We start from the raw sequence: 144,179 nt of genomic DNA, 5'->3' as shown, positions 1-144,179 counted from the left end.
TGAATACAGGCAAATTGTGCCAAAAATATGTATACACGACCTTAATGTACAGGCAATAAAGTACTGTATACATATTTTTGACACTTTGCCTGTATTCATAGCTCTGTTGTTGACTGTACTGTAACATAGAGTTCAAAATCAAATTTAAAAATGTGCGTGGTTCAACAACCACAATTATTTTTACGGTTAAAGGGGCCCACAAATTACCAGTTCGCCGGACGATATCAGCCTGTCAGACGCAAAATTTGACAGCTCCGAACAACTGACAGGCTGATATCGTCCGGCGAACTGGTAATCTGTGGGGGGCCCAGGCCTTTCAGTGCTATACTGGGTCAAGCAGATCTTGTCAGTAGAAAAAGTCGGCAAATTTGAAAAATGTAGGCGCGAAAGGATATCGTCCCATAGAAAATTTGAATTTCGCGCCTTTTTCTACTGACAAGATTTGCTTGACCATCTATAATTTATCACTGTCTTTCTATCGGTTTGGTATGGTAATTCACCAGTAACTGGCTGGTTTTAGTAACTGGCCGCCCTAAACTAAAAATGAATTCTATTCACCTATAAACAGAATTCATTTTAGTATAAGGCGGCTAGTTATTGAAACCTTATACTGAAATGATTTTTTTTTTTATATACAAGTGGGTTTGACTTAAGATAGGTGAATAGAATTAATTTGGTGGCCAATTACTAACAGTGGCCAGTTACTGGCGAATTACTCTAAATGGCACTTAAAAATAATTTACTTAAATTGTTGTTGCTTCATCTATATATATTATATATATATATATATATATATATATATATATATATATATATGTATATATATGGGGGTTTTCGGGGGCGATAAATCGATCTATCTAGATCTTACCTCTGGGAATACGCGCATTTTTTAGTTTTTATATGTTTTCTGAGCACAGCTCGGTCTCCCAGATATTCATATTAAATTAAAACGGTTAGGAACTATAATAGGAAAGCATAAATATCCGTTGGTTTCCTAAAGTAATTATTTAATTAACATATATAGCTGGTCAAGCAAATCTTGTCAGTAAAAAAAGGCTCGAAATTCAAATTTTCTATGGGATATCCCTTCGCGCCTACATTTTTCAAATTTGCCGCCTTTTTCTACTGACAAGATCTGCTTGACCAAGTATATTGTTTCCTGTTCCAGGTTCTGCGACCGCAACGCCATCTACACGTACTGCGGTATCGTGCTGGTCGCCATCAACCCTTACAATGAATTGCCTATTTACGGTAAGGTTTTAGGGTTCCGTACCCAAAGGGTAAAACGGGACTCTTACTAAGACCACTGTCCGTCTGTCTGTCTGTCACCAGGCTGTATCTCATGAACCGTGATAGCTAGACAGTTGAAATTTTCATAGATGATGTATTTCTGTTGCCGCTATAACAACAACTAAAAAGTATGGAACCCTCGGTGGGCGAGTCCGACTCGCACTTGTTCGTATTTGTCATGCTACTTCAGTCAACGTCAGTACTTTTTGTACCGAGACTGACTGAAATAGCAAGACAAGTTCATACGTTCCCGTCATACGATGGAAAATAATTATGCACTACGTCTGTACTAACTGATTATTATGTAAGGTGAACGTACTGGTGCTCGACGCGGTCCCAGTACTTGTCATCTTGAAACTTAAGTCATTGTCAATAGAGGTGATAGCAGGGTGTCATCTATTGGGCATAAGCATGTCGAGCACTAGTATTAGTAGATAGTAGATTTCGATGAAATTTGCTATATGGGGTTTTCGTGGGCGATAAATCGATCTATCTAGGTCTTATCTCTGGGAAAACGCGCATTTTTGAGTTTTTTTATCTCTGGGAAAACGCGCATTTTTGAGTTTTTATATATGTTTTCCCTCTCAGAAATTTTATTATTGAAATGCTTAACCGACCTTTAAATCTGTTGCAGGCGATGAAACCATCATGGCGTATCGCGGCCAGTCCATGGGCGACCTGGACCCGCACATTTTTGCCGTTTCGGAGGAGGCCTACACGAAACTTGAGAGGGAGCGGCGAGACCAGAGCATCATAGGTTTGTAATACATACTTTTGCTGCCTACCAAAAACGCTACCTGTAAATATAAACTGAGTCATAGCATAGACCAGCGGTCGGCAACCTTTTTTTTGCGTAGTTTTAGTAGCGTAGTTAACGATGACTAAGTTGACGCGGGCCGCACTTTGTTAATATTTATGACTTTATCAGACATTGTCGTTTCTCAATATTACATAGCCAGAGAGGCTCGCAGGCCGCAAGTGACAGTTTCATGAGCCGCATGCGGCCCGCGGGCCGCAGGTTGCCGACCGCCGGCATAGACAAATAAAGACTACCATAATAGGGATGATTCCTGTATTTATAATAAATAATTTCACACTGTGCACGAAATAAAGCACCAGATAATTATTAGAAAAATATAGATAGCAGTTATTTTTAAACACAAGTTCTATTTAATAAATCGTATTGAAATATAAAAAGTAGGTGAGTTGACCGTGGCGTCACTGTGTAATGTTTCATATAAATTCCATATTAGCAAATCGTTTTGACAGTTCTAAAAAAGAAATTGATTTGACTAGTAGGAGAAAGCCCTATAGGACAAATATTTTACGTCCATCAATATAATTATTTAATTTATTTGTTGATTCGAAGGATTAAAAGCACCTTTTAAATGAAAATAAGCTTTTGTCATATTACTGGTCGGGCTTTAAGCAGGTTTGATGGTTATTTTTTTTTGTATATTCGTTTTTCAAAATTACCTATGTATACAGCCACAGAGCCCCTAAAAATAAATTATTTTTGGACAGTGAGCGGCGAATCAGGCGCCGGCAAAACTGTGTCAGCTAAGTACGCAATGCGTTATTTTGCGGCCGTGGGCGGCAACGCGAGCGAGACGCAGGTGGAGCGGAAAGTGCTCGCTTCCAGTCCTATTATGGAGGTAAGCCAGTATCTCTAGTCAATAGCTACATTCGTTACCATTTGTAAATAGAAATAATTACCGCTCTGGAATACCGGTCCGTCGCTCTATTGATTGTGCTACCAATAATACAGGGTCATTTTTGGACCGTTAGCCATATTGTGCCAGATGATTAGGTAGGTCATACTGAACAACTTTTTCTATGGGACCAACCCCGAAATCACAAAAAAAAATTTGGCCTTCCCATAGAAAACGTCGACATCCACTCGACCAAAATGTATGAAACGGCCAAAAAACATTTTGTGATTTCGGGGTTGGTCCCATAGAAAAAGTTGTTCAGTATGGCCTACCTAATCACCTCGCACAATATGGCTAACGGTCCAAAAATGACCCTGTATAGTTGGTCAAACCAAATTTGTCAGTAAATAAGAACAAAAAAACTACACTCATCCTTTTCTTTTGGGTGCTATAGTACTAGTGTAAGGCAAAGATAGTATTATGATTCTCTCTGTCTATGTTTGAAATGGGACAGTCCTTTGACAAACTATATCTACCCGTCCATTTTTCATTAAATTGCTTATTTCGTAAAGTCGCCATCAGATATATCGGAGCTGCCGTGGTGCTCAAAAATATCTGAACACGCACTCCAACGCCTTGAAAATAGAGGCGTGTTCAGATAATTTGGAGGACCTTGGCCGCTCCGATATATCTGATGGCGACTGTGCTTTGAATTGAAAATAATTTATTACATCTGTAAAGAATAGTGTGTTTATAAAGGGGCCCACAGATTACCAGTTCGCCGGACGATATCAGCCTGTCAGTTGTTCGGAACTGTCACCTTTTGCGTTTAACTGACACTAACTGACTAACTGATAAACATCCGGCGAACTAGTAATGTGCGGACCCCTTAAGTGTTGACCTCCTGAGACCCGGAAGCAGTTTTTTTTGTTGATGAATTTGGAACCTTTAGTTAAACAATAAAAGATTAAAATTGACTGTGGAATTTGTACCAAAATTTGTACGAGGGGTCTCAGGAGGTTAATCTGCGTAACAACGCCTCGCGTTTTTAATCCTCAGGCCATCGGCAACGCGAAAACCACTCGCAACGACAACTCCTCCCGCTTCGGCAAATTCATAGAGATCCACTTCGACGAGCTGTACAGAATATCTGGTGCTAGTATGAGGACTTACTTGCTTGAGAAAAGCAGAGTGGTAAGTGTCTACTAGATGGCGCCACTTTAATTTGTAACTTCGACACGGCCATCCTGCTGAAGACACGCCCTCGTGTGTTTTTATGATAGATCATTTATTGAAACAAAGTCATTTTGCTTATGGTCCTTGTTATTGGCACTTGGCACTAAATACACATATTTATAATTCCGACACGGCCATCCTGTAATAATAACGTCCAGTCTTATAGGCCAAGACATGAAGCTCCTGTAACAGTACAATATTTATCTTAACCCGTGGAGCGCCCTTCACACGGGTGATACCAACTCAATTTGGGTGGTAGTGACTCAGTATCAGACGTGTGTTACTACAGATCAATATGGGTCAAATTGCTTTGCATCAATTTGTTTTATGGTGGTCGTTCGACGGGTTAAATTACGTAATTACTTTTGTGAATACACACTCAATAATTATAAGTAGATAAGGATAAAAAAGATAAATAGTTTATTCAAGTAGGCATATTACAATGCGCTTATGAACGTCAAATAAAGCTACACCGGCTCCAACTCTACACGTCTGCCTCGAGAAGATTTAAATCCCCCCTCAATTGGAGGAGGGTATCCCAATATATTACTTACATCTTATAATTAACATGCATTACGAGTAAATAAGAAAATAGTTATTTGTACAACAAGAGATCAAAGTTTGATATTTCTTCGAGTGCTTATTTTGAGTCCCGTGCAAGCGAAAGATTCTATAATAGATTCACGAGCGTAGCGAGTGAATCTAATTTAGAATCTTGAGCGTAGTAAGGGATTCAAAAGCGCACGAGATGTAAATAACTTTGATCTCGTGTAGTACACAAAATTTTTCACCCTAAGCAGTGAGAACATACCTAGAGGGACAGAGATAATAGAACCCAAGTATATCGAACTTGTATTAGACCCCGCATGTTGAAATGACTATAAAGGTCACTTGAATGTCATTTTGTCTCACTCAGTGAGCAAAATCGCATTTTGCTCACTAAGTGAGACACAATCAGTGAGCAAAATGCGATTTTGCTCACTGAGTGAGACAAAATGACTCAGTGAGCAAAATCGCATTTTGCTCACTGTTTTTAAGAAGCAAAGTACCCTTGTTCGAGCTGCTGAGGTGAAAATATAATTTAAATTACTATAGAATTCATGCAATTATAAGTAATTAGACAAGACATTTACATTGTGTTCCAGGTGTATCAAAGTGCTGGGGAGAGGAATTATCACGTTTTCTACCAGCTGTGCGCCGCAGCGCGCAGCATGCCCGAGCTGCAGCTAGGTGAGACTTGCCCTTTATCTCTTTTTATTAACCTACAGATTACTATTTACAGTTAGACAAGGATAGTACACACGCTCTCGCAAGAATCGATTGTCATCATTTAGTAAAAAATGACAAGTATAACACTTTGCAAAGAATTGTTATGATTATAGTTTGAAATAATATTTGTAGAGCGTTTCTTTTATTTTTTGCCATTTTTATACAGGGTGGAAAGGCACGACGATCCTTCCCGGAAGTATTAGGTCGTTTAAGTGATACAGAGACTATTGGTAATGGTAAGAATCGTTAATTGAGTAAAAAATAAAAATTGCAAAAATACTACTTTTTAACTGTGGTGATAACCCTATAGCATGTGCACATGACGGCTAGATTAAGGATCTCCGTCGGGAAAGCTCGGGACTTTACACTTTTTTCCGATCGTTGACAGTATCGCAATGATGTATGAATGACGCATAAATGTCAAATAAATCAAATGCATGCAAAAATATTACAAACAATTTTATTACTTTCTTAGATAATTACTTTTTTCCAATATTTAATACTATCTTCTTTTCACATACGGTGTTCAAATGTACCTCCGTGTATTACAACGCCGCCGCAGCCCGTACCCGAGTATGTCGATGCACATGCGATATAGTGTATGCTCTTCGTCATTTATCCTCCGCAGAAAGCACCAATTAGCCTTTGTCTCATTTCGTCCGCAGTTTCACATTCCGTTTGGTTTGGTACACCATATCTTTTACACAGCCCCACAAATTTAAATAGCCACGAGCATCTAACATTTTTATTTGAAGAATATGACATTCAATAAGTATAGTTCAATGAAAATTTAATTTCAAACATCAGACGTCTTGTCTATTTCCTACCACGCAAGAAGGTTTGTTAGTTTGGTATTGAAGAAGTATTTATTCTTGATTTATTCTTAGTATTTCATTTTTGCAAGTTCATTTGGTGCAACTAACACAACCTACTTGTTATTTTTAATTATTTTAGATAGTTTCCAATTATTCGAAAATAATTTTGTGAAACGTGTTAAGAAACTAAAACCTTTTTATCAGTCAAGGAAACCAGAGATATTTATAAGACGATTGCGTACTTTTGAGTGGTTGTCAATGTCACCATTTGAACTGTCGTTGTAAACAATGTTGTGGTTAGTATTATCAGGTATTATTAATATTAAGGAATAACATAACTATTTCATTCAAGTATTGAACAAGTGGAACCACTAAGAAAGCGAAAATCCTGCAATGATTATTACCGTGCTGTAAGCAGACCTAAAAATGGTTAGATGGCAACAAATTAGCATAATTTCCTGTCGAATACTGATTGTTTACAAGTAAGTTCATTGACCCTGTCACCTGTTAGGGTTAGAACAAAGTAGTTTTTTGCGTGGATGTTTAAAAGGTCATAATTTAGAAACGGTTGCCCATATTAACATAGTTTCTATGGAGAAAATATAGAGCTTAGGCTAAACTATCTCCCATTTCCGGAAAGGATCGTCGTGCCTTTCCACCCTGTATATTGTGACCTTTTTTGCCACTTTTGTGTTATTTCTACTCAGAATCCCGAGCTCTTTCGATCCTAATGGGATAAAAAAAATGTCCCAGAGTTTTTTTCCTATTGTGTTACCATTTCTCCATATACTTTGTATGGCGGTAACAAAAAAATATATGGAAATTTTAAGACACTTTTTTTCTCCTATAAGGATGAAAAGGGCTCGCGATCCTGACTAGAAATAACACAAAAGTGGCAAAAATGGTCACAATATATAAAAATGGCAAAAAATAAAAGAAACGCTCTGTAATATGTATGATAGTTTAGGCCTTTAGTCGGCTGATAATAAAGATTATCTCGTGTCATTTTCAATATCGTTGGACGCTCCAGATGCACAGCGTCCAGAAATACATTCGTTACAATAGGGAATATTACGCAAAACTGCGTAGAGTGCGTCACTAGGCCAATCACATGGCCTACCGTGAAACACGACGATCGAAAGTTCGGTTTCTGCCTCTCCATCACTATAATACTGCTTGCACTTGGCGGGTCATAATTCTGTAACTTAAATAATATAAAATAAAGTTTTATTCTATTCTATTATATTCACTCTTACCTATTCGACCTTTCGATTTTCACGTTTCGCGGTAGGCCACCTGTAAACAAACCGCCTTGATGCATCAATGTCATAGTGAAAACTTGTCAAAAAACTGTTTAAGGCCTAGTATGTATAAGTTGCTCTATGGTTTACTATACAAATTAGTGCTGCACTCTGGCGGCAGAACATTGCAGTAATACTCCCTATACATTTATTGTTTCAGACCACCAAGACTCGTTCCACTATTTGAACCAAGGCGGCAGTCCCGATATAGACGGCGTCGACGACCTGAGAGCATTTAACGAGACGAAAAACGCACTTACCACCTTAGGCAAGTACCTATATTATATACAATGCAGCGTAAATGAATACTCAAAAACAACTAGATGTGGCCTAAACTTTCGATCCGTTCGCAATAAATGCCAAACTGGCCAAAATCGTAGACATTGGTGTAATAAAAAAGATGGTAAAATATGCTAAATAGACACATTAATATTATAATTATTGAAAGATAATCTCGTTCCTATTCCTTACTCTCGCTCGCATAACTGAACTACGTTACCATAAAAATGAAAAAAAAAATTGGTACTGATCACTTAGTGTCTATAATAGTGACAGCTTTAGTTAGTATAAAAATTCATAGATGGATATAATGCCAACACTGCCAATAATCTCAATAGGCTGAACTTGACTTAAAATGCCAATTTGGTCAAAAAACGTCCGTCAAGCTTAATTTGGTAAATCAATTGCATACACAATATTTTGTATCCGTTTGTGCGTTAATAACATAATTTTTGAAGTGAAAACTTCTTTAGCTGCGCTGTGCACTTTTTGTGATGGAAAAAAATGTTAAACTCGCGACAGGTCACGTGACCGTAAGATTCGTAAGCCTGACCTGATCGAAAAACTGTTACAATGTCATTGAGTTTTCACTTCTGCCGGCATTCCCGGAGTGCAACCCGTTGTTTTTTGTTCTCAGGTGTGTCAGAAACGGAACAACAGAATATGTTCACCGTGTTGGCGTGTATCCTCCATCTTGGCAACATTGAGCTCACATGCGAGCCGGACTCGGGGGACGTGGAGGAAGACGGCGCTTATATAGATGTGAGCATCTTCTGTTACTTCACAAAGTTAACAGTCGCCATCAGATATATCGAAGCGGCCGAGGTGCTCAAAAATATCTGAACACGCACTCTAACGCCTTGACAATAGAGGCGTGTTCAGATATTTGTGAGCGCCTTGGCCGCTCCCATATATCTGATGACGACTGTACACACATTACATTATTAGACGTAGTGAAATCATATGTTCGACGGAATAAATAGGACCCTATCTAGATGAAATAAGAATACGCACGGGCATTATTAAATTATCTATGATTACAAAAATATCTTATATGGCAAAATTTATAAAAATGCCAAAATGGTTAAATATGATTGATAAAATGCCAAATGTCATAATAGTGCCAAGCGGCTTATAATGCGCTGTCACGCTTAAATTGGCCGGGTCGGTTGCAAATGTAGGTACCAATTTAATATTTTCGCCTTTTGAAGCTCAGGAATTAGACCTTTTTACAAGCTTTTATTTACTTTCACCTGACCGTTGTCTGTCTGTCTGTAATCAAATCTTGCAAGTTAAATTTGATCCACTTCCCGGTGTCCGATTGAGCTGAAATTTTGCATGCGTGGATAAATTGGATGACAATGCAATATTATGGTACCATCGAGCTGATCTGATGATGGAGACAGGAGGTGGCCATAGGAGCTCTGTGATGAAACAACGCAACCTAATTGTGTTAGGGGTTTTTAGAATTGTCTCGATGAGTATTAGTTGTCTGTCGTAAGAAAAGTACAGTCAGCGATAAAAGCTTGTACCAAAAATGAATGCCTAAAGCTTATTTATTATTGCAGCCGAACGACAAACACCTACAAATAGTCTGCTCGCTTCTCGGGGTGGCGAAGCCCGAGCTAAGTCGATGGCTGACGCATCGGCGCATTGCTTCTGCACACGAGGTCAGTACTTAACACTTTCGCAACCAGGCAAAATTTCAAACAATACCCCAGAAACCGACAGTACTCGCTAGTCGGGCAACGACGTGCAACTCAATGCCGCACGCCGCGAACCCGCTAGTCGGGCAAGCGGCGGACGCTCAGGGCTGTGCCAAGTAACTTTCGTATAAGTAAAAAAAAAAAAAAAAAAAACAAATCAGAAAAAAAAAATTTAATCTGCTGTCTCATCTGTTTAGGCTCCCCGTTTTGTTCTTCTCCTAATTCTAACTCCTATTGATACATACCCGTGTATGCAATTTCACGTAACCAACTAATAAGAATTTTTATTTTGTAATCGCATTAGGTAAAGTAAATAACCCATATAACCATTCCAGTCGCAGAATCACAAAGTGGTAACTAAATGTCAGATGTGTCGTAACAGAGTCCACACAATGTGTCTAGAATTGTTTCGAAACAAAGTGTCGTCGCCGTGTCTACACTTTTCCGTAACAAGGTGTCGACACATTTGTGTGCACTTTGCGTGCGGTTTGCGACTAAATCTGACAGCAAATTTGTGACAGCAAATGTCAATATAAAATACCTCTTGAAAACCAAGGTTTGTCAAACTACTATTAGTGTCTCGTGTGCTCGTAATTCTAGTAAGTCATCATGGGCAATGCAAATGATAATAATCGACCGAAACCATATAAACACCCAACACCCGTCAACCTTTTACAGAAAAGTTTTTAAAGAAATTCAATAAGCTACTTAGGTCAGGCAACGAATGCTCCAAAAGTTGTAGAGGGAAATGCTCGGAACACAATTTTTGACTCCGTAACTCGGTTTGACAAGTTAGGAGGTGAACATATCAAAAGTCCCCGGTCGTAGCCCTTGAGCGGGGGGGAGAGAGGGGGCTTTGAAGGTCCCATTTGCCCGTTTTTCGATTATATCTCGGAAACTATGCATCTCAGCGACATGGCCACTTATACAAAATGAAAGTTAATTTAATTTGTTACAAGTTTATTCAGTCAATTTTTTCGATATGTTGAATAGTTTTTGAGATATCCGCTCTTGAAAGTTTATTTAGGGCTCTCAATTTTATCTTGATATATCTATATCAGTGAAGGTGCTAGGCCGTGTTTGGTATCGTTTTCGTATAAATCTGGGGTGCTGAATCCATTTAAGATATCACATTGACACCATTCCACAAAATAAAAATAAATCTTTTTAGGGTTCCGTACCTCAAAAGGAAAAAACGGAACCCTTACAGGATCACTCGTGCGTCTGTATGTATGTCCGTCTGAATACACAAAATAGTTCTTTACCTATAGATGACAGGAAAACCTATTAGAAATGTGCAGTCAAGCGCGAGTCGGACTTAATGTACGGAACCCTTAATACGCGAGTCCGACTCGCACTTGGCCGGTTTTTTTGAAACTCCTCTTGACGCTTAACCGCTGAACCGATTTCGTTGAAATTTGGTATAGAAATAGTTTGCGTCCCGGAACAGGACATAGGATAGATGTTATAACCAAAATCATCTTTTGAAGGTGTGAAAAGTGGCGTGGAAATTTGTACGGGAAATCAATAACCGCTGAACCGATTTATATGAAATTTGGGATGGTCTACATCTTTGATTTAGTTAAAAATGATGAAAAAACATGACTTCAAACCTAAACTTAAACAGTATTAACTTCAAGAAGTCAATTCTGAATTCCCCCCTACACCTCATTTCACACCTTTAAAGGATGATTTTTGAGATAACTTATTATATCCTGTCTCGGGACTCAAAATATATGTGTACCAAATTTAAATTAAAACTGTTCAGCAGTTTAAGCGTGAAGAGGAGTTTAAAAGAAAGTATTTTAATAAGTTTATATGTTTTTACTTCGGAATGGTGTCAATGTGATACCTTAACTAAATTTGGTACTGCGAATTTATACGAAAACGATACCAAACATGGCCTCGTAGCTTTACTGTTGTAGAAGTCAAAATAAAATTGAGAGCCCTAAATTCTTATTACTTGGCCAAACTTGTGTAGAAGGAAAAGGTAAAATAAAAGTCTTCGGCAGGAATATAAGACACAAATATTTTTTTTTTTTGCGTTACTATTTCATTCATCAAATATAAACATACCTTGATTATACTATTCTAGTGAGATCCTCATAGATAAACAAAAACATTTACTTAAAAAATTACAAGGTCGAAATGTCACGGAACTTGTGAGACTAATATGTGAAAAATAAAACATCAAACATCAACATTTATTCAGCAAATAAGCCACAAGGGCACTTTTACACGTCATCATTGAATTTACATACAAGCAAAAATAATAACATCAACAATTTTATAAAATAAAACTAACAATTCAATCTAACTTATTACAATTACTAAGAGATGTATATGGTCTCTTAATGTCGAATTACATAAAAAATACAGATACAAAACACAAAAAAAAATTTAAAACTTTTATGACAAAAAAAATCTGGACACAATTTAAGAATCACCCAATTGCGTCGAGGAATCATCTGTATTTTTGCTTGTTTCATTACCTCCTCGCTTCTTTTTTGTCCTTTGTATTCTGTAGCAATTTATTAGATCTGAAAATAAAGATAACTTGCGTCGTCACGGATGTCGATTTATAGGTTTTAGGGAGTGCAGAATTCGAAAACGATGATCATTTTATAATCCAAGATGGCGGCTACGTATTTTATCATAACAGTAGAATCCAAAATAGTCATCATTTTCGAAATCTGCGCCCCCTAAAACCTATAAAACGATATCCATGACGACTTTTATGACATAGTGCATTGCCGCCATTTTGAAATTGAAAATGTTATCATTTTCGAAATCTGCGCCCCTAAAACCTATAAAACAACATCCATGACGACTTTTATGACATAGTGCATGGCCGCCATCTTGGAATCCAAAATAGTCATCATTTTCGAAATCTGCGCCCCCTAAAACCTATAAAACGATATCCATGACGACTTTTACGACATAGTGCATTGCCGCCATTTTTAAATTGAAAATATTATCATTTTCGAAATCTGCGCCCCCCAAAACCTATAAAACGACACCCATGACGACTTTTATGACATAGTGCATGGCCGCCATTTTGGATTTCAAAATGGTCATCATTTTCTAAATCGGGGCCCCCTAAAACCTATAAAACGACATCCATGACGACTTTTATGACACAGTGCATGGCCGCCATTTCGGATTCCAAAATGGTCATTATTTTCGAAATCGGCACTCCCTAAAACCTATATATCGACACCCATCTCGACTTTTATGACAAAGTGTTTTGCTACCATCTGCATGCAAGACATTTCTATTATTTATACGTACAAAAATGGCCCCCTGTCAACTTTCAATCGAGATTTAATCGATAATTTATTTGATTAATATTCAGATTCATTCAATTTCAATCTATGTTAGGTCGACTAAACTAATCGCGATTAAAATTTGAGAATTAACTTTTTTTATTCCATTAATTAGTCGAATAAACAGTTAATCGATTAATGCCCATCTCTGACCACGGCATTTTTACACTTTGAGAATATCTGAAAACAAATCAACACAAGGAGCCATTTTGCAAATCCAGTAACATACCAGTAACTTTATTACTTTTGACAGCGCGTGTCATGTGTCAACACAGAGTCGACACAAAGTCGAAACATTGCAACTACTTTGTGACTGCAATATTTCTCAGCCTTAAACCATATTTATACATCATAATTAACAAGTTTCGTAGTATGTAAAGCGTTATTTCTGTTATTTAAGTATAGTATACGCATCGAAGTACTAAAAATGCTTCAAATAATATAGTTATGAACACAGGCACTGAGAAGTAAACAATTTCATTTCCGGCTAAACTAAAACAATGTGGTGGCGCGTTGATTATATTACACTTAGTTTATCAAATCACTCGAGCAGTTTAATTCCCCATAATAATTTAAGTCCTATTGTAATATAAATGCAAACAATATATAATTACGTCTTGTAATCCGTTTTAGAGATGGCGTATTAATGTCACTTATTTTTATTTAAGTATTTTTCCATCTGACAGTTTCCATTTGACAGGAACAAAATGAACGAATGAACGAATGATTTTGGCATAAAGTAGTCGCAAACCCGAAACAATGTGTGCACACGGCGACCACACTTTATGTCACTTTGTGTCATGTGTCGACCCTTCCCCATTTCTGGTAACTGTGTCGACACGGCGACGACTCTGCGACTGGAATTGTGACCGAAACAGACGGTGTCGACACAAGATGTGTCAACACCGCGTCGTAACGGCGACTGGAAATGGTTGTATGGGAAAAATACAAAGTGAAGTAATAAAATATAATAATCAACTGTACCAACTTTTAGACCACATAATAATCAGAAGACTTACAATTTTTTCTGTTAGTGGCAGTGGCAGCCCTGAGGTAGTGAAGATGCAATGCTTGCCCGCCTGTCGGGCACTTCGGCGTCGCGTGTAGGTTTATAGCTCTTGCCCGACTAGCGGGTATGCCGGCATCTGAGTAAAGTTTACGAGTGCCCGAGAGTCGGGTACGCGGTGTCGAATGTGTTAAAATCCGTATCCTTTCATTATTTCACATGACATTTTAAGAATAATGTTAGGTAACGTAATAACGCATCAAAAGGGAATATTACGCAAAACTATGCGAAGAGGGCGTCACTAGGCCAATCACATGGCCTACCGTGAAACACGACAATGGAAAGTTCGGTTTCTGCCTCTCTATCACTCTTGCATATTCGATCGATAGAGAGGCAGATAAAGAAATTTCGATTTTCGCGTTTCGCGGTAGGCCTGTAAACAAACCACCTCAATGTCATAGTGAAAACTTGTCAAAAAACTGTTTAAGACCTAGTATGTATAAGTTACTCTATGGTTTTCTAAACAAATTAGTGCTGCACTCTGGCGGCAGATCATTGCAGTAATACTCCCCAATAGTAGTAGTGTAATTACTATCAAACTATGTGAGCCTATTATGACCAGAAATACTAATTTGATTGATTAATTGACTGATCGTGACGGCCAAAGTGACCAAATATATCAAAAGTATCGTATTCGTATTTCAACCTTTTCTTTTACAAAAAAACTAGGATGTATTCGATGTATCACTATCAGTATATTATAAAGAAAGCCTCAAGAAAGTTCAATTCGCGAATTCAATATTAACAGTTTTTTTAAACGTATCGCATTTGTTTTTTAAGGTAATAGTGTCTCGAATGGACACGCACCGAGCCTCATTCGCTCGTGATGCGCTCGCCAAGCGAATGTACGGCGAAATGTTCGCTTGGCTCGTCAAATGTGTGAATCGAGCGTTGGAGACAGAGCAAAATAAGAGTCATTTTATTGGTAAGTTGGTGAAAATTAACAAAATGCCAAAACGAGCAAAATTAATTGGTAATTGAGCAAATTCACTATCAAAATTTAACATAATGCCAAATTGGCCAAAAAATGCTGTTGGAGACTAAGAAGTATGTATTAACTGTCTTAAGTTTTGAAATTAAAAGAAATTGCTACGAATTATCTCGGGTAACGCCACCAATGGACGCTTGATAAACTCCAGCGGTGTTACAAGCACATTGCCGATCCTAAATAAGTAGGTACCTATACCAGGCGTGGCTCACTCCGAGATTTCGTCGCGTCGCAACAAGTAGCTACAAATACATCCGTCCCACACCAATTTTGGTGGCTAGCCATGAGCCGTGCGTGGCGATTGCGCCACCTAGCGGCCATATCTGTCCTGATCGTAACAGACGCGTTTTGTTAGAGAGCGAGTCTTCTGTACCTAGTACTATTATTTTATTCTGTGCCTGTACAAAGATCATCGTATTCATATTCTTTTTTTAGGTGTATTGGACATCTACGGGTTCGAAACGTTCGAAATCAACTCGTTCGAGCAGTTCTGCATCAACTACGCCAACGAGAAGCTTCAACAACAGTTCAACTCGCACGTGTTCAAGTTGGAGCAGGACGAATATATTAAAGTTAGTACCTATTTTAGAAATATCTCAAGCATTGATGATCTTCATAGAGTTAGTACAAGCTGAGTTGGCAACTATTTTGATAACCCAGACTGTGCAAGTGTTATTTTAAACTTCTATGAGATTATTTTTTTTTATTCGGGATGCTTACTGCCTAATATACATAGGTTAATAGACTTATCTACTATATACAAATTACAAGCTTCCACATATATAATGCTAAATAACATAAATAGAAAGGACGACATGACGTTAAAACGACGTTGACGTTATGACGTTTAAATAATAATATCTGGGAGACCGAGCTTTGCTCGGAAAACATGTAACAACTCAAAAATGCGCGTTTTCCCGGAGATAAGACCTAGCTAGATCGATTTATCACCCCGAAAACCCCCATATAGCGAATTTCATCGAAATCGTTAGAGCCGTTTCCGAGATCCATATATCCAAGAATTGCTCGTTCAGAGGTATAAGATTTGCAAAATCTGGGCTATCAAAATCGCTGCTTAGCTTGGTGTAACTCTATATTGAAATGCAAAAAGTGCGCGCCAAAATGTTTAGTTTCGTATTTTTGAATGCACACATTGTTTAACCACTTTCTTTTATTTATTTGTAGCTAACTTACGATATGCGAATCCTAGTTCTTCTTCTTCACCTAGCGTTTTCACGGCGTAGCGCCAGGGTCCGCTTTCCTGCTCAGTCTTCTCCACTTTGCCCGGTCTTCGGCATCCTCGGGTGTGAGATTGTTCTCTCCCATGTCCGCTGTCACGACGTCCAGCCAGCGCTTCTTAGGCCTACCGCGGCCGCGTGATCTAGGACCGCGTGATGATATGCGAATCCTAGTTATGATAAACAAATAAGAAAAATCGCAAGAACAAAAAAATCGCATCTAGGTACAAACAGCAACATTCCTAACTGTACATAGGTGGACCTTATTAGAAAAGGCGTAAGGTGCACCAATGTCCAGTTAACAGTGTGTGCGATGGTATCTACATTCTACATATTTTTTTACAGGAAGAAATATCATGGAAAATGATCGACTTCTACGACAACCAGCCTTGCATCGACCTGATCGAGGACCGGCTCGGAGTCCTGGCGCTCCTGGACGAGCAGTGCCGCGTGCCGCAGGGCTCCGACCAGGGCTTCGTGGCCAAGCTGCACGAGAGCTGCCACAAGTATCCGCACTTCATGAAACCGAGATTCGGGAATCAAGGTAAATATTTGACCGTGCGAAGCTAAGGTCTCCGTTTCATCTTGGGCAAAAATGCTGTCGTATGTCTGTCCGGATATCCGGATGGTCTCCGAATTTTATTTAGCAGGTTCTTCATATAGATGTTTTATGTAGATTCAGTATTGGTAAATTTTTCAAAATGGCGGAGGCATGATAGGCCATATTTTTTTTAGTCTTAAGCATACTATAATTATGTTAATAGCATCTTAATCGGGTACAGTTGCTACAAACAACACACAATCAAAGGATATTCTTGGCTAATATAGACCGAAACGGCCAAAATGCCAAATAGGCGAAAATATCGCGTTATAACTAAAAATTTTAAAGGGTAATACGCCCTTAAAAAATTTTTAGTATCTCTGATTTATGTTTCTTAATAAAACATTGTTGTTCCAGCTTTCATAATAAAGCACTTCGCCGATAACGTGGAATACCAATGCGGGGGCTTCCTAGAGAAGAACAGAGACACTGTATCAGAAGAGCAGTTAGAGTGCATCAAATCAGCGACCAGTTGCCGGCTGATCCATGCCATGTTCGATTCGGATCGAGTGTCGGAGGGAAATGCCACGGCGACGTTGCCTCCGCCTTCACGGCGACGGACCACGCCTGCCGTACCACTTACTAGTCTTACGGTAATTTGTAGTATATTTTGTTGTTGTTTTGAATATAATTTATTTTGTAGTATATTTTGTTCTTGTGTTATCTGAAAGGGTTTTTTCTCACTGAACTGACTTTTGATATATATGTTTGGTTTTATAGTTGACTGGAATTTGGCTGGAAGAGAATGCTTGTAAGGCATTAAATCCACCATTTATATTTATTTAATTCGATTGTGAAATAAAGTTTCACAATCGAATCTGTCTGTCACTCCCTAGCCATACGGTAAAATGCCAAATGAATCAAAAATGCCAAAACAGGCAAAAATTCGAAAAATTAAGAGACACCTAACCATAAACGCCGAGAAAATAACTAATTCCTGACCGCCTGTTGTTTAACCTCTTCCTTTCTTGTAATCTTTGTATTGTTTCCTGTAATGAGGTGTGCAAGAAAGAGTATATTTGTATTGTATTGTAATTCTACTTAATGAATGAACGTTATTTTTTCAGCAACCGCCTCGCCGAGCGTCCGGACAGAAGCAGACAGTGGGCGCGCAGTTTCGAGCCTCCCTGTCGGCTCTCATGGCGACCCTGTCCGCGACCACCCCGCACTACGTGCGCTGCATCAAGCCCAACGACACCAAGCAGCCCTTCCAGTTCCATCCAGCGAGGGCCGTCAACCAACTCAGGTGAGACTGATTTGAGAAATTCTCAAAAATATTGTACATTTCGATCACATCTTAGCTTTCTATAAAAAATGGTATGCTGGTAAAGTACATGAAGCTGAACAACTTCCACCACATTTCCCAAAATGTCCCAGAAAGTTTCTAAGAAACATTCCTTTTTTGTTACCAGATTTCCTTACATATTTGGTAACAAAAAAGGAATGTTCCGCCGCCGGTCGCGCAATATCGTGGCCGAGCCGTAAAGCAGACAGTAGACACGCAAACGCTTGTCACTTTTTACGGCGACCCTCCCCGCTATTATGCACCCTACTATATGTGCCTTAATATATGACGTTATCTATGAAAAGGGACCTTATTGTCGATGGCGATTACGCCATTATAAACGATGCTCCGATATAAATACAATGCCGCGCGACGCTGAACGGCGTAAGCGCCATCAACAGTAAGGTTCCTTTTCATAGATAATGCCCCATATCGTTACAACTGGATCGTAACACCGGCAACTATTCAAGCACATAAGTGACCATTTGTAGGCTTTATCTCATAGCAATAAAGTCCACGATTAGATAGTTGATTTCGTACACGATGGGTCAATTAAATTTAAACGTCTGCGTTGTTTTCAGAGCGTGCGGTGTGTTGGAGACCATAAGGATATCAGCAGCCGGCTTCCCGTCCAGATGGTTGTACCAAGACTTCTTCAATAGGTAAACTATTTTCATTCAAGGTTAGATGTCGCTAAGCGAATCAGTAAGACATGGACACCCAGCTGCAATGTTCCATGGTTTAATAGAGATGTTTCCTATACAATAAATTATTCCACACCGTGCACGAAATAAAGCACCAGATAATTAGAAAAACACAGATAGCAGGTATTTTTAAACACAATTTTTATTGAATAAATCAGATTGAAATATGAAGAGGACGTAAGTTGACCGTGACGTCACTATACTCTTTTTCATATAAATTCCATATTAGCAAATCATTTTGACAGTTCTAAAAAAGTTGCTGATTTGACGTAGTAGGAAAGTAGCCAATTAATTGTGTCCATACAATTTTGCAGCTTATACAATGGGACTCCAATATGTGGATATCTTGTTTTGAATAAACCAGTAAAATGTAGCCAACTTTTTGAGCAATATATCTGGGACGACTATTTAAAATCTGTAACTGGGAGATCTCGCGGATTACTAAATACGATGTGTATTATCGTTGAAAACTGAACGCCGAATAGATGGTTTTTTAGAGTTCCAAAGGGTAAAAACCTATTACTAAGACTCCACTGTGCGTCTGTCCGTCCGTCTGTCTGTCATCAGGCTGTATCTCATGAGTCGTGATAGAAAGTTGAAATTTTCACAGAAGATGTATTTCTGTTGCCGCTTTAACAACAAATACTAAAAAGTACGGAACCCTCGGTGGGCGAATCCGACTCGCACTTCACAAACAGTCTTATACAAAATATATTACTTAATAAATAGATCACTTAATATCAATACGTGCCACCAGCATGTGTATCCTAGGCACACGCCACCGGTTTAAGTCCACCGCCAGGTGGCTTGGGTTCGACGACGGTGCCGCCCTTCCACACATCGATTGAAACCACTTTTCTACCCTACCCACATATGTATTACCTAACCCTTTGCCTATGTATTACTTATGATTGTTGTAATAAATGCTTCGAGCAACACCGGCTTCCGACACATCGGAAGGGAGGGGCCCAAGCGATATCTCACCGTACAAATCTTTCTGCCATTTTTCGCGGGGGGAAAGGTGCACACAGTCGCACTTCTCACACACTTACATACAAAATCCCATCAAAATCCAATCTGTAATGACGACACAAATACATAGAAAATGACACACGTCAAAGACAAATCTTGCAAACCTCGATCTCTTTTTGTGTACGGACGAGTCAGGAAGAGTGACAAGTGTCACAAGACGCACACTAACACATTTTCGTTGAAGTATGTTATTGTATTCTGAGAGATGAGAAGTCGGATTTGTCGCTCGACCGATCCGCAATTTGTACTGAGCGAGCAAAATCGATAAATCCAACAATTACATGAGACTAAAATATAATAATTGTGTTTGAATATAATTAAACGTATGATATGTAAAAAAAAAATATTACATGTAAAATGTAACACTTTCTTTTTGTAAATTTGATGTCCCCGACCTCTTTTTATAACAAAAAACCGAGCAAACAGGCATTTTTGTGCAGCAGTGTTCACGTGCGCGTCTGGACTCGGTCTAGTGAAAAATCCAGGTGCAACTAGTTTTATTACCCGCGCTAGATTAGATTGACGCGCTAATCTTGTACCTCGGCAGAGGGGAAATAGTGCGAATGCCGCCTCCCTTCCGTGTTGCTCGAAGAATAAATGCTTTATTCCCTATTTGGTCAGGATAAAAAAATATATATATATCAATACAAATGAAGTAATTATACACATCAAATTGTTGATGTATATAATTACTTCATATTTAAAATGTTGCACAGATATCGCCTCCTCTGCGCCCACAAAGAGCTAGATCGCGGAGACATCAAAGGCACATGTCGGCGGATTTTAGCTACGCACCTGAAGGACCCGGACAAATACCAGTTCGGTGCCACCAAGATATTCTTCAGGGCGGGACAGGTAAGACAGATTCAAGCAGGTAATATTATACACGTACGAAATTCGACTAATAGGGAGTGTTTTAAATCGACACGAGTTGCGAATTACCTATTCGCACGTGTATCATACAACGTTTTACAGTACATATGGCCCTTTAAACTTTTGACATACGCACGAAAAGTGCTATTTTACGCGGGAAAATAGGACCATATGTTCTGTAAAAATATGTATGAAATTTTGGGGACACTTTTTTTCTTGTATCAGGATCGAAAGAGCTCGTGATTCTGAGTGGAAATAATATAAAAACTCCAAAATCAAAAATGCAAGGTGGGGGTACAACTTTAAATAGAAATGCCCAATACCGATGCATGAGCACTTTTGTCTTCCCAATTCCTTTGGACATATATATGACAAAATGTTCCGATATTATGACGATATTTTTGGTTGACTGTTAGAGGTCCCTGACTTCTATACCAAACCACCAGGGGCCCGTTTCTCAAAAGCTTGTAACTTGTAATACAAATGGAACTCCCTTTCTAACAAAAGCTGTCAAAAAGTGACATCCGCTTGTATTACAAGATACAGGCTTTTAAGAAACGGAGCCCAGAAATATCATTCAAATGTAGAGAATCACCGATACAAATATATCTAAAGAAATTAGGCGGTTAAAACGCCCGTCGTATTGACTAATGGTCGCCGAATCATGGAACCTGCTAAATAGTACCCAATTTTATATACTATTTAATAATGTACCTTCTTATTTCCAGGTGGCATATCTAGAGAAGATCCGTGCCGACATCCAGCGCCTATACTGCGTGCGTGTGCAAAGTTGCGTGCGTCGTTTCGTGGCCCGACGCAAGTACTTGCGCCGCATGCGCGCCTTGCGTGGCCTGCAAGCTCACTGCCGAGGCTTCCTCGCCAGACGGTCAGTATGATGTTACATTACTTTGGCCTATATTGCGTGCGTCGTTTCGTGGCAAGACGCAAGTACTTGCGCCGCATGCGCGCCTTGCGTGGCCTGCAAGCACACTGCCGAGGCTTCCTCGCCAGACGGTCAGTATGATGTTGCATTACTTTGGCCTATATTGCGTGCAAAGTTGCGTGCGTCGTTTCGTGGCAAGACGCAAGTACTTGCGCCGCATGCGCGCCTTGCGTGGCCTGCAAGCTCACTGCCGAGGCTTCCTCGCCAGACGGTCAGTATGATATGTTACATTACTTTGGCCTATATTGCGTGCAAAGTTGCGTGCGTCGTTTCGTGGCAAGACGCAAGTACTTGCGCCGCATGCGCGCCTTGCGTGGCCTGCAAGCTCACTGCCGAGGCTTCCTCGCCAGACGGTCAGTATGATATGTTACATTACTTTGGCCTATATTGCGTGCAAAGTTGCGTGCGTCGTTTCGTGGCAAGACGCAAGTACTTGCGCCGCATGCGCGCCTTGCGTGGCCTGCAAGCTCACTGCCGAGGCTTCCTCGCCAGACGGTCAGTATGATGTTACATTACTTTGGCCTAAGTATATTGCGTGCAAAGTTGCGTTCGTCGTTTCGTGGCAAGACGCAAGTACTTGTTCCGCATGCGCGCCTTGCGTGGCCTGCAAGCTCACTGCCGAGGCTTCCTCGCCAGACGGTCAGTATGATGTTACATTACTTTGGCCTATATTGCGTGCAAAGTTGCGTTCGTCGTTTCGTGGCAAGTCGCAAGTACTTGCGCCGCATGCGCGCCTTGCGTGACCTGCAAGCTCACTGCCGAGGCTTCCTCGCCAGACGGTCAGTATGATGTTACATTACTTTGGCCTAAGTATATTGCGTGCAAAGTTGCGTTCGTCGTTTCGTGGCAAGACGCAAGTACTTGCGCCGCATGCGCGCCTTGCGTGGCCTGCAAGCTCACTGCCGAGGCTTCCTCGCCAGACGGTCAGTATGATGTTACATTACTTTGGCCTAAGTATATTGCGTGCAAAGTTGCGTTCGTCGTTTCGTGGCAAGACGCAAGTACTTGCGCCGCATGCGCGCCTTGCGTGGCCTGCAAGCTCACTGCCGAGGCTTCCTCGCCAGACGGTCAGTATGATGTTACATTACTTTGGCCTAAGTATATTGCGTGCAAAGTTGCGTTCGTCGTTTCGTGGCAAGACGCAAGTACTTGCGCCGCATGCGCGCCTTGCGTGGCCTGCAAGCTCACTGCCGAGGCTTCCTCGCCAGACGGTCAGTATGATGTTGCATTACTTTGGCCTGTATTGCGTGCAAAGTTGCGTGCGTCGTTTCGTGGCAACACACAAGTACTTGCGCCGCATGCGCGCCTTGCGTGGCCTGCAAGCTCACTGCCGAGGCTTCCTCGCCAGACGGTCAGTATGATGTTGCATTACTTTGGCCTATATTGCGTGGAAAATTGCGTGCGGCGTTTCGTGGCCCGACGCAAGTACTTGCGCCGCATGCGCGCCTTGCGTGGTCTGCAAGCTCACTGCCGAGGCTTTCTCGCCAGACGGTATGATGTTACATTACACTTCAGTGCTTAGTGTGTTAAACTATACTGGATGTTGAAGCCGCCTATGAGCCGGGCGTATGAGAGCCGCCTCTGTGCACGCTCGATACAACACTACACGCGCCGCCGTACATTTACTATTTACCCCAGGAATACAGTCAAATCTACATAAAATTTACATTGAAAAAAGATATTTAAGACGTACGATTTTTTTTTAAATTAGTATGTTTTCAAGTAGAGAGACTAGAGTAGTAATTTTGCTGGTCACTACAGAGAGACAAAAAGAGAAATTACGTATATGATGAGACTAATTTTTAGATTTCTGATTAAATTCACAATGAATACTTGTCTTTATTTATTGATATACCGGATGTATTCGAACACTCAGTAAGTAAAACACAAAGGCATCTTTTCAAACATTTTACTTTTTACTTATCGGATCAATTGCTTTGAATTTCGACATGAAAAAAAATGTTTTCTCAAACATACTCTGAAATGTATGCGTTAATGTCACGAAATGAAGGCATGAAGTTGCTCATTTATGGCTCCTTACATTACTTCTTGACCTAGGCCAAGAAGTAATGTAGGGAGTTAGTATGAAACGTACATTATTGCCGCTGCTCTAACTTTTTAAATTTGCTCACTAAGATTAGACTGACAAAGGAAATATTACATACAGCCAATGACCACTCTCTCTGTAAGGATACTTGCTACATTAAAATTAAAAAAAAAACTATGGTACTATATTTATAAGCGGTTAAACATGGTGCTCGAATAGCTTTTTCAAATGTCAAGTTTAAAAAATAAAAAGGCGGCAATTTATACATTTTTATTACTTGATTACTTAGTAGTTATTGTAATTACAATATTTTCTTACATTGTTTGAGAAAATCACTATACAATCCTTGGCCGGAACAGGGATTGCAAGACTCGCTTTGTCTACCGCAATCTCGTCCTGCAATCCCTTACTTCACGGCCTCTGCAGTAATGTAAAAATATGTTTACCTATAAGACCGCCTATTGTCCATTGTCTATTAGCTTCGAGTATTATCACGTTTTCTGGTGACCAATGAATAATATTGTGTTGTATTCTTTAGCAAAGCGCAAGAGGTCCGCCGCACCCGAGCCGCGATCAAGATCCAGCGCTACTTACGCGGCTGGGCAGCGCGCCGCCAGTACCAGCGGCTCCGCCGCCTCGCCACAGGGCTGCAAGCTCACGCCAGAGGATATCTGGCCCGCAGGCTGTATAGAGATGCGCGCAGGGTCAAAGCAGTAAGTTTAATCAAATTATTATAATGAGTTCGTTTAGATCGTTTTTGCAAAACTTTCATTTTAGGGTGTTCATTTCTTTGTGTGAAGAATAAATTCTTGTAATGTCAATCATTATGCTTATGCTTTACGAGGCATTAAGTCCGCCATTTGTACTTTTTTTTGATGTGTTATAAAGTTTAAAATAAATAAATAAATAATGTTTATTTCAGGCTCTGACGATCCAACGCTACGCCCGCGGCTACCTCGCGAGGAAGCGCGTCAAGGCGATGCGACGCGGTATCATAATAGCGCAGGCTTCTGTGAGTACATCTATCAGTACTTTTATAAGTCTACCGCTTAACTAAGGGCGCAATATCAGAGCCTTTTGGCCCCTCTAAGTTCTGTGGACACACGATATATTTCGTTATTATGATGATATCTTTGGTTGTCACGTAGAGTTCTCTGATTAGTGACTACTACCAAACAACCAAAAATATCATCAATATAGTCGGTTGTCAAAAAGTAAGGTTTCCGTAAGGATGCAATTAGAAATCTCTTTTTGACAGCCATAGTTGTTACCATTAATCGTAAACCAATATTAACTTAACATTATCCTAAAAAAACTAATGCGGTATCCAAAGACAATATCATTACGAAGTTTCCATTGTTCACTGCCCCAAATCATAACCCGTTAACCCCGCATACTCTAAACACAACCATAATACCCAGGTCCGCCGCTTCCTCGCCCGTCGCCTCTACAAGCGTCTCCGGATCGAGGCCAGGAGTCTGGACCACGTGAAGACCCTGAACAAGGGTCTGGAGAACAAGATCATCAGCCTGCAGCAGAAGTTGGGGGAGGCGCAGCAGAAGACCAAAGCCTTGGAACCGTTGGCCGCCCAGCTGGCTGAGGCTAAGTATGTTTTATGAGGGTTGCAAACAACCACAATACCCAGGTCCTCTACAAGCGTCTCCGCATCGAGGCCAGGAGTCTGGACCACGTGAAGACCCTGGACAAGGGTCTGGAGAACATCATCAGTCTTCAGCAGAAGTTGGGGGAAGCACAGCAGAAGACCAAGGCCTTGGAACCGTTGGCCGCCCAGCTGGCTGAGGCTAAGTATGTATTATAAGGGTTGCAAACAACCACAATACCCAGGTCCTCCTCTACAAGCGTCTCCGCATCGAGGCCAGGAGTCTGGACCACGTGAAGACCCTGGACAAGGGTCTGGAGAACATCATCAGTCTTCAGCAGAAGTTGGGGGAAGCACAGCAGAAGACCAAGGCCTTGGAACCGTTGGCCGCCCAGCTGGCTGAGGCTAAGTATGTATTATAAGGGTTGCAAACAACCACAATACCCAGGTCCTCCTCTACAAGCGTCTCCGCATCGAGGCCAGGAGTCTGGACCACGTGAAGACCCTGAACAAGGGTCTGGAGAACAAGATCATCAGCCTGCAGCAGAAGTTGGGGGAGGCGCAGCAGAAGACCAAATGTGTGTTATGGTTGCAAACAGGCAAACTGACCGCTTAAAGCTGTTACCGTAGCCTGTAGACGCGTACAACTACCCTTCGCCGGTTGTCTCTAAAATGGTGTTCGATAGAAATGGCAAATAAGATATATCTAGTTAAAACTTAAAAAGGGACTCGAAAACAGTTGTAGCACCCATAGAGACTTTTAGTTAAGGGTAGTATTCCATCCATCCAATATATTTGTCCAATGTTTATTGCGTCTCACATTTTGCTTAATGAGTGAGTGAGACGCAATGACCACCCTAAGGCACTGAAATCTAAAACGTATCAAAATCCCAGGACATTTAACTGAAACCACATTTTCCATACATTAGGCCCGGGGTCCTTTACGATCAACGATGTTTTACCAATAGGGAATATTAGGCAAAGCTCTGCGTAGGGGGCACCACTAGCACATACAGTAAACAAACCTCATTGACATCATCAATGACACATCATGCGTCACTAGGTCAATCACATGGCCTACCGTGAAACACGACAATCGAAAGTTCGGTTTCAGCCTCTCTATCACTCTTGCTTATTCGATCGATAGAGAGGCAGGTAAAGATATTTCGATTTTCGCGTTTCGCGGTAGGCCACCTGTAAGCAAACCGCCTTGGTGCATCAATGTCATAGTGAAAACTTGTCAAAAAACAGTTTAAGGCCTAGTATGTATAAGTTACTCTATGGTTTCTTAACATATTAGTGCTGCACTCTGGCGGCAGAACATTGCAGTAATACTCCCTATTGCGTTTAAGGTCGATGTTTTTTAGGGTTTCGTACCCAAAGCGTAAAAACGGGACCCTACTAAAACTCCACTGTCCGTCTCTCTGTCACCAGGCTGTATCTCATGAACCGTGATAGCGAGACAGTTGAAATTTTCACAGATGATGTATTTCTGTTGCCGCTATAACAAAAAATAATAAAAAGTACGGAACCCTCGGTGGGCGAGTCCGACTCGAACTTATCCGGTTTTTTAAATAAACTTGGAAATATTTTCAATTGTTGTGTGTGTGATTGCTGAATACCTTTTAACTTATTATTATTTTCCTTTTTAGAGCGAAACTAGAACTCCTCCGCCTAGTCGAAATCGAGGCTAAGACTCTCAAAGTGTCCATCGAAGACAAGGACAGCGTTATAGCCGCGCTCCAAGCCGAGCTGGCGAGCGAGCGGGACAGCAACAAGCAGCTCATCGAGGAGAAGAAAGAGATAGAGAAGACGTACAAGATAGAGAGGGAGGCGTGGGAGGGAGAGAGCGAGAAGCTGGCTAATGAGTTGAAGAGTTCTAAGGAGCAGTTCGATTTGGCGATTGAAGGTAAGGTTTACTTTAGAAAGTGTAGCTGTAGCCGGTCAAACATCTGTGTGTACAGACTGTACGAAACTGATACTAAAACGAAATAAAAAGAACTTATACGAAAAGGAATGAGACGAGCGATGATATCGCGCTATATAAAGTACAGTCAGCAGCAGAAGTTGCTAAGTGGGCGAGGTGTTGAAGAGGTGGGCGAGTACAGTCGTACTTAATTAAAATAAAAATGATTAATATCTATCTAAACAATATATGATATATGATAAGGGGCATTGTTGATAAGATTAAAAATTGCAGGAACCATGCCATTTCGGAAGAAAAATTACCACTTCTATTGAGGTTAGAAAAAATATTATCTAAAAAAACGGGGTATATGTAGTTGGCATGGAGTTCCGGGGAAGAACTTAGGATAGTTTTTATCGCGAAAATCATTATCAACAGTCGAAGTTACGGTCAGTAGCTAGTGCTATTATAAAAACCTGATTAATCTGATAACGTAATGAAGCTGATAACAGCTTTGATACAGCTGATAACAGATTTGTTTACTGGCCACGCGGTTTGACCTAAATTATTGACAATAACTGTGATATAACCTTTTATTGTTTAAGTCTTGTTTTGGCGCGTAATTGTAAACTATTTGATGGTGAAATGAATTAAAATGTAGATAACGAGTGAGATTAAGAAGTTTTATCGGTGATAGTGTTGTGAATTGATTTGTATAATTTTTGTGGTCCGTACATTACTTTATTCATAATATTTGGAATAGGCAATTACTAGCTATAATCTTAAATATAGATTTAAAAAAAAAAGTTAACTTTTGAGTCTGGTTATTAATTTAACCATAATTTGAATTAGCCATTGTAACGTAAACTCGAACCAAATACTTTATGACATCTGTCGGTGCTCCGTCAATTAATTTTATGTGTGTTATAAGTTTCAATTCAATAAAGTACATAATTACTATGTCATTATCTTCCTAACGTTGTACCGGCTTCTTGTCACGGCTCATGTAAGCCTGGGGTCCACTTGACAACTAATAACACCTTCTCAACCTTTTTGGTGACGGAACCCTTTTGGCAAGCGAAATATTTGACAGAGACCCAAATTAAAAGTTTTCGTTGGTCACTGTGGACCAGATATGCCTATAGAAGAGCTGTTATTTTCCTTAATATTACAAGTATTCTCGCGGAGCCCCAATAGAGGCTTTGCGGAACCCTTGGGGTCCGCGGAGCACACTTTGAGAATGGCTGCCTTATGCAATGCAAGTACTATTTGTTAGAAAATAAAATAAAAAGTAAGATTGATAACAGAAAAGTAAGATAAATACTTAAACGAGTAATGAAGCCGAAATAAAATGACAATGGGTGTCCCAACTGAAAAGACACCCGACGAGCCCACCGTGGCCTCATTAGACACATGTGAGTCGCCGAAAGTTCCTGAACATGGAACTGACGAGTATATTCAAAGTGATCACACAACGCCAGAAGTTCCGGTGTGGTCGAAGCAGTTTGAGAGCAGAGCTCAATTCTGGAAAGGTTTGTTCTTTGTTGTAAAATGTAAAAAATGGGATGAAAACCATAGAGTTCAAAGATGGACAGAGTTTGGATCGCTGTTGCAAAATTGTAATATTTATAACACTGATTTCCTTGAACATTAGGCGCCCGCTAAATATAAATGGTCAAGCAAATCTTGTCAATAGAAAAAGGCGCGAAATTCAAATTTTCTATGAGACAATATACCTTCGCGCCTAGTTTTTTCAAATTTGCCGCCTTTTTCTACTGACAAGATCTGCTTGACCAACTATATTTCGGCCCTCGCCAACCCAGCCAATCCGAGTAATCTGGCAATATTTCGATATGTAGAATTTATTTTCTATATACAGCTTTCATTTCCCATACGAATACCTCAATAACGAGTAAATAAGGAAAACGCACCTAAATCTTCCCATTTGTTAAGTTACATTATTAAATTACGAATTGAGAGAAAAGTCGGGTAGCGAATTTACTAAGCCTGGTATACCTACATTTGAAATCATGCGCGAACTGAACGTGATTACCTTTTCGGAAATCACGTAATCTTTCTTAACTTTGGGGATTTCATACTGACATTGCAGCTACCAATACTAGTCTAAATCTAAAGTGTCATTCTATGGAACTTGCTAACTATGTAAACAAAAGTCACTAGTAAATTCATCATTCAGAGACAATTTCAATATGGCGGTTTGTTTACATAGTTAGCAAGTTCCATAGAATGACACTTTAGTACGATTGGGTATTTTTGGAAATACACACCATCATCATCACCATCATCACCATCGTCATCATCATCATCATCATATCAGCCAGAGGGCGTCCACTGCTGGACATAGGCCTCCCCCAAAGAGTGCCACAATGACCGGTCTTGCGCCACCCGCATCCAGCGGACTCCCGCGACCTTTACCAGGTCATCAGACTCATCAGTCCTCCTTGTGGGGGGTCTACCCACGCTGCGCTGCGTTGTTGGAAATACGTATAAGGGGTCATCCATTAATTACGTCACACGAATTTCTAGGTTTTTTTACCCCTCCCCCCTCCTTGTCACACTTGGTCACATTTGGCAAACCCCTCCCCCCTGGTGTGACATCACATTTCTTCAACGAAATCGGCAAATATTTATTTAATATTTTATCAACATATTTTTGACAAAAGAAATATTAGTAATTTTATAACCCAAAACTGATTAAGAAATAAAATTAAACGAATAAAAACGATTATCGTTTCAAAACCTTGTTATTTAAATGATAATTAGCGTATAAAATAATATAAATACATTTTCGGTTACTGATGAAGTTAAAGTGACGTCACAAAGTTTATGACTCCCCCCTCCCCCTTGTCACAACATGTCACATTTTCTTGACCCCCTCCCTCCCCCTAAACGTGTGATGTAATTAATGGATGACCCCTAAGGCCAATTTTGTTACAGAACGAGACAAGCAGCATGAGCAAGAAAAGAAGGCGCTGAGCGCGGAGCTGGAGGCGGAGAGGCAGAGCAGGCAGAAATTACTCTCCACACAATATGAGTTGCAGGAGCGCTTGGACTCTCTACAGCGGTGTGTATTTTAAATGACTCTCCACACAATATGAGTTGCAGGAGCGCTTGGACTCTCTACAGCGGTGCGTATTTTAAATTACTCTCCACACAATATGAGTTGCAGGAGCGCTTGGACTCTCTACAGCGGTGTGTATTTTAAATGACTCTCCACACAATATGAGTTGCAGGAGCGCTTGGACTCTCTACAGCGGTGCGTATTTTAAATTACTCTCCACACAATATGAGTTGCAGGAGCGCTTGGACTCTCTACAGCGGTGCGTATTTTAAATTACTCTCCACACAATATGAGTTGCAGGAGCGCTTGGACTCTCTACAGCGATGTGTATTTTAAATTACTCTCCACACAATATGAGTTGCAGGAGCGCTTGGACTCTCTACAGCGGTGCGTATTTTAAATTACTCTCCACACTATATGAGTTGCAGGAGCGCTTGGACTCTCTACAGCGGTGTGTATTTTAAATTACTCTCCACACAATATGAGTTGCAGGAGCGCTTGGACTCTCTACAGCGGTGTGTATTTTAAATTACTCTCCACACAATATGAGTTGCAGGAGCGCTTGGACTCTCTACAGCGGTGCGTATTTAAAATTACTCTCCACACAATATGAGTTGCAGGAGCGCTTGAACTCTCTACAGCGGTGCGTAATTTCGTTAAAGTTTTTCTAATTTTTACAAGCTTTTATTTACTTTCTCCTGTCCCGTTGTCTGTAATCAAATCTTGCAAGTTAAATTTGACTCACTTCCCGACTTCCAATGAAGCTAACAATTTGCATACACGTGTAAGTTGGGTGTTAATGCAATATTATGGTACCATCGAGCTGATCTCATGATGGAGACAGGAGGTGGCCATAGGAACTCTGTGATAAAACAACCCAAACTATGTTTGGGATTGTTAGAATTGTCTCGATAAGTATTAGTTCTCTGTCGTAAGAAAGTACAGTCAGCGATAAAAGCTTGTACCAAAAATACATTTTTTGCCAAAAACTTATTAAGGCGTTATCCCGATACCGGTTTTCTATACAAAATCGGTCGGTACCGGGGATTCCCGGGACGTGCCATACAATCTTCTTTTAACCGACTTCTAAAAATTTGAAGTTTTTAATTACAATTAAGTTACAATTGTTACAAATCCTAGCTAGAGTCGGACCAAAAAAAGTCTGCAGCGGATTTGATAGCCCACAGCAAGTGTCATTTATACGTCATAATTTCATAGAAGTTTGACGTTTAAAATAACACTTGCACTGCGTGGGCTATCAAATCCGCTGCAGACTATTCTTGGTCTGACTCTATTGAACAAGTGCACGAATTTCACATTCCCATACAAACAGAGTTTTGTTCTCGTTTTAAAACTACGAGTTGGAATATAATGAAACTATGCACATACAATGACAAGAGGTATATCTATGCCTGTAATTAGTTTATATAGCTCCAGCTTATAAAACAAGCGAAATAGAGCTAATACAAATTTTGAATTTAAAACTTAAATTTGCTGTATTTTTTAACAGAACTAAATAGGTATGGTATCTGAAGCCACATTAACTAATTTCAGGCATAGATATTACGTCAGACAGTTTGTATTATGTCAGATTCTGATATTGGGATATTGGGAAAAAACAAAGGAATCATTCGCATCGTCTACTCGCTTGTCGACTCGTAGGTATCGAGTTTTAGTAATGTGAACCAAATTATATCTTTTTTTTTTTTCAGGGCACCCTCGACGAAGGAACACCGACGTTCTCTCTCTGACGCCAGCAACAACTCTCAACAGGAGACGACAGTTGAAGATGTGAGTGTTTTGTTTGTGTCTCGCTCTAACTTATAGCTATGTCCTTAACGCACGTACAAACAGCAATAAAATATAAATTAAATAAATAACAGCATGATTGTGTTATACCATATTAAAATCAGTATTATATAAATTACTTTTTAGAAAGTTATTTCATAGGAGTAGGGTCTAGTGTTATTTGGTGTTTTGTAGAACTTTGATGTAATGTAAATAATGTAATCGCGAAGCGTCTGGTTGACGTAACTGGTGACCGAAGAGCTGGCTACCTCGCACAACGTATCAGCATTGCGATACAGCGAGGAAATGCCGCCAGCATCCTTGGTACAATGCCTCAGGGGCCTATTTTAGATTTAAGCTAGTTATTAATTTCGTTTAGTAGTATATATATTGTATGTAAATAAATGATTTTAAATATGTAATGTATATTTACAGGACTTCGGGTACGGGTCAGTGCGTTCCGTGGAGAACTCTCGGCCCGCTCTTGAGGCCGTCAACTGGTCGGCCGGCGCTCACAACGGACCTATGCCGGTACGTAGTGCGGTAGTGCACAGCGACTAAAATCCAGGGCTATAACCGTCAAAGTCGAAGTTCGCAAATTGGGGGCATCTTTCTCTGTCACTCTAATTACGCCTTCATTGGAGTAAAAGAGAAAGATCCCCGCAATTTGCGAATTTTGGTTTTCGCGGTAGTCCCTCAGGTAGGGTTACCAGACACAAATTTAGAATTTCCTGACAAAATTCCTGATTTCCGAATATTTTTCCTGACATTCTTATTTTTGACGACGCCGACGGGGGGGTTATAAAAAATTCTATTAATTCAAACAATTCCTGACATTTTCGTGTTGTTGTAAGCCAAAATTGCTTATATGGACGTATAAATATTGAGACGCATAAAATAAAATAGTAACCGAACTTGGTTAAAGAACATGGTTAAAATTTTTTTTTTTGCATCTGATTTTTTGAATAGAAAATCCAGTGACTATAGAAAAAAAACTGAAATTATTCCATAACTATTGTGATTCCGATTTATAATATCAGAACTAATGGGGTGCACTTTAGTTAGCACTAATTTGAGGAACATCAAATAACCTATTGGAGTTAAAAATACAAGCGCAAGAATTAGAAACGACGAAAGAGCTTGTAGACGGTCTTATCTGATTGACGGTCTTAACCATCGTAATTGTGATATCATGATATGCCTCAACCACTGACTTAATATTAGAAATAGACACACAGAGCGGAACACAAACGTCAACAAAATGTGGGTCAGAATGACATTAGCGGCAAATTTGCATTGATGATAAAAACGCTTACGTAAATTTTGAGTCAAGATAAATGTTTTGTACGGAAAAGAACTTACTGCCGTAAGCATTAAGTGTCAAATTTGTAAACATTACTACCAACACTGTTAAAACTTTAAGTCCGATGGCACTAAACGTAACTTCACCTTTGTATTTACGTCAAACAACGTCAAACGAGAATAATGAACGAATGGAGTCCCTTTGGTACATTTTAATAGGTATTACTGTACAGAAAAACCAAAGTAATAAATGAAACAAATTTAATTTGATCGGGAGTTCAAATAAAATTAATTCATGGTAACAACCCGTGTAAGTTATCATAAAAAAAAAATATTTTTAATAACTAAGTATACGTCTTTAAATACTATTTTCCTTGAAATAAATTCAATTTATTAAATAACTGTGTATTTTAGATCTATATAATACTCTTCGCACTTTCGTTCTTTGCAATATAGTGCACGGGGACATTCAGGTCTCTACTGGTACTAGGGTTGCCAGATGGCCGGGATTTAGCGGGATTCTCCCGATTTTTACCATGTGTTCCCGATTCCCGACAAAGTGAAAATTGTCCCGAAAACCAGCTTCACGTTATGAAACAATAATTTCAAGTTCCGAACTGTCGTCGAGCGAGCGAGCGAGCGAGCGAGCGACTCAAGATCTCAAAGAATTTATACTATTCTAATTTAAAAACGTCTATGGGCAGAGCAGCTGACGTAGTGCCAATAATGTAAAATATCGTTGTTTTTAATACAATTACTTTAATTTGAATGTTTTTTTTCCCCGACTTAAGTCCCAAAATCCCGAAAAATTTATATTTTTTCCCGATAATAGCGCCTTTCGATCTGGCAACCCTAACTGGTACTGATTGGTTATGGTCTTTATCAAAAAAATCCTGTGGTCGTCACTGTGTTCAGACAGGTTTAGCATTTACAGTTAGTCGATGTAAGCCCTTATTGGTCGTGTATATGTCGGAAACAGGGAAATGGGCCGAACACACAAGTGCCGTTTTGCCTTGTTTAAAACTGCATCACCCCTATCTCTTGCTATAATAGCAGTCCACTCTGCACGTCGCATAGGTTTTCTTGGAAATCTTGAATTTAAACATAATATTATATCTTATGAATTCCATATAAAAATAAAAAAGTATTGACCTCACATCGACTCATTAGATTTTTGTTCCTTCACATCCCTTCTTTGGGACTAACAAAATAATTTATTCAAAACCATGAAATTACCACCAGATTACATAAATTATGTAATGCTATCCAAAGAACTAACCGAAAGAAATGCATTCCATGCTTTTTCCTTGTTTTATCTTTGTTGTTTTTGCATATTTTCACGACCATTTTACGACATTGTTGACAACTTCACATTTGAGCGGTCCATACAAGACTAAACGAAAAAGTAACGCGTGATCTGTTTTAACGTTACTTTTGCGGGGCCATTTTTTGCGGCTGATTGGGTATCCAGTTCTTATTCTATATCAATGGCCTCAACACATTCCTAGGTTTTGTTTTTTGCAGATCGCGGATGCTGGATTGGTGCTGCGAATGCAGAACAGGATATCCGCCTTACAGAGTGAATTGTCGCGAACTACGAAACGAGCGAATGATTTGGAGGAGCGTCTCATGAGTAAGCACTTGAACATATAGGTTAAAAACTATAGGTTGTTTATTATAAGATGTCCATAGAGAGACGTAGGGTAAATACTGGCCACCTTATACTAAAAATTAATTCTATTCACCTATAGATAAAGTTCATGTTAGTACATATATCGTAGCTAGTTATTGAAGGGTGGCCACTGACCAGTATTGACACCTTGTACTAAAATGAATTCTGTTTATAGGTGAATATAATTCATTTTTAGTATAAGGTGGCCAGTTATTAAACAGTGGCCAGTAATTGACTATTTACCCTATAATGTTAACTTATATTAAAAAGTTTTAAACCCAGATCTTCGCCCCGCATAAATTCATTTGTTGCATAAAATATTTAAAATCTAATAAAAAAATCGTCTTGATGCTGTATTTGTTATGTGGTTTTTCTTAGACATCCAATAATAGGGCAATATACTACTAGTCAAATCAGTTTCCTTTTTCCAAATGTATAAACGATTTTACTGTTATGGAATTCATATGAAACACTAGCATGTGAAGTCACAATCAATAAATCACCTACTCTTTATAGTTTTATACGGGTTTTAAAATAGAAATTGTGTCTAAAAATAACTGCTGTCTACGTTTCTCTATCAATCTTCTGGTGCTTTATTTTATGCATGGTATAAAATAATTTATTTTTAATACAGTCAAATACCCTATTGGATCTTTCGACTAAGGGTCAGTTGCACCAAACCGTCTGTCTAATTTTACTGTACGGGAAGTGTCATAGTGCATCGGTAAGGGACGTTGATCAGTCCGTCAACTATGGTTGGTGCAACCGGCCCTTAAAGTGGTCATATTTGGATTCTCATCTGTTTTTTTCTATCTCGCAGATCGTCTGTCCTCACCCCCCACCAATCCCAACCTGGATCGCTTCAAAGTGGAAGAACTCGAGATAGAAAACAAGAAACTTCGGGAACATCTCGAGCGGCTGCGGTCCGCCGGCGATACCACTCTACTCACCAAGGAAGTTATAGGTAAGGGTTGTACGAGTAATATTAAATAAATAAATAAATATCAGGGGACATCTTACACAGATTAACTAGCTTGTACTATGGCCACAGGGCGGACACGCCATACATCAAAAATCATTTGCGTTTATATGTGTGCGCGGCACGTGTGTACACGCGTCATTGTGTATGTGTGGGTAAGTCGCTTTACTGAGAGGACGCCAGTAGTCCGCCAGATGCATGCCGCGGCCAGTCGCGGGGCGAGGTCATGCGAGTCGGGGCGGGGCGGGGCGTGGCCGTTCTGTATGATAGTACTATTACTTATTCTGTGCTATGGCTGCTAGGCGACGATATACATACTTACATAGATAAATACATACTTATATACATAGAAAACACCCATGACTCAGGAACAAATATTTGTGTTCATCACACAAATAAATGCTCTTACCGGGATTCGAACCCAGGACCATCGGCTTCACAGGCAGGGCCCCTACCCACTAGGCCAGACCGGTCATCAAATATGCGTAAAATGGCCGATATCTCCAAACAAAAAAATATTTTCGAACCCCTGATGTATGAATAGACTTTAATTATAATCTGTATCTTTAGGCATTTAAATAAAAGTAAACAAAATCTACCCTCAAATGGCTCCTTAAGCCAGTTGAGGGTAGATGAAAACATTACATGATCAAATAATGTAGGTTAAAGTCAGGTCGTTCAGTGACAGATCCAAGGGGTTTTGTATTTGGTTGGTTAACCAATAAATGTTATAACTACCCGAAAATGTACAAATTATTTGTTTACTTTTATTTAAATACCTAAATATACAGACTATAGATATGATAGCTATTTCTTTTACAGTACATATGGTCCTACTTTCCCGTACTAGTGCGAGAAAGAGCACTTTCCGTGCATATGTCAAAAGTTTAAAGTGCCATATGTACTGTAAAACGTTGTACGATACACGTGCGAATAGGTAATTCGCAAGTCGATTTAGAACACTCCCTTCGGTCGTGTTTTAATTTATCGCGACTCGTTTCGAATTTACTCTTTTCCGCACTTGTATTGTATATGACTATTGTTGTAGACCAACTGGGCATTATGCAGAAAGAGCTGGACAGACGTCGAGACGAGTGCATCCAGCTAAAGAGCGTGCTCACCAACACCGTACGTATATTACTAGTTTTACATTTAAATAGACGTCATATACGAAATAAAAAGTGACCATGGCCCACGGCTACCACGAGTTGGCGTTTGACATTTACGTTAGCGTCTGCGTGAACTCGATCGCATTCCCTCTATCGCACCAATACATCAGAGCGAGCGAGATAGACTGCGATCGAGTTTACGCAGTCGCTAACGTAGACGTAACGGAGTTTTCCTCTCATCTAATCGAAGGTTAGCTGGAAGAGATCCCTTATAGGGATAAGTTCGCCTTTGTACTTCCATTACTGTAATTTATTTTTGTAAACCTGTGTTGTGTACAATAAAGTGATTACTACTACTACTACTAAACGTCAAATATGTCGCTTAACTTCAAACTCGGGTAAATCCATTCGACCCTCTCGTCAGTAAATATCTACCCTATTACCTTTTGTTAATACTAAAATCGCATAATCTGACAGATGGATTTACCCGAGTTTGAAGTTAAGCGACTCAAGTGTCAACTTGTGGTAGGGCTATTTAAATAGATGTCATATACGAAAGAAAAAGTGACCATGCCCTCCAGTGCCTAGGGCTGGGATTGAACCGGCGTCCTCTGTATTTTATTAAGCTTTTATAAGGTAGAGGGAATATATCTCTAAATTTTGAACTTTATTTCAAAGTGGTAGGGTTCAATTTTGCATAATTTCTGACACTTTTAGGGTCGGTTGCACCAAACTGTTCGTACCGTTAAAGAGTTCGCTAAATTATCATGTATGGAAAGTTTCATAGTAAAGCGCAGGGGCGCGCCGGCTGACGTGGATCAGTCTGTCAACGGTGGTTGGTGCAACTGGCCCTTATAGAGGGCTAAATACGGTAAGTGATAAACTGATAAAGTTATTTAGGAAGCTTATCTTTTGAAGGTAACTTTATATTTGTGATGAAACTGAATGAAAATGTAGATATAAATGTAAAAAAAGATGGAGAAGTGAACACTTGCTTTAATGTCTAATGCCCTTATTTAAACGTCTGTTGCTAAAATACCGATGAAAATAACTGTCATGTTAATTATGTTTGCTAGACAGTATAGCAACACGACGCTTAAAGTCATGTTTTAAAATTGACTACACAATAACAATCTAGAGTATCTAGACAGATGACTCAACTGTTGCCACAAGTAATATAAAAATAAAATCAGATAGTAGAGCGTTTCCTTTATTTTGCCATTTTATATATTGTAACGTTTTTCGCAACTTTTGTGTTATTTCTAGTCAGGATCGCGAGCCCTTTTCATCCTTATAGGAGAAAAAAAGTGTCCTATTTCCATACATTTTTCAACCTTTCCTTTTTGTTACCGCTATACAAAGTGTATGGGGAAATGGTAACACAATAGGAAATAAACTCTGGGACATTTTTTTATTCCATTAGGATCGAAATAGCTCGTGATTCTGAGTAGAAATATCACAAAAGTGGCAAAAAGGTCACAATATATAAAATAGGCAAAAAATAAAAGAAACGCTCAGTACCTAATAACATTGAAATCTCCAAAATCCTTTGCTTACACACAAACATTATCACATGTCTAGATTATGTCATTTTTCTTTGCTCTGTGACATGATGTGTACGTGTGATTATAGTAAAATGCAGTGCTAACACATGAAGGTATGTGCATTTAAATATATAAGGGAAGCGGCTTAGTTAATAAATAGTTAAAATCCTCTTTAGGTACTAGCTACTTTGCTTTACATTCTTTGACATATTTTAATTCGAAATTATACATTGAAAAACAAGCCTTTTTGCTCTGGCGCGTAAAAAAATCTTATTTATCAGTCACAGGCTTCATATATTCTCAAAAATTATTTAAAATACATATAAAATAATATTGTCTTCGGTTACCGCTATAATATTCATGAAATATAACGATTTGAAAGATTTTTTTTTTACTTATTTAGATCGCGTATAATTTAAAATTCATTATTATGGACGTATTTTAAATTCATTCTACGCGATATAATCCGTTCGTATTTGTGTATTTCATACATATAAACAATTTATTTAAGCCGACAAAATAATAAATTACAAATTGTCACCTCGTATGCCTATGTTTACATACAGCTTAGCTAAAATAACCTGTCCGTCTGCGTTATCTTGATCTATCTCATCCTGATAGCGAAGCAAACATGACAGATATTTAATGTACTTTTATTTGCCGGCCAGGCTTGGACAGTATAACGTGTAGATATCGATTTTTAAAAGTCGCGCAAAGATGTAGTTTTTGCTTAGTTATAACTGGGGTGACTTTGACCAGTGCTTTAATTAATTATAATTACTTAAATATTTTAAGAAAATTCCTATGTGCAATGTGAATTTAGTATTTTTTGATAGAAATTGATTGAGTTTGAATTAGTAAACATTATTTTTAACACGAACATATGCATGAGTTTATCCTATTATTCGACAGTGAAAAAAATTTCATATTGAATAAAATGGGCGAAATTAAAACAGATTCAGGGAAAGTTGAAAAAGATACTGTTGAATCTCCAACACAACCAGTTGAAATACGGCCACTACCAGTTGAAATAACTATGCAACAAGTTGAAACTTCTATAGAACAGGTTGAAATACCTACACAACATGTTGAAACACGGCCATTACCAGTTGAAATACCTATCCAACAAGTTGAAACTTCTATAGAACAAGTTGAAACACCTACGCAACACGAAACTCCTACAGAACAAGTTGAAATACCCACACAACAAGTGGGAACACCTATACAAAAAGTTGGAACACCTAAACAGGAACTTATAGTAGCTGTAGATACGCGTAGGCGTCTGAAAGTTCCCCAATCGAATGAACTGAAGATTTCGAAGATACTGTATTTAGATTTGCCGTTAGCCAGGAGTCATCTCGTACAAGGCTTTAAAAAGGTAACGAACAGATCGATATCTCTCAATTAGTATAGTTTTTTTAGATCTGGATATATTTTTAGGGTTCCGTACCCAAAAGGTAAAACGGGACCCTATTACTAAGACTTCGCTGTCCGTCCGTCCGTCCATCCGTCTGTCTGTCACCAGGCTGTATCTCACGAACCGTGATAGCTAGACAGTTGAAATTTTCACAGATGATGTATTTCTGTTGCCGCTATAACAACAAATACAAAAAACAGAATAAAATAAAGATTTAAATGGGGCTCCCATACAACAAACGTGATTTTTGACCAAAGTTAAGCAACGTCGGGCGTGGTCAGTACTTGGATGGGTGACCGTTTTTTTTTTGCATTTTTTTTCCGTTTTTTTTTCATTATGGTACGGAACCCGCCCTGCCCGGTTTTTTTTGTTAGCCTACTTTGGTGTCCCACTGCTGGGCAAAGGCCTCCCCTCGTTTTCTCCACTCGACCCTGTCATCGGCATTTTCCCACCATTTGGGGTAGAATGCGTGGATGATGATGAATGATCTAGATATATTAAATATTTATTTACATAAAAGATATATACAGTGGTACTATTAAACTAAATTAATAACTAGCTGAAATCTGAAATTGGCGCTTGAGGCATTGTAACAAGGATGCTGGCAGCATTTCCTCGCTGTGTCGCAATGCTGTTACGTTGTGCGAGGTAGCCGCCAGCTCTTAGTATAGTACAGTTAGATTTATTTAATGTTACTTCAAAATATCTTTAAAATTTGTAACTAAACATGTTTTAGTATTTTTATTGTCATTTCTCATTTCTATCGAGAAAAATACTTTTTACATTAACAAAAGTATAAAACAGGGCTAAAGGTCGATGTATAGTTTCATTCAGTTTCCACAAACCATGGATTTTGGGTCTTATTTTTATAACTGGGGTGACTTTGATCAGGGCTTTACCTTATTAAAAATTTAGATGTAGAGAAGGATTTTTATTTTCTATGTGTCTTGCATTTCAAAATACGGTCATTAATATTTCCGCTTTTACCGGTCAAACTCACCCCTCATCTACTTATTTATAGTTAAATTATCAAAATAAGCGTTTATATAATGTCGAAACTTTTGTTTTCAAGTTTCATTTTTGACAATATTCCTTTTCCTAACAGAAACCGCAATGGTTCCAAACTCTGAAAAATGTCGTGAGTAAAACAAAAGAAACATAAAGACGTCTGCTTACCCATCGTACGATTGTTGATCTTATTTTGCATGGTGTTCATTATTTGTATCGATTGTGTATTTATTTACAGGTTTTGCACGATACTTGAATGATTTCTAAAAAAATTTTTTTTGGATGTGGCTAACGAAACTTTAAATATGTCTAAGTAATTAAATTACGTGGTAGGGTAATTCGCCAGTAACTGGCCACTTTTAGTAACTGGGCACACTAAACCAAAAATGAATTCTATTCACCTATAAATAGAATTCATTTTAATATAAGGTGGCCAGTTATTGAAAGCTGGCCAGTTATTGAAACCTTATATTGAAATAAATTCTGTTTATAGGTGAATAGAATTCATTTTTAGTTTAGGGCGGGGTCAGTTACTAAAAGTGGCCAGTTACTGGCGAATGACCCTATTGTTTTTATTCCGTGATTGTTTGGTTCTTTTATTTTTTAGTTTATTAACTACAAGTTTTGAATCTTCATATTTTATCTGGACTTCTTTAGAATGGATTGGACAAAAAATGTACTATATTACTACTATGGTGAATACATACCGATTCAAAGTTCCTGTGTTTCTAATAGCCCCATCGACTCCTATGTTTCTATTAGCCCCGTAATAAGATTGCACGGGTTATTTTTAAGGTTCCGTTAGTCAAACTAGTGTTATTTAAGTTATTTTATTGATTATTTGAATGTTTTTACTAATCCGTTATTTTTCCACCCACGCCTTCTGTTGCGAACATTGCATGGTATTTAGTTTATTTTTAATTCAATATTGTTTTTTTCTGACACTGAATTTGTCTGACATGTCCAATTAAAGGTGAACAAGGCTTAGTTATGTAAGATTTTCCAGATTTATTTATTTATGTGGATTATGATAGGTAGTCGGACGGAAATTCCTATAAAAATATGACGCGCCTAGGGCCGATACAGACGGACTGCAACCCGACTGCAACTTGTATGGGAACTGCACGCCGACGCACGGTGGGCTGAAAATCGGCCTCCATAGAAATAGAAACCGAAGTCTTAAATTTGAACTTTTTTTTTATTGGAATAGCTTTTGTTAGGTTTTATTATGTTCGAAAATTAATCTTAGCTAATTTGGTTGGAAAAGTAATTAATTATATTTTTTTTTTTCAAAATCTTTGTATGACGCGTATCAGAAAAATCGAGTTTTCTCCGAAAATAAAAAGTTAACCGTAATATCCTGACAGATGATTTTAAAACCAATTATTCTTGATTTTTCCACATAATAAGAATTTTCCTACGGGGTGCACTTTTTTTTTTAAATCGATATATATTTTTTATTTTTTTTATATATTTTTTTTATTTTAATACGGTTATACTCGTTATTTTGACTACAAAAAATGAATTTGAGTTTGATCGAACCAATAACTTACGCGTAGTGAATTTTTGTTCTAAGCAAATGTATGGAGCGTACGAGTAAAACGGATTTTTCTTTTTCAAAAATTAAAGGTATACCGTAATATCCTTGCAGATGATTTAAGTACCAATTATTAAGGATATTTTGACATAACGCGAACTTTTCACCCGTATGCACATATTTAATAAATAATAAAAAACTTATTTGAAATAGCTTTTCTCATTGTTTTAATCAAATAAATAATAAACATACAAGCGTTACAAGTAGAAAATTGAAAATAAAACCATTACATCCTTTACATTATTACCCTTGTATCCTCTTTATTACATTATCTTTGTACTTAATGAAACAGTATTTAACAAATGACACATTGACAACTGATGAGTCTAAAATTAATGATCATTAATGAGGTCCGGTTACAATCGTTAGTAGATACTATGAATGCAGTTTAATCATTAAGGTTTTAATCATTACATACAAAGATTTTGAAAAAAAATTATAATTAATTATTTTGCCAACCAAATTAGCTAAGATTCATTTTGGGACATAATAAAACCTAACAAAAGCTATTTCATTAAAAAAAAGTTCAAATTTAAGACTTTGGTTTCTATTTCTATGGAGGCCGATTTTCAGCCCACCGTGCGACGTTGCAGTTGGCATGCAGTCGGCGTGTAGTTCCCATACAAATTGCAGTCCGTCTGTATCGGCCCTTAGTGGCCCATCCTACTTAGTCAATTCAAAGCCGGTGCAGTTTTAGCTGACATTTTTGTTTTAAGAACAGTATTCTTTTGAAAGCAATCATCATAGAAGTCTTGCATAGCTAACCTTTAATTTAATACTTTAGCTTCGATTCATAAATATTTCATATATACTTAATATATGAAATGTATTATGTATTTAACAGAACGAGACTTAATTTGGCTCCACTACGCATAACATACCTATGAATGTTACATTTGAAAATAGAACTAGTTTTCTTATGTATCAAATGGCTGTTTTACGAAGGCAGTCAAGTAGGCAGTAAAGTCATCATCATCGTAACTCTTCTTGTAAAATTAAGTAAATAAATTAATAATGATGTTATAGGCACGTGAGTGACGTTTTTATATATGACGAATGGCGGTTAAAAGGTTATGCGTATAAAGTACCGTTTTGTTAAAGAATATTTTTAAATATATTTAATGTGTTTGTTAAATAATGTATAAATTCGCTATGTCATTACAATTTCAACCTTATTCGTATAGACGGTGAACTTGAAGTCGCTCACGACGTCCAGCTACGGGTCCGATGTGGACATCGTCAATGAAGATGGGGAGTTGGCTACGGCTTACGAAACGCAGAAGGGCATCAACAGGTTAGTGCAATTCTAACTTTATTTCAGTAGCTGTAGATTCGGAAATCGCTTGAAGACTTAGAATATGAGACACAAGGCAAAGTTAACGTTACTGATATACATTACATACCCCGGGGTTTTTGGTACGGGAATGTTTTACACTACCCAAAAAATAGGTACAAAATGGTCCAACATTTCTAAGCACATTTGGAGATTTGTACCTATTTTTAATTCATAGTTTTGTAACTATTAACAAGCTTTTATTAGGTCGACCTGTATGTAACTATGTAATAAAATCTTGCAAGTTAAATTTGATCCACTTCCCGGTTTCCGATTGAGCTGAAATTTTGCATGCATGTATAAATCGGATGACAAATATTATGATACCATCGAGCTGATCTGATGATGGAGACAGGAGGTGGCCATAGGAACTCTGTGATGAAACAACGCAACCTAATTGTGTTAGGGGTTTTTAGAATTGTTTCGATGAGTATTAGTTGTCTGTCGTAAGAAAAGTACAGTCAGCGATAAAAGCTTGTACCAAAAATGAAATTTTGCCAAAAAGTTATTTTACAATAAACCCCGGGGTATCCTAATATAGAACTTAGACCTAAAATCATTCGTCGTCAATGATGTTGGCAAGTTGGCTATGGTTTTCATCAACAGGTGTGTGACACAATTTCAATTTTATCTCTCTAGCTCTAGAGTTCGAAATCGCTTGAAGACAGGAGGCATTAATCAAATAGTTAGGCGTCACTGCAAAGTGACTGAATATGCATTCGAGAAAATCTTCTCTAACCAGATCCTATATTACATGATAATTAATATAATTATAGCGATAAATATCAGATCATCATTGACTTTTATCATTGGAATGGGTAAAATTATATGTTATTATTCAAACGTTTGAATATTTTATCTGTCTGATGACTATGTGATTTGTGCATCTTATTGCACAAATAAAAGGCCTGCTAATGGTATGTTGGCTTGCTGTTACTACTAAATAATAAGAGTAATAACTCAGCCTATATACGTCCCACTGCTGGACACAGGCCCTCTCTCGCGAGAGGGCTTGGGCTTTAGTCCCCGCGCTAGCCCAATGCGGATTGGGGACTTCACATACACCTTTGAATTTCTTCGCAGATGTATGCAGGTTTGCTCACGATGTTTTCCTTCACCGAAAAGCTAGTGGTAAATATCAAATGATATTTCGTACATAAGTTTCGAAAAACTCATTGGTACGAGCCAGGATTTGAACCCGAGACCTCCGGATTGAAAGTCAGACGGCATATCCACTCGGCCACCACTGCTTGGCAATATGACAATTGGTGAAACTTATTGCAACGATTTAAGTTCTGCTAAAGGTCAGTCGAGTTTTGCTGTTAATATTAACGATTTCTTAAAATTGCAGGCAATTGCAAGAAGAGCTTATGTCCGAGAAGAAGTTCTATTCGGATCACATATCGAAGACGAAGGCCGAGATCGACCGGCTGCGGGAGGAGAATGAGAAATATCAGAAGTAAGTATTAGTTTCATTCATTAGGAATACGGAGTTTAGTGCTTGATTTCAACTGGTATTTGGTCGATTTTTTCTACTCTATGTAGATTTTTATTTTACACACTTTTACTTAGCTTCACGTACGTTAAATTAGAACCACTTCCCGGTGTCAGAGGACCGCAACCAACCAACCACCAACTGCAAACCACGTTAGACGTGTTGCTTCTCTGTCGCACATGTAAATTCTTACGCAAGTGTGACAGGGAGGCAACACGTCGAACGTGGTTCGCGGTAGGCCCTCTGAGCTAATACTTTGGAAAAAGTATTTTCGTAATTTCGATGACAACTAAATATAACAACAAGGTAACATGGAGTTGATCTGATGATTCATACAGAAGGTGTCAATCAACTCCTCGTCTTAACAAGGCAAACACATAGAATTTGCGCTCATTAGAATATTTTCATGGAAACTTAAGTAATATAATATGTATGTTTATCCTATAAATTTTGCATGTATTTATATCCTTTATCTTTCTGGTACATTTTGCTGCATTTGTCACCCTCTTTTCACTCTCCCCTCTCTTCTAGTCAAAGGTTAACTGGAAGAGATCCCTCAAAGGGATAAGTTCGCCTTTGTACTTCTTACTAATTTTATGTTATTTTTAATATGTCTTTTTGTACAATAAAGAGTTTATTACTAATAATTGTGCACAGGACATGAAAAACTAGTCAGTAATAGGGAATATTGCGCAAAACTCTGCGTAGAGGGTGTCACTAGCACAATCACAGGGCCTACCGCGAAAAACGATAATCGAAAGTTCGGTTTCTGCCTCTCTATCACTCTTGCATATTCGATCGATAGAGAGGCAAATAGCGAAATTTCGATTTTCAAGTTTCGCTGTAGGCCACCTGTAAACAAACCGCCTTGATGCATCGATGTCATAGTGAAAACTTGTCAAAAAACTGTTTAAGGCCTCGTATGTATAAGTTACTCTATGTTTAACTATGTGCACTAGTATAATGATTGGTTTTTATTTCTCTTTCAAACGGTTAATTTATTTTCAATTCTTGAAGTTTTTACAAGCTTTTATTTAATTTGCAATGTACCTATGTAAATACATATGTAGTTATGTAACTATGTTTGTACGGGTCAAATCTTGCAAGCTACACTTGACCCATTTTCCGACTTCCAATGAAGTTGAAAATTTGCATACATATGTAAGTTGAGTGGCAATGCAATATTACACGGTACCATGGAGCTGATCTGATGATGGAGACAGGAGGTGGCCATAGGAACTCTGTGATGAAACAACGCAACCTAATTGTGTTAGGGGTTTTTAGAATTGTCTCAATGAGCATTAGTTGTCTGTGGAAGAAAGTACAGTCAGCGATAAAAGCTTGTACCAAAAATGGAATTTTTGCCAAAAATTTAATTTAATTTAATTATTGTTTGTAACGCAGGTTGTTGAGCGTGGAGCTCAGTCAAGAGCCTAAGAATAAGCAGCAAGAATTTGCTCAGAACGAGATCATCAAACTGGCGGCTGAAAGTCTCGCTTTGCAGGTACGATTCTTTGCTCCAAAATGTTGAGTATTATTCATATTGATGACCGGTCTGACCTAGTGGGTAGTAACCCTGCCTGCCGATGGTCCCGGGTTGGAATCCCATATCGTGTTGTGAATCAATCAATGCACATGGTAGATTTCCACGTTACGCCGCCGCGACGTGACACGACGTATAACGACGTCGTATTGTGGGTATGTATAAAAAAAGGGCCAACACACATGTGCCCTTTTTTTATTGGGAGGAAAATCCGTTATGGATACATCCGCACCGCAGGGACAGCGCGGAGGTTATGTCTGACTTTCACCGACTAAAAACCTCCCAGTAGTCCTCCTCGGCGCATTTTGGACGGCTCTGGGATCTCAAATGAACGCGCCAGTGCCGTCCTAGCGCTATGCCCCTTTGTGACCCTCTTTTTTCAGTCGCAGTCCCTAGCTGCGACCGACTCCGACCCCGAGAACCCTTTTTAGTCGCCTTTTACGACAGGCAGGGGATACCGAAGCCGTATTCTTACGCCCAGGCAAAAATAATAGATAGTATAGAGGGGTCCTGTCATTGTAAATTTTGTAGTCACTGTAAATTTACTGCCATCTATCGACACACGACTAAAACTCAAAATGAAAACGTATAAAGTTATCAAAAAATGTATATATATGGATAAATGATTTTATTATTTTTATATCATTTTGATCCATGTTCATTCACTGATGTCTATGTGTTAAAATTGTTAAATATGAAACGGTGTCGTCACGCCATCTAGCCGAGGATAGGCTAAAGGTGTGTGCGCCATCTATTCGAGAATGACTTTTACTTGAATTCCGAGGCACGTTTTTTCCTTACACTTTATTCGTCTTATACGAAGTTACATATGTCTTTGGCCCAGGCTACAGGGCGCATGTGTGTTGGTCCTAACTCTAAGTTCTTTGTGGTAATGAATTATTTTTAAATTATATTTATTTTAAACAGGAGCGTGTAGACAAACTATCAGAGAGCTGCCGCCGCTACAAGAACCAGATCCGTCTGCTCGTCAATAAGTTGCGGGAAGCGGGCATAGAAGACGTCAGCGATATATTGGAAAGCAATGGTAACTATAACTATACTCTGTACCATTAGGTATTTAAATAAAAGTAAACAAAGTCTACCCTCAAATAACTCCTTAAGCCAGTTGAGGGTACATGAAAACATTACATGATCAAATAATGCAGGTTAAAGTCAGGTCGTACATTGACAGATCCAGGAGGTTTTGTATTTGGTTGGTTAATCAATAAATGTTATAACTAGTGATGTGCCGTTCCCGGGAAATTTCCCATATGAAGGGAAAGTAGGGGAACGTTGAAATTGCGCATAGATATACTATTTTATCAACCGACGAAAAAAAAAGGAGGAGGTTCTCAAGTCGACGCGTATATTTTTTTTTTTTTTTTTTTTTTTTTTTTATGTATGACCACGCATAACTTTTTACAGAGATGTTCGATTTTGATAATTATTTTTTTATTGGAAAGGGTATACCCCGAAGTTGGTCCCATATAAATTTGGAAAAAAAAATCCAACCTTAAGGGTAGGAAAATAGGGGATGATTGATTTTTTCACTCACCGATTGTAACGTATGACCACGCATAACCTTTTACAGAGTAGTCGTAATAATAATAAAAAATTGGTAAAAAATCCTACCCTAAGGGTGGGAAAATAGGGGTAATTTATTTATATTACAGAACAAAATAATAGTTAAAGTAGGTTTATTAATATAACAGTTAATAGCTAAAGCAAGGTAGGTAGCTATTTTAAAAGTAATCAAAAATTAAGCATGTAATAATTTGTATAAATTATAGCCACAGAAAATTATAAAATAAAAACTTTTTAACAAAAAAAATAACCGCCGAAAAAAAACTAAAAGGAAATAAAAAAACCGGCACTAACACGAAACGAGTCGACCAACAAAAACAATAGCACACTGAAAAGAAAAAAATAATTATTTTGTCTTCAATAACGCAAGTGAATACCTATAAACTATGTATATACATACTTCTGAAATCAATCACACAAATCTGCGTATTTATATATTTACAATCTGTTATTTTTGGAGTCGGTGCCAGCCTCAAACAAACTTGAGCACCTTAGTGAAGCACCTGCACCGACTCCAAAAATAACAGATTGTAAATATATAAATACGCAGATTTGTGTGATTGATTTCAGAAGTATGTATATACATAGTTTATAGGTATTCACTTGCGTTATTGAAGACAAAATAATTATTTTTTTCTTTTCAGTGTGCTATTGTTTTTGTTGGTCGACTCGTTTCGTGTTAGTGCCGGTTTTTTTATTTCCTTTTTATTATCAGAAATTCAGCCAACACTTAGCATCTCGAACTTTTTTCAAAAACATTATAAACTGTATCTCATCCGCCTACGTAAATTCCTCCCAATTCTTCCCGGGAAATTTCCCATTCTTCCTGGGAATTTTCCCATAGTTGCTGGGAATGATTCCCCGGCCAAAATATTTCTTTTTTTACAATAATACGCCATTATTCAACAAAATCTATACAAATCATCACAGTTTAATCAGGGTCAAAATAAGTTAGGTACTAACAAAGAGAATAGATAGTATTCATCTTATACGAAGTTACATATGTCTTTGGTACTAATAAGAATAGTGGAATTCCGTAAGCTTTTTACCAAGAAACTCTTCTACATACATAGTGTTAAGGACGTGTTCTTGTGAATGTTTTTGCATTACATTATCAATATATCCAATAAAAAAACTGTAGCCATAATTTGTTAGAGATTAAAAAAAAATTGTATCTATTTGTATGGAGAAAATTTCGAAATGGTCTGACTTCGTTAATATTTCGCATTCAGGTACATCGGGGGCTTAAAGTGATGCCATTTTTTTTAAACATCTAAAGTGGCGAATGTTGTCAGCAAATCCACTTTCTAAGTTTATTTTTTAGAAGCCACTTTGCATATAACGGTTTTTGGTTACTTTATTTTACTAAACGCAGTTACTTGTCGTTATAGCTAGCTTTAATTAAAATTGTAATACGTTTAATCTATGTTTCAATATTCCCCTGTTTGGGGAAAATTCCCGGGAACACCTGGAAATTTCCCAGGAATTTCCCATATGGGAATATTCCTTGTTCCCGGGAAATTCCCACGGCACATCACTAGTTATAACTACCCGAAAATGTACCAATTGTTTGTTTACTTTTATTTAAATACCTAAAGATACAGACTATAGTTCCAGTTTTGATTTTTTGAAGATTCTCATTGATTTTAGATCATTCGTCATTAATCCTAATATTGTTTTTAGATGCCGTGGTGCCACAGAACGCCTCTCTTGCTCCCGAGATAGCGCCCGTGTCGCGCAAGAAAGAGAGGGAGTATCTCGGCATGTTCGAGTACAAGATACAGGACGAGCCGAAGATCATTAAGAAACTTATTACAGGTACGCCATGATTGTATACTCTGAACACAGACTACACCACAGACAAGACATCCTCCAGACTGAGCATAGTAGCTCTACCCCCTCTGCCACGCATACGGTAGTTTTACTCCATTTTCGAGTCGAAAGTGTCTTTGTGTGACGTCCGTGTCTTTCAACGGACCAATCACGGCACGGGACCTCGCTCACCTCGTCCCCCGCACCCCCGTATTTTTGGCAGCATCGGTTTCATGAAATAATTGCTCTAAACTCCGTTTAGAGGATTCCGAGTCTATGGACTACATAGACACCGCATTACGAAGCGTTTACAAAGAGCACGAGGTCACCACACATATGTACAATTTTACTTGTAAAATGCTACGAATCCAGCAGCACAATAGAGTTGTATTCTACGCTATTTTATACTATAATAACCCAAGAACATCCTTAAAGCTTAACACATTCAGTGCCGAAATCCGACTATCGGGTATTTTATTCATGATTTCGTTCCCAGGCCGGACGACCCGATAGTCGGGATCGTGGTACTACTGCTTTATATGGCGAAATTGTTGTGGCCTGGCGCGGATGTCTTGTTTGGCTGGGTGGCAGTGAATGTGTTAATAATTATAAATATTTTCGAGTCACGGGCGTAGCCAGGTTTTAGTATCGGGGGGGGGGGGGGGGGGGGGTTCAAGAAAATAAAACGACTAAAAGTACATAAAATAACCCTTACACAAGAAAAATATTAGAGACTAGCTGTGCCCGCGGTTCCGCCTGCGTGGAATTCTGTCTGTGTCAGTAAGCGGCTAATTTCTAATCCTAATTTCTCTCCCTCTCCCCTGGAGGCGGAACAGATAAAGTTGACAGATGGATATGCTAGAGGACAGTAGACCAGATAAAATATTTTAGGTACCACTAAATAAAACTACACTCCAAAATCAATAGTTTTTTTCGCCCTTATTATAATTTTACACGTGATTTTAACGACAGAGTAGGTGTATATCGGACGATACAGTAAGGTATACGCACGCGAGCGAAAGCGAAGCGGCCTGCCTGGCTAGAGCGCCACTCACCGTGGTCTTCTTCAGACTCCTGAGGAAGAGCGCGTGCCGTTTGTAACCTCAATGCGTTGCGAGACTTTCGCGAATGATTCGATTTTTTTCGGGAAGGCATGGAAATGTGTATAAAATGCGAGTCCCAAATCGTTTGACTCCGCAAACGACCAGTGCCGGATTAAGATATTTTGATGCCCTAAGCATTTCTAGACCATGGTGCCCCCTCTCCCTAGGGTCATCAAGATTACATTGAATTTTTTTGGTAAATTGAGTGACGTTCATTGCCGCATTACAGCTGAGAATGGAAATCAGTCATATCATTTTATCACGAAAATTGACAGTGCCGTAGCAGTAACTTTGCAACAGAGTACCTAATGCTGCTGTAGTCGCCATATCTTAGAATGTAATTGAAAACGCGAGCGAAGCGAGCGCGAAAATTTTTCGATATAAAAACGCAATTTGATAGACAGTTGTACATTTTTACTTTTTAGTATGGAAATCAGTCACATAATTTTATCACGAAAATTGACAGTGCTGCAGCAGTAACGTAGCAACAGAGTAATGCTGCTGCAGTCGCCACCCGAAAGTCACCTTTGTCATATCTTAGAAAGTACATAATTGAAAACGCGAGCGAAGCGAGCGCGAAAATTTTTCGATATAAAAAACGCAATTTGATAGACAGTTGTACATTTTTACTTTTAGTATGGAAATCAGTCGCATAATTTTATCACGAAAATTGACAGTGCTGCAGCAGTAACGTAGCAACAGAGTAATGCTGCTGCAGTCGCCACCCGAAAGTCACCTTTGTCATCTTAGAAAGTAATTGAAAACGCGAGCGAAGCGAGCGCGAAAATTTTTCGATATAAAAAACGCAATTTGATAGACAGTTGTACATTTTTACTTTTAGTATGGAAATCAGTCACATCATTTTATCACGAAAATTGACAGTGCTGCAGCAGTAACGTAGCAACAGAGTAATGCTGCTGCAGTCGCCACCCGAATGTCACCTTTGTCATATCTTAGAAAGTAATTGAAAACGCGAGCGAAGCGAGCGCGAAAATTTATCGATATAAAAAACGCAATTTGATAAGACAGTTTTACATTTTTACTTTTAGTATGGAAATCAGACACATCATTTTATCACGAAAATTGACAGTGCTGCAGCAGTAACATTGCAACAGAATAATGCTGCTGCAGTCGCCACCCGAATGTCACCTTTATCATATCTTAGACAGTAATTGATGCGATCCGATAATCGACGATGGCGGAGAAATCCAAAATCCAAACCACCGTATACTATAGGTAATAGTTAGTAATCAATGAAATATGCCGCACGCCTGTTCTTATTTTAATTCTATGAATGTTAATATTCTGAACTTTTCGGGGGGGGGTTTGAACCCCCAATCCCCCCCCCCCCCTGGCTACGCCCGTGACTCGAGTAGTGGTCCTGATTGTGGGCGCAACTGAAATAAGCGGTCGGTCTGCCGTACTAAATTTGTACGGGAGAGCATATGTGTGGTGACCTCGATTGACTTATGTGCGTCTGGTAGTTGGGGTGATCTGTCTGTGACAACTAGTAGTTCGCCCGTAACACAGACCTGGCGATGTCACGATAATATATCGTCGGCTGAGAATACGTTTGTGCCTTATTAATTTTAGAGAAAATGGCTTTTTAATGATGTATTGTTATTATTTTATCTTGTATGTAAATTCAATGTTGACGTGTAATAAGTGCCCTTGTGGCCTATTTGCTGAATAAATGTTGAAGTTGAAGTTGACATTCCAAAAATAGTAAAATATGCTATAATTGACATCATATAGATCAGCCGGTGGCCCGCGCGAGCGATATGGCCCTCAAGTAAAAAAAGTTTGGAGACCCCTGAATAATGGGTCAAGTGTTCTGATATATTTGACCAGTTTCTATTTGATGCTGAATGTATGTACAGTCGCCATCAGATATATCGGAGCGGCCAAGGTGTTCACAATATCGGAACACGCACTCTAACGCCCTGACAATAGAGGCGTGTTCAGATATTTGTGAGCACCTTGGCCGCTCCGATATATCTGATGGCGACTGTACATACAGTCAGCAGCAGAAGTTGCTAGGCGGGCGAGGTGTACAAAATTACCTTGACGCGCTCTTATTCTTTTAACACTAAAGTCGCGTCAAGATCAATTTGAACACCTGGCCCGCTTAGCAACTATTGCTGCTGACTGTACGTGTCTCATTAAATGTGTTTATTTTTAAACCCGAATCGAATATAAGTTTTCTCTTTCCGTAGATTTGAAGCCGCGAACAGCCGTCACCCTCCTCCCCGGCCTCCCGGCCTACATCATCTTCATGATGCTGCGCCACATGGACCACGTCGACGACGAGCCTAAGATGCATCAGCTGCTGAAGGCAGTCAGGATTGGAGTCAAGAAGACGCTCAGGAAACGCGTTGATAGCGTGGAGTACAGCGCGCTGTGGCTTGCTAATATGCTACGGTAAGTAATAGTTATAATGTCTTGTTGTGTCTTCTATGCAATACCCAGAATACCTAGGTCTTGATTCAGCAGTGGTAAAAAACACTTAGCAAGAATTCTCAAGAATACAGCGCCCAGTTTCTTAAATAATACCTACATAAGGCACACTCTCATGCGCTGGCTGGGTCGCCATGTAAGGATGAAAGTACGAGATGGAAATAAAACACTTATAGCGAAAGCTTTCTTTACAATACAGCGCGCAAATGTGGTGTGGTAGTGACTCAGAACCAACAGAACGCAAAGCAAAGCATGAAAATACTCAAGAGGCTCGAAAACAGCACATTATTGTTAATAGCAGCATGTTCACGCGCTGGCGGTGTCGCCATGTAAAGATGAATAAGGGATTACTAAACTAGTCTTTTCTCTCTCTTTTTCTTGCAGATCTATGTTTTATGAGTAGTATATTATACATTTATCATAAATCAAATTGACGCACATGGCGAAACAATTATCTCAGCTATTTATGAAAATAAAAATTAAATAAAACTAACTATGCCATTTAGTTTCCTTAAATGTACTTAGCCATACATCGGGACTTTTAAAAAACAACCTGTATAGTAGTGTGACTACTTAAAAAAACAAATCAAAATATTCAATAAAAAAAATATCGTTATTTTGATCGCCACTAATCTATCCATTCTTCCACAGACTCCTAAACAACCTCCGCCAGTACAGCGGCGACGCCGTGTACCAGAAAGAGAACACCCCTCGTCAGAACCAGCAGTGTCTTCGTATCTTCGACCTGTCGGAATACCGCCAGCTCCTCAGCGATACTGCTGTACAGATCTACCAAGGTACGTCATCACTAACCCCTGGAGTCCGTGTACCAGAAAGAGAACACCCCTCGTCAGAACCAGCAGTGTCTTCGTATCTTCGACCTGTCGGAATACCGCCAGCTCCTGAGCGATACCGCTGTGCAGGTCTACCAAGGTACGTCATCACTAACCCCTGGAGTCTGTGTACCAGAAAGAGAACACCCCTCGTCAGAACCAGCAGTGTCTTTGTATCTTCGACCTGTCGGAATACCGCCAACTCCTCAGCGATACCGCCGTGCAGATCTACCAAGGTACGTTATCACTAACCCCTGGAGTCCGTGTACCAAAAATAGAACACCCCTCGTCAAAACCAGCAGTGTCTTCGTATCTTCGACCTGTCGGAATACCGCCAACTCCTCAGCGATACCGCCGTGCAGATCTACCAAGGTACGTTATCACTAACCCTTGGAGTCCGTGTACCAAAAATAGAACACCCCTCGTCAGAACCAGCAGTGTCTTCGTATCTTCGACCTGTCGGAATACCGCCAGCTCCTGAGCGATACCGCTGTGCAGATCTACCAAGGTACACTGGTACATCATCACTATCATCAGCAATCCTCTGCAGCATTCTTGGTTACATTCTAAAAGAGTTCGAGTTCCACTTTTGGGGACATAATTCCAAGAATTGGCACAGGCAACCTTCCAATGACGATTTTGCAAATATGTACTTACACGACAAAGATCACTCAGCATCACGTACAGTCTGCAGCAGAAGTTTCTAAGCGGGCCAGGTGTTCAAAATTATCTTGACGCGAATTTATTGATAGGAGAATAAGAGCGTGTCAAGGTAATTTTGAACACCTCGCCCGCTTAGCAACTTCTGCAGCTGACTGTACTTTTGCGATCCTTATAAGGGCCACTTGCACCATTCACTAACCCAGGGTTAACTGGTTAAACTATGGAGTTACCATGGTTACCAGTACAATTTGACACTTGGTTAACGGTTTAACCGATTAACCCCGGGTTAGTGGAATGGTGCAAGTGGGCCGAATAGTGATCCGTGAGGATTCTCCTGAATATTTAATATGTTGACAGGTGTGATCACACTGCTGGAGAGACAGGTGGAGCGGCTGATCGTGGGCGCCATACTGGAATACGAGGAGATCAGGTTCTTGTTTTAATATTTACTTAGGGTATACTTAATAAATTTGTAGAGTTAGATCAAGAAAAGTCTGTAGCGAACTTGATAGCCCACGCAGTGCATGTGTTATTTAAAACGTCAAACTTCTATGAAATTATGACGTATAAATAACACTTGCACCGCGTGGGCTATCAAAATCGCTGCAGACTTTTCTTGGTCTAACTCTATTACTGCATGCCATCAAAACAGCCAACTATTTAGAGTTAGAACCAGACAAGTCTGCAACGATTTTGATAGCACACGCAGTGCAAGTGTTATCTATACGTCATAATTTCATAGAAGTTTGATATAACACTTGCACTGCGTGTGCTATCAAAATCGTTGCAGACTTGTCTTGGTCTAACTCTAACTAGATTTTGTTTCATATCATCTTCTGACAGGTTTGGCTTAATCACATTACTACATTGTTATAATTTTGTAACATCTAAAATATAAATATGTTTATTTATTTCTGATAATTACTTATATATCATTAATACTTTAAATTTATTTATGTTACTATTGATATAATTGTTTTTTTTTTTGTAATTTAAAGTATTTTTTAATATATATTAGCGTGGATATAATATTTAGACCATAGTTAATTAGCATTTATGTTGGATTACTATGTTTTTGCATGCTTATTCAAATATACCAGTACACACGACAACACCACTGATGAAAATGTGCCAGCACCGTACGTATCTGTATTTATAAATGAGTCGCTTAACTTCAAACTCGGGTAAATCCATCTGTCAGATTATGCGATTTTGGCGTTAAGAAAAGGTAATAGGGTAGATATTTGCTGAGAGGGTCGAATGGATTTACCCGAGTTTGAAGTTAAGCGACACAAATATGTTAATTTAAGTTCAATATGTGTAGTATATAACGATAGACATACATAGTTATAGTTACCATAAAAGATGTATCGTCGTAGAGTGACATAGATACAATTTGATAACGTTTAAAATACTGGGTATAAGGCCCGAGATACACTTGTAAGTTTTACTTACGTAAGTAGGGACAAAGCTATTTGTTAGAATGAGATAACAATATTCATCTCTCATTCTGTAGTATAGCTGTGTCCCTACTTACGTAAGTAAAACTTACAAGTGTATCTTGGGCCTTACGTTTCAAATAATAACTTTTGACCTTCTTTTTGCATTGTTTCCTGACTAGACTCATTACAAGTATTGAGCGCAAACGAAGTTTATACCTACCCATCACATTCTATGTTTTGTGCCGATTTAAGATGCGAACACCAAATAAACGTGCCGTTCTCAACCAAAAGGGTACTTGTTGTCGGTAAGGCCATTAATTCTCTTTGGTAAGGCCATTAATTCTCTTTGGTAAGGCGCTATTTCCATATATTCCATAGCGAGCTTTACTGCATGTCTTGCGGCCGGAAGTTTAAAAGAAAACTCGGTTTCTCAAGTCACGTTCGAGCCCATGTACGTCAGGCTTTACTCAATACCTGATACTGATTTGTCCGGGTGGCGCCGTCGACGGGTACGTCTGGGAGGACATCATTATCATTTCCATATAGCTTCAATGGGGTTGGCAACTGTCAAAGGTTTGCATAGAAGGCGTCATCATAGATTGCCCCTTTTTCTATGAGACTTGGCTTAAAGGGCTGGCATCCAGGGCATAAAATTCCATTAAAAAAACAAATATTTGACAACAATTCTAGGGATGATAGGGCAAGCTATGCTGGCGCCATCTGCTGCATCAACCTTATCGACAATTGACAATGTGGTACCTTTTGGTCGAAAACGCCACAAATGCTCTTGCCGGGTTCAAATTGTCCAAATTTGAATATAGTTTTTGTGTAACACTGTCCCCAAAATAGGGTTAGACTAAGAAAAATCTGCAGAGATTTTGACAGCACACGCGTGCAGGTGTTATTTTAAACGTCAAACTTCTATGAAATTATGACGTATAAATCACCCTAAAGACCTACTGTCACTACAAAACCATTCAACTCTGGAGAGAAACAACAGGTTTGAACCATTCCAAAGCGCTTATCAAGGCCTTCAGCAAAAAGGCGTCCTCGAACGCCTTAGCGCTGTCTAGGAACCAACTGCGCAACTTGGTAAGGGTGCTTACCGGGCATTGCGGCCTAAATAAGCACATGCACACTATGGGGAAACGTGACATAGGGCGGTGCAGACTCTGCATGGAGGCAGAGGAGACGCCCTTGCACATCCTCACAGAGTGCCCTGGCCTAATGCGTACTCGTGACTTAATCCTGGGCGGACATATATTGCACCCGGAGGAGTTAAAGTCTCTCGAGATCAAAAAGATCCTGCAGCTGTTTGAAGTTGCAGGTTTGGATCGAGAGTTGTAGTAGGTGGTCCCAGTGATACATAGGCTTCGGAGCCTTATATAGCCCCTAACACGAAGAAGAAGAATTCTATTTACTGATGGAATCCATAATTTCCAGCGGTCTGTCGGGCCCTGCGCGCGCGCCGCCGTCGCCGCCCGGCGCGGGCCCGGCGCGCCTCAAGCAGGAGCTGAGCGCCGCGCACGACCACCTGCACACGTACCACGTGGACGCCTGTCTGCGCGTCATGATCTTCAAACAGGTACATACCATTCACGTGTGGTCTAATGTTTCACTGTAATAAACAGGTATTTGCAAAGGCACCTTTCAATCGTACATTACGATATTTACGATACAAAAAATAATGTCATCAACGGGTGGACGAAACGTGAGAGTATAAAGTGTTATATTACGATTTCGGGGTTGGTCCCATAGTAAAAGTTGCTCAGTATCAAAACCTCCCTGTCAACGGGAGTGCACTTATTTTTTGGCCACCCTGTATAAATTGCGCTAATAAAATGCGCAATCTAGAATTAATATACCCAAGCAATCGCGCTTCTGGACAATCTTGGTGCACCTTTACACGACCGTTATTCAACCTGTATAACTAATAAACGATTATAACTTTAATAATCAAACTGTTTTTTTTTTGCAGTTGTTCTACTACATCTGCGCGTACAGTCTGAATCAGCTCCTTTTGCGTAAAGACCTGTGCTGCTGGGCCAAGGGTCTGCAGATCCGGTACAACATCTCCCACCTGGAGAACTGGATCAAGGAGCAGCTCGCTGAATACGGACAGAAGAGCGTAAGTAACTACATCAGCACCTACAGCCTCAACTAAAGACCTGTGCTGCTGGGCCAAGGGTCTGCAGATCCGGTACAACATCTCCCACCTGGAGAACTGGATCAAGGAGCAGCTAGCTGAATACGAACAGAAGAGCGTAAGTAACTACATCAGCACCTACAGCCTCAACTAAAGACCTGTGCTGCTGGGCCAAGGGTCTGCAGATCCGGTACAACATCTCCCACCTGGAGAACTGGATCAAGGAGCAGCTCGCTGAATACGGACAGAAGAGCGTAAGTAACTACATCAGCACCTACAGCCTCAACTAAAGACCTGTGCTGCTGGGCCAAGGGTCTGTAGATCCGGTACAACATCTCCCACCTGGAGAACTGGATCAAGGAGCAGCTAGCTGAATACGGACAGAAGAGCGTAAGTAACTACATCAGCACCTACAGCCTCAACTAAAGACCTGTGCTGCTGGGCCAAGGGTCTGTAGATCCGGTACAACATCTCCCACCTGGAGAACTGGATCAAGGAGCAGCTAGCTGAATACGGACAGAAGAGCGTAAGTCCATCATCATAAAAAAAATAAGTAGGTAAAATCTGACCTTAACTCGTTGTTCCACAAGTCACAACGCTACGTTGACGAGGCGAGAGGCTTTTCGTGTATACCACACATTTAGTTGCGCTTTTTTTAATAATTTGTGATACTTGGTCAAGCAAAGCAAATCTTGTCAGTAGCAAAAGGCAGCAAATTTGAAAAATCGCGGGCTAGCAACACTGTTTTCGAGTAATTCCAAAATCGCGTGTCATCTGTGTTTTATCTGTGGAATGTAGTTCGTGAATGAGAGCCATCATCTTGTTTGTTTACATTCTGAATCGTTGCTATTTCAAGAGAAATTTCTGTTGTCACCATTAAATACCAATATATTAAACAAGATTGTACATGAACTTAAGCAAAGTCAAGGTGTCTACAATAGTATGCCTAAGTAAATGTTTGAAAAATTTGAGGTTATGTTAATTACATGTTTTGGTTCGATGTACATTGCTGCTTTTCTTAGCGCAATACTGCTCTTTGAGTGTTGCCCTACTGCACTTTGCTGTACATTGCTACTGACACACTTTGCTTGACAGACTATACTTAGGCTCGGTTGCACCAAACCGTCTGTCACCATCGTTCGCTAAATGTTATTACGTGGAAAGATTCATAGTTCTCTGATGAGTGACGATCGGTCCGTCAATGTGTTCGGGTGTAACCGGTATAATTTGGTTGACTGTTTTTAATTTTTAAATTTGATTTGTATCATATGGTTATATCTACAGGTGGATGAGATCCTAAGCGTCTTGAAGCCTATCACACAAGCTGTCCAGCTGCTGCAAGCAAGGAAATCCCTCGCCGACGTTCAGAGCACCGTCGACATGTGCTCTAATCTCACCGCCATGCAAGTCTGCAAGGTATGTCATGTTCTTAAGTGTTAAAGTACCACGCAAAACAGCCGTAACTGTTACTCGAAAACTAAAGTGCATCCTTGTTTTAGGGCTTGTGCACAAATCACGCGAGGTCAGGGGTCGGAAACCGGTATTTGCTCCATACAAAAATACCGGTATTATTACGTTCGTTTTCGTTCTTTGGTTTATTATTTCATTTGTAATGGGAAAACTTAATAATACGAAGTTGTTACCTAAATACATGATTCAGTCCTACGTACAGAGCATAAAATAATTCAAAATATTGGGGTATTTCGGGGTTTTTATAAAATACCGGTTCCGAGCCCTGCGCGAGGTTCTATAGCGAAAAAATAACGAAAAAATCACGACAGATCACGTTGGGGAGGGGGGTATAAGGAGGGGCTCAAAAGTAGCCGAAAACACCTCCCGTGATTTGTGCACAACCCCTTATTATGTAAACAAACGTGACGTCGAGAAGTGTCATTCCAACAATACGATTCATAGACAATCTAGACATCGTAATGTCAGATGATTTTGAGGTGATCCGTTCGTTAAGGGGCCCACTGGAATCGGCCTGTCAGTTAGAACAAAAAGTTGACATTTCCGACCAACTGACAGGCAGATACCATCCGGCGGACTGTTAATCAGTGGGCCCCTTTACTGCGATTATTGATGAAAATCTTATTAGAAATGATATTTTTCAAATGGTTATTTGGCTGATTTCAATACTTTGTGAGTGGTTTTAAGTATACAACAACATTTTAAGTGATGATTATTGTGTAACACCACAGAAAAGTGTGATAATATGTCCGAGAAGTGTTTGTTTACATGATAGGACAAGTAATGATGAATACACTTTAGATCAGTTGTTTGCCGTATTCTCGCGCATTGGAACTGATTTTCCTATGAATGGGTGTTACACAATGAGGGTTTCCGCGATCGAGATTTTCACTAGATGGCAGTACCGTGACGAGAGGTCTTTTTGACAGCTGCTGTCAAAATCCACCAATAAAAAAACATGGTTAAACATGATCTCTCGCCACGGTGCTGCCATCTAGTGACAAACTCGATCGCGGAAACCCTCATTATCATTATACACGGCGCTGAAATTGTAAACAGACGAAAATAAAAGTAAAATGTAAAATAGTTGCCGTATGACAACCACAGATGTGTATTAATTGTATGTTTTCAGATCCTAAATATGTACACCCCCGCCGAAGACTACGAGGTGAAGGTGACACGAGAGTTCATCCACGAGATACAGAAGAAGATGCAGGAGAAGGCTGGACCCAACGCGGACAAGGAACCGGTAACTGTCTATTCTATACTAACCTCGTGCCGCCCAATGTACATTAGGATGTACACTCAGTTTCGATGGAATGTCAACCTTAATTAAAAACAGTAGGTAGCATTTCATTTGTCTCGTAAATTATTCGAACAAATGAAATTCAACCTAATTAAAAATACAAGATTCTAGCTTCCTTGGCTATAATTTTGTATGGTGGGCGGCACGAGGAGAGAGAGGAGGCCCCTCTCTCTCCTCGTGCCGCCCACCATACCATACAAATGAAAAATCCAGAATTTGCCACTGAAATTTGAACCTTTAGTGCTGGGAATAGAGTTGATTTTGGTTTTGTTTGAAAATTGAACGAAACAAAACAAATGCGACTCTGTTCCAATTGAATATGATTTAAATTTCATCGAACTGAATAAATACTATATATAGCTAGGACTTTGGGCCTTAGGAGGATACCCCGTTTTTTTTTCAGATTACACATTTTATAACCTCAAAAGTAGTGGTAACTTTGCACTGAATTAAAGTGTCGTTTACGTATTATTGTACCACAATATTAGCTTACACTTCTTAACTTACACCAACTATAAGACAGTTTGAACAATAGGGTATTTGACTACTAGTCAAATCAGTTTCTTTTTTCGAACTGTCAAAACGATTTACTACTATGGAATTTATATGAAACACTAGAATGTGACGTCACAATCAAATTACCTACTCTTTATAGTTTTATACGGGTTTTAAAATACTGCTGTCTACGTTTTTCTACTAATCTTCTGGTGCTTTATATCATGCATGGTGAAAAATAATTTATTTTAAATACAGTCAAATACCCTATTAGGGATACGACAGTACATTACGATACAAGTGCAATAATTAGGAAATTCGCAACGAGTGGCGATAAATTAAAACACCACCGAAGGGTTTTATAAATTGACACAAGTTGCGAATTACCTATTCGCACATGTACAAAGTTTTACAGTACATATATCGCCGCTATACTTACTCAACCTCGTATCTGCAACACTCATTTGATGACAAAAACACCCGTATTCCGAATGAAATAAAAGCGACATTTCCATCAAATGATTGTTGCAGATATGAGGTTGAGTAAGTATAGCGACGATATGGTCCTTTAAGTTTTCGACATAGTTACGTAATGTGCTAATTATCGCACCAGTGCGGTAAAGTAGCACCAAATGTACTGTAAATTAACTAACTGCGCTATTTTAAATTTAGATTGTTTTTTCTATAATTTTTTTTTTTCGTTGTAGAACACTCATTGAAACACTATTTATTTTACAGCAAAACCTCCTGATGGACTCGAAGATGATCTTCTCGGTGCAATTCCCGTTCAACCCGTCCTCCATCCGGCTGGAGGACATCGAGCTGCCCGAAGTGCTGGGGCTGGAGGGGCTGCTCACCAAGATATAAACGGGTTAACTGTCATCTGTCATATAACTAGCCCAAAGGCCTTTATAAAGGTTTTTTTACAGCAAAACCCGATGGCCTTCATAAAGGCTTTTTTACAGCAAAACCCGATGGACTTGATCATGATCTTAGTTCATGGTCACTAAGATATAAACGGGTTAACGTCATTATTAGCCCAGAGGCCTTTATAAAGGCATTTTCCAGCAAAACCTGATGGACTCGAAGATGATCTTCTCAGTGCAGTTCCCGTTCAACCCGTCCTCCATCCGGCTGGAGGACATCGAGCTGCCCGAGGTGCTGGGGCTGGACGGGCTGCTCACCAAGATATAAACGGGTTAACAGGCATTATCCTCGTTAGACCCAGCATATAAAGCTTTCATATTTTTAATTTGAACCTTATTATATAAGTAAATTGGAACGAATTTCGTTTTTATGTAATGTACATTTAGTCTCAGGAGGTTAAAACTAGCCCAAAGGCCTATAAAGGCTTTTTTACAGCAAACCCCAATGGACTTGAACATGATCTTAGTTCATGCTCATTAAGATATAAACGGGTTCACGTCATTATAACTAGCCCTTTTTTACAGCAAAACCCAATGGACATTAACATGATCTTTAGTCCATGCTCACCAAGATATAAACGGGTTAACTGTCATATAACTAGCCCAGAGGCCTTTAAAAAGGCTTTATATAGCAAAACCCAATGGACATTAACATGATCTTTAGTCCATGCTCACCAAGATATATACGGGTTCACGTCATTATAACTAGCCCAGAGGCCTTTAAAAAGGCTTTATATAGCAAAACCCAATGGACATTAACATGATCTTTAGTCCATGCTCACCAAGATATAAACGGGTTCACGTCATTATAACTAGCCCAGAGGCCTTTATAAGGCTTTATATAGCAAAACCCAATGGACATGAACATGATCTTTAGTCCATGCTCACCAAGATATAAACGGGTTAACTGTCATATAACTAGCCCAGAGGCCTTTATAAGGCTTTATATAGCAAAACCCAATGGACATTAACATGATCTTTAGTCCATGCTCACCAAGATATAAACGGGTTCACGTCATTATAACTAGCCCAGAGGCCTTTATAAGGCTTTATATAGCAAAACCCAATGGACATGAACATGATCTTTAGTCCATGCTCACCAAGATATAAACGGGTTCACGTCATTATAACTAGCCCAGAGGCCTTTATAAGGCTTTATATAGCAAAACCCAATGGACTTGAACATGATCTTTAGTCCATGCTCACCAAGATAAAAGGGTTAACTGTTATATTTGCTACCAGCGACTCGCCCCGGCTTCGCACGGGTTACACATAACCTCAACAAATTATACACCTAAATCTTCCTCAAGAATCACTCTAGTGATAGGTGGAAACCGCATGAAAATCCCTTCAGTAGTTTTTGAGTTTATCGCGAACATACATACACACAGACAGACGCGACGGGGGACTTTGAGAATATTCTAGATATTAAACAAACATAATTCCTTTATGATAATATACAACTCCAAAATTCATATAACTTATGTTAACTAATGTAAGCTTAAATGCAAGTCAAATTTAATTGAATCGTTTATCTAATTCAAGTAATTCAACAATGATTTAAGTAATTATGTTTATTTATATAAATGCAGAAGAAGAGTACAACTTCTAGAGGCAGTCTTAATGCTTTAAAGCGAGTTCTGTCTGGGAACAGTTTAATATTATTGGTGCTGTTTGAAACAGTACCGTTGAATATTTAAAAAATAGTTATTTATTCATAGAAAACATGCATTCATAATTTATAAACTTAAATATAAATTAAAGGCAAGCTATTTCGCAAATCAAATGCCGAAAGAATGAAAGAAGTTACTCATTTTGCCATAATTTAAATGCTATAACGGCTACATTTTGTTATAATAATTATTTGATCTAGATATTTTTTTATACAGCAGGATATTAATCGATACCATAAATCAAAACACAAATAATGTTATCAGTTCCAAATGGTAAATATAAACAGGTAATTAATTGGATAAAAAATACCGGAAATCAATAAACATATTGACTTGTGCTTTGAAGGTCACAGCATTTCTTAGAGGATATAACCAAACGGAGTAGCCATTAACAGGCGTTTCCCTCTGTCGAAAATAGGCGGCCATTGTATGGACTGACGTTTATCTGAAATTGCTATTTTTACGTTACATTTGATGTGCCGCTCCCCCGCAAAAATCGGAAGACTATTTTGTACAGAAAATTACAGACAAGGCGACTCCGTTTGGCTATATCCTCTAAGCAGCATTTACAAGAATTAATTACTGAAATATTAAATGCTTAAATAAAATCACAGGACAAAATAGATTTTAATATTGGACAAGCTAAATAAGCTTCGTCCTAATATTTCAGCATAATGAGCTTGTCTTAAGTAATTATCGGTTCCTAGACTATGGAAAGCCATAATTTGAAATTATATTGGTGCCATTCCGATTTGTACAAAATGTAGAAAAGAAAGTATATGAACTTTTCCTTTTGACTTCACTTGCCATACTGCATTTATAATACTAGATCGATTTTGCTATAAAGTTCCATAATGTTAGATTTATTTATAGCAAATTATAAAATGCTGAGAAATTTGTTAATTTACATTGTTTCTGTAGTTTTTGCTAATTGATTACAACTTTTCATCTTAATAACAGTAAATTTCACATAATTTTTATTTATATAATTTTAATTGAACTTACTCCAGCTACCAAAAATTGCTGTTTTATTTAATTATCAAGTGAAGTCATGGTTTGGCTATTTGGCTTTGGCTATACCTACTGTTTTATCAACGAATTAAGTTAATTTCTGTTTTTATATTTTTAATTGTTAAGCAATTTTGTACGTTAGATGTTGTTACGATTAGTTAAAATTTGTTATAACTTATATTTATTTATATCATTCCATTTAGCTATTAGGAGTATAATTATTAATAAGTAATTATATCGATGCGTGTTGATTTACCCTGACATATTTAAGAGAAATATATTTAGTATATAAATAAATATAATGTTGAAGGCTAGATGCAGATACACATAATAGTTCTTCACATAATACATAATACGACCAACGTATTACATATAGATGTGGCATGCCTTTTGATAGTTGAATTTAGATGAAATTTTATGAAAAGTAAAGAATAGATTTATTACGCCGTTTGCTTGTAGTATAAGATAACATGATATTATGACATTGTTTAATGTGTTCTAGGCGTTTTCTCTAGTTATTATTTATATATATGAAAAACCACCATGCCATTATCGTTATGCGTTTTTAAATATATTGACCGAAATACATTGTTTTTTTACGAAACATAGCCGTAAATTAACTTTATATAAATCAGAATCATTGTTTTTTTATATTACTATATGATAGTGCTAAACCGGTTACCGTTAAAATAGGTGCTTGACATACGGCGTTACTAACACCAGATATTTATATATTTATAAACAAAATTTCACTATTAGATGTACTTCCCATGCAGAAATATTTTTGTAGAGAAATTATGACCAGTATTCTTTTGGTACTTATTATTATTAGTAGAAAATAATTATTAATCACTATATTATGTCTATTCAAATTATGCGAGATCACTTATATGTAATCACAAGAATATTTGTTTTAACGAATAATCGATGTTAATGTTAAAAACAATTGACATATAATTATGTTATTGTTGAGGACAAACCTACTGTACCATTGCAATGCAAATTATACTATGTTTTTCAGTATTTAGTGTGTGACTTTTTTTTTATAATTTTGAATTAAATATAAGTAAAATTATAACAATATTATGTTGGTTGGTTTTTGTCCTCACAACAATGAATAAATGTGTTATGGTACTTAATCCTAAATGAAATTGTAACTTAAAGGTACTACCTAAATGTATTAAATTATATGTATAGTATAGTAAAATATATATGTTGATAAATTGGAAATTCTATAATGATTAGGTGCTCAATTATAACTTCCCTGTTGTTTAAATTATAGATTTACGTAGTATGTATCAAAGTAATTAATCCAGTATCTATTTTAAATTGATATTATCTACTAGGGATATATTTTCGAGGCTCTAATACTTAATTGCATTTGATTTGAGTCAATTGTATGGACCCAATCGTGTCGGATTCGCGAGATTATGGATATCAATTTACGAAAGTATACATGTATCAAATAACAAAATAATACATCCTTTTGTGACATCATTTGAAAATATTTATTTTATTATATTTTAATCCAATGCTAAAATCTATAACTGACCAAACACAAATCAATTTCAAAACCAATTAAAATTAGTTCAAAATGAATTATATGATATTCGTAGGTACCCGAAAAAAAAATCATAAGGTAAAAATTAGGGGTCCCCTGCACCTTATGATTACGTCCATGTAAAACATGGAAGATATTTCGATTAGTTTAAATTACCCCGCAGTCTAAATTGCCCCGCTGCACCTTATTGATAATTATATATTGTTTGGAATATATCAACTTAACTATTACTGATCTCGATGTTCGATGTTCCTTTATTTATTATTTATAAATTTGCAACTGAAGCAATATAATCCATATCTTATGTACTTAATATCTACTGTAATCTGGCAGCATTTAAAAGTAATGAGTACTTACTGACATATGAAATACCATTGTAATAATTGAACATATATATGATGAAATCAATATTAATTAGCAATATATAGTTTAGATTTCTAGTAAAATATATATTGGTGGAAAAATATGTATAAACAATTTTTTTTTGTTTTCTATACCTATGTCAAAAAAAATTTTCAGTATTAATAGCACCGATCCCAGTTTCAATAAAAAAAACTACCTGAAAGGTAATTTTCTAATTTTTAAATTATTAGTTATAAAATGTGATTTAGAATTTTTTGGTGTATTTTCTCAGTGTAATTGCATGTAGCAAATGTTTAATTTTCGTTTAGTTTATTCTTTATGCATGCATCAAAGTAACAAAAGCATTTCTGCTATTAAATTCCAAATTATTCTAGCGTAAAATATTTTTTTTTGTGAGAAAAAAAGTAAATTAAAATTTTCCATGAATAAAAGGGCAAACTTCACACATTATTATATTTGCTATAATCGCAAGCGTTGCTATAAGTGATATCGTTTGTTAGTGTGCTGTGAGTTACATTCCGACGTGTAGTTTGTTCACATATTTACATTTTACATATAATTATATATTTCGTTGTAAAGTGCAGATTAAATAAATAATGTTAGCAAATATGTTTGTTTTATTTTTGTTTTCACACTCTTAACCATCTCTTAACTCACCGGCGGACTGAAATGATAGATATGTAAAATACTCATATAATTTACTAGAGTGTAACTTGTGTACAGTGTGTGAGTGTGTGTGTGTGTGTGTGTGTGTGTGTGTGGTGTGTGTCTGGGAGTGTGTAGAGTGTGATATTTAACCTTTCATGTGTGTGATCTTCAAAAATCATGGGTTCAAAACCCAGTTCTGCTGTAAGCTGTTGTAGAAAAAATCGTAAAAAAAAGCAAAAAGATGACTAAAAAATTCGTGAAAAATTCAGTCGGGATCATACACATATAAGTGGTTATAATATATACCTATGTAAGTGTAAGTAGATGTACCAAGATTTCGGTGAAATAGTTTTTTGTAAGCAGCAAATCAAACATAAAATAAAATTGCAAGTCAAACATAAAATAAAATTGCGAGGAGGTGCGAACATTATGGTAAACGTCCCAGTTCTTGACATGCAAATGCCCAGTAGCTGACACCCTGTTGTTATATTTTTTGTTAATGACGTAAGTTTAAAGACTCGGTCGATTCCCTTACAACAAATGTGTTTTTATTTATTGCTTCTTTTAAATCGGTGTGATTATAAAGAAAATATAGGATGTCCCATAAATGACACGTCACAGTGACACTGGAGGTAGACCAGGCCAAAAAAAGACTCAAACCAACTAGGTACCATTTTTGAATCTGCATAACATGGTCAATAGCTTGACGTTATTTGCTCATTACTAAACGGTCAAAATTCATGAAAAACCGTAATTTGGCAATAACTTGAAAACCGCCACTTTTACTGGGGTCATGTTAAGTTGGTTTGGGTCCTCTTGGCCTGGTCTACCTCCAGTGTCACTGTGACGTGTCATTTATGGGACACCCTGTATATTGCATAGCAACAATAAATAAAAACTAGTCAAGCGTCATAAATCTCTTATCAAGCTTCACACAATTTTCATAAATTTTTCGGTAATTAATATGCATTTATTATAATAGTATTAAATATAATATATGCCTCACATTAATGAGCATTTAAATCGATTCCTAACCTAGATAATAAATCTAGATTGTATTTTTTTCTCAAGGTCGTTTCAAATTTCGAACTAATCCATTAAGTAGGTACTATAATAAAGGGTGTGATTTAAATGATCGCCAAATAAACAATGATATTATATAGCTATAGATATAATATACTCATACATAAGGGGTAGTCCAGAAATCATGTGATCATATTTGGCCTATTTTCGATCCATTGGCCCATCGTGATCATTCGTGATATATTTCTTACCCCCCCCTCTAAACGATCACATGATTTCTGGACGACCCCTAAGATACGAACAAATCTGCTATTTTTAATAACATCAGTTGGAGTCTGATACCAGTGTACGTCCGAATTGGCCTGACAGAACCATGGTTGGCACGCCGCCTGTTATCAGCGCTTTCGCATCGCACCTTTAAAATTCCAGTTATCATTTTACGATCTACTCAAGTAGTGCCTAAACCAGTCGTTATCGTTAACCATGCCGATTCTTAGCTTTTAAAAGCTGTGTTCGAGTCTGTCAGCCAAGTCAATAAAACTGGCAACAAAGAAATTTTCTGTTTAATTTATGACATACGTCGTGAAAACTGTGCTTATGTTGTAGAACTTTTATGGTTCCCTAAGTCGTTATTTATCAATTTACAGGGGGCAGCTCGGGACGGGCTTCAGTAGGCAATTTATTTTATACTTATTTTATTTAGTTTATTATTTATATTTAAGTTAAGTTTTTAATTAGTTTTGTTTAGTTTATGTGTTATTTTAGTTTTGAAATAAATAACTTCTTTTATGTACAGGTACTTACAGGGTAGAAAAATTCGTTTACATTTTTTTACTGCGGCATATATTATTATTGATAAGGTTTTAACAAACGTTTGACTTTGTGTGACAAAACTGAAGCAGTATATTTTAGAAGATAATGTGTCGTGTTTAGTTAAATGATTGTAGTGTTAACATTAATGACATTTTGTGAAAAATTTGTAAGTTAGAAAATATTTATTTTTTTATGAACTATTGCGCATTGTTAATTACTCCGAGATTGCGCAGTATAAAATATACAGTGACAACAGGCGGATTTAATGCCACACGGCAAAATTCTTAAAAGTTTTTTGTCAACGTATTTGGGCCATCCTGTATTGCTCTGAACGAGCGTAAAAAGGTTGGGCACGCCTGAAGACAGACTATATTATATTTATTTACGTGCCCACTTCTTCACTTTCGTCAGAAGGTGCTCTACAGACAATCGTACATAATGTTGTCATATTCCATGTTATTGCTTTTTTTGGTGGCCGTTGCCGCTGTTGGAAGTGCTGGTATGTACCTACACGAAGTTTACTTTACTTTACTTAAATTTAATGTTGTTATACGTAAGCTTTAATAATATACAAATTCAAACTAAACTAAACTATCGTAATATATGGGGTCAAAATTATATCTCCTATTCTTATTATGAAAAAAATACATTCCTTATATTTTTTAATTATGCTTTCAGAAAGTGGGTCAAAGGATTTGGATATGGAGGTAAGACTGCTTTCCAAAAATCGTAATAAATTTACATCATGACATTATAACTTTATTAGGTAGTGTTTCAGTTATGTAACATAACTTATGTATTTTTCTGAAAACATCCCTTTTAAAATCTGTATATTCTCTACTTTTGGTTTCATACAATCATGGCCTGACTCATTTTACAATATTCTTTATTATTCACCAATATGAAAAAGAACATGATATACAAATTAAGCATAACTTAAACTATGGTAGACAACAGGCGGTCTTATCGCTAAAGAGCGATCTCTTCCAGACAACCTCAGGGTAGTGGAGACACGGCAAAAAAAAACAAGTAATGTGAGTAGGTGATGCAGTCTCATTTTAATTAAATAATAGGTATTTAAACTATTTAGTAAAATTGATGCTTTAAGTTTTTAACAGTTTGTGTTTAAGGTACCTTTTGTTTTCAGATGAAGAAAGTAGATAAAGCGGATGTAAAATTGTATTATGAAAGTCTATGCCCTTACTGTGTGAAGTTCCATAAACGTTTGGACACCGTATTAAAGGAAATCGGATCTTACATCAATCTTAAACTGTATCCTTATGGAAATGCTGAAGTTAGTGATATTTACTTAATAAGATTAAAATTATAGCTTGATTTCATTTAAAAAAAACTGCTTCCTGCCAGTTTATACGTACATAGTACATACCTATAGTTAGACTAAGAAAAGTCTAAGACTAAGAAAGCGATTTTGATTTCATAGAAGTTTAACGTTTACACTTGCACTGCGTGGGCTATCAAAATCGCTGCAGACTTTTCTTGGTCTAACTCTACCTACACACAGCATACGTAGGTGCCTTTGTTAAATTGCAGCTTTCTAAAGCTGCGTTTCCACCATCAGAGATGTGCGAGGGTGCGTAGCGAGTAGCGAGAGATGTGTTTTTAAGAACCAATAGAATCACTGCACGCTGAGCGAGGAACACAAATGAAGTGATTATTGGTTCTTAACAAACACATCCTACGCTACGCATCCTCGCACATCTCTGGTGGAAACGACATGCCGAAACTTTAACCTTAAAAACCGGTTAAGTGCGAGTCGGACTCGCGCACGAAAGGTTCTGTACCATTGCGAAAAAAAACGGCAAAAATCACGTTTGTTGTATGGGAGCCCCACTTAAATATTTATTTTATTCTGTTTTTACTTTGTCTGGCCAGTGGAGTCTTAGTTATGGGGTCCCGTTTTTACCCTTTGGTTACGAAACCCTAATTAAATGTATGAATAACATTAAATTTACCATTTCAGAGGAAGGACGATAATGGTAAGACCGTAATTATATGTGAGCACGGCGAAAAGGAATGTTACGGCAATAAGCTTCATGCCTGCGCTATTGATAAACTTAAGGATATTAAAGAGGCGGCATATTACATCACCTGTATGATGAACGGGACGTGGGGAGGCGACGGATCCACTGATAAAGACGCCACAAAGGTGAGATATGTACCTATATTTAGGGTTCCATACCTCAAAAGGAATAAACGAAACCTTTATAGGATCACTGTGTTGTCCATGTTCGTCCGTCTGTCTGTCAAGACCCTTCATCTCGGGAACGCGTAGAGGTACCTATCGAGTTGAAATTAAAACCTTATTCCTGAGTATAAGGCCCTGGAAGCTGTGAAAAAATCAAACATCTAAGTAAGAAAAAGATATACGGCCGTTTATGCCACAAAAAACATGTATTTCGACACTGTTAATAAGGGAATCAAAATTACACATCCTGCTGTCAATATTTACTAATTTAAATTTAGTAAATATTGACTTATATTTTATACTTAAAATTTATCCGATTTCAGTGCGGAGAGCAAATGAAAATCGACTCAAAGCCTATCAAGGAATGCGCTAAATGTAAAAAAGGGGAAGAACTACTAGAATACTACGGCAAAGAAACCGAAAAGGTCGGGATAGATGGCGCACCTTTTGTATTAATAAATGAAGAGTACTTTGACCTGGAGGATGACTTGAAGAAGGAAATATGCAAAGTTTTGAAAAATCCGCCAACTCAATGTAAAACTAAAGAGTTATTGGACACTTTGTATTAAATTTTGTCTAACATACTCTGAATTTGGTGCAAATATAAGTAATTGTCCTCTTTGATGAAATTGTTTATTAGCGTATTTTATTATATTTAACCACAACCTATCTACTTAAGCGAACCGCCTACGTAGCGGCGTGGCACTGCTCCGCCGCGCGGCACGGCGGTGGCGCGGCGCAAAGTTTTGTATAGCGGTGTGGGTAAACCGCCTTAGTCTTACTGGTTATGAAGCTTTTTTGCCCGAAAACTGCACTTTGGGAGGAAAGCAAGCCGCTTTGCACGATGATAGTAGAGGCCCATTAAAACATTTTTTTTCGAAGAACCCGTCATTTCGTCCTTTAGGAGCCGAGGTGGAGCGAGGTCCCTTAAAAACAGAAAAAAAAATCTACAAGTTTCACGGATCATCCGATTTCGCTAAATTTGGTGTCAATTGTAAGAAAATGACTTGTTTCATCGTAAAAAAAAATAAAACAAAATATGTTAATACAAAGATAATGTAAAAAAAATTGAAATCCTATTTTTTTATTTTACACTTTATTTTTGCAAATAGTGTGTTCCATATAGAAAAAAGTCTACAAAAACGCACTAAATGATAAAATCAAATATATTTCTTATCATATATTGAAAAACCGCATCAAAATCGGTTAAGCCGTTTATGAGATTCAAGTTTAGAATTTGGCTAAGCTTTATTTACTTGGCGATAGTACTGTCATATTCCTTAGTCGAGACTTTTGCTTCTGTTAATGACCAAGTTTATGCACTGTAGGTTGTTAGGATAAGCAAGGATACACATGTTGATGTGTTTGTGTTTTGATGCCAGTGGAAGATGGCCCTTCGTGGACCAGAAACTCTTCCAGGCTTTTTCGATGCGTCGATCGATTTCCTTGGACTGCTTATTATCGAAGGATGTTATCTCGCCCAAGCAGCATTCGTCAACGAAATAGTATATCCTGCCCATCTACCGTGACCCAACGTTTCACGCCATTGACCATTAACTGGGTTTTTGTCCTGTTCATTTCGAATCCGACTTCAAGACTTGGCTGGTCTAAGGCCTTCTAACATTTTCTCTAAATGAGGTGCAGTGTGGGGGAAAAGAAGACTATGTCGTCGGAAAAACGCAGGTTTGTCAATGTCAACCTTATTTCGCCGACGTCAATGCCCATTGTTTACCATTTAGCCACCAGCTTCTGCACGATTTCCTGTAGGCAAAAGGTAAACAGCTTTGGAGATAGTGGGTCGATCATCCTGTTTGACTCCTTTTTGGATGCAGAATTAGGGCCGGGAACTTGCAGTATTTTTGCGGTAGATGGTTCCGATGAACTCGTGCCTATAACACTGCTCGCGTTGCTTCGCTGTGTGACTAAAGATGCGCCGACCCTGGGGTCACCCCTTTTTTCACGTAGGCATCATTGTCCTAACTTATTGATAGTTTTTTTTGCCTCAGCACACTAAGAACCGCTTGTCTCTACGGCTACTGGTACCTACTCGTATGTACAAATTCGTAGGCAGGCTCCAAATTGGAATATTTAACTCGTTTAAGTTTTGCTGCGTTTTCGGCGGCTGCTCCGACGCGCCCTGTGGCCTGAGGTGTCCTCACACAAGGGCAAGTGTGGTTACACAAGTCGCATCCCAAATGAGGCTGTGTTTTCGCGCTCACGGAAGCAGTGTATATTTAGGCCCTGAGACTCCAACACGCCTGTCGGATGTCCAGCGTCCAGTAGCATCCTAAAGTACCTGCCTTTATAAGCTTATTTGTTCCCCTAGAAACCATTTCATTAAATTGTATGACGCACATGCAGAGCACTGAACGGTTTTTTACAGTAAAGAACAAACTTGTAACTAACCTTCCCTCAACTCAAGCTGCACTTCACAAATATACCTTGCATGCAGCGTACCATGTGAGCCAAGTACGAATGACGGCGAATAGACCTTTTCAGGATTCCGTACCCAAAGGGTAAAAACGGGACCCTATTACTAGAACTCCACTGTCCGTCTGTACGTCCGTCTGTCCAAACGAACAGAACTGGTAAACACCAGGCTGTATTTCATGAACCGTGATAGCTAGGCAGTTGAAATTTTCACAGATGATGTATTTCTGTTGCCGCTATAATAATAAATACTAAAAACAGAATAAAATAAATATTTAAGTGGGGCTCCCATACAACAAACGCATTTTTTTTGCCGTTTTTTGCGTAATGGTACGGAACCTTTCGTGCGCGAGTCCGACTCGCACTTGGCCGGTTTTTTGTGAATATATACACATATTTTTAAAATAGATAAAGTAAATACCCACAAGATACTTAAAATTTACTATGATTTACGCGCTTCTTGGTCTATAAAATAAATAAATAAAACTAGGGCAAGTTCTGAAACATGGATCTCTTAAACTGCATAGCCGATTTTGATGTGGTTTTCAGTATACGATAATAAATATGTTTAATTTTATCATTTAGTGTTTTTTGTAGACTTTTTCCTATATGGAACACACTATTTGCAAAAATAAAGTGTAAAAGGAAAAAAATAGGTTTTAATTTTTTTTTTCATTATTTTCGTATCGACATATTTTGTTTTAATTTTTTTTACGATGAAGCAAGTCATTTTCTTACAATCGTCACCAAATTTAACGAAATCGGATGATCCGTGATACTTGTAGATTTTTTTTTCTGTTTTTAAGAGACCTGCTCGCTTCACCTCGGCTTCTAAAGTACGAAATGACGGGTTCTTCGAAAAAAAATGTTTTAATGGGTCTCCACTATCATCGTGCAAAGCGGCTTGCTTTCCTCCTAAAGTGCAACTTTTTTTTAGGGTTCCGTACCTCAAAAGGAAAAAACTGAACCCTTATAGGATCACTCGTGCGTCTGTCTGTCTGTCTGTCTGTCTGTCTGTCTGTCCGTCTGTCACAGCCGATTTTCTCCGGAACTACTGGACCAATCAAGTTGAAATTTGGTACACATATGTAAGTTTGTGACCCAAATACGGACATGTAACGTAAACAAATGAATTTTAAACATGGGGGCCACTTTTGGGGGGTAAATGAAAAAATTTAAGATTTCAAACTATATCATGTTACATATCAAATGAAAGAGCTTATTGTAAGGATCTCAATTATATTTTTTTTATAATTTTCGAATAAACAGTTTAGAAGTTATTCAAGAAAATAGGCAAAAAATGACCATTCCCCCCCCCCCCCCCCCCTTATCTCCGAAACTACTAAGTCTTAAATTTTTAAAAAAATACATAAAATAGGTCTATACCTATAGATGACAGGAAAACCTATTAGAAATGTACAGTCAAGCGTGAGTCGGACTTAATTACAGTTTTTGATCCGACCCCTACGGATTTTTTAAAGAGATTTCACTCACGTTTCACATAAAAAATACATTGTTAACAGTGCCGGATTACTTAGAGTAGTAGTTTTCTTAGAGTAATTGGTGATAATTTTCTGATAAGATAATCATTTTAAATATTTAACGGTCTTACCTACTTACGAGTAATTGTAAGGTCAAATTAAAAATAATGTTTAAAAAAAAATGTTAAATTGAGAGCTAGCTCAAAGTTTTTTGTACTCGTCGACTTTAATGGTTGAATTAATAAAGACTTTGTAACCAATAAGCAAAACAAGCACGTGCTTACGGCACCACGTTCAGGGGGGGCACCAAAATGCCAGGTTGAAAAAGGTGAACAAATTTTAAAATTAGGGACAGACACATCGTTTTTACCACACGATTTTTTTAGCTGTCCAAAAGCTAATTTGCAAAAATAATGGCGCGTAATTCTTTGGGAAACAATCGGTCGCAGTAGAAGAGTCGTGATTACATGCATAGATTCGATTTCAACCCACTCTTTTGCGGTTCGGCGTTAGGTCTTATGCGAGGCCTTCTGCCTTACGGCAAAGTTGATCTTCTGCCTTAATTACACTTGGGCGTGGATCCAAATCCAAGCTTTCCTCTTTCGCAGCTGGGCCTACTGCCTTTCTCACACTTCGCCAATTCAATTCCAAGCTCTGCTTTCTTGCATATTTTATGCATAGTGAATAGAATCAGGCGTTACTTTGCGGAAATCCATACTAATTAAAACCAAAATATTACTTTGCTAATCCGCGAAAAGATAACGTGCTAGTCAATCAGTGCTAACCCGTTATACTTACTTGCGTATTTTTACATGCAATTAATATTCCCACCCTCCCACCGCAAAAATAAATACGCAAATAAATATAACAAACCACCACCAAAAGAATAGACCTCGACACGTGTTTCGCCTCTCTACGAGGCATCCTCAGGAGTTGTTGACGGTCTGACGCCCGGCAACGGAACCCGGGCCACGCCGGGCCGGGCCGGGCCGGGCGGGGGGTTCCGTTGCCGGGCGTCAGACCGTCAACAACTCCTGAGGATGCCTCGTAGAGAGGCGAAACACGTGTCGAGGTCTATTCTTTTGGTGGTGGTTTGTTATATTTATTTGCGTATTTATTTTTGCGGTGGGAGGGTGGGAATATTAATTGCATGTAAAAATACGCAAGTAAGTATAACGGGTTAGCACTGATTGACTAGCACGTTATCTTTTCGCGGATTAGCAAAGTAATATTTTGGTTTTAATTATTTTATGCATGAAAACAACCTCGCTGAGACCCTTAAATATCGAGCCCTATGCGAAGCTAGGCTGATAGAAAACTGTCCCATCCCTTCTCTGTATGAAATCCTGGATTCGCGCCTGGTTGGGACTAAAACTAAAATTGCGTTTTTATATCGAAAAATTTTCAATTTTCAATAACTTTATAAGGTATGATAAAGGTGACATTCGGGTGGCGACTGCAGTAACATTACTCTGTTGCAACGTTACTGCTGCAGTACTGTCAACTTCCGTGATAAAATGATGTGACTGATTTCCATACTAAAAGTAAAAATGTACAACTGTCTATCATATTGCGTTTTTATATCGAAAAATTTCCGCGCTCGCTTCGCTCGCGTTTCTATTACTTTCTAGGCTATGATAAAGGTGACATTCGGGTGGCGACTGCAACAGCATTAGGTACTCTGTTGCAACATTACTGCTGCGGCACTGTCAATTTTCGTGATAAAATGATGTGACTGATTTCCATTCTCAGCTGTAATGCGGCAATGAACTTCTCTCAATTTACCAAAAAATCAATGTAATCTTGATGACCCTAGGGAGAGGGGGCTTAGGGCATCAAAATATCTTAATCCGGCACAGATTGTTAAAAATTGTGTAATATACGGAACCCTTGGAACGCGAGTCCGACTCGCACTTGGCCGGTTTTTCGTAACAAGCATGACTACCTCGACCGGGCTACAGAATAAATAATAGTACTAGGTACAGAAGACTCACTCTCTAACAAAACGCGTCTGTTACGATCAGGACAGATGGCCGCTAGGTGGCGACAGCGCCACGCGCGGCTTATGGCTAGTCACAAAAATTGGTGTGGAACGGATGTATTTTTAGCTACACTTAGCGACGATATCGCGGAGTGAGCCACGCCTGACCGGGCCCACTCCACCGCGGTGAAAGTTCGAACGATAACTTCAAAATAAAACACGCGTAAGGGTCAAACAGATCACTGTGTTATGTCTTTTCTGTAGACATACACAATAGTTAAGGGCTATAAAGGTAAATTTTCTTATTTAACCCTTATCCACGTGAAAAGGTCCTCCTTTTATTTAGATAACTATGATAAAATCATTGCTTACATGCCCACAAGCTGTTAACTATTGCCCACAGGAGAGAAAAATGTGCTGTTCGCGATAACACCCTAGTTTTCTCTCCTGTGGGCAATAGTTAACAGCTTGTGGGCATGTAAGTAATGATTCTATCATAGTTCTTTAAATAAAAGGAGGACCTTTTCACGTGGATAAGGGTTAAATAAGAAAATTAACCTTTATAGCCCTTAACTCTTGTGTATGTCTACAGGAAAGACATAACACAGTGATCTGTTTGACCCGTAAAGACTAAGGGTAGGTCTACCTCAAGGTCTACCGGCAGTCGTTCCGATCGACAATCAAGTACCCTACCTAGCCTTTAAAGTTTTTTTCGAAAGTCACGATATAATTTTTAAAAACGTAACATTATAACATTATTCAGGTGCACTTATAATGTGAACACATATAAGTAGCCTATCTTATTTGTTCACATGTGTTCCGTTATTAAAATGCAGTAGGTACTGTTTTTATTATACATATGTATATGTCGTAGTCAGATCGTATTATAATCCGCCGTATTACATTACGGCTAGCCGTTATCAAAAACAGGGGCGTTTTGAAATGCGGCGGTTCGACGATTAGCCGGATTGTCATTGCGATACGTTCTTCAATAAGGCGGCCAACGTTTAGCCGCATCGTACTACTATTTTAGATTGTAGAGTGACCAGTTCTTTCGGTCGCCTACGTAACCGGAGTTTGACAATATTTGCAATTTAATTTATTTTTACCATGGTCCCATCGCACTACATGTGTTTCTTTTCCAAAACATTTCCTTCACAACTTAAATAGACGGAGCCCCGCAAGCGGGGCTCCTATTTCTGGGCGGTTTGCCCTTCGGGCATCTGAAGCTACCTAACGAACCTAACCTACTTACCTACCTACGCTTTTTTCCCCAAAGTGTAATGTTTTCACGGACGTCTCACTAAATCAATAGGTAGGTAGGTTAGGTTCGTTAGGTAGCTTCAGATGCCCGAAGGGCAAACCGCTCAGAAATAGGAGCCCCGCGAAGCGGGGCTCCGTCTAGTTAAGTTGCGAAAGAAATGTTTTTTGAAAAGAAACAGTCCGACGAACTCCAGATTTGATGGACACCCCAGCGTTTGTCAGGCAGCGCCACGGGTGTTAAAAATGGGAACTAAAAACTGTCAAAGCGGCGGCTAATGACTCGCTGTATTACATTACGGCTAGCCGTGTTGAAGAACGTATGGCGCCGAATACATTCCGGCGGATTCTCATTCAGCCGCATTCAATCCGGCCAAAAAGAATAGATAGTATAGAGGGGTCCTGTCATTGTAAATTTTGTAGTCACTGTAAATTTACTGCCATCTATCGACACACGACTAAAACTCAAAATGAAAACGTATAAAGTTATCAAAAAATGTATATATATGGATAAATGATTTTATTATTTTTATATCATTTTGATCCATGTTCATTCACTGATATCTATGTGTTAAAATTGTTAAATATGAAACGGCGTCGTCGCGCCATCTAGCCGAGGATAGGCTAAAGGTGTGTGCGGCATCTATTCGAGAATGACTTTTACTTGAATTCCGAGGCACGTTTTTTCCTTAGACTTTATTCGTCTTATACGAAGTTACATGTGTCTTTGATCCGGCTAATCGTTAAACCGCCGCATTTCAAAACGCCCCTGTTTTTGAAAACGGCTAGCCGTAATGTAATACGGCGGATTATACGATCCGACTGCGACATCTACACAGGCCCATTCGAACATACACTGATATAATAATGATATTTGAATCATAATTACTTAGTTATCGTGCGTCTCGCCCTACCCAACGTATGTAAGAACAAGTACAAGCGAAACGCACGATATTTGAATGACTTAAATTAAATAGATGTAAATCTGATATCAGTGTACAATCGAATTGGCCTGACAGAATCATCGTTGGCACGCCGCCGCTTCGTCGCGACGCACCATTTCGTCGGGTGAGAATACGTTTGTGCCATACGCCACTTACATGGTTTACAGGAGAGCGAAAAGAAGCAAAAAAAAATATTTTTCGGAAAGTTTTACATTTAGGAAATATTGAACGTATATATCATTTAGGCATATATGTTTACTATTTATAGTACCAAACAAATATTGTGAATACAGTGGTAATCATGAAATAGAAGCATTTTTATTTTTGCCATATCCGTTTTGATGAGTAAATGTTAAACGCATAATGTATGACATGACACAAAAGTTGTGGATATGTCACACTTTTGTGATCATTTTCTGTTGACAGAGTGTAATTATCCTATAGTAAATTGCGGATATGGCGCAACATTTTTCAAAAATGGTTTGTTTCAAAAACCGATTAGTGTCAATTATAGCATATTTTTTGGTATTTTAGGAATAATTAAAAAACGATTTTCTCAAAAATGGATATGGCACAAACGTATTCTCAGCCGACGATTTATAATTCTGTAGTGCCTAAACCAGTTGTTATCAATAACCAAGCCGACCGTACTTAGCTTTAAAAGCGGTGTTCGAGTCTGTCAAAAAAGCCTTTAAAGTCAAGAAAAATGGCAACGAAATTTTTCGTTTAATTTATTACATACTGGCGCTAGGCCGGGAAAACGCTAGGTTGAAGAGAGAGAATTTATGACATACGTCGTGAAAACTGTGCTAATATACTGTAGAAATTTTATGTGTCCTAAGTCGTTATTTATCTATTTACAGGTTAGCCCAAAAATACGTTGACATTTTTTACTGTGTTATATTGATGATAAGCTTTAACAAACGTTTCAGTTAATGTGACAAAATCGAAGCATAATATGTAGAAGATAATGTGTTGTGTTTACTGAAATTTTGTGAAAAATGTGTAGGTAAGTTAGAAAAATATTCCTATAAGTTTTTTGTCAACGTATTTGGGCCACCCTGTACTGCACTAAACGAGCGTAAAAATAAGGTTGGGCACGCCTGAAGACAGATTATACATATATTTGTTTACGTGCCCACTTCTTCACTTTCGTCAGAAGGTGCTCTACAGACAATCGTTCAGTATGTTGCCATATTCCATGTTGTTGCTTTTTTTGGTGGCCGTTGCTGCTGTTGGAAGTGCTGGTATGTACCTAAAGATATAATAAAGTGTATTTTCGTTATAATACGTTTTTTGAAAAACAATATGGTTGTCTGTAAAATCGGTTTTCGGACGATATTTTTGCGTGATAACGTCATAAGAAAACATTACCATTACATTACGTAACGTTACCTGGAGATCCGTCCACAACGTTACCATGGAGATTGGTCCACAACGTGACACTTTTTCGTGCATGCTAGGTACCGGTGTTTGATCGATTTATAAGACGTTATCACGTCAAAATACACAGTCGGCAATAAATGTATGTTTTTTTTTTTCAAGAAACGTATTTTCTAATATGGTACCTACCCAGTACAGTCGTACTAGGTAGGTACCAAATTAATATTTGTCATCTGTATTCCCTACATAATGTAAGGGCCATTCAAATTTTTGTCGTAGATAAGTTTTTGACACTTTTCGTACAATGCATATTTTAAAATACTTGGCCATTACTTTAATTTTCTGTTTTGTGATGGAGAAAGAGGGTTATTTACGCTAACAATACCGATAACTTTGTTCAAGAAATAACTACTGTAATATTTCTTAATCACAGTAACTCAGTGGTCCTTTGAGTGTCTCCCGATTTGTATGAAAATAAGGTATTTAGGTACCACTGCGTTATCAGCATATTTTTACATTAATCAATCTAGATATTCTAGATGAATTTTGGCAAATAATTCCAAGGTCATAGTGGCAAGTGAGCAAATTATATATAAATAGTACCTATTGTTATGAAAAAAAATACATTGTTGATATTAAAATTATGTTTTCAGAAATTAGGTCAAGTGATTGGGATATAAAGTCCATGGAGGTAAGACTGTTTTCCAAATATCGTAACATACGTCATGACATTAGTTATAACTTAGGTATTAGTGTTACAATTATGTAACATAACTTATGTATGTATTTATGTAGTTTTATTAAAACATCCCTTTTCAAAATCTGCATATTCACTACTTTATGGTTTCGTATAATCATGGACTGATTCATTTTAAGCTACTTTCAATCCGGAGATAGCGGGTTCAAACCCCGGCACGTACCAATGAGTTTTTCGGAACTTATATACGGAATATGATTTGATATTTACCAGTCGCTTTTCGGTGAAGGAAAACATCGTGAGGAAACCGGACTAATCCCGATAAGGCCTAGTTTACCCTCTTGGTTGGAAGGTCAGATGGCAGTCGCTTTCGTAATAACTAGTGCCTACGCCAATTCTTGGGATTAGTTGCCAAGCGGACCCCAGGCTCCGATTGAGCCGTGGCAAAATGCCGGGACAACGCCAGGAAAATTAGTACAATTTATTCTTTAGGTTTTTAACAGTTTATCTTTTGGATACCTTTTTGATTTCAGATAAAGAAAGGAGATAAAGCGAATCTAAAATTGTATTATGAAAGTCTATGCCCTGACTGCGTAGACTTCCAAATAAAACGATTGGACCCCTTATTAAAGGAAATCGGATCTTACATCGATCTTAAACTGTATCCTTATGGAAAAGCTAAAGTTAGTAAAATATACTTAATAATTATTATTATGGAATTTTAGCTGTAATATTATTATATTACAGCTAAAATTCCATTTATAAAACCGCTTCCTAGCTGCCATTCCGGTTTATACATATCAATATGTAATGTACCTACATACCTACCTATATATACGACACACGTAGATGCCCTTGTTAAATTACTTTCTAAGGCTGCGTTTCCACCGTAGGACGCGTAGCGAAGGATGTGTTTTTAAGAACCAAAATATAATCACTGTACACTAAGCGAGGAAAACAAAGGAATATTGGTTCTTAACAAAAATACCCTACGCTACGCTAATACGCATAATCCTCGCACATCTCTGGTGGAAACGACACCTTAAAAAGCGGACAAGTGCGAGTCGGACTCGCCCACCGAGGGTTCCGTACTTTTTAGTATTTGTTGTTATAGCGGCAACAGAAATACATCATCTGTGAAAATTTCAACTATCTGACTATCACGGTTCATGAGATACAGCCTGGTGACAGACGGACGGACGGACGGACAGCGGAGTCTTAGTAATAGGGTCCCGTTTTTTACCCTTTGGGTACGGAACCCTAAAAACGAACTATATAAGAAAAATTGATGCATTTATAACATAAAATTTACCATTTCAAAGTTCAAAATTCGTTTATTTTTATCAAGTTTTTTCCTAAGGATTCGGCAACCCTCCTAGTAAGTTTGACACTTGTGTTAGGAGGTATTCGCTCTTTCATACAGTGTTAAATAATATGTTTAATTAAAATTTTCTCTCTAATTCCATTTCAGAGGCATGAAAAAAATGGTAAGACCGTAATTACTTGCCAGCACGGCGAAGAGGAGTGCTACGGGAACAAGCTTCATGCCTGTGCCATTGATAAACTGAAGGACATTAAAGTGGCGGCACATTACATCACCTGTATGATGAACGGGACGTGGGGAGGCGACGGATCCACTGATAAAGACGCCACTAAGGTAAAGTTTTCGGGGAGATATTTTTGAATTAGGGAATATTACGCGAAACTCTGTGTAGGGGCGCCAGTACCACTATCCATCACAATGTGGGGGTCTACCGCGAAAGAAGAAAATCGAAATTTCGTTATTTAACCTCTCTATCACTCTTGCATATGCGAGAAGAGGCAGATAACTAAATTTCGATTTTCGCGTTTCCCGAGGCCCTTGTTAACAAACCGACTTGATGCATCAATGTAATTTTATTGTCTGTGAAAACTTGTCAAAAAACAGTTTAAGGCAGACAGTATGTACAAGTTACTTTATGGTTTACTAGCGGCAGAACATTGCAGTAATACCTCCTATTGTGCACGCCCCTACGAATTTAGAGCCTCAAAAACACCTACTCGTATTTAATAAGTAAATTACAGTTTTTCCTGAAAATGTCCCTAATATGCGCCCCCGTACGAACTACGAACGTAAGAACGTCGAACATAAATAAACACGTCGTTAGATTTTTTTATTTATTAAAACTACATAAATGAAATAAACAAAAACCAACATAATAAAACTTAATACTAAATACTTAACCTACCTACAGGCACAGAATAAATAATAGTATTAGGTACAGAAGACTCACTCTCTAACAAAACGCGTCTGTTACGATCAGCACAGATATGGCCGCTAGGTGGCGACAGCGCCACGCGCAGCTTATGGCTAGCCACCAAAATTGGTGTTGAACGGATGTACTTTTAGCTACCTGTAGCAAAGCGACGAAATCGCAGAGTGGCCACGCCTGCTACAGGTAAAAAATTTGGCCTAAATCGTCGTCAACGGGCAGCCCAGAAGGCTGGCCGCATTTCCTCATTCGCTAGATTTAGATGCGAAATATAATTGACATTTAATTGTCTTTAAAGAAAATACGTCCTCCTACTGTAAATCTGACATTTTCAAGTAAAAGGTACTCTGAGAAAAGGTACCACTTTGTCGCTTACCATAAGGACCAAATTTGCTTGTATTTTTATACGAATAACCTGTCAGAGCGTCCTTATGGCAAACGTCAATGTTGTCGCGAACCTTTGATTGAAAACGACACAAATATTATATTAATTCAATACTTTAATACTTAACATTTATCCGATTTCAGTGCGGAGATCAAATGAAAATCGACTCAAAGCCTATCAAGGAATGCGCTAAAGGTAAAAAAGGGGAGGAACTACTAGAATACTACGGCAAAGAGACCGAAAAGGTCAAGTTCAGAAGCGTACCTCATGTGTTAATAAATGGGGAGAAGTTTGACCTGGAGGACGACTTGAAGAAGAAAATATGCGAAACTTTGAAAAATCTGCCACCTCAATGTAAAACTAAAGAGCTATTGAACATTTTCTCCTCAATTTTGTCTAATATTTTCTGAATCTGGTGCAAATATAATTGTACTCTTTGATGAAATATTTTATTAGCACAGTGGTCCCAAAGTTGACTGGGCTCTGGCCCACCTAACAAAAACTGCCAAATTCCGGACCCACCTCTTGGCAACTCTTGTAACGCTCAGTTGCTGTAGTATTCCGCCGTAGAATATTGAGTGGGCCCTGAAACCAGCACTGAGAGAAAAGGATATTAACAAAAACACACTTCGAATTACAAAAATAAACTTAATCCGGGGACAAGGAGAGTCAACTAATAGGAACAAATTGACTTTTGCAATTTCTATTAGTTCTTGCAATTTCTATTATCTGTTTGTTCAAATTAGATTTAGGATTACTGAGCTGTTTGTAGAAACAAATAAACTTTACAGAAATAGTGAAACGTCCATAATTATTACTAAACTTCATTTTTTCCCCCAATACAGAACTGTTTTTTAATTCCTGGTGATGATTTTTCTCTCAGTGAGGGCCCACTCAATATTCGCTCTCGACCCATAGTTTGGGAAATGCTGTATCAGCACATAGTCACATACCTATCTAAATTGCGACATAAAATAGTAGACATTAAATAAAATGGAACTAATAATAGTTATTTGTTTTACAAGGGGGCAAAGTTGTTGTTTAACCGCTCGTATAATATTGATACCCGAGCAAGCGAAAGATTCCAAAATTGAACCACGAGCGTAGCGAGTGGGTAGAAAAATGGAATCTTGAGCGTTGCGAGGGTTTCAAAGCACGAGGGTTAAACAAAATTTGCCCCCGAGTGAAACACAAAATTTTTCACCACACCAACCCGAAACAAATATTCAATGTAAAATATCAAACAAAATCAACGAAATCAAATCCAAATGAATTTTATTAAATTCCAAAATCATCATTTAAAAGTCAAATCATAAGAAAACAACTTAAAATGTGCATTTGATTACTTTGCCTCACATGTGAATAAAATGCAACTTTGCTATCAGTTTTTGAAGTGCAAAGTAAGCCTTTCCGAGCTAGTGTGGTGAAAAAATAATTCCCTATTAAATTGTTGCCATGTTTAAGCTTTTACGTCAAAAATGTGATAGTTACGTAGAAAGTGGCGCCCTCAATAATTTTCTACAATCTCTTGCCGGACTATACTTCTTCTTACCACACAAGATGTTCCTCATACAATCAACGTAGGTTTAGGCTAGAATGGTAACGGAAATATTTAAGAGCCAACGGGAGTGGTAATTTCTCCATACAAACGTACTCCTCGTTTTCCTCCGTGGTTTTTGAAGCTAGAGCAATGATTTTTTCAACACAGATTAATATCTGTGTCGGACCGTTTTGCTTTTTTTGATATTTTTGTTTTTTAAGGCGCTACAGCCCTTCAAAAATGGCCAAAATGGCCTAATTGACTATGCCGCAATGAGAGGCGTGGCATTCAAAACTGATATCAATTAGCCAAAAAATCAAAACGGTCCGACACAGATAATTTCATAATCATTTAGATTTCCAAATTTGGTTATGATTGGTTAAGTTTTGGAGGAGGAAACAGAGGAGTACGAAACCTCGATTTTTGAGATTTTTACGCAGGATTTTTCGCCTTGTCCTTATCGCACTACTTTTACGTGCCGCTTCCGTTAGCGAGACGGGTATATTTACCTAAAATATTTAAAACTCAGCTCCTGTTTCGTCTTAAGTATTAGCAAAGCTGGGTTTGATTATTGATTGTGTGTTAAATGGGAGGGTAGGTAGTAATTTCACATATCGGGCATACCCTCGGATAGAAATTGTGTAGGTATACAAATACATAATTACATATATAGCAATGCTGAGCTGAATACTATTTTAAATGGGAGGGTAGCTACTAATTTCACTTATCAGGCATACCCTCGGATAGAAATTGTGATAGGTCCTATAGAATTTAAGTTATATTCGTAGCTAGCTTTCATGTTTCAAGCTCCATGATCTCTTATTAGGGGAACACTTAACGACTACGCGATCTTGACGTGTCTTTTAATTGAAAAACGCTTTTTAAAAAAGCAAAAGAATGTAAATACCTAATCGTATATGATTCATAATTGTTACATTTTGCTGTGATTTATTTTTCAAAAGTGTTGTTCAATGAAAAGACGTCAAGATTGTTAACCTTTTTTCGAATGCTAAAAAAACGAACTATAAGCCAATAGTAGTTTTTAGAAAACTTCTTAGGTACGGGTTCTTCTTGTGTAGGGTTGGAGCCGGTATAGCTCTATATTTGACGTTCATAAGCGCATTGTAATATGCCTACTTGAATAAACAATTTTTTATCTTTATCTTTTTAGGGTTCCGTACCCAAAGGGTAAAAATGGGACGCTATTACTAAGACTCCGCTGTCCGTCCGTCCGTCCGTCCGTCTGTCACCAGGCTGTATCTCATGAACCGTGATAGCTAGGCAGTTGAAATTTTCACAGATGATGTATTTCTGTTGCCGCTATAACAACAAATACTAAAAAGTACGGAACCCTTGGTGGGCGAGTCCGACTCGCACTTGTCCGGTAATGAAAACCTGGATATTGTAAATTACAGTTTGGGTGACCACTTGTCAAGATTCACCAGGTTAGGTAAGGCCAGAAAGGCTTGCATTATTAAATTGTGCTATAGAACCATCGATCGACTCGTGTGTTTAATAGAAACAGACAATTGCGGCCCTAAAAAGGGCCATTCATGTCAACAATTGCAAATAATAATCAACTTCAAATATAGATTTTATACATTAACTAAAATTAATAACTCTGACTGTTCGAGTGGTTCTTATAGTTGCGTAGCGCTTTCTCCCCCTCCAGCAATGCGTGCTTTCCCAGCTCGCCAGGAATGAGTAGTTTTGTGGCCGTTCTTATTTCGTTCTCGCTTAAAGTAGTCTTCTTTCCGTGGGCTATTAGTCTTCCAGCTTCACAAGCGATCTGCTCTAAGATATCGTTGACGAAATTGTTCATGATTAGGATGCTTTTTCTACTGATTCCGACGTTTATTTCTGTACACGATTTTAACACTTTGAAGAGGTATATTGAGAAACTGTCGTAGTTCTTTCTTGCCATCTTCTTCTCCTTCTTCTTTTTGGGGATCAGGCCGCCTCCTGGCTCCATGGACTTGAGCGCTTTCTTCGGAACTTTGACGGGTGCCATTTTGATTTTATATTCGTGTTTAATTTACAATCTACGATAACAAGTGTAAGATTCAGAATAATTTCGCGTATTAAGCCGTCAGCAGCAAATGACCGGGTTTTTATAGGATTGAGGAGAAATGCGTGAGCCAATCACGAAAGAGTACAGCTTATTCTAGAAATCATTGAATGATTTGTCGGGTAGAATAAAAATATGCCGTTCTAAACTACCCACAGTCTTAACACGTTATTTTATGCTGTCTAATGTTAATTTCGTATGTACATATTTTCATTTTATGATCGTTAAAATATTTTTGAATCTTTATCTACAAGCTACAAGCAATCACGTCACCTCCTAAAGTTAGGCATATTATAGACAGTAATTGCACAGAATAACTAATAGTACTACCGTACAGAAAATTCACTCCTTCACAAAAGTCAGATTTAGGTATAAAATTATACCTATACTCGCCGCCTGCAACAAAATTGAAACTTATAACCGCGCACGAACGTTGAATCTCCTTTGCGCGAGCGCCACGTGACACGACTATCGTGCGGCTGGTGCGGTCGAGCGGCAGCCCACTGCCATACGCCTGCCCTGCCCGGGAGGACGCCGGCCAAATGTACCTAACTAGAGATGGGTAGGGGTGAGTAAATACTGAGTATTTACTCGGTATTTACTCAAAGCATCCGATAAATACCCGTATTTACTCATTTAGGTGGGTAAAAACGATTGCTTAAAATAAAATATTCAAAAAGTGAGATTTAAGAACAAAATTGTCTTTTATTGAAGAGTGCTAACGTGTATTAACAATATCTATAAAATAAAAACCATATAGGACGCTTAATTTAGGAAAAAAAGGTAATTATTAGTGAGAGGCAAATTGTGATAATGCATAGTTAACAATTTTGTTTTAAATAAGAAGGTATTTACTTTAAAAATTTGGTACTTAAATTCTATCGATGTTCTAGATAACTGCAGGTCGCGCAAAAGTGCGTGTTTACGCGGCACTTACGACCTTTTATTAAGGGTTTTTTAAAGAAAACTCAAAAATGGCTCAACCGATGATGTTCAAAATATTGGTTTTTGTACTCTATTATACGGCTAATCTCCCGATATGTTTTCATATTATTTCTGAACTTTGGTTCTAAAGTTATAGAGAGATAAACATTATTTTGGCCTTTCAAAACGGTTTTTTTTCCAATAATATTCAATTTATCCAAAAATGTTCTTAGAAACATTCCAGTTATTTTTAAAGACCCATTTAATGATTTGCAACACGTTGGTAGTTTCTGAAATTTATTTTTGTGACAATTAGTTACATGTATGGAGTGCCCCTCTTAAAAATACATTTCTTACAATTTTGAGTACTTAATCCAGTAGCGGCTTACAAAATACACCTATATTTCAAATTTATATGCCCCTTTCAGCACTCTAAATAGTTTATACCCACCAATTTGGGTATAAACGAGTAAATACGGGTATATTGAGTAAATACTGAGTATTTACTCGGTATTTACCCCTGAGTATTTACTCACTACCCATCTCTATACCTAACCTAAACTGCGTAGTGACACCCCCCTGGTAATTGGCTGTATAGGTAGTAGTAATATTTAACATTTGTTTCTTAAAGCGTTGGTGAAAAATATATTCTCCAATAAAAAAAACACATTTATTAATTAGGTACAGTCAACTAATTGGATTCCTATAGAACCTTGTCGCTTTGACTACTAGAGATACATGGTATATGTATGTACATAATACCTACTCAATAAGCACTGTCGTGGACTCGTGGAAGATAAAAAAATCGATTCAATAAGTTTGAAACCGGTGGTCGCCATGTACAGTGACCTGTAATAAATATGTTATCCAAAGGCCGTGAGTTCAAGTGTCACCCAAGACAGTAATTTTTCCACTTTTAAAATTCTAAGCTTAATAGCATCGTTCGCAGACGTTTCTGCTGGTTAAAAATTAAAATAATATGTTACTCATCGAAGGCCGCAAAAATATGTGACATGCTCTTATGGCTCAAATAAGAAATAAGATCGTGTCAGATATTTTTGCGGCCTTCGTTGTGTAACATATTATTGGTGACTACATATATACCTACTATCTATGAGAGGTGTCAAACCGTCTAGCTAGAATGTGACGTCATTAACGTAAAAGTGCATATAATGTACATACACGAAACGACTCATCTTACCAACCCGCCCTTGTCTGTTGCGCCCTTTTGACTTTAACACCAAGGTGTATGAACTATGAATGGATTTCGGGGATGGTGCGCACCGCGCACGCGCCAGTAACGGTCGCGAGCAGCTGCGTGCGCAGCTGCGGGCAGGGGTCGCGCACTGATGGCAAGGGATATAAAGTACTAAAATCCAATGTATCATACGGGTTGTCCCGGCCATGGACGGACGTAAGAACATTGAGATTTGAGATAATACGTTGATAAGACTAAACTGTGGTTTACGTTGGTATTCCACCTGTCCAATTTCTCGGTCCAATGTGTATTTGCGTCTCACATTTTGCTTAATGAGGGTATAAGACGCAATGACAATGTACCAAGAAATTTGACAGATGGAATATCAGCTTAAACCACAGTTTAGTCTTATCAACGTCAGTGTCTCAGTGTTCTGATGTCCGTCCATGGTGGCGGTCTGGCCTTTTTGGCCATACGTGGTATTTATTGTATGACATTCAGAAATAATCGCCGATTTTCCGTGTCATTTGAATGTTATTGTACAACCTAATTAGTAATTATTAATTATAGAAGATTTATTATATTGGGAAGTTTTATTCGACTCCGTCGTAGTAGGTCTCCTATACTTGCTAAAGCAAGGACACTGACCACGAGGAATTAAGGAGGCCAAGCGTGCTTTCTTTATACGTAGATAAGTATTTACTCTCCGCACACCGTTGTACATATTTCTTTACAAATCTGTCGATGTATTCCCTCACCGAAGATCAACTGGTAAATATCAAACTTTTGAAAGAAACTCTTAAAGTTTAACAAATTACGAATTCCGATGTACAAGACGCACTTGTTGACATCTGCTGCAGGGGCGTATTTACCCTAGGGCCATCCGGGCCATGGCCCGGGGCGCCAACCTCCAGGGGCGGCATATGCCAACCCCCAGGGGCGGCATGCCGGATTGCATTTTGTTTTTCTTCCTTGACTTCTGGGGCGGCAAAACGTATTGGCCCGGGGCGCCAAATTTCAAAATACGCCCCTGATCTGCTGGCAGTTATCTAATTGCTACTTTGGTTGGTTAGCTGGCAAGGGATGCAAAATTCGCTGCGTCCGGAAATTTCATCGAAATCCAATGCCGTTTACGTGTGAAGGAGAACCAAACTACCAAACATCGAAATATACAATCATACAAACTTTCGCGTTAATTCTGCCCTCCTAAGCCGAATAGCGCTATTTCAAAAACAAATAATTTTGAAAATGGAATTCTCAGTAATATAAACTAAAGTATAAGTTAGCAATGAATTTTCTTTTGAGATAGCGCTTTTTGGCTTAGCAGCTGGCCTAGCCAAGGTTACAATCGCTATCGCTTCGACAACGAAAAGCAATGTCTCTCTATCACTCTTCCATATTAGTATGACAGTGACAGTTGCGTTTCGATGGCTGCGGGGCGTAAGCGATTGGCATCTTGGCTACGCGGCCAGGGCAGAATTTCTTTATAAAATGATTAATACAAAAAGGTTGTCGATCGCTGTCCCGCATGCGCGGGCGCCTGGATTATCGATCGACTCCTGTTACACAAAGGACCGATATCGCGACCTTGGCCGTAGCCTGAATGACATAATAATATGTATTGACCACCATGTTTTATTTAACCATATGATTGACCGTTGACCGCAATAGTTTAATTAATAGAGTCTGTGCGGAAAGAGAAGAGTCGTAGAATGTATTGGATCCCATACATTTCATGACTCTTTTATTTTATATAGCTATGTTATTTTATTTATAATTTTATTTCATTTTATTATTTTATTTATAATTTTATTTCATTTTATTATTTTATTTATAATTTTATTTCATTATTATTCTCTTTATTCAATTAGGGTCTTAGGTTAGGATTTTACAATGTGAGTATAAAAGTAAAATATAAAAACACTTACAAAACATAACAAAAATATATAAACACATTATAAAAAACCTAACCTAGGGTGCCGCCGGCAGCGGGGCAGGGTCCAAGCTGCCGGTGGTCAGGGCCGCAGAGTGAGGAATCGACGTACTATACGCGCCGTGTCCAAAATTACCGCCTTCTGCATCTGACCCTTGATCCAACCACCCAGCGAGAGTCTCTCTAGGTGTTGGTCGAGACTCTTCGCTATGAGACCGTTCGCTGACACGACTATAGGAACAATGATCGTCGAGTCAACATCCCACATAGCGGTTATCTCGTGGGCTAAGTCTAGGTACTTGCTGGACTTGTCCTTCTCGGCCTTCACGAGATTCTCATCATGGGGGATGGTGACGTCGACGAGCACGGTCCGGCGCTGCGATCGATCTATCAGCACGATGTCAGGCTTATTGGCTACAATAGTCCTGTCAGTGATGATAGATCGATCCCAATAGAGCGTGGCACGACCATTTTCGTGGCGAAGGACCTACATCGGCTACCTGTCGTCTCGTTGGACCATGTTGACGTTTCCAGGCTGCTAAAGGATATCATTTTCCTGAAGGACAGTCTGGCTGAAATGCAGGCTAAGTTGGAGGTATCGAATAATACCATCAGTGAACTACGTTCTGAATTAGCGTTAATACGAAGTGCTAGTTCGGAATGTAGGTCAGATAACTCTAGCATAGCCGTGTGTCACGTTGCGCGGAATGCGTCCATCGGCGGTTTCGAGTCCGCGAATTTGGATGCGTCGGCGATTGCTGAGCAGGCGACCGCCGACCCGCGCCCCGCCGCCCGCCCGTCTACGTCACCGGAGACGCGCACGTCACGCGAGAGTACGTTGACCCCACAACGTTCCTACGCTGCCACTGCCGCTAAGCCGCCTGCTGTGTCCAAGTCTAAGCAGCGGCCGAAGAAAGGGGTGCAGAGCCTTCGTGAACCTGTTCACAAGGATCGGTCACAGCTGACTCTAAAAGAGTCGGGATGCGACAGAGATGGCTTCAAAAAGGTGGAGAGGAGAAAGAAGTCAGCTCGTCCGAATCAGTGCGGTACCGCACCGACTGGACCTAACCATTTGCTGCGTCCTGCAACACCGACGACGCTGCTGTATGTGTCCCGATTACACTACCTTACGAAGGTCGAGGAGATCGTGAAGTATGTACGAGCCAAGTCCGGATTCATCCTGAGGGTCGTGAAGTTGGAATCTCGACACAGTGTGAATTTTAATTCTTTTGTGCTGAGCGTTCCGACTGAACATCTAGCGACCTTCACCAAGGAGGAGTTTTGGCCGAAGGGTGTCAAGTTCCGGCGGTTCCGCGGCCGGCTCCCTGACACTGCGGGGTTGCGAACTGCATCGCAGCCATAATTGTGTTTTTTAGTTTTAAGATATATTTTGTAATAATATGTATGCTAGTTTTAAGGTATTTATCTATGGGCCAATAGTTGCCTGAAAATAAATGTTTTCATTCATTCATTCATTCATTTTCGAGAACTGGCGCAGGTGAGTACTTGTAGTACGGCACTTCGCGGTCCACAAGGCCGTATAGGAGGGCAAGCTGCTGGTGAATAATTCTGGCTACGAGGTTATGTCTGTGCAAGTACTCGCCGTTAGCAAGATGAGAACAACCGGAGATAATATGCCTGAGTGACTCTCCGGGACGGCGGCATGCCCGACAAATGTCGACCGTACCGTCCTTCAGGATATATTTCCGATAGTTGTTCGTCATCATCACTTCGTCCGCAATTGCACAGGCAAAACCCTCGGTTTCTCCGAAGAGGTCCCCGAATCGTAACCAGTTCACCGACGCGAGCAGGTCCACATCGGGTCCCGTGAGGGCCTTGTAGAACCGCCCGTGTAGCTGCTTATCCTTCCATACCGCCTTGCGGTCCTCGGTGCTTAGTACTACAGGTTTGCGCCAGTTCTCGTTCGCCAAGGAGAGCGGCGTGAGGCCCTTGTCAGCTGCCACCACATCACAATGCATCCCACACTCGTTGTTGAGGAAATAATTCCTGAGATTGTACACCTCACGGTTGTGGAGATTTTTGGCGTTTAGAAAGCCGCGACCTCCACATTTCCGTGGGATGTACAATCTCATAACAGACGAGCGTGGGTGCAACATACGGTGAGTGGTGAGCAGCTGTCGGACCCTCCGATCCAGGGCATCCAGCTCGGTCTGAGTCCACCTTAGTATGCCAAAGGAGTATGTGAGTAGAGGCATTACCCAGGCGTTGAAGGCGCGCACTTTGTTGCCTCCTGACAAAAGACTGTTGAGTACTTTTGTGAGCCGACTGAAAAAGCGCTCCTTCACCGACCGTCTAATACCTTCTTCCTCAATACCCAACGACTGTGACATGCCAAGGTATTTATAGGTTTCTGATTCAGAGATGGATCTGAAAGACATTGTCTCAGAAAGTTGTAAATTTGTTGAATTTACAACTTTCCCCCGCTGTACATGCATAACCGCACATTTATCGACACCAAACTCCATGTTGATGGCATTACTGAAGACTTCGGTAGTTTTCAGTAGCTCCACCAAGTCTTGGCTATTTGGTGCAAATAATTTGAGATCATCCATGTACAGAAGGTGAGAAATGACTTCACCCCCTCTCCGAAGCCGGCAACCTAGTTCTAAATCCTTCAGCAAGGTACTGAGAGGATTCAGAGCTAGGCAGAACCACAGAGGACTCAGACTATCACCCTGAAATATTCCTCGCTCAATCCTTATAAAATCCTGCGGGCCAGGGCTCCCATCCCCGCCTCCTGGTTGACGAAGGACTGTGGTCCATTGCCTCATACACGCGCTTAGAAAGGCTCTTAAAGCTGTATCAACTTTATACAGCTCTAAGACCCTCTCCAGCCATGAGTGAGGCACCGAATCATAGGCCTTCATTTATTATTTTATTTATTATTTTATGTCATTATTTCATTTTATTATTTATTTTTTTATTTTATGTCATTTATTTCAGTTTACTTATAATTTTATTTCATTTTATATTTCATTTCATTTGACCTGGGGACCATTTTTTATTTATAAGTTTACTTTAAGATTTGTTATAAGTAGTTTAGTTTTAATTTTAATGTTTAGTTTAATTTTATTACATTATACAAAATAATCTAAAATGTATTAAAAGTACTCTTCCCTAAGAATTAAAAATCTTAAAATCCAATTTCAATACTTAGGTCATACTGAAAATTCCTGGACTGGCCACTTAGAAAAAATAAGTTATCTCATATATCAGAATCTCTAAGCTTTCAGTATGGCACTTAGCACACGCACGTAGCACAGATATTCAATACAATCTCACATAACCTGCTTTGCAATGAAGGTAGGTGTAGGTAGGTACTTAAACTAAGAACCAAATGGTCACCCTTGGTCAACCACCCCTCATCTATAAAACTTGCAATTTTATTACACTCCTAAAATCCTTAGGTACTATTTTACAACTTTGTCATACCAACTTGACAATATCATATCAGCTAAACAACTGAAACCGGTTACAGCGACAAGGTACTAAAGTGGTCAGCGATATTATTACTGACCGGGCTGACCTCTGCCCTAGTGCGAGTGAGAAAGAAGACGAGTGAGAGAGAAAGATAGATGCATCTGCGCGGCAGGTGAGGATGTGCATGGCTGGTTGTTTTTGTGTTCCATATGACTGGATACCGCCAAAAACTAGTACCTAAACATAAACCTATATTCTGTATCTTTAGGTAGGTATTTAAATAATGGTAAACAAACAATTTGTACCACTTCAGGTAGTTATAACATTTATTGGTTAACCAACCAAATACAAAACCGCCTGGACTAGTCACTGAACGACCTGACTTTAACCAACATTATTTGATCATGTTGATCACTGGCTTAAGGAGCCATTTGAGGGTAGATTTTGTTTACTTTTATTTAAATAGGTACCTAAAGATACAGACTATAGTGTCAGACCAAGCTTCTGTACTTTGTAGTGACATAGTATCGAAGTGTCACTATGAACGTCAAATTGAAAACATAATGGCACCATCACAATTGATTCAGCCAAAGTCAGTGCAGAAATTAGCTTAGACGAACTCTAGGTCTATACCTGAGCGTTTCTTTTATTTTTTGCCACTTTTATATATTGTGACCTTTTTTGCCACTTTTGTCTTATTTCTAGTCAGGATCGCGAGCCCTTTTCATCCTTATAGGAGAAAAAAAGTGTCCTAAAATTTCCATACAGTTTTCAAACTTTTTTTTACAAATTACACAACTTGACGACATACCTACAAACCGTCGCTATTTTAAAAACCCTACTAAAGGATCCCTAAGGCATTCCCTCTGTGTTTCCGCTCACCGGCCTCATTCAATAATTGCACAACACACAGACAGACACAACGACACAATAACAACAGCTAGGAATGCCAAAACCAACCTTATATTGAGTTACACACGACTCAAAACCGAATGAACAAGACACTACTTACATCGTTTTGAAATCGAATAAGAATATGAAAGCTTAACAGGTACAATATCAATTTAAAATCAACCTTAATGTTAAGGGAGTAGGATATGATTTGGTTTAACGGAGGTTTTATTTGAATTTCGAATAGCGCGTGCCATAAGGGTGCGCGTACGCCGCGACCCCAAGTTTTTTTGAAAAAGGAACAGTTGACGGTTATCCGTTGAACGAGATATACGTGTACATTATTAATAATTATAAAGTAATAATAATATAGTGAAGTAATAATATAGGCTAAAAAAAGTATAAACAGAGATTAAGAAAGTATACTTATAAAGTGAATATTTTAATAAGTTTAAAAAGTGAAGTGTAATAGTTGCGTTCTTAAAAAGTGATCGTTAAATTTTGAAAAAGTGAACGGAAAAGTCAAGTGCTTAGAGATCTTTTGAAATAAAATACCTACGTGAAGCATTGTGACTTTGGAATAATAATAACAGGAAGAGAGCACAATACCTTAACGGTCATGCTTTGAAGCACACCCCTTTCTAAGAAACTCAACAGAACCACGCACTCGGGGAAACCTTACGCTTATAACATGGATTCGCCTAAAATAGTATATAAATATTACTCAAACCCCGCCTTTTGCGGGCAGAGCGAAGCTTACACCAAATATGTCAAAAGTCCGGACAGAAGAATGTCCCCGCTGGGTGGGAATTCGCCAAGAAAAGTCGAATACAGCAACAGGATACTTAGGACGGACATTTCTGATAATCCTCTAAGGATATCGCCAGCAGGCGCGTTGAGAAACAGAGATGAGCCTCCAGAATTGCCGCCGAAACCGCCGAAGTTTCAAAAACAGTTCCACAGACAGTCTTCTTTGATGTGCAAGTCTACACGAACTCCTGTGAGATGCAGGACAAGAAGTGAAGACTTAGAAATGGCACAATTTAAAATACAGAAGACTAAATATGATAGAAACGCTGAAAGCGATGATGGTTTGGAAGACAGCCGTGTTAAACACAGATACGAAGTTATTAGAGACGATTTCGATGATCTAGCAGACTATTCTCCAACGAAAAAGAGGATAATAGAAGCGAATGCCAACGAAATAGAAGAATATAACGTCGACGCGCCAGATGAACACGAATTGAAAGAAATACCAACTGAAATCGTAAAAACTGTCAATGGAAAGACGCATAGATACGCAATAGTACCTTCAGACGAAGATGAACCAGTTAAAAAACATAGTGTTACCATATCAAGTCCTGTAATGACTAAGAAGAATATAATAGCGACACAGAAACTACATGAACTGCTGTCTACGCCTAGGAAATTAAAGAGCTATGCCAGCCAACCGTCTGTAAGGATAACTCCTAATAAGGCTACAAGTCCTAATCGCTATACAGGCACTCCTCAAAAGATTATGCACAGTACACCGACTCATGGAGTTACACCGTCAAAATCGTGTGCTAACTTGACCTCGCCAAGAAATGCCACGTCTCCTATATCTCCTAAAGCCCAACAGAAGTTACATTACGGGACTCCAGAAGAATTTGAAAGGCATGATGTGTTTGTGACTAGTTTCAGGGAGAAGAGTCGGGAGCGGAGTTTTGATATGGACAGGAGAGAGATGAGTAGGGAGAGTAGGAGGGAGTATGAAAGAAGGAGTCCAAAGAAGGAGAAGAAGAGTACAGCGGTTATTGTGCCCAGGTGAGTACCTACCTAACTGAGATTACTTTTGTTTCGTGTATCAAGTAGTAAGTAGATCAAGATACCTAATGTTTATTGACTTTGTTGTTGTATTAAACTGTTGGCCAGGAACAGATGGACCATGACCAATATAATCCTGCGCGAAAACTGGTAAAGTGGCTAAGGGCCATGTGTAATGAACCCTCGTAGACGTCAGCTGCCGCTCCGTAGGGGGTTGAGGAACGCAGCCACCCAAACACGTAAAAAAAAGGATGCCAAATCCTCACTAGAATCCTAAAAAAATTGTTCCTAGTTAGTGCAATCAGAGTCTTAGTACTAGACCTAGTAAATTACTCAATCATTTAATTACGATTCTGAATTAAGTAAGGTGTGTGAAGCGCTTAAGTATAAAGGTATTTAAAAGGATCACCCTCCACTCAAGCAAAAATCAGGAGGTTCTTGACCACTCGCCAGGGCCACCTGCATCCGACATTTTTTTTAATGGTTTGTGGCATACGTTGGGTTATAATTATGGCACCTGACATTGCAACATAGACAGATGTTCCGATGCTAATCTGCTACTATGTTGGTATGTATGTAAATATGTACTTACCTAAGCAACTAGAGTTAAATTAAAAGCTTTGGGCTATACATGAGATCTGATAACTTTTTGACAGTGCGAGCCAATAAATGGTCTCGTCTTGGCAACATATTAAATGAAAATGTTTTTGGTGGTATAATTATAATAATTCATTAGTAGGTACTAGCGACCCACCCCGGCTTCACACGTTACAAAAAACTTTAACAAATTATACACCTAAACCTTCCTCAAGAATCACTCTATTGATAGGTGAAAACCGCATGAAAACCCGGTCAGTAGTTTTTGAGTTAATCGCGAACATACAAGGAAGACGCGGCGGGTGACTTTGTTTATTTAAGGTGTAGTGGTAGTTATTAATTAACACTGCACATGAAATAAAATCATATGAATTTGACATTATTCGATACAAAACAACCATATTTATCAAGTATTTTTTCCCAACGTTTCAGGGTAGCAGCACCTCCATCAGTGTACTCCGAGGAGACATACAAGTCCTTCAACAGCACGAAAACCATGAGCGCTGCCGCCGCGTCACTCACTATAGCGGCTTTGATGCTCACTCTGAGCGGTGGACTCACTACTGGACTTAGCTTTTATATGATGTATACGGTAAGAATCAACAAACACACACATAGAGACAATCCATACAAAAACCATGAGCGCTGCCGCCGCGTCACTCACTATAGCGGCTTTGATGCTCACTCTGAGCGGTGGACTCACTACTGGACTTAGCTTTTATATGATGTATACGGTAAGAATCAACAAACACACACATAGAGACAATCCATACAAAAACCATGAGCGCTGCCGCCGCGTCACTCACTATAGCGGCTTTGATGCTCACTCTGAGCGGTGGACTCACTACTGGACTTAGCTTTTATATGATGTATACGGTAAGGATGAACAAACACACACATAGATAGAGACAATCTATATAAAAACCATGAGCGCTGCCGCCGCGTCACTCACTATCGCAGCTTTAATGCTGACTCTGAGCGGTGGACTCACTACTGGACTTAGCTTTTATATGATGTATACGGTAAGGATGAACAAACACACACATAGATAGAGACAATCTATATAAAAACCATGAGCGCTGCCGCCGCGTCACTCACTATCGCAGCTTTAATGCTGACTCTGAGCGGTGGACTCACTACTGGACTTAGCTTTTACATGATGTGTACGGTAAGAATCAAATAAAACTTAACTAGGTAGGGACTGTTTATATAAAATGCATGAGTGTTGCCATCGTTTTAAGGATGATTCACGTTAGAACGGCCCGGGTCAGGGCAGGGAAAGCATCACGTGGTCACTTGTCATAGAAAATGAAGTGTCGATTGCCTCGGCCTTAACCCGGACAGTTCTAGCGTCAGTCTTTTTTTGCAATCCCCAATTGATATTTGATATTTCTGTAACTGATTAAAAAAAAAGATATTTTGACTGTTGCGTAACATTGAGTAATTAGATTAATTTGGTTAATTGTTGTTTGCAGCTTGGCCGACGTTACTATTTGGACTTTGGAGTGCTCGCGGGTTTCACCTGCTTCCTGCTGGGGCTCTTAGGGCTGCGCTCGCGCCGCCACCAGCTGCTGCCGAACAGGAATTACATCTCAGGTGGGTTATGGCATCATTATAATGTAGGGTACTTAGTGATAATGTAACAGCTCTAGTCATGGGACATTTAAGAGGAAATTTGGAGTATTTGTGATATTTCCCTGATACATGTAAATGGTCTACCGCTTAGCGTGTTAAAAGATGAATGTCCTATCCGTCTTTCATGTTTCAGGCGTGTTGTATCAAAGATACTGCAATGAGTTTCCACATACTTAACAAATTAAAACTATTTTTTTTCTCCAGTCATGGACACCAAAGCTCCAGTAATGGAACCCCGGTAATGGACGTGGATCCAGTAATGGGCCCCCTATAATGGACATTGCTCTATCAGTATAAAATATAGAAATAGGGAGTAAGTTATGGCAAAAAAAACATTTTTTTGGTATAAGCTTTTATCGCTGAATGTATTTTTCTTTCCACAGCCAATTATTATTGTATTAGAGCCATCGAGACAATTCTAATATGTTACCCAAACACAATTACTTAATAGCGTTTATCGCAGAGTTCCCATGGCCACCTCCTGTCTCCATCATCAGATCAGGTTATCATAATATTGCATTATCATCAGATTTGCATACTTAATTACGTATACAAAATGTCAACTCAATCGGAAATCGGAAAGTGGGTCAAATTCAGCTACCAATATTTGACCCACACCAACTAACAGGGCAAGTTAAATAAAAGTTTGGAAAAACGATAATATTAATTTATCCGAAGTCCGAGCATACCTCCTGGTTGACATATTTCATAACTACATTTTACTTCTGTATTGTTTAAATATGAAATTATGGCATGGCAAGCATCATTATGTAAATTGTCCCAACATAGGAGGTATGCAGTTTTACAGCTCTTATAATGGGATTGGGCCAAATACCACTATTTTTTTTACATCTGTGGAGTCACAACATAGTGTGTTGTATACCTTATCTCATGGTAAATGCAAATAACAAAACACATTCTAGTTTTCATCAAGTATTAATTAATTAAAATTTAATAAATTAACTCACCTCTTTTAGCGAAGTTGTTAAGAATTCTTAGTGGTATTTTTTTTCAGTGACACGACAACTTTTGGGTTGACGCCAATTTCTTAAAATTAGTGATGTACCGACTATTGATTTGGCCGACTAGCCGACTAGCCGACTAATAGGCGCTCGAATGGCCGATTAGTCAGCCGACTAGTCGGCTAGTCGGCCAGATCATTAGTTTGGTATAAGTTCAGGTGAAAAACAATTGTTTTTCTTCTTTGGTTGCGCTATTCATCATATTAGCTTGGCTAAAAGGTGTTCTCTACAGGTTCAAAGACTAGACTAGGTTCTATCACAAGAATCCTCGTTCAATTTCTGTCTTTAGTTCTTTTATTTTACGATCCTGAGCAGACCGTCAGTACCTACAGCTTGTAGGAGGTATTTTCAAGGCTCTATTTCCCGTACGTAGTCGCCAGTTAAGAACCTATCCCCTGTGGTCAGCGTCTTTATGAGCAACATGCATTGCTAAATTTAGAGACTGACAGAGTCTCTAAATTTTGCAATAACATTAATAGTTCCTCATGGCCAGTCATGGCTCTACCATTAAAAAAAAACAAAAACTAAAAATAATAGGTAATTCAAAAAATCGACTTGCACATGAAATTACACGAGAATCAGTTGAGATCGACCTGTAGAGGAAAACACCTGCCAGCAACGTACGATAACGATCAAACGGTCAATGATTTACATTAACAAAAGGTTTCGTATGCATCCTGAATAGGTACCTATTTCATTAAAATAAACATAAAACATGTGGTATTCTTTCACTGATAAAGTGCCGACTAATCGGCCATTTTTGCCGACTAGTCGCCGACTACAAATGTGGCCGGATAGTCGGCTTTCCCGACTAGTCGGCGACTAGTCGCTACATCCCTACTTAAAATATAACCGAATTTAATAAAAATTCAAACTGAAACAGCTCTAGGACTCTTATTTATGATAAAATATAGCCAGTGTTTATAAACTACTTTTAGATACTTATTTTAGAGGATTTGTGGTTTTTTGTCCCATTACCGGTTCCACGTCCATTATAGGGTACTACGTTAGAGAGGTAGATTTAGATCAAGAAAAGTCTGCAGCGATTTTCATAGCCCACGCAGTGCGTTATTTTAAACGACAAACTTCTATGAAATTATGACGTATAAATAACATTTGCACTGCGTGGGCTATCAAAATCGCTGCAGACTTTTCTTGTTCTAACTCTAGTGCCCAAACTAACCACACGCGAAACAATTAAGTTACAGATGTAGTGTGTAATTATTTTCCATCGTATTTTCACGGAAACGTACGAACGTGTCTTGCTATTCCAGTCAGTCTCGGTACTCTCGGTACAAAAAGTACTGACATTGACTGAACTAGCATGACAAATACGAACGTTTCCGCGAAAATACGATGGAAAACAATTATGCACTACATCTCTAACTTTTGAACGCCATGAATAGAACCCTTAAAGGCGTCATGAGCTGTCGTGCCTATAGAGCCGAGAACGCTAATGGAAGTGGTAGTTTATACACATGATGTTGGCGTGTGCATGATATTTTTTAACATGAAAACGGCTGCGGAAACCACCATACCATACTTATGGAAAATCCCTAATCAAAATAAAGAATAATCGTTACTTATGTTCATGTAAAAGAGACTTAACAAAAATTGGCATTTTGGCATCTATCCAAATTACATTTTTTCACTACTAACATCGTAACATCTATTAGGCACGTAAGACTATTTAACTACAATAAAATTCAGTGTTGCTGATAAACCAAGTGTTTACATGGTTTGACCAAACGTATCGTTATATCGTGAGATTATCGCGTAATTTTTCCTCTAAGCAATACCTATTCTAATCACCCTTAGGGCCACTTGCACCATCCCACTAACCCGGGCTTAAGCGGTTAAACCGTTAACCCAGTGTCAAATTGTACTGGTAACCATAGTAACTCCAGGTTTAACCGGTTAACCCGGGTTAGTGGAATGGTGCAAGTGGCGTTTAAAGAAAATGCTTTTGGTACATTACTAATTTTGTTTGTTACCATATTCATTAAGTACCCTTCTTTTTTCCAGGCTACATCGTTCTCTCCTCCTTTTCCCTCCTCAGCGCGTTCGGTCTCCTCCTGCTCCTCTCCATCCAGCCCACGCCCGGGACGCCGCTCAGCGACATAACCTCAGGCGCCGTGTGCGCCGTGTCCGCATTATCGTTGTTCGTGGCGACCTTGGGAGTTTTCGCCTCGTACTGCTGCGCGAGAGATCCGCCTGATAACAGAGTAGGGACAGTGAGATGGTATTAGATAAGATAAGCACTAAAAGACATCACTACACCTTATAAAAACAAAGTCCCCGCCGCGTCTGTCTGTCTGTGTGTTTGTATTAATTGTATGTTCGCGATAAACTCAAAAACTCATGAACGGATTTTCATGCGGTTTTCACCTATCAATAGAGTGATTCTGGAGGAAGGTTTAGGTATATAATTTGTTAACCTGTGCGAAGCCATGGCGGGTCGCTAGTATACCTTAAGAACCATCCCACACTAGCGTCTTTTGAGCGTCAGCGCTATGGAAACTAATGACGTCGCTACGTTCGGGAGACTTAGGGCCAGTTGCACCAACCACACTTAATAGACTGATCAACATCACTCAACTCAACATGCAGAGTACCTACTCTATGAAAATTCCCATACAATTAAATTTAGCGAACGCTTTAACGGTGACAGACGGTTTGGTGCAACCGACCCTTATTAGTGTGAGGTGGCCCTAAAGTGGTTAGTTACTTAATAAGTTACAGAGGGGCTACCGCGAAAACCGAAATTCGCAAATTGCGGGGATCTTACTCTTTTACTCCAATGAAGGCGTAATTAGAGTGACAGAGAAAAATGCCCGCAATTGACGATTTTCGGTATTGGCGGTAGCCCTACAGTTCTCCTTTTTCGGGACACTTTCTGTTAGCAGCAAGATATCAGAGAGTATCCCGTTACTATTCTGTTTGTGGCAACATTGGCAAGTTTTGCCTCGTACCTGGTCTACTGCCGCGCGAGGGATCCTCCTAGCTGATAATAGAGTAGGGACAGTGAGATGGTGTTAGAAAACACTAGCGCCACTTGCACCATCCCACTAACCCGGGGTTAACCGGTTAAACCGTTAAGTCAGTGTCAAATCGTACTGGTAACTATGGTAACTCCAGGTTTAACCGGTTAACCCCGGGTTAGTGGAATGGTGCAAGTGGGATTAAGTGACATAATATACCTTTAGTTACCTACTCAGCACTCTCGTCGATTAAATGACTGCCAGTGAGATTGAAATCAACTTCATACTCGTAAGCATAGTCTAATAAAACATGGTCTTCCATTCCCAGAGTGACACGGGCCTACGTCACAACAACATGGCCGCTATATATAGCGCTATCGCATATTATCATATAGCGCTGTCGCATGATGACGTAGGCCCGTGTCAGTTAGGTGACCTAGAAAAGACGGGAATGGAGTACCAGGCGGAGTATATTATTATACCATGCTCGTAAGAAGCGCCCCGTATAGGATCCTAACATAGCAAAACATAGGATCCAATGTATGGGACGTGCAAATTTTGGTATCGGATGAATTCATTTGGCAATCTAAGGCAAAAAAAAATTGGAAAAAGCTAAGCGAATCCAGCCCGGTAGCCATCCGCCACCCCCTGGTGGGTAGGCAAGGGGGCATCCAAAGTTACACAAATCATATCGGCTTCTATTTACCTACCACCTCGAGTTTGGTATCATTTCCAGATAAATCGCGCATGAGGAATTCATTTTCGAGACATTTTTATGTATAGTTTAATAGAAAAAAATAAAAATATTGACGCTTAAATCAAAATCGGTTTGATATTTTTTTTATTCAACTATTACTATTATCAGCCGAAACTACAAATGCTAGATAGTTAAAATTTGCACACCAGGTTACATTTATAATGGGTACAAAGGATAAGAAGCGATTTTGAAAAATTCAACCCGTAAGGGGGTTAAAAAGGGGATGAAAGTTTGTATGGGTCTCATGTTTTATTTTAAGCTAGGAATTTCAAAATTCGGTAAAAGATATATCATTGAAATACAAGAAAACGAATTTCAGCGTTTTTGAAAATTCATCCCCTAAGGTGGCGAAATAGGGGTTGAAACTTTGTATGAAGATCAAAATTTTTTTCGAGTGTGGGGCTTGAAACTTTGTATATGTGCATATTATTAGAATACAAGAAAAGTAATTTCAGCGTTTTTTAAAATTCATCCTCTAACGGGGTTAAAAAGGAGTTGAGAGCTTGAATCCATTACAAATCACTTTGACTGCCCCACTGCCTACCTGCCAGGGGGTGGCGAATGTCTACCGGGCTCAATGAGCTTAGCTTTACGTATATTACATCTGTGCTAAGTGAATTCATCCGATACCAAAATTTGTACCTTATGACACTACTTCCCGTACTAAACAGCAATGTTGTTAGATAGAAATATTCAGGCGGTGTTCTGTGAATATTCATGTAGGGACAGTAAAGATGACTCACGCTAGACCGGGCCGGGGCTTCGTTTTCTATGAAAACAACCACGTGATCACCGATCAGCCGTTATAGAAAATGACATGTCGGACGCCTCGGCCCGGGCAAGGCCCGGTCTAGCTTGAATCATCCTTAAGATGGTATTGAGTAGAAGAATTGTAAGTGGTTTGTTGGTCCATTGTTCTAACCTTGTTCTAACCATTACGCTTTACGGAATAGATACTTTAAAAACTTAAACAGGATATTTGTATAAATGTGAAAGAATTGAACAATAAAAATTGTATTTTAATAAGTTAGAATGGGCCTAATGATGATCGCATTTAACCACATAGATAAAACACCCATCTTTTACTGACAAGTGTTTGCGTAAAGACGGGTGTTTTTTCAAGATGATACACGAGATCTTGATTATGCTTTAATATGGAAATATATATTATGTGCTAAAGTACGTCAACGTTTTAGGTATTTAGATTATAGGTGAATCATGTAATTCATGTATGTATCTATAATCACTATCACCGAGGCGTGGATATATGTAGGTCAGTAGGTTATATATACTGAACAACTTTTACTAAGGAGCCAACCCCGAATTTTCGAAAAAAATATTGTGTTCCATAGAAAACACTGATATATGATCCGAAATGACTGAAATATTTTATGCGATTTCGTTGTGACCCACATATCGACCCCTCAAGGTATGATCAGATCAGACATAACCAAATCATTTTGTATTTAGGTATGTTCGTACAACATTTTTTTATCAAAGTTGTGTGTTTTTCACCAGATGGCGCTATTTTTTACTCGTTTTGATACTTTTGATGTTGTTTGGTCAACGCCATCTAGTTCTAACGTTACGTACTACAGTACTTTTTTAACTCCTATCTATCCCCCCATTGGCCACTCTTAATGGGACTATCTTTAAATTAAACTTAAGTAAGTATGTGACTTATGTGTTTCATTATGTAATTCATTATCTATTGCCAAAGCCAAATTCTTCTCTGTATATTGTTAAGAAATATAATAAAGTTTTATTTTACACTAAAATATGATTTTGTATAATATATTGCAACATACCTTGCCTATTGAATAACCCAGAATAACCTTTTCATCACACTCGTTCAGTAAATGTGGAATTGCACGCAGGTTTAGCTGGAGGTATAGAAAAAGCGTTTTCCCTTGAGAGTTATGAAGTTTCTAGTGCCATAATTAACAGTTTTTTGTACTCAGTGTGTTGTTTGTCAGTGTGTTGTATACTTAATTTTTGTATCGCAAGTGTGATGAAAAACATTGTGTGTAACTCGGGGCGTCATAATATTGCAAACTCGAGTCTATAAATCGCTCCGGCAAGCCGTTGCGATTTAACTTACTCTCGTTTGCAATATTTAACTTACGCCCCATGTTGCACAATGTACTATAATCATTTTCATTTCCTAACAGGTCTATGGACACATGAATAATTAAAATACATACATACATTACATACATACATACGGTCCAAGGAATGAAGAATAGCCTTATACCATCTTATAGGTAATCGTCGAAAATATTTTATACCAGAACTGGAAGGTTGCAATATGGGGTTTTTAAACTAGGGTGAGTGTATTTTTTTAGAATAATTTCATAGGCTAGGCTACAGTAACTGCTAAGTATGCTATTAGATTAGACAGGTTGTATTATGCTTGTTTACCACCACGGTGTGAAAAAAATATAAATTATTAGTTCAATACAGCTGTGTAAAACGGAACGTAAAGTTAATATTTTTGTTAAAACAAATGTTATGGATTGAATTTTAAAATGGTTTTAAACTTCTCATTTATTTGAGTTGAGAATTTTATATATATCTGTTTTTAAATAATTTAAAAATTTACTAGACCGCATTATCTAATAAGGAAGTAAACTGTCGTAAAACGGAACGATACTTACTGTTAGTAACAAACGTCAATCACTTTCGTGAGATATTTCTAATTTGATAACAAAAAATAATTGAAACAACAATAAAATTATGTTTTCCTGATAAAAGCAAGACTCAATAACATAAGTGTATATCGTACCACCGTTTGTGATGCATTTGATACCTAGTTAATAAGTGATTTTAGTTAATTCGTCGTGTTATTACAAACCAATCAGGTAAGTCTTTGTTAAGATGTATTTTGCATTTGGATGTTTATAACGTGACCTTTCTCTTTAAAAAGTTAATTTAAAACTATATCTTTAGGTTATTTTTTTCGTCAACAACCAGAGAAATGGGCGTTAGAATTGATAAACATGCAAAATAAGTAGAGCAGAGATTGTATTCTAATGAGAAATTAGTCGCATTTCATCTTATTTACAGTGAACTGCAATCAAATCAACGTTGTCTAAACTGTAAATTACCTTGTTTTTGGTGTTAGTTTAATTTACAACATGTAAAGTGGGTACATTTAACTTAATTCTAAAGAAATACTCTTACAGGCAGTTCTTGTATTTTAATTCCAAAGTAAATAAGAACAAACAAACTATATTCATCATTTTCTTTTGGGTGCTAGTACTAGTGTCAGACCCAGATAGTATGATTTCTCTCTGTGTATGTTTGAAATGAGACAGTCCTTTCACAAACTATACATAATGTAACTAGAAAGTGGAACAAGTAAAATATAGTCATCTTATTCTATTAAACAAGCTAACACGACAAATAATTATGTCATTTTACCTAAATCTTTAATACAGATATATAGAAGCACTGGTGGCCTAGCAGTAAGAGTGTGCAACTTTCAATCCGAAGGGGTTAAACTCTGGCTTCCACCAATGAGTTTTTCAGAACTTATGTATGAAATATCATTTGATATTTATCAGTAGCTTTTCAGTGAAGGAAAACATCGTGAGGAAACCAGACTAATCCCAATAAGATCTAGCTTACCCTCTGGGTTGGATGGTCAGTCACTTTCGTAAAAACTAGTGCCTAGACCAATTCTCGAGGTTAGTTTCCTAGCGGACCCCAGGCTCACATGAGCCGTGGCAAAATGCCGGGACAATGAGAGGAAGATGTTGATGATCTTAAATACAGATATAGGGGCTTATACAATAAGAGGGGAAAACACATTCAAGAACACCAAATTAATATAAAAAAGTGAGAATCCATAGTTGCATTTTAAGTCTCTTGACTTATTACAGATTTAAAACCAAACGAATATTCCTAGCTTCCCCTAAGTTAATATTTTTGTTAGACTGGCTTGTTTAATAACAAGAAAAATGTATAGGGACCGTGCACGTCATAGGAGCTGCTATCTTCACATGCTGACCCTAAGTGTGCAAAAAGCATTCATTATTCAAGCATGATTTAAATCCCCATTACTGGAGGTACATATTTCTCGACATTTGATCTTGAAAAACTTACCCCAAAACGAGAATATGTGATTTTTTAAAGAACATTTAGAATTCCAAAATAAAAGTTTACATGCAAATTCCCAGTTTATTATCTTTCATACTGAGGTAAAACCCCTGATATGAATACATTTAATGTATTACATTATCAAGTGGTGCTGGTGTGAGCAATTCAATTAAAATGCTCGAATAATACCCCTAATCCAGCAATCTACTTTGCGGTTAAAAGTCGAATTCGCGTCACTTTTGTTTACCATATCAAAGAGAGAGAAGCAACACAAATGTTTGAGCAAACACGTCCATTAGTGCGGCAGATATTATAAGTTATTTATAACTCATTAATGTTAATTAAACGTTATCATTGCAGGCTATAAAATGACTGACTACACAGTTAGGATAGCTGCTGAATCTCTGCTGGGAGGCAGTTCGCAGTATAGGACTTTATGTGAGTATTGTCTATTCTATACTCTGTATCTTTAGGGCCAGTTGAGGGTAGATGAAAACATTACACGATCAAATAATCTAGGTTAAAGTCAGGTCGTTCAGTGACTGATCCAGGCGGTTTTGTAATTGGTCGTTAACCAATAAATGTTATAACCTATAACTACCCGAAAATGTACAAATTATTTTTTTACTTTTATTTAAATACCTAAAGATACAGACTATAATTTTTGATATTACAGTCTGGCAGTTTTGTCAGTAGAAAAGGGCAGCAAATTTGAATAATATTGGCGAAAGGATAGATCTCTCATACAAACTATGAATTTCTCTCTTGTTTTTACTGACTAATTGGTTTGCCAGACTATATTTACCTGTTACCAAAGATTCGCAGATTGTGCTAGATGTGTAAAATTTAAGAAAAAACTGTTCCTCGAATTGACAAATAACAGCTGATGTAGATGGCGCAGTGCGGCTTCGTATGTATGCTGTACGTTATTCGGCACCGTTAGGTCCATACTGAGGAACTTTTACTATGGAACCAACCCCGAAAATGCGAAAATAAATTAACTGCCAATTTTTTTGCGATTTTTATATCAATATATGTACTTATTGATGTTTATATCAACATCAGATCAGCCAAAATTTTTTTTCGTGATTTCGGGGTTGGTTCTATAGTAAAAGTTGCTTAGTACCTATACATATATTCACACCATAAAATATTGCAGGTCATTAAAAAAAACTCCTGTATAGTCCTGAATAGCCCAAATTGTTTAATAGTTCTACGGTTCCCAAATATTTATGGGCCTCAAAATCCACACGCTGCCGCGAAAGTTTGACAAATGGCATGATGTCTACTGTCAGACGGTTTTTGACGAATGTTTATATGTTCCAGCTCATTCTCAATCTGTCAACCTGGTGACAGAAGACCTGGTGGCAGGCCACCGGCCAGATGGCAGGATGTCGACAGTCAGGCGGTTTTTCTGTCTGTTCGTCACCTTTGATCTGCTGTTCACTAGTCTCATGTGGCTCATATGTGTTATGGTGAGTAACGTAGGTAATTGTATCAGTTTATTGTTTATTATTCAAAAAAATTGTAATTACAGCGTTCGCCAATACATTACAATCTTAAATACTAACCAACATTACTTAACCTAATTTTTAAATTCACTACACTATACTACTTAATTAATACAGCGATTCAAATATTCGTTTACATCAGTTAGATCTGTATGGCAGAAGGCGGATGAATCTGGCAAAGTATGGCAATCTGGCAGATACACCTGTGTCTAAAGCGGGATTTACATTACTAAATTGGTGGCGGGAAATTGATTTCTTGACATTAGTTTTACCAACAATTTTACGTGTAATTTAATATTTTCGCAATTCATGCATTAATTTCATGAAAGCAAATAAATTTCGTGCCCTGCGCCATTTTTTGGTGAAATTAGTGTCAAGCAACTAATTTCGTAGTGTAAATGCGACGCGAAAGTGCCTGCGCTGTGCGAACATGTAGATTCGATGCTGATGGGGCCATGGTCATCGACTCACCGCGATACTGTGAATACCCATGATCTTAATTTCATCATCATCATCATCATCTCAGCCATAAGACGTCCACTGCTGAACATAGGCCTCCCCCTTACATAGGCCTCCCCCTTTTGTCGTAAAATGAACTTGAAATTTCCGAGTTTCTTCAGACCCTACTTCATGAATAATCATTATTTCTTCTGCTTCATCGCATGTTTCATGACAAGAGTCCTTTGCTACGCTCAGACTTCAATAATTGTATTTTTTGTTTCAGATGAAGGGTGAGACGCTAGAACAGATAGTAAATAGAGAAATAGTACATTATAGCATTAAAGTATCTCTATTTGACATAGTTCTGGTGGCGATATGTAGGTTCTTCCTATTGTTGCTGTTCTACGGCGTGCTGTATATACATAACTGGAGCGTTATAGCGGTACGTATATATACTAAATTCGAATACATACTCGTATTACATATAAGTAAAATATAATACTAGCCTATAGCATAGAGTAATATAAGTAAAGAATGAGTGGTAACTCCGTACATTAGTTTTCTTACCAAAACGCGCGTTATTTCGTAGTCGACATCTGGTCGATCTGTATAAGATTGTCCCCAAATATTTATTGAAGTGAAAACTTCTTTAGCGGCGCTGTGCACTTTTTGTGATGGGGAAAAAATGTTAAACTCGCTACAGGTCACGTGACCGTAAGATTCGTAAGACGTAAGACGGACACGTGACCTGATCGAAAAACTGTTACAATGTCATTGAGTTTTCACTTCTGCCGGCACTTCCGGAGTGCAAACCGTTGTTTTTTTTTTGATTTAAAAAACGTTGTAAGGCCGTAGGCCCGGCGTGAGCTTGTCAAGACACTTTTCCTATTGGGTCGTGATTAAGCTCCAACTTCCCCCTCTCGTGTGACGCTTCGGGCCTTCGGCCCTACGCGGAGCTCGGCCTTCGGCCTTCGGTCTTCTGTCGACGCTTCGCCGTCAGGCCTTTGTACTTGCGGGCCTCGTGCCTGTTTTGAGTCTCGATACGCTCTAAACTCAACTTTTATTTAATAATGCACAAATAATATATTTTTCTTTGTTCCAGCTCACCACGTCAGGGACGTGTGCCTTTTTAATAGCCAAAGTTTTTGTATACGATGTGAGTACCGTTTCTATTCTATGAATAAAGTGCATTTTTATTACCTACCTGTAAGCTCTTGTTGATTTATTAACAAACATAAAAGTACCACTTTTAACCGACTTCAAAAAGGAGAAGGCTCTGAATTCGTGGTTTTTATTTAATGTATTTTTCTCGACTTTTTAAGTAGGTACATTTCGTGACATTATCATTAGCGTATTGTCAGGATCTGATGAATTGATGATAACCTCAAGAAATCGAGGGAAGTCATCATTTATTTTTATTACAGACACAACTACCTAATAGTGATTTTTTTATAGTAACTCGTGCATTTAAAAAAGTGCATATATGTACAAGAGAAGAAAGAAAGAACGTGTCATAAACGTCAACGTCAATAAAATTTATTTTCATTATTTTACTTCATTATATACGTATTTTCTTTGATATATATTTATAAATTTGCTAAAATACTATTCGATAATGGTTCTGTGTAGTAAATGTAGCACGGTGACCCACAGAAATTTTCTGGATTGTTGTTCCTGCCACTCCAGGTACTGCCTAGACTGTCTAGAAGAAATGGGCGTAAGTTTTAAACGGTTTACCCTTATGACCATAGAAAATAAAAGTAACTGGAAATGCCGTCACTGTAACCAAAATTATGGAAAGACGAATATCGTTAATAAAACCAAGAAGTCAATTACTCCTATACCGAATCCCAGTACTTCCAACGCTCCTTCTGTTCCTATCTACGAAGCAGATAACTCCATGTTTGGAAACATCACAACACGGCGAGAGCGGTCTCCAAATGTACTAAATACTAGTGTGCAGTATTGCAATGAGACTTTCCGCGACGACATTCTTTACTTTGAAAGTATTCGATCTATTGTACGCCAGGAAATTGAAGAATCATTTAATGAACGTCTAATAGATAAAATTTGCAAGAGGGTGTCAGATGAATTAATCCCGACACTTATTAATAAGATTACTGCCGTACTACACAACAATGTTACAGGACTAAGTGAGCACAATGCTCCCATTGCAACTGCCGGTCCCGTCGCTACATCTGCCCCTACCTACACCTCCACCCCTGCTGCTCCCGTCGCTACATCTGCCCCTACCTACACCTCCACCCCTGCTGCTCCCGTCGCTACATCTGCACCTGCCTACACCTCCACCCCTGCTGCTCCCGTCGCTACATCTGCACCTGCCTACACCTCCACCCCTGCTGCTCCCGTCGCCGCTTCTGCTACCACCACCGCAACTACCAATACTTATCCATCCTACGCCGCTGCCGCCGCCGCTGTAACCACCACCACAGCACCAGCTTCTCCTATCCTACTACCAGTCCAGCCCGTTATTCGCTCCAGTCCCAAGGCAAGAACAAACAACGATTCCAAACCTAACAAAAACAAAGACAATCAAGTGTCTACTACTCCTGCCGCACCGCTTAAGGTACCACCATCAACATCTCGCGAAACAAATCCAACCCAAAATGGCCTATCAGAAATTAACGACCATAGAAAGTCACTAAAGGGAATCACACGGGGCTGTGCTACCACTTGCATTTCTCAACTCCAAGCGTCTGAATGGATGAGACAAATTCACCTATATTATGTGAAGTTGGGAACCCCCGATGATGTAGTTAAAAATCATTTAAAAGTTATTACAGGTTATGATTGTGACACATTTAAAGTTGAATGTCTTAAATCCCGCGGTCAATATGCTTCATTTAAGCTTACTGTGCCATCGAGTCTGTTAGATAGAATTATGATCCCTGATAACTGGCCAAAAGACGTATGTGTCAAACCTTGGAATCAGCCCTTTCGACAAAATTACGCAGACAAAAACAATACATAACAAAAACCGCTTTACTAGAATACAAATAATATACCAAAATGTTAGGGGACTACGTAGCCGAACCTCGCTCTTTTATAGAAATGCCCTCGCAAGTGCCTGTGACATATTTGCGCTCACTGAAACATTTCTAACTAGCTCGATACAAGATGCTGAGCTCTTCCCGTCGAACTACACCGTGTTCCGTAAGGATAGAGCAGGCGACGCGGGATGGGGAGGAGTTCTACTAGCAGTGAAAGATATTTACAAACCTCAGTTAGTAATGCAAATTGATGGCTTGACACCAGACATGGAGATATTATTTGTTATACTTCATATTAAAAATAATAAAATTCTTATATGTGTAGCATACCTACCGCCAAATTATAATAGAGATCAGTATCTTCGCGTACTAACGTGTATTGAGAATGCAATTTGTACATTTTCTACCATAAAATCCATTATTATTGGCGATTTCAACCTCTCCTCATGCACAAAAACTGTAGTTGACCAATTTAACTGTTTCACCGAATTTTGCAAACTTAGGCAATTAAACAAAATTTGTAACGAATATGGAGGCATTTTGGATTTAGTTTTAACTAGTCTCAGTGACGTGTGCGTGGGTAGCGATGTCGAGCCGTTGATACCAATAGATCCATATCACCCACCTTTAGGAGTGACTGTCACCCTGCCAAGAGGACAGACAAGACGGACCACATTATCTTCACCGTCACGTAGTGTTGAACATAGTGATGCTCCGACCGGATGGAATTTTTTTAAAGCTGATTTCCCTGCCTTGTATACAGAACTAGAGTCTATTGACTGGTCTGATGTTCTTAATTCAAATAACATTGATTCTGCGGTAGACGTTTTTTACAAAAAACTCTACGGCGTTTTCAATGTTACTGTGCCCAAACGTTTACCCAAAACTAAAGTATATACATATCCATCGTGGTACACACCGGAAATCAAAAAATATATCGAACTAAAATACTATCACTTAAAGAAATTTAAATCATTAGGCCTACAATTTAACCTCGAAATGTTTAAATACTACAGGTCTCTCGTAAAGGAGTTAATTAACAAATCTTATAAAAAATATCTTCATGATATTGAATGTAATATAAGTAAAAACCCTCAAGAATTTTGGAAATATGTAAAAAGTAAACAACAGAATAGAAACATAATATCTGAATACATATATAAAGGTAAAACAGTCGTTGATCAAGAAGCAGTCGATGCTTTTGCGTCCTTCTTCAGCTCCGTATTCCAGCCTGAAGCTCCGCAACTAGATCCCAAAAAAGCGGAACTGGAGGCTGGTAACAACAATGAATCTATGATTGCTATCCCAACTATCAGTATTTCAGAAATCAGAGCCGCTATTCGGAAACTCAAACCTAAGTCGTCAGCTGGGCCTGATGGTATACCCCCGTTTCTAGTCAAGGACTGTGTATGCTTGTTAGAACACTCGTTACTTCACATATACAACCTATCACTCAAGCTGGGCGTATATCCATCCCAATGGAAGGTCTCAAGAGTGACCCCAATTCCTAAGATAAGTAAGTCCTCCGATATCACAAACTTCAGGCCCATTGCTGTATTGTCCGTGTTTGGAAAAGTGTTTGAGACCATTCTAAACCACTGCTTACTTAATCAGATAAATCGTAAATTAGTAGATTGTCAACATGGATTCCGCGCTTCTCGATCCACTACTACCAACCACATTTGCTTCTTTGATAGCGTTTTGCGCCAAATGGATACTGCACGACAAGTTGATGTTGTTTATTTCGACTTCAAGAAAGCTTTCGACTTAGTTGACAACGATACTCTCCTATGCAAACTGTCAGCCTTAGGTTTCACCCCTCAACTTCTTGTTTTCTTCTCTGACTACCTCAGGAATCGCACACAATATGTCCAATTAAATTCTTACCAATCTGAAAGGTATTACACTCGTTCCGGGGTTAGTCAAGGTAGCACTCTGGGGCCTACTCTTTTCTTAATCATGGTCAATGATCTGCCAAGTAATATATCAGGCGTGGAATCACTATTTTATGCGGATGATCTTAAAATAATTCAACCGGTCGTAAATCCATCCGACTGTACGGTACTCCAACAAACAATCAACATGGTTGACAGCTGGAGTAAAACAAACCGCTTGTACCTAAATGAATCTAAGTGCAAAGTAATAAGTTTTAGCCGGTCTGTAGATTATATCCTCCAGACATATACTCTTACTAACATTCCCCTTGACCGAGTAACAGAAATAAAGGATCTAGGGTTAACACTCGACACTAAGCTAAACATGCACTCACACATTATAAATATTTGCAAAAGTGCCTACAAAATTTTAGGGTTCATTATTAGAACGACTTCTGAATTTCGTGACCCTAAAATCGCAATAATTATTTATAATGCCTATGTTCGCAGCAAGCTTGAGTACAATTCTATCGCATGGGACCCTCGGGAAGCAAAATATACCATAATGGTCGAGCGCGTCCAACGTAAATTTGCTAGACATCTTTACAAAAGGTATTACGGATACTACCCATACTTATTTCCGTCATCCTTTGTATTGGGAATGGTAGGGTTAGAGTCTCTCGAGCTAAGGCGTAAGCAAACGCTTGCCTTACACTATTGTCTGCTTTTAAGAAATCGTATTGACAACCCATCCGTTCTGGAGCGTATGCGTATTTTTACCCCAGACAACTACATAGCTGCAGTAGGGCGTAGCGCACGTAGAGCCAGAAACCTTTTTGCATATCCAAATGTTCGCACCTATCACGGTTCAAACGCACCCACGTACCGAGCAATAGAATTACTAAATAACTTCATAGCTACAGTCCAAAACGCAGACATATTCGCAGACAAGTGGCCGCCCCTACAACGTAGTATCAGGATTTTTTTAAACTCTACCTATGTTATTTAATATCAGATTCTTTTTTTTATCTCTATGTAACTTAGTAATACATAATATGTATGTTCAATTATAAAGATAAGTGTGTAATACAATAAGTGTACCTACTAATTTTATGATACTGACTGATACTGACAACATATATGTACCTAATTAACAGTATAAGTGCCTTGGCTTGAGCTGTAAACTTATACATAGTGTTTGAATAAAGAATAAAGAATAATAAAGAATAAAGAATTTCCACTGACAAACGACATTTTGGTTAAGTGAAACTGCTGATGAAGATCAAAAAATATAGCATAACGTTTTGTGAAGTAGTTTATTTTCTATCTCATGTTGAGACTTGAAAGCTACATATAAAATATACCTCTTTTTAAAAAAATCTACAAGTGTGTACAGCATTTGGTAAATAAAAATAAAACATTATTTTTTCAACAGTGGCCAAACGCGGCAGAACCAGTGTTCCAAGTGTTCCTAATCCTGGCCTCATTCACGCTGTCCTGGGGCGAGGCCTGGTTCCTGGACTTCCGAGTACTACCCCAGGAGCTGCAGGCCAAGCAGATCATAGAGGCTATAGGTTAGTATTTAGGGTTACGCCAGTAACTGGCCACCGGCCAATAACTGGCCACCCTAAACTCCAACAGTGGCCAAACGCGGCAGAGCCAGTGTTCCAAGTGTTCCTAATCCTGGCCTCGTTCACGCTGTCCTGGGGCGAGGCCTGGTTCCTGGACTTCCGAGTACTACCCCAGGAGCTGCAGGCCAAGCAGATCATAGAGGCTATAGGTTAATATTTAGGGTTTCGCCAGTAACTGGCCACCGGCCAATAACTGGCCACCCTAAACTCCAACAGTGGCCCAACGCGGCAGAGCCAGTGTTCCAAGTGTTCCTAATCCTGGCCTCGTTCACGCTGTCCTGGGGCGAGGCCTGGTTCCTGGACTTCCGAGTACTACCCCAGGAGTTGCAGGCCAAGCAGATCATAGAGGCTATAGGTTAGTATTTAGGTTTTCGCCAGTAACTGGCCACCGGCCAATAACTGGCCACCCTAAACTCCAATAGTGGCCGAACGCGGCAGAGCCAGTGTTCCAAGTATTCCTAATCCTGGCCTCGTTCACGCTGTCCTGGGGCAAGGCCTGGTTCCTGGACTTCCGAGTACTACCCCAGGAGCTGCAGGCCAAGCAGATTTTAGAGGCTATAGGTTAGTGCTTATTTTATACTACGTATAGCTTCTGCCGGCGACTTCGCCTGCGTGGAATGATGATGATGATGATTGATAAAAACTACCCTATGTCCTTTCTCGGGGCCCAAACTGTCTCCATATCAAATTTTGTCCAAATCGGTTCAGCGGTTTAAGCGTGATACAGACGCACTTTCGCATTTATAATACTAGTATGGATTAGGAATATCGTTTGAAACCTTCACTATGCTTGGTATTCCATTTCCATTGACTGATTGTTGATAGAAACCTTTTCGTTCTTTAAATGTGAATACATTTTGAGTTTGTTTTAAAGACTAAAAAGGCATATTGGGACGTAATTTTAAGTATGTAAGTACATACATACAGTCAGCAGCAGAAGTTGCTAAGCGGGCGAGGTGTTCAAAATTACCTTGACAAGTTGACACGTAAGATATAAGAACTCGTAACAATAAAGACGCGTCAAGATCATTTTGAACACCTGGCCCGCTTAGAAACTTCTGCTACTGACTGTACAAGCCGCACCATGAAAATGATTGAAGATTAATTATTCCATACATCTGCTTCTATGTACTGTTAATTCAACAATAGATTGCCCTCTTCAGTCGTCATTGTAAAACAGAGTAGTCAAATCAATTCAACAGTACATTTGTAAAACAGTATGGTAACTGGCTAAAGAGATGACACCCAGTTTCATCTACATAGGTACGGGCGCAGGCACGCGGGTGCCTTTGTAGGTAAAATCCGTGGCACTCGTCCGCGCCAGAGGGCCTACCGCGAACCACGGTCGACGTGTTGCCTCTCTGTTCCACTTGCAAATTCGTACGTAAGTGTGACAGGGAGGCAACGCATCGAACGTGCTTCGCGGTAAGCCCTCAGTTAACGTTGCTCATACTATTTTTCCCCGCTCCCGCTCCGTGCAACCGCGCCAGCTAGCGGACGCCCTTAGGGCTATTATCTATGGGATAACCTATCTTCGTCTGTTTAAGTTACATACTTTTGACGCCCTACACGAAAAATGGAATAATTTTTTCCTCGTAAGACCCAGGGCAATTTTGTGCTTTTGAATTTGAATGTTTCTTTTATTTCCGTAAAAGTTTAAGACTTTTATTTAATTTGTAACTGTACTTACACAAACGGCAACTTACGAGGCTATTATACAGGGCTTTTTAGGGTTCCGTACCCAAAGGGTAAAACGGGACCCTATTACTAAGACTTCGCTGTCCGTCCGTCCGTCCGTCCGTCCGTCTGTCACCAGGCTGTATCTCACGAACCGTGATAGCTAGACAGTTGAAATTTTCACAGATGATGTATTTCTGTTGCCGCTATAACAACAAATACTAAAAACAGAATAAAATAAAGATTTAAATGGGGCTCCCATACAACAAACGTGATTTTTGACCAAAGTTAAGCAACGTCGGGAGTGGTCAGTATTTGGATGGGTGACCGTTTTTTTTTTTGCTTTTTTTTTTTTGTTTTTTTTTTTGCATTATGGTACGGAACCCTTCGTGCGCGAGTCCGACTCGCACTTGCCCGGTTTTTTTTTGTCACTGACCAAACTCTGACGGATGAATATGTAGGTCATACTCATACATAACAACTTTTACTATAGGGCAAACCCCGAAATTGGTAGGTCTCATGGTTTTTAATGCTTTCTGAAATATCCAGCAGGCCACCATAACCAGAGCTCAGAGCGGACGCCGCTATTACCCGGCAAGCCTCAAGGCGTGGCGTCCACCGTCGGCGAATCGACTGCCCATTGGTTTTCACCAGTGGACTCCCCTGCCGGCACACCACGGCCGGGGATACATCATCTAATACTTACACAAGAGCAGGTCAGTCATATTTACCATCCAGATACTACCTGTTGGTATCCAGCTGGTTATAACCAGAGCGGACGCCGCTATTACCCGGCAAGCCTCAAGGCGTGGCGTCCACCGTCGGCGAATCGACTGCCCATTGGTTTTCACCAGTGGACTCCCCTGCCGGCACACCACGGCCGGGGATACATCATCTAATACTTACACAAGAGCAGGTCAGTCATATTTACCATCCAGATACTACCTGTTGGTATCCAGCTGGTTATAACCAGAGCGGACGCCGCTATTACCCGGCAAGCCTCAAGGCGTGGCGTCCACCGTCGGCGAATCGACTGCCCATTGGTTTTCACCAGTGGACTCCCCTGCCGGCACACCACGGCCGGGGATACATCATCTAATACTTACACAAGAGCAGGTCAGTCATATTTACCATCCAGATACTACCTGTTGGTATCCAGCTGGTTATAACCAGAGCGGACGCCGCTATTACCCGGCAAGCCTCAAGGCGTGGCGTCGACCGTCGGCGAATCGACTGCTCATTGGTTTTCTCCAGTGGACTCCCCTGTCGGCACACCACGGCCGGGGATACATCATCTAATACTTACACAAGAGCAGGTCAGTCATATTTACCATCCAGATACTACCTGTTGGTATCCAGCTGGTTATAACCAGAGCGGACGCCGCTATTACCCGGCAAGCCTCAAGGCGTGGCGTCGACCGTCGGCGAATCGACTGCCCATTGGTTTTCACCAGTGGACTCCCCTGCCGGCACACCACGGCCGGGGATACATCATCTAATACTTACACAAGAGCAGGTCAGTCATATTTACCATCCAGATACTTTTTGTTGGTAACAAGCTGGTTATAACCAGAGCAGACGCCGCTATTACCCGGCTACCCTCAAGGCATGGCGTCCACCGTCGGCGAATCCACTGCCCATTGGTTTTCACCAGTGGTATCCCGTGCTGGTACGTCACGCTCGGGGATACATTAGGATGTATTTGCGTCTCATTATTTTCTAAATGAGAGAGAGAGAGAGAGATACGCAATGCACATTGGACAGATGGAATACCACTCTAAGCGCCACTTGCACCATTTCACTAACCCGGGGTTAACTGGTTAAACCTTAAGTTACCATGCTCCAGTACAAATTGACACTGGGTTAACGGTTTAACCGCTTAACCCCGGGTCAGTGGGATGGTGGAAGTGGCGCTAAGCTAATCTTACACAATAACAGGTTAGTCATTATGTTCACCTTATATTCATAATTCCCATTTTGATAGCCAGCTGGTTGCCCAGCCAAAGTTCGGAGCGGCCGACGCTCTTGCCACAAATATGAAGCAGCTTAATACTTATTACCGTAAAATGGGGTGAGTAGGGTCAAAACTGAAATTCAAACCTCGATAACATTTTATTTTTACATATGAAAACTGAATGGTGTATATAATAAGGTTTCCGGACGTTCGTATTTTAGTTTTTATTTTATTATTTCAAAATTCAAAAATTCAAAATTATTTATTTCATGTGATTTAGGTACAGTATTTTGGGTAGTTCCATTTCATAACTTTGACGATAAAGAGGAAACCCCACCTCACCCCGTAGTCCCTCGTATTTGGGGTAAGTTAGGTTTTCATGAAAAGGTGATTTTGGAAGATTCTTGAATCGATTTATTTTTATTATGAGTATTACTATAGCTCCATTTTAAATTGGAATACATTATTTTTGTAGCAGTAGCCTTAAAATCCCATCTCACCACCCTGTCATCCTTTCTCTCCCCATTCATAACCCAACTCTCCCCGCGAACCCTACTCACCCCATTTTACGGTATGCGTTTGCGTTAAGTGTCATTTCGTATGGGATTTTGTGTTTCTAAAACATCCCGCTTGGCGCGCTGTTCAAAGTCCCATACAAAAATAGACATAACGCGAACGCTCGCCACGCTGTCGAATGGAATTTACACTAGGGGTTCAGTACGGAAAGAGCTTCTTCTTTTTTTATACTTAAAAATACGAATAAATTCGGATACCACTCAGATAATGCATTCTGGCTCGAATAAGTTAAAATACTGGTCCCAGCGTCACCGTCGCGCGGCAACCTCGTTGATTAACTAATAAAACTTCGGCTACTCATAAAAGGGGTCTTGATTAGTCAATTGAGAGCACGTGTCCCTATGTTCAGGCAGACTGATCATCCGTCCTATGAATGATTAGTGGTTTCTAATAATCTGGGGGCACGGCCGTGCCCCGCCAAGGCAAGACAAAGGGCACTGCCTACCTTTTCTCGACTCACATTTTCATGGAAATCTGCCGTGATAGAAGAAAAAGTCGGAAAGCGGGCATCAAAACAGCAGCTAAAGACGCAGTCGAAATGCTAGGTGTAGAAAGGGAGAGATTTTCAATGAAATTTAATATAACAGTGTAATCTAATCCTTAATTAGTCCAAATATCATTTTTAGTCTCTGATTATGATTAGGGAATCTAATCCGATGACTCCCTTCGGTCGTGTTTTAATTTATCGCCACTCGTTTCGAATTTCCTATTATCCGCACTTATCGTAAATAAATAATTAAGTATTTCGGTAGCTTTTCATAGCTGAGAGCTGTCTGACTGTCTCTAGGCTTCAAAAATATAGCCACGTCGTCACAAAGCTATTTTAAGTAGGCCAGCTCCGATTGCCCCGTGTAAGCTGTGTAGTACAATAACATGGTTGGCCGGCGTCACCTAACACATTATCCTTATCAAAGTGGCAACAACGCTTCACAATCGTTTACACTTCGATGCCTAAATCGGCTGGGTATTAATCATATAATATGGGGCGGCTGGGTATTAATCATCATAGTTACTTGCTATTGCACAGCTGAAGATGTATTCGACTTTTCTTAAAGACATGTCGTGATATTGCCGCAATTTGGAAAACCATGTAGTAGTTGTAGAAATAATAATATTTGACGTAGTGTTATCAAGTTTGGAAAATTGCATAGCTGAAGATGTATTCGACTTTTCTTAAAGACATGTCGTGATATTGCCGCAATTTGGAAAACCATGTTAAAAATAGTGATTAATGTTATTACGTTGTATTATCAAGTTTTACTAGTGGAATGTATAGTTAGTTAAAAAGGACATGTGAATTTTGATATATACTGCGTAATATCAAGTACAATCGGAGGCAGTATTATCTAAGCAGGCAAGGTGTTCAAAATGGGTCTCTATTGTTTCCCAAATAGTTTTAAGTCATAATGTATTGTTTGTTCGAATTTTCGTTAGTCATAATTAACCAGTTTCTCAGAAACGCGTAACTTTTCAGGATTGCCATAAAACAAACCTAACCCAACCTAACCCATCTATAGAATAACCTTACGTAAATCCTGAAAAGTTAACGGTTTCAGTTTTATGACTAACGATAATATGACAAACTTTATGGGAAACAAAGGGACCCCGTTCAAAATGAACTGAACACTATTTTATTGACAAGCAGTATGAGCGTGTTGTGTATGTAGATCGTTTTAAACACCTCGCCCGCTTAGCTAGTTCTGTTGTCAACTGTACCTTATAAAAATTTAGCAACGCATATGTGACACCTGTGAAGTTACTAACTTCCATAGGCCGCGGTGTCCGCTTACCATCAGCAGGGCCAGTTTATTCCACACTTAATAGCATAGCATTTACAATGTCATTAGCTGACTGTATACAAAGTCGAATAACACTTCTATTTTATCTAATCGACTTCTTAGGCTAAAAACTTTGAAGCCAGTCGCGTCCGTGCCTCTCTACTGGCACCACGCGCCAAACCTTTGCTAAAATAACGCGCGTCTGACTTTAAATAAAAAAAAAACTAAAAGCGAATTCATAAGTTTGATAACTAAATGTAATTGTTATCTGAGGTTATCTTTAGGCATTTACTATCTTTTAAAGATAAAACATTTGATTTCCAAAGTAAAAGCAGAGTGCATTCGTGCTGTACCTACAGTGTGTTGACATATTAGTTGGCGTGTTTCGTGTAAATAGAAATATAACCTCAACATTTTGTTGAAGCAGCAACATTTTGTTGTTTAATTAATGTATTAATTTAATGTTGACATGAACTAAATTTGATGTTGTGACGATAATAATACACTACTTGTTAGCGTACTTCGTAGTGTACAATCAATTGATTGTCCATTTAAAATTAAAACTTGCTATTTAAATTTAAAATAAGAAGAAACTAACGTTGACACAGTTCGATAAGTATTACACAATTATTACAACTGTTTACAATCGTATTGTATTTACAAATAAATAATAAAACATAAAAATAAAAAAACAAACAGAAATAACCTTGACCTAAATTACTGTTACAACTTTAAAAAAAAACACGCACGTACAGATACAAGTTCATTGGCCTTACAACCGGCTATCCCATTGATAAAAACTTGTAGCGCGCGAATTCAAAATGGCGGCGTCGTCATCAGCTGTTGAGACCGTCGACGAGAAAACTATTATTGCGGAACTAGAAAATGTTGAAACCGTTGAGGAATTTGAGCAGAAATTTGAGAAATCTAGTAAATTTGGCTTCTCCATTGCGAATTGGATGAAGATTTTGTTTAATAGAGCACCCGAGGAAGAGTTTAAGGCGGAATGGTTGACAGTAAGTTTTAGTTTAGATTATTAAAGGGCTAGTCTAAGAAAAGAGCTTCTTCTATTTTTTTAAATACGAATAAATTCGGATACCAATCAGATAATGCATTCTGGCTCGAATAAGTTAAAATACTGGTCCCAGCGACACCGTCGCGCGGCAACCTCGTTGATTAACTAATAAAACTTCGGCTACTCATAAAAGGGGTCTTGATTAGTCAATTGAGAGCACGTGTCCCTATGTTCAGGCAGACTGATCATCCGTCCTATGAATGATTAGTGGTTTCTAATAATCTGGGGGCACGGCCGTGCCCCGCCAAGGCAAGACAAAGGGCATTGCCTACCTTTTCTCGACTCACATTTTCATGGAAATCTGCCGTGATAGAAGAAAAAGTCGGAAAGCGGGCATTAAAACAGCAGCTAAAGACGCAGTCGAAATGCTAGGTGTAGAAAGGGAGAGATATTCAAAGAAATTTAATATAACAATAGTGTAATTTAATCCTTAATTAGTCCAAATAACATTTTTAGTCTGATTATGATTAGGGAATATACTCAAATCCGATGACGGTACGAGGGGTGTTCAAAATATTCTCGGTATGAGAATGAAAACAAACAAGTACGAAAAGTTTGATATTTTTATTTTTCAATATACTCCCCCCCTATGTTCATACACTTAAGAGATCGATCAATTATTTTTTTTAATCCCTCATAAAAATATTTTTTATCTTTGGTGTAAAAATGCTCCTCCACTGCCGCCTTCAATGCTTCATCGTCAGAAAATTTATTTCCACGCAGATCCTTTTTAAGATTGGGGAACAAAAAGAAGTCGCTGGGGGCTAAGTCCGGGCTATACGGTGGGTGAGTAACAGTTTCAAACCCACATTCAACAATAGCTGCCTTGGCAATATGAGCAGTATGGACGGGGGCGTTATCATGCAGAAGCAGAACACCTTTGGTTAACTTTCCTCGCCTCTTTTCTTTGATTGCATCCTTTAACTGACGTAGAATATTAGCGTAGTACTGTCCTGTGATACTGACACCTTTTTCTTTATAGTCGATTAGTAATACTCCTTCACAATCCCAAAATATCGTGGCCATGACCTTGCCAGCTGAAGGCATGACCTTGAATTTCTTGGGATGAGCTGAACCCTTAATGTGCCACTGCATGGACTCTTGTTTACTCTCTGGGTCATAATGATGAACCCAGGTTTCATCTCCAGTAACTATTCTTTGCAGCACCTCATCAGGATTTTCACCGCACAGGTCAATAAAATCGGAACAACAAGCAACACGCATGTCTTTTTGAAGCCGAGTCAGCATTCGCGGAACCCATCTTGCACTTACTTTTGACATATTAAGATGGTCATGGATAATATCATGTACGGTACCAATAGAGAGATTGGTTACTTGAGCTATAGATTTTACTTTCACTCGACCATCTTCTAATATAAGTTTTTCCACTTTATCTATATTTTCTTGTGAAGTAGCTACTACAGGCCGGCCAGGTCGAGGGTCATCTTCAATACTCTCCCTTCCACGTTTAAACTCGCTTGACCACTTTTGAATGGTAGATAAAGAAGGAGCAGACTCGCGGTAAACACAATCCATTTCCTCTTTTATGGTTTTTTGATTTTTACCCTGTTTTGTCAAGAATTTTATGACGCATCGATGTTCTAATTTTGTTAACATTGTCAATTCGCACATGATGTCCGTGTTTGTTCAGCAATTGCAGAAAAACAAAAGAACATCTCGGTTCGAATTATACTTTTTTTTAATGTCAACGAATAAACCTTAGCGGCCAGTAACGAAAGAAATTTTAGAAGAGGTTGTAAGATATCAATACCGAGAATATTTTGAACGCCCCTCGTAATTCGCAAATCCGATGACTCCCTTCGGTCGTGTTTTAATTTATCGCCACTCGATTCGAATTTCCTATTTTCCGCACTTATCGTTAATAAATAATTAAGTATTTGGGTAGCTTTTCATAGCTGAGAGCTGTCTGACTGTCTCTAGGCTTCAAAAATATAGCCACGTCGTCACAAAGCTATTTTAAGTAGGCCAGCTCCGATTGCCCCGTGTAAGCTGTGTAGTACAATAACATGGTTGGCCGGCGTCACCTAACACATTATCCTTATCAAAGTGGCAACAACGCTTCACAATCGTTTACACTTCGATGCCTAAATCGGCTGGGTATTAATCATATAATATGGGGCGGCTGGGTATTAATCATCATAGTTACTTGCTATTGCACAGCTGAAGATGTATTCGACTTTTCTTAAAGACATGTCGTGATATTGCCGCAATTTGGAAAACCATGTTAAAAATAGTGATTAATGTTATTACGTTGTATTATCAAGTTTTACTAGTGAAATGTATAGTTAGTTAAAAAGGACATGTGAATTTTGATATATACTGCGTAATATCAAGTACAATCGGAGGCAGTATTATCTAAGCACAGGCAAGGTGTTCAAAATGGGTCTCTATTGTTTCCCAAATAGTTTTAAGTCATAATGTATTGTTTGTCCGAATTTTCGTTAGTCATAATTGGTTTTTCTCAGAAACGCGTAACTTTTCAGGATTGCCATAAAACAAACCTAACCTAACCTAACCCATCTATAGAATAACCTTACATAAATCCTGAAAAGTTAACGGTTTCAGTTTTATGACTAACGATAATATGACAAACTTTATGGGAAACAAAGGGACCCCGTTCAAAATGAACTGAACACTATTTTATTGACAAGCAGTATGAGCGTGTTGTGTATGTAGATCGTTTTAAACACCTCGCCCGCTTAGCTAGTTCTGTTGTCAACTGTACCTTATAAAAATTTAGCAACGCATATGTGACACCTGTGAAGTTACAAACTTCCATAGGCCGCGGTGTCCGCTTACCATCAGCAGGGCCAGTTTATTCCACACTTAATAGCATAGCATTTACAATGTCATTAGCTGACTGTATACAACGTCGAATAACACTTCTATTTTATCTAATTGACTTCTTAGGCTAAAAACTTTGAAGCCAGTCGCGTCCGTGCCTCTCTACTGGCACCACGCGCCAAACCTTTGCTAAAATAACGCGCGTCTGACTTTAAATAAAAAAAAAACTAAAAGCGAATTGATAAGTTTGATAACTAAATGTAATTGTTATCTGAGGTTATCTTTAGGCATTTACTATCTTTTAAAGATAAAACATTTGATTTCCAAAGTAAAAGCAGAGTGCATTCGTGCTGCACCTACAGTGTGTTGACATATTAGTTGGCGTGTTTCGTGTAAATAGAAATATAACCTCAACATTTTGTTGAAGCAGCAACATTTTGTTGTTTAATTAAAGTATTAATTTAATGTTGACATGAACTAAATTTGATGTTGTGACGATAATAATACACTACTTGTTAGCGTACTTCGTAGTGTACAATCAATTGATTGTCCATTTAAAATTAAAACTTGCTATTTAAATTTATAATAAGTAGAAACTAAAGGGGCCCACTGATTAACAGTCCGCCGGACGGTATCGGCCTGTCAGTTAGAACAAAATTTTGACAGTTCCGAACAACTGACAGGCCGATATCGTCCGGCGGACTGTTAATCAGTGGGCCCCTTAACGTTGACACAGTTCGATAAGTATTACACAATTATTACAACTGTTTACAATCGTATTGTATTTACAAATAAATAATAAAACATAAAAATAAAAAAACAAACAGAAATAACCTTGACCTACATTACTGTTACAACTTTAAAAAAAAACACGCACGTACAGATACGAGTTCATTGGCCTTACAACCGGCTATCCCATTGATAAAAACTTGTAGCGCGCGAATTCAAAATGGCGGCGTCGTCATCAGCTGTTGAGACCGTCGACGAGAAAACTATTATTGCGGAACTAGAAAATGTCGAGACCGTTGAGGAATTTGAGCAGAAATTGGAGAAATCTAGTAAATTTGGCTTCTCCATTGCGAATTGGATGAAGATTTTGTTTAATAGAGCACCCGAGGAAGAGTTTAAGGCGGAATGGTTGACAGTAAGTTTTAGTTTCGATTATGAAAGGGCTAGTCTAGACACTCGTTGCTCTTGGAATTGAAACTCGAGATATATGTGACGTTCCACGGGAAAAGGTACCTTATGAGGGTTTCTAGTTTCGGAGATATGAAATGTTTTGTAAAGAGGTGAAAAAATGCTCAATTTTTTTTTATTGTGTGATCTGAAACCTTAATGCGTAACGTTTGTTTACCTGTTTTTATTTTTGTTATAAGTTAGTTATAAGCCTAGTAATGTCGTCTCAGAGTTTAGTAGAAAAGGTACCTTATGGAAAAAAGATTGAAAATTCCCAAAAAAACTAGTCAATACGGGAAAAGAAGTTTGGTAGAGAACTGTATTAGCATTCTGCAAAACTAATTTGATAATTTCAGTTCTGGTCGGGGGGCCTCGCAAATATTATAACCGTACATCGACCGACATCACAAATCCAAGTAGCCTGCTATTATACCAAAGTTACTCTCGTCAAGTCTTTCTTAACTAGAATAATCTTGATTTGGTTTGGTCGCATGCAGTAAATCAGCCATTGGTTTGCTGAAAAATGCCAATACCCGACGCATTACCTTATGGAATATCTGAGGTCATTGAACCTCAATGCCGCTTATCTTCAATAGCAACCGAAATATATTATTGATTAGAAATAGACGATTTATACCATTACCAAAATATTATTAGTTTATCCTAACTGTTCCATCATCATCATGCCTCATCATGTAACTTAATCACAAGGTACCTTTTCATTACATACAAATTATTGGTCTTTTTTGAGATTATTATGACGAAGAACTAATTAAATTTGGGGCAGTTTAATGTAAATTAATATTTTCTATTCATAAAAGATAAACTGTAATATGATTGATATTTTGTAGTGATGTATTATTAGATTTATTTCCATAAGGTACCTTTTCGTAAATGTATGGAGCAAATACTGTTACTGTTATGTAAGTTTAAAGTGGCATAAGGGGTTAAATATAGTATTTAGTTGGGGTTCTAGGATTTATTTCATTTGAATGACAGAATTTCTTTCATATGTGCTCAGAAAAATTGATTGTGTGTCACATTAAAAGTAAAAATATTCAATTTTGTGATTTTATATGAAAAAGTCAGAAAATACATTTTCACCTCTAAATCGGTATTGTTTTTTTGCTTAAACTGTCTGTCAGTGTCGTTTTCTAATAGATAAAATTTAAATCTTGAGAGCTCATTGCAATCAATCGTGAAAATGAAATAAAACTTTATTTTCAAGAGATTGATTAGTATACACATAAATCAGTCGATATCAAAAGTTTCTATTTGCATTACAGAACAAGTCGCAATATTTTTTTAATCTCAGATATATAAGGTATTATTATTTGTAGTCAACTATGTAACTTACTTCAGGAACATAGTTTTTTAGGCGGCTAAACTTAAAACTTCTCTATCGTAAAGTTGCTCATTTCACAACATTATTTTCAAAAAATCATATCTCTGTAACTACGCAACCTAGAAGGTTGATCTTTTGTGTTATCGATAGCTTATTTATTGTAGATTACTGGGGTATGCATAACTCCATACCCGCCATAAGGTACCTTTGACCGTGGGACGTCACATATTGTACCTAATTATACAATCCGATAATATTGAAAAAAGAAACATTAATATGGTAAACCGTGATAATCCGTCGTTACATTTTACAAATATATGTTAAGTATGTACATACACCTATATTTCAATAGAAATAAACGGTTGCCTGCCTCACATATTTTATCGGCCTCTAACCACTCGGCTACGTCAAAACCGCCATTTCATTCAGCGATCCATGATTTTGCAGTTTCTGTAGTAATTATTTATTTATTGACTGTTACCTATAAATCCTATAATATCTAGTTTCGTAGGTTTTTACTCGATTAAAGTTTAACGTATTTGAAGGAAATAAGAGAAAATATAGCCCGAAAGAAAATATGCACGAAACGTTTAGCCATTTATTTTAGAGTGACATATTGTCAAGAATCATAAAAAAATACAAATTTAAAATATCTGACTTTGATTACAAAGGAGTTCGCAACATCCTCCCACCTTTTGGGCAAGAGGCCCAAAACTCTTCTCTAGATCTCGGTAGAGTCCTGTGTTTCAAGCGGGTACAGGTGTTGAACGGCTCGTGTTAATTGTCCATATGCTGTGCGCACCTTAGCCACTCGTACACAATCATCCCTAAAGACCACTTAATAAACTGTGTCTAATAAACTATATCACCTACCCTTAAATGCGAGTCCGTCTCCTTGCCCTTCTGGATGAGCATCCCCATGTACTCGTTTCTGAACCAGTTTCATTTCCGCGGAAGTTAGTGCTGTTATCCGTGTAATTTGCGCCAACTCTTCCACGTCTTGTGAAAACTCTTCGTACGTCCATAAGAAAGGCTTTGGTCGTCAGCGATATGGTCAGTTTGGTCAGGTGCACGACACACGTGTATAAAATTATCCATATCATCCCTCCGAACCGCAGGAAAAGAGGACCGGTTAGGTCTATAATGTATTTACATAGGTAAATAAGTGTACTCACAAACCTACTATAATCTGCAGTATTGTTAGCGAGCACAACTTTCTTAGTTTTTATGTTGACTTCTCTGTCATCAACTTTCAACTTACATTCATTTTCCAATACTACGTTCATTAGGACACTGCATACATTCATGATAGGTCCTTGAAGCGTCCATCCAAATTTGTTCTTTATTGCCACGAGGTTATTGTTCAGTTCCACGAAACTCTCCGTGAGCAACACGCCTGCGTGATCTGCGCCGATCAACAGCCCGATGTCAGGCGCGGCCGCATCACCGACGTCGCTTAGGGTGATATTATGTTTCTGCAACTCTTTGAACATCTCATGATCTACATTTAAACGAGGAACGTACCCGCAGAGCTTAGACTTGTCGCGCGCGGTCATTGTACATTGAAACTTCTTATCCAAGCTTGCTACAGTGAACTCGTAGGTATGAAACAGTTCCTTTTTAGTTTCGATCCCGCCAAAAAGACAATTCGACACGATTTCTTTGCCAACAGGCTTCAAATTTAAACTTTCTATTATATCGCGACGTAAATAAGTCTTCTGTGCTCCCGAATCAATAAAGCATCGTACCGGTATACATTTCTTATCGCTTATAATATTCGCCATAAACGTTTGCAACAGTATAGTACTAGCCTTATATTGAGTTACGTTATTATTTAAGTTTGACGTTTCAATATCTGAGGTTTTATCAATTTCATTTTTACTTGACGTTTTAATGTCAGGGCACATCAATACAGAATGACGTTTGGAGCAGAAAAGGCATTTTGTGAAATTTCTGCATGTTTTCGAATTATGTCCCGTTTTTAAACAAATATGGCATGCTCCTTTTTTATTTAGCACTTCCTTCCTAGCTTCATACGACATCTTGTTAGCTTTGTAGCACTCGAAGCTGCTATGCGATGCCTTTTCACACCAAACGCAACAAATCTTCTTACCTGCGTCTTCCGTTGACACTAAGCATGCCGCGGTAGGTGCAGTAGAAACGCTATGCAAACTGTCACCCGATGCTATCCCGCTACGCGCAAGCTGGATCCGCTCCTCCGACTCCACTTCGCGTTTCAGGAACTGCATAAGCCGGTTCAGATGATCGTCGCTCTTCTCCTCGAGTACGTGGGACCTCTGCCATGCTCGTAAAACAGATTCGGGCAAGGCGGACTCAACTAAAGGGAAAAGTAAAGCAGCGTATTTATCTATAGTGACACCTAAGCTTTGTAGTGCTTGTAATTGCGTATTTAATTTATCGTATAAGTGGCCTAATTTATAGGAAGTATTACCTTTTGCTTGTGCTAATACAAGATTAAGCAGTTCACGCACATAAATGTCGATCAACATTTCGTCACGTGCAAACCTGGACTTCAATTGCTCAACAGCCTTCTTATAGTTAGCTCCTGACGGCGGAAAGCTCTCGACGATCTCTCGCGCCGGAGTATCTGGAACAGTGCACTGGTATAAATACTGAAACTTATCTCCGTCGTCTATAGATTCGTCGTCGTCGATTTTCTGAAATTGACACCAAAAACCAATCCAGTTTTTCGTATTGCCGTCAAACTTCCGTAACTCAAATTTCGGTAGACGGAATCGTGTTGAATGACATGCAGAACTGCATGCCGACTTCTCACAACATTGATGAGATTTGTCTGTATTATTCGACTCATCGCTGCCGCTAGACTTGCGAAACCTCTTCTTGCGTTCGTTCTTCCGGGAAACGTTGTCGTACATGACTTTTATACGCTCCCAGTCGCTTTCATACTTATCGCTGGTCATGCAGTCTTCGTAAATTTCATCTTCAGTCATCTCGTCCGTTTTTAGCCACTGTTCTTTTATACGTTGGTCGACGTTGAACAAGGAATCGGCTCGAAGCTGGAGCTTGTTAAGGGCCGCGGTGATTTCGTCGATGTCGGTCGACTCTAATTTAGCCTCAATATCGTTTTTTGCGGTTGTGAATAGCCTCCTGGCTATACTTCTCTCTTTTAATAACTTTTCCATAATGTTTAACGGTCGCCAGATGAAGGAAATAAGAGAAAATATAGCCCGAAAGAAAATATGCACGAAACGTTTAGCCATTTATTTTAGAGTGACATATTGTCAAGAATCATAAAAAAATACAAATTTAAAATATCTGACTTTGATTACAAAGGAGTTCGCAACACGTATTTATTAAATCATATTTTAACGTTTTTTTTTCTCTAAGGAGTGTAAGATATTTATATTTGTCTAACTAATCAGTAATATTTATTCATGTGTTTAATATACTATATTATCTTCAGTAATATTGTCAACAGATAGACGAATACAAACGAATGGCAGAGGAGAGTATGCGGCACGCGTACAAAGTGATCACACTGCCGAACTGGAAGTTCGAGAAACGCGGCGTTACCAAGGGGGACATAGTGGAAACTAGGCAGACGGAGACATTTGGGAAAGTGTACCGGTTTACTGTAAGTTAAAGTTGTGTGTTAGTTATGAATAAATCAAATAGGGTAATTGCGTCAATTCACCGTCCAGTGCCTGTTAACGTCCACTTGGCGTAGTTGCCACAAGGAATTGTGTATAATTTCAAAAATTTAAGAATTGCGTATTATTTCAATATAGGTATATTAAAATATAGTAGGTACATACTTAGTTATTTATTCTGCATAAAAAAAAATATCGACTTGAAACACTGACAAAAGTACCTAAATACGAAATAAAATGGTTGTTTGTACGGGACAAAAATCGCGAATGGAATTTTGGCTAGAATAGAATATTAACTCTCTCAATATTCTATGCTTCGAGCAACACCGGCTTCCGACACATCGGAAGGGAGGGGCCCAAGCGATATCTCACCGTACAAATCTTTCTGCCATTTTTCGCGGGGGAAAGGTGCACACAGTCGCACTTCTCACACACTTACATACAAAATCCAATCTGTAATGACGACACAAATACATAGAAAATGACACACGTCAAAGACAAATCTTGCAAACCTCGATCTCTTTTTGTGTACGGACGAGTGACAAGTGTCACAACACGCACACTAACACATTTTCGTTGAAGTATTGTATTCTGAGAGATGAGAAGTCGGATTTGTCGCTCGACCGATCCGCAATTTGTACTGAGCGAGCAAATCGATAAATCCAACAATTACATGAGACTAAAATATAATAATTGTGTGTTGAATGTAATTAAACGTATGATATGAAAAAAAATATTACAAGTGAAATGTAACACTGTCTTTTTGTAAATTTGATGTCCCCGACCTCTTTTTATAACAAAAAACCGAGCAAACAGGCATTTTTGTGCAGCAGTGTTCACGCGCGCGTCTGGATTCGGTCTAGTGAAAAATCCAAGTGCAACTATTAGTTTTATTACCCGCGCTAAATTAGATTGACGCGCTAATCTTGTACCTCGGCAGAGGGAAAATAGTGCGAATGCCGCCTCCCTTCCGTGTTGCTCGAAGATTCTATGTCCTTCTCCGGGACTCAAGCTATTTCTATGCGAAATTTAAACTAAATCCGTTCAGCGGTTTAAGCGTGAAGAGGTAACAGACAGACGGACAGACACAGTTTCGCATTTATAATATTAGTATGGATATCCCAGCTATTATATCTTGGATTAAAACATTTAAAACTACTTAATTTTGTAGATTTATTTTATTGGAGCTTAACCACACACAAGGCACGACACTGCAGAAGAGAGCATTCCAATTCACACATACTACACTCTCCCGGACTAATTCTAAAACTAATCTAGTTTCTTCTTCTCCATTAGCTTGCTTATATGCGGACTCTACTGTTTTTGCTAAGTTTATAAGGTCTTCTAATTTTGCCCGAGGTGCACTTTGTTTCATCAGTTCAAATTTAATTAGCTTAGAGAACACTCCGTCAACAAGTTTTTCTTTAATCTGGTCGTCTTCATCTTTGAATTGGCATTTCCGAGATAATTTTCGGAGATTAAACACATACTCTTCTATCGACTCAGTAGGTAGTTGGTTGCGTCGTCTAAACTCAGCTCTGTCTAACACAATGACATGCTTTGCACGCGTGGGTTCGTATCCCACCCTCGTCACCAATATTATATCTTGGATTAAAACTACTTAATTTTGTAGATTGATTTTATTGGAGCTTAACCACACACAAGGCACGACACTGCAGAAGAGAGCGTTCCAATTCACACATACTACACCAGCTATACAGCTTTTATCATTTGACTTTTATTGTTGCAGGGCCTAGTAGACTGCCCTGCGGAGTTCCTGTTCAGAGAGTTCAAAGATAACGTCACCAAACTGCCGGACTGGAACCCAACCATACTCCGGAGTGAACTCATCAAGGTAACTAACCAGAGTAACAACGTTCATTATTTACCCGACAAATGGAGGCAACAGTGCCTTATGGCATAGAGAAAAAAATACATAGAGTGCTCACTCCATACATCAGTTTTAGTACCAAAACGACTATTATTTTCGTAGTCGACATCTAGCATCGAGTAGCGGAATTAACAGTACTGCTACTTAGCAATAGATGTTCCGACGACCGAAATGTCTAAGCTCAACTATTTTCAGCTGATATTATAACCGGATTAACCGGAACTCTATTTTCAACTCCTGCTTTTAATATTTGTTGTAAATTGTTGTTCAATATAGTTTTCGTAAGTGGCGACCCTTGAATTCTCGTATCAAGTACTGATAATTCCGCTACTCGATGCTAGATGTCGATTGCGAAAATAATAGTCGTTTTGGTATCATAACTGATGTATGGAGTGAGGGCTCTATTCTTACTTTATTTCTCTATGCTTATGTCGACAAATAGAGTCTGTCTAAGAGTCTAAGTTAATTTTGCACAAGTAGTAGGGTTAGTAAGGAACACAAATGTATGGAAGTGCATGCACTTTAGTCTCAGGCCATGCCGCTTGGCACGATTGTTCCTTAGGTCAAACAAAGTTGATCTGGCCCGGTAGCCAGGAGATCGTACCATGCAGACCCCCCAAAAAGGAGGGGGGGTGAAAGGGTCGGCTCCCCAGGTCCAATCTATGCTATATTCCTTCCTAGTCTTAGCAACTAGGGCAAGTTATATATCATTTTCGTATAAATTAGGGACGAGGAATTCATTTTTGAAATAATTATTATGCCTTATCATACAAAAAAATGATTTTTGTACAAAACATGAAAATGTTATGTAATTATTTGTATAACTTAGTTATAAAAACAAATTTAAAAATATCTACCCTTAAGGGGGGAAATGGGGGGGGGGGGGGGAGAAAGTTTGTATGGAAGAAAAATAAAAACAACAAATTTGTACCAAAAAAGGGCAAAAACGCAAGGAAAAATTATTCAAACATTATATTTAAACTTTTAAAATGCCAAATTCAGTGTTTTAGTAAACATTTTTAATCTTTGACTTTGGGCATAGTTCCATTTGTATGGAAATCGTTACCGCCACGCGCTATAAATTATTTTTTTACTACAAAAAAATGTATGAATGCCTACTTTAAAGTGATATTTTCCAGAATAAAGAATACATGGGCTACATCGTCCAATTTTTTATTTAGTGCACATCGTCACACTGTGATTGTACCATCCAAAATTGTCACAAAAAATTACATAACATTTTCATGTTTTATACGAAAATCATTTTTTTTTGTATGGAAAGGCATAATAATTCTTTCAAAAATGAATTCCTCGTCCCTAATTTATACGAAAATGATATATAACTTGCCCTAGTTGCTAAGACTAGGAAGGAATATAGCATAGATTGGACCTGGGGAGCCGACCCTTTCACCCCCCCCCCCTTTTTGGGGGGTCTGCATGGTACGATCTCCTGGCTACCGGGCCAGATCAACTTTGTTTGACCTAAGGAACAATCGTGCCAAGCGGCATCGCCTGAGACTAAAGTGCATGCTAAATGACCTTACTCAACCTACTAAAGTACCCCTAAAGACCCTACTAAAGTTACAAAGTTTTGCTACTCAAACAATGATTATCTACACGAAGTAAACAAATGAAACTGGAATAAAGTATATATTAACCTCCTGAGACTAAATGTACATTACAATGTACATAATCGTGCAATCTAATTTAAACCTTTCATGAACCAAATAAAGCAGCATTTCTTTTGTTTCATTGCTTTTTAAAACAAACGAAATTCGTTCCAATTTACTTATAGAATAAGGTTCAAATTAAAAATATGGAAACTTTATATACTGGGTCCACAGACAAGACATCCTCCAGACTGAGCATAGTAGCGCTACCCCCTCTGCCACAAATATACGGTAGTTTTACTCCATTGTCGTTGTGTGACGCCCGTGTCTTTGAACGGACCAATCACGGCACGGGACTCGCTCACCTCGTCCCCCGCATCCCAGCATTTTTGGCAGCATCGGTTTCATGAAATAATTGCTCTAAACTCCGTCTAGAGGATTCCTAGTCTATGGCGGGGTCATACGAGGTTAAAAGAAAGTAGAGAATATTTCATGAATATTTGTGAATATTTCAGGAGATCGGATCAGGAATAGATCTGTCATATCAAGTGACGGCGGGCGGCGGGAAAGGGATCATCGCGCCTCGAGACTTCGTCATACTGCGACGTTGTGCACCGCTCAACAAGCAGGTAGGTACTTTTTAGGGTTCCGTACCCTAAGGGTAAAAACGGGACCCTATTACAAATACTCCGCTGTCAGTCTGTCCGTCCGTCTGTCTATCACCAGCCTGTAACTCATGAGCAGAGGTCGGACAAATCACCGCAAAACCATCAAAAATCTTTATATCTCAAAATAGGACAAGATTTATTAAATTCATGTTATGTACAGGTACACAGTATTTTTATAAAATTTCCAGATATATTCAAAAACTGCAGTTCAAAATTGTATTTATTTTTGCGATAAATTGTCCGAACCGAACTCTGCTCATGAGCCGTGATAGTTAGACAAGTTGTGTCAACCCTAGTAATTGCTCGGAGCAATGCTGAGCCGAACGGAGCCGAGTTTGCCCGAAGGGAGGAGTTTCGCACCTCTGCCAATATAAACATTTTCGTTGCAGGGTATGGTGGTGGAATCGGACCCCTACAGCTACATCAGCAGTGGGGTTAGTGTCACCGTGCCCGGATATCCCCCCAACAAGGAATTCGTCAGGTAAGTGCATTCTAACAGCGACACTCTTCTATCATCGGTAGACCTTATGTGGACAATGGTTTAGATTTGACGGCCGGTCTGGCCAAGTGGGTGACCCTGCCTGTGAAGCCGATGGTCCTGGGTTCGAATCCCGGTGAGGGCATTTATTTGTGTGATGAACACAAATATTTGTTTCTGAGTGATGAGTGTTTTCTAAGTATATGTATGTATTTATAAGCCACAGGGTGGCTTAAAAAATAAGTACATTCCCATTGCTAGGGAGGTTTTGGGATTATACTGAGCAACTTTTACTATGGGACCAACCACGAAATCGCGAAAATAAAATTTGGCTGTTACGTACATTTTGGCTGGTCCATTTTCTATGGGAGACTAAATTTTTTTTTCGCGATTTTGCGATTGGTCCCATGTCCCATAGTAAAAGTTGCTCAGTCCCTCAGCTCCCAAAACCTCCCTGGTAACGGGAATGCAGTTATTTTTTAGCCCCTCTGTCATATAAGTATGTATAATGTATATCGTCGCCTAGCACCCATAGTACAAGCTTTGTTAAGTTTGGGGCTAGGTTGATATGTGTAAGATATCCCCTAATATTTATTTATTTATAGAGTTAATAGTAAAAATGAGCCAAGAGCATCTCGGGCCATGCTCAGTGTAGAGTTTCGTAGTTACTATTCTGTCAGAATAGACTCAACTCGACTATTCTGTCAGAATAGACTCAACATGTACAATCCAAGCATAAAGGAGTAGCTTCGCAGCAAAAAATGGTTGTTGGAGACCCTTATTTATTTTAAAAGACCTATCCAATGATATTCCACACCATTATGTTAAAGCAAAAATCAAAAATATACCGAAAACAACGTTTTTGGCGCGGCCAAAAGGCTTGGCAGTTTTTAGCCCGAAACAGAACCTTCGGCAATATGATTTTTCTCCCGAAACCTACCGCACCTAAACTTCGATCGGACATTACATGATATGCACTGCATTTATCCGAAGAGTAACGCGTAACGCATCTACGCAACTCGACGATAACCCGAGACGTAACCTCTTTATCGGCCCGCGCTATTTTTGCATGACTGAGACTTAGTCATCATTCCGTTTCGAGCGGGGAGTGTCATACGTTCCACTTTTATTTATTTTAATACTATAAACTGTCTCAACATTGCCTGCCATGCCAAAATTGCCTGCAAGTAACAATTTGTAAAAACGTAAAAGGAATCCAACTGCAAGTAAACAAAACGAAGCGGTGCAACATTACCTACGATATCAAACATTGCCTGCAAGTTTAACTATCAGTAAAAACGAAAAAGAAATCTAAACACAAGTAAACAAAACGAACAGCGAGATCTTAGGAGTGACGAGGTATCGAGGTGTCCAACAACAACGAAGTTTTAATACCAATTATTTAAATGGAAAACGTGAAGATATATTTCACTGTGTATTCACCGGAAAACTATAATGAAGAAATCGAAAAGATATTATTACAGAGAACAAAACCTATTTTCGCTTGTATTGAGCACGGACGTGAAGGAAAACATAAACATCTCAACTTGTTATACCGCAAATGCCACAGATATGTGTTTACAAGACTTAATTTAAAATACCCCGCAATAAAACAAGTGAAATGTAGAGTCCTTGAGAATGTGATTAATTATATAACAAAAGAAGATGATTGTTGTATATTAATAAATGAGTTGCCGGAACCGTTGGAGTATTATAAAAGGAAGGCGGAGGATAATGATATAGTAAATGCGGTGATTAGAGCAGAGAAAATGTATTGCTCAAACACTTAGTGACGTTGGTCTATATAAAAGTACACACAAGGTGAATTTTAGTTTCGATTGCACTTCTGAAGATTTTTTGAATACATATACTTAATGTAATACTTTTTTATAACCATTTTTATTGGTGTCGCAAAAATAAAAATATATATCAACAGTATTGTTTCCTTATTACATCCCCAACTTTTTGATTGAAGGTCCTTTGTTATTTTGAGTGCAAAGTGCAATGCGTTTGCCATTCGTCAGATTTGTTTTATTAATAAATAGATATTGAACGGACAATAACTATATTATCTGAGTATATAGAAGTTATTAGATGCCAATCGATTCAATTTCTATCAAGGCTCAAATTATGTACTAATGGTTTCTTTGAACAGACACAGTTACCTATCTTAATATTTGAATGTAGCTCCGCTACAGAGCCAAATACATGCTATGTTTATAAATGTTATTTACTTTTTTGTTTCCAGGGGTAACAACAAAGTGGGTTGTTGGTACTTGAAACCAGTCCTGGTGAGAATGCCAGACGGTACAGAAACGTACCAGACGCAGTTCCAATGGCTTATGTGCTGTGATCTTAAAGGTAAATAGCTAAATATCAGTACAATAGTAATAGTGTGACCACAACAGAGGTTGGTACTTGAACCCAGTCCTGGTGAGAATGCCAGACGGTACAGAAACATACCAGACGCAGTTCCAATGGCTCATGTGCTGTGATCTTAAAGGTAAATAGCTAAATATCAGTACAATAGTAATAGTGTGACCACAACAGAGGTTGGTACTTGAAGCCAGTCCTGGTGAGAATGCCAGACGGTACAGAAACATACCAGACGCAGTTCCAATGGCTCATGTGCTGTGATCTTAAAGGTAAATAGCTAAATATCAGTACAATAGTAATAGTGTGACCACAACAGAGGTTGGTACTTGAAGCCAGTCCTGGTGAGAATGCCAGACGGTACAGAAACGTACCAGACACAGTTCCAATGGCTCATGTGCTGTGATCTTAAAGGTAAATAGCTAAATATCAGTACAATAGTAATAGTGTGACCACAACAGAGGTTGGTACTTAAAGCCAGTCCTGGTGAGAATGACGGACGGTACAGAAACGTACCAGGCGCAGTTCCAGTGGCTCATGTGCTGTGATCTCAAAGGTAAATAGCTAAATATCAGTACAATAGTAATAGTGTGACCACAACAGAGATTGGTCCTTGAAGCCAGTCCTGGTGAGAATGCCGGATGGCACGGAAACGTACCAGACGCAGTTCCAGTGGTTCATGTGCTGTGATCTCAAAGGTAAATAGCTATATATCAGTACACTAGTAATAGTGTGACCACAACAGAGGTTGGTACTTGAAGCCAGTCCTGGTGAGAATGCCGGACGGCACAGAAACGTACCCAACGCAGTTCCAGTGGCTCATGTGCTGTGATCTCAAAGGTAAATAGCTAAATATCAGTACTATAGTAATAGTGTGACCACAACAGAGGTTGGTACTTGAAGCCAGTCCTGGTGAGAATGCCAGATGGCACGGAAACGTACCAGACGCAGTTCCAGTGGCTCATCCGCTGTGATCTCAAAGGTGAGCCCATACTTATATGTACTACTTAGGGCATACTGAAAATTCGTGGACTGGCCACTTAGAAAAAATAAGTCATCTCATATATCAGAATCCAGAAACTTTCAGTATGGCCCACGTACTATTAACTAGTAGTAGGTTTATCATGAACAATTTGTTCCTGAGCTACTAATGTTTTCTGTGTACAAAGTTAACCAAAAACCAGACGTATATATGTATCTAGTTAATGTATGTCTTTGACTTGTCTATGTTTGTGTTGATTTGAATGACGACCGGTCTGGCCTAGTGGGTAGTGCCCTGCCCGTGAAGCCGGTGGTCCTGGGTTCGAATCCCGGTAAGGGCATTAATTTGTGTGATGAACATAAATATTTGTTCCTGAGTCATGGATGTTTCCTATGTATTTAAGTATTTGTATATTACATATATCGTTGTCTGAGCACCCACAACACAAGCCTTCTTGAGCTTACCGTGGGACTTAGACAATTTGTGTAAGAATGTCCCTATAATATTTATTCATTTATGTTATTTAAGTCGATAAACCATTGCTGATATATTTTCCCGTATCGTTGCAGGTAAAATCCCTCAGTTCGTGCTCGACGCCGCCTTCGCTACGGTGATGCTGGACTATATCGTTCATGTCAGGAAATTCACGGCCGAAGCCAGGGCCAAAGGCTTGTTCTAACTCTAATGTTATTTAACCCTTTGAGCCACTTGCACCATTCACTATCCCGGGGTTAACCGGTTAAACCTGGAGTAACCATGTACCAGTACACTGACACTGGGTTAACGGTTTAACCAGTTAACCCCGGGTTAGTGGGACTCTTAGAGCAACCAATAGCGTCTCCCGAGCGTCGTCTAGTGAACTCTGGCTGCTGCTCGACGCAACGTCGGCGACGCCATTTTCCATAGCGCTGACTATACTCTGTATCTTTAGGTATTTAAAAAATCGGGCAAGTGCGAGTCGGACTCGCGCACGAAGGGTTCCGTACCATATAAAAAAAAAACAAAAAAAAAAGCAAAAAAAAAAAACGGTCACCCATCCAACTACTGACCACTCCCGACGTTGCTTAACTTTGGTCAAAAATCACGTTTGTTGTATGGGAGCCCCATTTAAATCTTTATTTTATTCTGTTTTTAGTATTTGTTGTTATAGCGGCAACAGAAATACATAATCTGTGAAAATTTCAACTGTCTAGCTATCACAGTTCGTGAGATACAGCCTGGTGACAGACGGACGGACGGACGGACGGACGGACGGACGGACGGACGGACGGACGGACAGCGAAGTCTTAGTAATAGGGTCCCGTTTTACCCTTTGGGTACGGAACCCTAAAAAGAGTAAACGAAATCTACCCTCAAATGGCTTAAGCCAATTGAGGGTAGATGAATACATTACATGATCAAATAATGTAGGTTAAAGTCAGTT

The 144,179-nt window shown here is 38.8% G+C and overlaps 7 protein-coding genes across 7 annotated transcripts in view; 5 read left to right on the top strand and 2 right to left on the bottom strand.

Moving 5' to 3' along the window:
• Positions 1 to 63,395, top strand: part of LOC134802849 (unconventional myosin-Va) — a 68,832-nt gene extending 5,437 nt beyond the window's left edge. Inside the window, exons 4-44 of the mRNA XM_063775586.1 lie at positions 1,169 to 1,251; positions 1,925 to 2,047; positions 2,815 to 2,945; positions 4,002 to 4,136; positions 5,324 to 5,408; positions 7,724 to 7,831; positions 8,480 to 8,604; positions 9,411 to 9,512; positions 14,721 to 14,865; positions 15,364 to 15,500; positions 16,512 to 16,710; positions 17,125 to 17,360; positions 17,835 to 18,013; positions 18,634 to 18,714; positions 20,505 to 20,643; positions 21,390 to 21,547; positions 24,190 to 24,364; positions 24,574 to 24,663; positions 25,073 to 25,257; positions 26,904 to 27,160; positions 30,116 to 30,242; positions 31,952 to 32,030; positions 32,463 to 32,558; positions 34,854 to 34,962; positions 35,822 to 35,965; positions 37,029 to 37,108; positions 41,156 to 41,188; positions 43,840 to 43,949; positions 45,340 to 45,447; positions 46,888 to 46,987; positions 47,954 to 48,071; positions 50,294 to 50,428; positions 53,742 to 53,946; positions 54,634 to 54,779; positions 55,836 to 55,908; positions 58,364 to 58,505; positions 58,899 to 59,048; positions 60,351 to 60,482; positions 61,669 to 61,785; positions 63,076 to 63,254; positions 63,291 to 63,395. Of these exons, the coding sequence (XP_063631656.1) occupies positions 1,169 to 1,251; positions 1,925 to 2,047; positions 2,815 to 2,945; positions 4,002 to 4,136; positions 5,324 to 5,408; positions 7,724 to 7,831; positions 8,480 to 8,604; positions 9,411 to 9,512; positions 14,721 to 14,865; positions 15,364 to 15,500; positions 16,512 to 16,710; positions 17,125 to 17,360; positions 17,835 to 18,013; positions 18,634 to 18,714; positions 20,505 to 20,643; positions 21,390 to 21,547; positions 24,190 to 24,364; positions 24,574 to 24,663; positions 25,073 to 25,257; positions 26,904 to 27,160; positions 30,116 to 30,242; positions 31,952 to 32,030; positions 32,463 to 32,558; positions 34,854 to 34,962; positions 35,822 to 35,965; positions 37,029 to 37,108; positions 41,156 to 41,188; positions 43,840 to 43,949; positions 45,340 to 45,447; positions 46,888 to 46,987; positions 47,954 to 48,071; positions 50,294 to 50,428; positions 53,742 to 53,946; positions 54,634 to 54,779; positions 55,836 to 55,908; positions 58,364 to 58,505; positions 58,899 to 59,048; positions 60,351 to 60,482; positions 61,669 to 61,785; positions 63,076 to 63,204 (5,206 nt within the window). The 3' untranslated portion in view covers positions 63,205 to 63,254; positions 63,291 to 63,395. The remainder of the gene's footprint in view (positions 1 to 1,168; positions 1,252 to 1,924; positions 2,048 to 2,814; positions 2,946 to 4,001; positions 4,137 to 5,323; positions 5,409 to 7,723; positions 7,832 to 8,479; positions 8,605 to 9,410; positions 9,513 to 14,720; positions 14,866 to 15,363; positions 15,501 to 16,511; positions 16,711 to 17,124; positions 17,361 to 17,834; positions 18,014 to 18,633; positions 18,715 to 20,504; positions 20,644 to 21,389; positions 21,548 to 24,189; positions 24,365 to 24,573; positions 24,664 to 25,072; positions 25,258 to 26,903; positions 27,161 to 30,115; positions 30,243 to 31,951; positions 32,031 to 32,462; positions 32,559 to 34,853; positions 34,963 to 35,821; positions 35,966 to 37,028; positions 37,109 to 41,155; positions 41,189 to 43,839; positions 43,950 to 45,339; positions 45,448 to 46,887; positions 46,988 to 47,953; positions 48,072 to 50,293; positions 50,429 to 53,741; positions 53,947 to 54,633; positions 54,780 to 55,835; positions 55,909 to 58,363; positions 58,506 to 58,898; positions 59,049 to 60,350; positions 60,483 to 61,668; positions 61,786 to 63,075; positions 63,255 to 63,290) is intronic.
• Positions 63,396 to 70,734: 7,339 nt separating this feature from the next.
• Positions 70,735 to 73,195, top strand: LOC134802712 (GILT-like protein 2). The gene is made up of 5 exons (XM_063775356.1): positions 70,735 to 70,854; positions 71,034 to 71,062; positions 71,503 to 71,649; positions 72,337 to 72,522; positions 72,885 to 73,195. Exons 1-5 carry the CDS (start codon positions 70,794 to 70,796, stop codon positions 73,128 to 73,130), a joined length of 669 nt encoding a protein of 222 aa, XP_063631426.1. The 5' UTR covers positions 70,735 to 70,793; the 3' UTR covers positions 73,131 to 73,195.
• Positions 73,196 to 81,787: 8,592 nt separating this feature from the next.
• LOC134802711 (GILT-like protein 2) lies at positions 81,788 to 85,819 on the top strand. Its single transcript, XM_063775355.1, has 5 exons — positions 81,788 to 81,904; positions 82,694 to 82,731; positions 83,271 to 83,420; positions 84,209 to 84,394; positions 85,518 to 85,819. The coding sequence occupies exons 1-5, from the start codon at positions 81,844 to 81,846 to the stop codon at positions 85,782 to 85,784; spliced, it is 702 nt and encodes a 233-aa protein (XP_063631425.1). The 5' UTR covers positions 81,788 to 81,843; the 3' UTR covers positions 85,785 to 85,819.
• A 2,707-nt stretch (positions 85,820 to 88,526) lies between these two features.
• On the bottom strand, positions 88,527 to 88,925 carry LOC134802647 (late histone H2B.L4-like). Its single transcript, XM_063775283.1, has one exon. The coding sequence runs from the start codon at positions 88,923 to 88,925 to the stop codon at positions 88,527 to 88,529; it is 399 nt and encodes a 132-aa protein (XP_063631353.1).
• Positions 88,926 to 97,959: 9,034 nt separating this feature from the next.
• LOC134802713 (uncharacterized) lies at positions 97,960 to 104,855 on the top strand. The gene is made up of 4 exons (XM_063775358.1): positions 97,960 to 99,175; positions 100,205 to 100,364; positions 101,248 to 101,368; positions 104,455 to 104,855. Exons 1-4 carry the CDS (start codon positions 98,061 to 98,063, stop codon positions 104,676 to 104,678), a joined length of 1,620 nt encoding a protein of 539 aa, XP_063631428.1. The 5' UTR covers positions 97,960 to 98,060; the 3' UTR covers positions 104,679 to 104,855.
• Positions 104,856 to 108,836: 3,981 nt separating this feature from the next.
• LOC134802868 (steroidogenic acute regulatory protein-like) lies at positions 108,837 to 143,684 on the top strand. The gene is made up of 13 exons (XM_063775603.1): positions 108,837 to 109,028; positions 110,629 to 110,706; positions 111,595 to 111,743; positions 112,504 to 112,662; positions 113,323 to 113,376; positions 118,541 to 118,679; positions 120,963 to 121,129; positions 134,583 to 134,738; positions 136,505 to 136,609; positions 138,771 to 138,884; positions 139,313 to 139,404; positions 141,650 to 141,762; positions 143,326 to 143,684. Exons 2-13 carry the CDS (start codon positions 110,637 to 110,639, stop codon positions 143,433 to 143,435), a joined length of 1,428 nt encoding a protein of 475 aa, XP_063631673.1. The 5' UTR covers positions 108,837 to 109,028; positions 110,629 to 110,636; the 3' UTR covers positions 143,436 to 143,684.
• Positions 131,975 to 134,346, bottom strand: LOC134802595 (uncharacterized). Its single transcript, XM_063775232.1, has 3 exons — positions 133,575 to 134,346; positions 132,302 to 133,460; positions 131,975 to 132,053 (listed from the first exon to the last, which is right to left on the bottom strand). Exons 1-3 carry the CDS (start codon positions 134,284 to 134,286, stop codon positions 131,975 to 131,977), a joined length of 1,950 nt encoding a protein of 649 aa, XP_063631302.1. The 5' UTR covers positions 134,287 to 134,346.
• Positions 143,685 to 144,179: the final 495 nt, after the last annotated feature.

This window comes from Cydia splendana, chromosome 25 (genome assembly GCF_910591565.1).
Source record: "Cydia splendana chromosome 25, ilCydSple1.2, whole genome shotgun sequence".
Classification (NCBI taxonomy): domain Eukaryota; kingdom Metazoa; phylum Arthropoda; class Insecta; order Lepidoptera; family Tortricidae; genus Cydia; species Cydia splendana.
The sequence above is the reverse complement of the archived record's forward strand: the minus strand, read 5'-3'. Positions and strand labels throughout refer to the sequence as shown.

What these genes read in the sequence shown, in the direction of transcription:
- LOC134802647 (XM_063775283.1), bottom strand. Translation starts at nt 88,925, where the DNA reads ATGGCACCCGTCAAAGTTCCGAAGAAAGCGCTCAAGTCCATGGAGCCA.
- LOC134802711 (XM_063775355.1), top strand. Translation starts at nt 81,844, where the DNA reads ATGTTGCCATATTCCATGTTGTTGCTTTTTTTGGTGGCCGTTGCTGCT. An exon ending in TGCTGCTGTTGGAAGTGCTG is followed by an intron (nt 81,905 to 82,693) that starts GTATGTACCTAA and finishes TTATGTTTTCAG; the next exon opens with AAATTAGGTCAAGTGATTGG. An exon ending in GGGATATAAAGTCCATGGAG is followed by an intron (nt 82,732 to 83,270) that starts GTAAGACTGTTT and finishes TTTTGATTTCAG; the next exon opens with ATAAAGAAAGGAGATAAAGC.
- LOC134802713 (XM_063775358.1), top strand. Translation starts at nt 98,061, where the DNA reads ATGGATTCGCCTAAAATAGTATATAAATATTACTCAAACCCCGCCTTT. An exon ending in GCTTTTATATGATGTATACG is followed by an intron (nt 100,365 to 101,247) that starts GTAAGAATCAAC and finishes TGTTGTTTGCAG; the next exon opens with CTTGGCCGACGTTACTATTT. An exon ending in GAACAGGAATTACATCTCAG is followed by an intron (nt 101,369 to 104,454) that starts GTGGGTTATGGC and finishes TCTTTTTTCCAG; the next exon opens with GCTACATCGTTCTCTCCTCC.
- LOC134802712 (XM_063775356.1), top strand. Translation starts at nt 70,794, where the DNA reads ATGTTGTCATATTCCATGTTATTGCTTTTTTTGGTGGCCGTTGCCGCT. An exon ending in CAAAGGATTTGGATATGGAG is followed by an intron (nt 71,063 to 71,502) that starts GTAAGACTGCTT and finishes TTTTGTTTTCAG; the next exon opens with ATGAAGAAAGTAGATAAAGC. An exon ending in ATCCTTATGGAAATGCTGAA is followed by an intron (nt 71,650 to 72,336) that starts GTTAGTGATATT and finishes TTACCATTTCAG; the next exon opens with AGGAAGGACGATAATGGTAA.
- LOC134802868 (XM_063775603.1), top strand. Translation starts at nt 110,637, where the DNA reads ATGACTGACTACACAGTTAGGATAGCTGCTGAATCTCTGCTGGGAGGC. An exon ending in TCCGGAGTGAACTCATCAAG is followed by an intron (nt 136,610 to 138,770) that starts GTAACTAACCAG and finishes TGAATATTTCAG; the next exon opens with GAGATCGGATCAGGAATAGA. An exon ending in CCCAACAAGGAATTCGTCAG is followed by an intron (nt 139,405 to 141,649) that starts GTAAGTGCATTC and finishes TTTTGTTTCCAG; the next exon opens with GGGTAACAACAAAGTGGGTT.
- LOC134802595 (XM_063775232.1), bottom strand. Translation starts at nt 134,286, where the DNA reads ATGGAAAAGTTATTAAAAGAGAGAAGTATAGCCAGGAGGCTATTCACA. An exon ending in TGTATTAGCACAAGCAAAAG is followed by an intron (nt 133,461 to 133,574) that starts GTAATACTTCCT and finishes TTTTCCCTTTAG; the next exon opens with TTGAGTCCGCCTTGCCCGAA. An exon ending in AATACTGCAGATTATAGTAG is followed by an intron (nt 132,054 to 132,301) that starts GTTTGTGAGTAC and finishes AAACTGGTTCAG; the next exon opens with AAACGAGTACATGGGGATGC.